Raw genomic sequence first — 144,179 nt, forward strand, 5'->3', positions numbered from 1 at the left:
ATCAGGTATTTGAGTCTTATCATCGTCTTCCTCATTGTCTCCACCAACAGGAGTTACAGTTTGGGAATGAGGGTTTACATTATGGTCAGAACCTTCTGCGTCTGGTCCTGGATCCGACTCATAAAGATTCTGGGCATCAGTGCAGATCATTTCCTCGTCTGGATTCACAGAAGCGCTGGAGTCGACCTCTGATTCCCAGGCTATAGTATGAGTAAACAGCTCTGCAGACTCAACCATCTGTTCTACCTCATACTCAGACGGGCAGCTGGAGATTTGGGAGCTGTGAGGAAGCAAGTGCGATTTGGGTGACACCTTTGAGGACAGGAGTATTTGTGATGTTGAAGTTGATGTGGAGGAGAGCCCACTTAAAGGAGCACTTGATATCCGTTGAAGCACCTGCTGTTTTTGTGCCTCATCTGGAATTTGTAGCGATTGGCGTGGCCGTAAGAAAGGGATCTTATCACATTGTCCGCTAAAAGAAGTAGACATTTTAGTTTGGCTGGAAGATGGTCTTTCTTCTGCAGATGTTACTGTTGCTTTAACACCTACCCCACGGACACAACCTTTTTTCCCCTTCCCAACACGCCTATTCCCCTTTCCACCAGCAGCAGGCCTTTTTCCACTCATTTTGGTGGTTAACTAATTCACAACTCTGGAGTTGTTTGCACAAAAAAACAATGGATGGTAACCGAGCAGAGCTGAGTGGCCAAACTGTGGTATTAGGCCAAAACTATTGGCTGGGTTAGATGCAGAAAAAAATTATTTTGAATTTGCAACCTGATGGAGGTCAGTATAGATGGACTAATAGAGAAAGTCCGACACACTACTAGAAGGCCAAATATTTTTTCAGAGGTAGATGCAGAAAAAAATATATTCAGTTTGCAACCTGATGGAGGTCAGTATAGATGGATTAATAGAACAAGACCCACACACAGCTAGAAGCCCAATATTTTTTCAGAGGTAGATGCAGAAAAAACTATATTCAGTTTGCAACCTGATGGAGGTCAGTATAGATGGACTAATAGAACAAGTCCCACACACTGCTAGAAGCCCAAATATTTTTTCAGAGGTACTGTAGATGCAGATAAAAATTAGTTTTAATTTGCAACCTGATGGAGGTCAGTATAGATGGACTAATAGAGAAAGTCCGACACACTACTAGAAGGCCAAATATTTTTTCAGAGGTAGATGCAGAAAGAAATATATTCAGTTTGCAACCTGATGGAGGTCAGTATAGATGGATTAATAGAACAAGACCCACACACAGCTAGAAGCCCAATATTTTTTCAGAGGTAGATGCAGAAAAAAATATATTCAGTTTGCAACCTGATGGAGGTCAGTATAGATGGACTAATAGAACAAGTCACACACACTGCTAGAAGCCCAAATATTTTTTCAGAGGTACTGTAGATGCAGATAAAAATTAGTTTTAATTTTCAACCTGATGGAGGTCAGTATAGATGGACTAATAGAGAAAGTCCGACACACTACTAGAAGGCCAAATATTTTTTCAAAGGTAGATGCAGAAAAAAATATATTCAGTTTGCAACCTGATGGAGGTCAGTATAGATGGACTAATACAACAAGTCCCGCACACAGCTAGAAGCCCAAATATTTTTTCAGAGGTACTGTAGATGCAGATAAAAATTATTTTAAATTTGCAACCTGATGGAGGTCAGTATAGATGGACTAATAGAGAAAGTCCGACACACTACTAGAAGGCCAAATAATTTTTCAGAGGTAGATGCAGAAAAAAATATATTCAGTTTGCAACCTGATGGAGGTCAGTATAGATGGACTAATACAACAAGTCCCACACACAGCTAGAAGCCCAAATATTTTTTCAGAGGTACTGTAGATGCAGATAAAAATTAGTTTTAATTTGCAACCTGATGGAGGTCAGTATAGATGGACTAATAGAGAAAGTCCGACACACTACTAGAAGGCCAAATATTTTTTCAGAGCTAGATGCAGAAAAAAATTATATTCAGTTTGCAACCTGATGGAGGTCAGTATAGATGGATTAATAGAACAAGACCCACACACAGCTAGAAGCCCAATATTTTTTCAGAGGTAGATGCAGAAAAAAATATATTCAGTTTGCAACCTGATGGAGGTCAGTATAGATGGACTAATAGAACAAGTCCCACACACTGCTAGAAGCCCAAATATTTTTTCAGAGGTACTGTAGATGCTGATAAAAATTAGTTTTAATTTGCAACCTGATGGAGGTCAGTATAGATGGACTAATAGAGAATGTCCGACACACTACTAGAAGGCCAAATATTTTTTCAGAGCTAGATGCAGAAAAAAATTATATTCAGTTTGCAACCTGATGGAGGTCAGTATAGATGGACTAATAGAGAAAGTCCGACACACTACTAGAAGGCCAAATATTTTTTCAGAGGTAGATGCAGAAAAAAATATATTCAGTTTGCAACCTGATGGAGGTCAGTATAGATGGATTAATAGAACAAGACCCACACACAGCTAGAAGCCCAATATTTTTTCAGAGGTAGATGCAGAAAAAACTATATTCAGTTTGCAACCTGATGGAGGTCAGTATAGATGGACTAATAGAACAAGTCCCACACACTGCTAGAAGCCCAAATATTTTTTCAGAGGTACTGTAGATGCAGATAAAAATTAGTTTTAATTTGCAACCTGATGGAGGACAGTATAGATGGACTAATAGAGAAAGTCCGACACACTACTAGAAGGCCAAATATTTTTTCAGAGGTAGATGCAGAAAAAAATATATTCAGTTTGCAACCTGATGGAGGTCAGTATAGATGGATTAATAGAACAAGACCCACACACAGCTAGAAGCCCAATATTTTTTCAGAGGTAGATGCAGAAAAAAATATATTCAGTTTGCAACCTGATGGAGGTCAGTATAGATGGACTAATAGAACAAGTCCCACACACTGCTAGAAGCCCAAATATTTTTTCAGAGGAACTGTAGATGCAGATAAATGTTAGTTTTAATTTGCAACCTGATGGAGGTCAGTATAGATGGACTAATAGAGAAAGTCCGACACACTACTAGAAGGCCAAATATTTTTTCAGAGGTAGATGCAGAAAAAAATATATTCAGTTTGCAACCTGATGGAGGTCAGTATAGATGGATTAATAGAACAAGACCCACGCACAGCTAGAAGCCCAATATTTTTTCAGAGGTAGATGCAGAAAAAAATATATTCAGTTTGCAACCTGATGGAGGTCAGTATAGATGGACTAATAGAACAAGTCCCACACACTGCTAGAAGCCCAAATATTTTTTCAGAGGTACTGTAGATGCAGATAAAAATTAGTTTTAATTTGCAACCTGATGGAGGTCAGTATAGATGGACTAATAGAATGATGCTATGCCCAAAAGATTTTACTTCACTAGGTGCAGTAAAAAAAATTGGTATTCTATACACAGGTGGTATATCTTGCAACACAGATAGGCTACTCCACTGACTAACACACTCTGCAATAGGCCAAAAAGGATTAGCTTTGCTAGATTCAGCCAAATGCTGTGAAAAAAACTTGCACAGCACTGGCACAGACCTGCCTGGCAAAAACTGATAGGAACTCATGTAACCTAGTCCTGAAAAGGACTGCAATTACAATTAGTCTTTACTCCCACAACCGATCTATTTAAGAGCACAGACCTCCCTGATAAAAGTCGTAGGAAATGCTGTAACCTAGTCCTTAAAAGGACTGCAATCACAACTATTCCCTACTCCCAAGCTATCTGTATATTTGTGCGAAAATTGGCTTGAAATTAACAAGGTATAGCGCACACAGCAACAGCGGTGCCGTCTAACACGCAGCTGCAGCAGTGAGAAAATGGTGGCGACGGGGAAAATGGCTTGGTCTTATAGGGCAAGGACATGTGACATACACTGCCAATGACACATGCCCTTGCTTGTGTGAAAAAAAGCACTTCGCTCCGTGTGTGCGCTGCTGATAGGCTGACAGATTGCACCTCCCCACTGTAAATGCGGGAAAGAGAAAAAAAAATGGAGATCTTCATTGTTCCTGCAGAGATCCATCCCCTGCCCCTCCCCCCACCCCGCTGTACACTCAAACTGTGTATTAACATTAATTTTCATCATTACTGAGAAAAAATCCAGTTATGATTTTGGTGCATGAACAGTTATCGAACATAACCTCGAACAGCCGAATTTTTCTCAAATTGTTCGTGTTCGCCGAACGGCTCGAACACCGCCCAAAACAGCTCGAATTTGAGATTGGCGAACAGTTCGAGTAGAACAACGCTCATCTCTAGTGAACACTCCTGGTTAGGTCTCCATCTCCTGGGTTGGCTGTAGTGGAAGAGGTTTTGGTCTCCATCCATTAGTATAGTTATACTGTAGTGAAATGAATTATTTGGTGCAGATATTGTTTTCCACAAAGGGGTACACAAACATGATAAACTGAAAATTGGTTTTCAATAAACAACCATCAGCCGTTCTATCAAACGCATCTGCTGCTTCTTCCTCCTCCTCTGTTACCGCGCCAAGTATTGGCACGCAGTTCTCCGACCGCAGAACCTATGGATGTATACTCACGCCAGTCAAGCTGAGTTAGAGCCCGTCAGCTGTAACAGAAGTGGACATGCCTGCTGTGTATGTTTCACTGACCACCCCACATGTTCTCAATCCACCATAATATCTCCACCTGCACCTCACTCATGGTCTAGAAGTTTGTCCTTTTCACCGTACTTCACCCTCTCTCAGCATTGCAGCCAGCCCTCGGTCCCGCAGTTGTGGTCACGTTAAAGATTGTTTACTCCTACACATGACAAAGCTAAGAGGTTGAACTCCACCATCTCCATTCTGTAGGCCACAGAAATGGTGGTTGGGTTGGCTGCTGCAGGTTTTAGGCCCTAATTTTTTGGAATGTGGAGAATACAGATTTGGTCTCTCAATCCATTGGGTTGGCTGTAGTGGAAGAGGCATCATTCCTAATTCTACAATTTCTACTGAACTCAAATTGATGACACTTTACTGGTGTTAGGCCCTAATTTAGGAAACCATGAACACTTCAGGCTAGGTCTTTATCTCCTGGGTTGGCTGTAGTGGAAGAGGTGTCATTCCTAATTTTACAATTTCTACTGTACTGAAATTGATGCCACTTTGCTCGTGTCTGCCACTAATTTTTAGAAATGTGGGATATCCTGATTGGTTCTCCATCTATTGGGTTGGCTGTAGTGGAAGAGGTGTTGGTCCCCATTATACTACTTATACTCTAGTGAAATTGATGCCACTTTGGTGGTTTTAGGCCCAAATGTTTTTAAATGAGAACACTCCTGATTGGGTCTCCATCTACTGGGTTGGATGTAGGGGAAGAGGTGTCGTTCCTAATTGTACAATTTCTACTTTGTGGGGAATCCTCATTAGGTCTCCATCTACTGGATTCGCTGTTTAGGGAAGAAGTGTCGGTCCTAATTATACTATTTCTACTATAGTGAAATTGATGCCACTTCAGTGGTGTTAGGCCCTAATTTAGGGAAATGTGAACATTCCTGATTGGGTCTCTATCTACTGGGTTTGCTGTAGGGGAAGAGGTGTCGTTCCTAATTCTACAATTTCTACTGTACTGAAATTGATGCCACTTTGCTGGTGTCTGCTACTAGTTTCTGGAAATGTGGGGAATCCTGATTGGGTCTCCATCTACTGGATTGACTGTTGGGGAAGAAGTGTCGGTCCTAATTATACTATTTCTACTGCAGTGAAATTGATTCCACTTCGGTGGTGTTAGGCCATAATTTAGTGAAATGTGAACATTCCTGATTGGGTCTCCATGTGCTGGGTTGGCTGTAGTGGAAGAGGTTTTGGTCTCCTTTACAATAGTTATACTCTAGTGTAACTAATTTTTTGGTGCAGATACTGTTCTCCACACAGGGGTACACAAACCTGATATACTCAAAATTGGTATATAAAGTAGGCTACATCTTAGCTTAAAATTGTTTGGGGAAAATATTCTTCTCCACACATCGGTACACAGACCTGATAAACTCAAAATTGGTGTATAAAGCAGGCTACATCTCCGCTTAAAATTGTTTGGGGAAGATATTCTTCTCCACACAGGGGTACACAGACCTGATAGACTCAAAATTGGTATGTAAAGCAGACTACATTTAAACTTAAAATTGTTTGGGTCAGATATTCTTCTTCACACAGGGGTACACAGACCTGATAAACTCAAAATTGATATATAAACGAGGCGACATCTCCGCTTAATATTGTTTGGGGCAGATATTGTTCTCCACACAGGGGTGCACAGAACTGATAAACTCTAATATTGGTATATAAAGCAGACTACATCTCAGCTTAAAATTGTTTGGGGCAGATAATGTTCTCCATACAAGGGGAAAAAAAAACTTGTGTACGAGCAGCTTCCTGACCCTCGACTGTACTGTGCTGTCAGGGCAAGAAGAGGAGGAGGGTGTCTCTGAGGGTGAGGAATGGGATAACACATTGGATGATGATGAGGTTGAACATCCAAGTTGGTGTGAACCCAGAGGCACGCAGCTGAGTATCTCATCTGAGGAGGAGGAAGATGTGGAGGTTACGTTGAGTCCTATGGCGCAGACACGGAGTGATGCAAGCACGAGGAGCACTGCATCCTTAGCAACAACCGTGGCAGTGACCAGTAGCGGTCGTGGGTCTGCAGCTCGCAGGGGCGGTAAGGGTTGCCCAGCCTGGGCCTTTTTTGAGACCGCAAAGGATGAGCCAGCTCACATTATTTGCAAACTTTGCAATAAAAAATTCAGTAGATGGAAAAAGGGCAATAATTTGACTACTACATGCATGAACCTTCACATACGCAATCAACATGCGTTACTCTGGCAATCTCAGTGCGATAAGATGTGGACCTCAACAACCATCAGCCGCCCCACCAACTGTATCCACTGCTTCTTTCTCCTCCTCTGTTACTGTGCCAAGTATTGTCACGCAGGTCTCCCACCGCAGAACTTCTGGTTCTCTACCCGCTCCAGTCAGGCTGAGTGAGAGCCTGCCAGCTGTAACGGAAGCGGACATGCCTGCTGTGTTTGTTTCACCAAGCACACTACATGTTTCTCAATCCACCGTAACATCTGCGCCTGCAGCTCAGCAGTTTGTCCGTTTCACAATACTCCGCCCTCTCTCAGCACTGCAGCCAGCTCTCGGTCCCGCAGTTGTGGTTACATAAAAGATTGTTTCCTCCTACACATGACAAAGCTAAGAGGTTGAACTTCACCATCTCCAATCTGTTGGCCACAGAAATGGTGGTGTCAGGCCCTAATTTTTTGAACTGTGAACACTCCTGTATGCCTGCTTTTTTACTGAGGAAGTAACTGGAGAACCTGGGGGAAACGCCTGCAAACACAGGGAGAACATACAAACTACTTGCAGATGTTGTCCTCTATCATCATAAAGGAGTTAGCTCGTTGTCTAGGAGACTGACCACCGTTGCTGTCTACCTTGTGAACATTGTGTTGAAGCTTGCAAGGTGTCACGGGTTTGCCATGACAGAGAAGTGCCAGAAGACCGCAGCATCTGATTCTTCCCACTCCTGCACGGTTTAAAAGCCTTTCGCCTTCATATTAACACTAGGACTACTGGACTCGTGACCCCGCCTAGAACTACTGAAAGGGGTCATTTTGACTCCTTGCTTGTTTTCGTTTATTTTTAGAGTTTCATTTGTGGTTATTTATTAATAATTATATTTTTTGTAATGTATTATTATTGTGAGATCCAACAGTAATGCTTTTGATTGTTTTTTTTCTGCTTTTCTTATTTTTCTACAGAAAATAACAATAATTATAATAGACGTTTTTCAAACATTTTTTTTTATTCAAGTGCACACATATAAACAACAACTGAAGAACAAAAAGCAGAGAAAATGTAGGTGGAGGAGCATAAAAATGAAAATATGGCGCAGAATTCACCTTCTAAACATTTGGTGTTTCGCATTTTAGGCATTGCCTTTGATTTATGGCAGTACATTGCCCACACAAAGACTTACCACAAGTCTTACAATTTCCGACAGATCTATTTTTCTTGCACTTTTCTTTGATCTGGCAAAATTTTGTTTGAACCATCACTTCTGAGCATGTAGAAACTTGGGACGTGGAACCCTTTTCCCTATCTGTGACATAAGGACCACTCAACTCTCTCACAAGCGTTTGCAAAAATGCCTTGCGTGACATTTTTTGGTGGGTAATCTCCTTGAATATTATCCATGCATTTATACCCGCAAAGTCTAAGGCATTTTCAAATGCATGAACAGGCCATCTCCTTGTGCATGTTCGTGTGGTATATTTTCGTGCCATCTGATCCACTACATCTACTCCATATTTTGTTTCATTGTAAAACTTTACCGTTTCTGGAGTTTTTTTAGCGGAATCAGACGCAACAACAACATCTGGATGGACCGAACTCAAAATGACAACATTTTTGTTGGGCTTTCGTTGATATACTGTAAGTGTAAAATTGTCTTCATTTCTAAACACTTTAGTGTTGTACAATTCCTCTTTCATGGATTTTATTTCTTTAGGCACTTCTCGCCTTATCTTGTTCAGTGTTCCCACGATGGTTGTTCCTTTGCTTTTTAGCTGTTTAGCTAATTTTACTGAAGTAAAATAATTATCGGTTGTAACATTGCGACCTTTTTTCAAAAACGGGTCCAATAACTTCATTACCACATGGTCAGCTAAACGGTCCTCAGCACGGCGTGTGTCATCTTTGCCTAGATAAGGGAAGCCATTTGCCAGATATTTGCTCCTCTTATCAACAGCTAGCCAATATTTGTGGCCATATTTATCTGGTTTGGAAGGCATGTACTGCGTGAATGGACACCTAGTTTTGCTTGGGAAAAGTTGCTCATCCACCGTTATGTATGGGCCAGGTTTGTAACACGCAATACAATTTTCAATAAACCTGTCCCACACAGTAGAAAATATAGCAAACTTGTCCGTTTGCAGTCTCTCCGATCGAGTAGATTTCTCATCAAATCTGAGAAACCTCATAATTTCAACAAAGCGGTCCCTAGACATTGTCGCTTTGCAAAACGGTATTCCCCAGTCATTACACCAAATACTGCTAATCGAGTGACGGTTCGTGCCAGATATTCCACGAGCATAGAATATCGCAATGAATGCATCTAGCTCCTCATCAGATAGAGTAAACTGTAAATTATTGTTCCTGCATGCTTCTGCAAGCGTACAGTTCTTTATATGTGTCAATATATATGAATCAAAAAATAAACGCCATGCGCTCAAAGGACTATCGATAATGATATTTCCTCTGGCGTATCCTGTAGGGCCAGGTGCTTCTCGAAGAATATTTTGGCTGTCACGCCTACCAGGCAAGTGTTCTCCAATTTCAACAGGTTTCCATTGAATACCATCCGCTGAAACTAGTATTCCTTCAGATTCGCCTTCTCTGGTGTTTGTTGTTGCATTACCTTCGCCGCCATCGTTATCTGTTGTTCTTTCATTTCTGGGACGTTTTGCTGATTTTTTCTGTCCACGACCAGGAGGATGGTCACGAGGCAACATAACTGCATGAGCCCGATCCCCAGTTGATGTGCTTGGAATATCTGTAAAAAAGTTGATGAATATTTAGAATTTTTGTTTTGTAAGGGTCCGTGCACACTGGCTGGATTAGCGGCGGAATATCCGACCGGATATTCTCACCACAATCCGGCCCGTACCTGCCCGCTCAGGTACAGAGCGGAGTTTCATACCTGAAGCTCCGCTCCTAACCCCGGGCTGGAGCCGCTGTCTGGGACGGAGCCGTGCTCGCGCGTAAGCAAGCGCTGCTCTGTCCCTGACAGCGGCTCCAGCCCGGGGTTCGGAGCGGAGCTTCAGGCATGAGCGGGCAGGTACGGCCTGTATTGCGGCAAGAATATCCAGATGGCTATTCAGCCAGAATTCTGCTAGTGTGCACAGGCCCTAACTCAGTGTGTGGAAGAACAAACAAATACACATAACTACTTACCTTCTGGATTTGTTCCTTCTGAGTCTTCAGATTCACTTGATATGTTCTGAGGAATGAAATCTTCATCACTGTCAGAATCAAATACATGTTCCTGCAATTCGGATTCCGATTCATCCTCCGGTATGGATTGCAAAGTAGCCAGAATATCCTGAGGCTTTATCAAACGTCTTCTCTCCATATTCCTCACAAATTCCATAATTCTATATAGTTCCCTGCTGAAAAATAGAAATGAAATGAAAACTAAAATAAATAATAACTGTTCTGCCACCTTCAAAAGTAGGTGGGCTGAATCAGTTGACAGACAGCTAAACTATTTCATAACAATTCATACCTGTATGAGTCTTCAGAGCTCGTATGTCTGCGTCTGTTCTCTTTGTCTCTTCAGCTGAACTGAAAGTAAAGTTACTATCCAGAATACTGTCTCCTGCTAGGACCTTAGAAAAACACCACTCTTCATTAGCATAAGATAAGAGCCTAGAGTAAACAAGCTATTTTGTTCAGCATTACACAGTAATACAAGCAGGTAAAACACAAGGAAAATGTGAGAAGTTGACATGTAAATTGAACTACATCTATATGAACATCAGGGTAAATAAGACAGAGTGAAAAAATTATGCACAAAACTTTAGAGCAACATTTAGTGACAAAAGGACCTCAAAATATAGTAGGGAGTCAAAATGACTCCCTTCAGTAGTTCTTGGTAAATTTTGAAAAAAACGCACAAATTTTTCACCAAAATTATTTATTCTCACAAAATCTTTTTTCACATCATATTTGAGGAAAAGTCACCGAGTTTCAAGCCGGAATTCTGAAAAATGTAGTCACAGAAGAGAAATAAAAAACGAAAGGAGTCAAAATGACTCCATCAGTAGTTCTAGTGTTAATCGGTGCAGGGGTTAACATGCTCAGTTGTGAGCTCCTGGAAGCTTACCGTGATTTAGGCTCTCGGCAGATTTGTCCTTTGCATCTTTCATGCTGTGATAGCGCTGTACCCCAACACATCAGACTGTCACCTACCATGGAAACCTTGAAAAGGAAGCTGAAGATCAACTTCTTATGACAACCGTACAATCTGCGGTAAGCCTCGCCCCAGCATACTGCTGCACGACTAAATGTACCCTAAGCTACTGTAACCTCACCCATCCCTTGTTTATTGCTTGTGTGCCCTCGTAGGCAGGGTCCTCTCTCCTCTTGTACCAGTCGGTGACCCCTTTTCACATGTAACGTGCCACGGAATAAATGTCGTTGTAATAGTAATAATAATTATAGTAGAATCATAGAATCATAGAATGGTAGAGTTGGAAGGGACCTCCTGGGTCATCTGGTCCAACCCCCTGCTCAAAGCAGGATTCACTAGATCATCTCAGACAGATGTCTGTCCAGCCTCTGTTTGAAGACGTCCATTGAAGGGGAACTCACCACCTCTCGTGGCAGCCTGTTCCACTCATTAATCACCCTAACTGTCAAAAAGTTTTTTCTAATATCTAATCTGTGTCTCCTCCCATTTAGTTTCATCCCATTGCTTCTAGTCTTTCCTTGTGCAAATGAGAATAAAGATGATCCTTTTACAATGTGACAGCACTTGACATATTTGTAGACAGCTATTAAGTCTCCTCTCAGTCTTCTTTTTTGCAAGCTAAACATTCCCAAATCCTGCAACCGTTCCTCATAGGACATGGTTTGCAGACCAGTCACCATTCTGGTCGCTCTTCTCTGAACTTGCTCCAGTTTGTCTATGTCTTTTTTAAAATGTGGTGCCCAAAACTGTACACAGTATTCCAGATGAGGTCTGACCAAACTAGTACTTGTAATCTGGGTCAATTGATGGCACTTTCCTAGTGTCTACTCCTAATATGATGTGTTCTGGCAGCTTTTGGGCCCGTTTGAAGGTGTTGTATATGCTTTTTTTGTCCCCCCATTGAATCCTATGGCGTTCGGAAATGTTCGTTGAATGTTCGACCAATAAATTCGGCGAATGTCTAAATATTCAGCGAACATTTCCGGACCGAACATTGAAATGTTCGCTCATATCTAATTACTAAATGATGATTCCCCTCTTGTTTGCTTGTGTCACTTTAATTTGTTGTGTAGATGCCTGAATATCTATCTGCTACATGTTGTACTAGAGACATTACAGCAAATAGAAAAGTTCAATTATTAAATAGGAAAAGGCTACTACTGATCACCATGCAGTTATCTTGAGCGCTTTTCCTTCTTGACATTTGAAAAGGTCTCATTGTACTTCAAACATTCTCATTTCATGCCTGCATTTCAGCTATGAGCTGCTGCTCCATAGATGCATGATTATACATTGAAATATAGAATTTTTTTTTCAAGTCCTTTAAAATATGTTGCTCAGAATATCTATAATAGTGTGATAATCAGTATTACCTCATTGAATTCTCTTAGCTGTAGGAGGCTAAAAAATTCTTCAGTTTCCTATTAGAGTTAATTAGCTCCAGGTCACAACTGCCAATTAAGCTGTCACTTTAATATAGAACCAAAAAGGATTTGAACAAAATACCATCAACCTTCATTAAATTAAGTCTGTCCAAGCACCAATTTTATTAAATGTTATGTCACAGACCATGGCCAACATTAACTTTATCACCCACAGGTTGATTATTAAATAAAACTAAAATGTATTTGGAATTCACAATTCAACTGTTAGATTCAAACAAAAAGTTTTAGAATTTTTATGCTTACAGGTTTTTTGTGTGTGCCATGTAACAACACCCACCTCGATGTGCCAGGCAAAGGGCTCGAGCACAAGACCGTAAAAAGTGGACGACTGCTATATGATGGATAGCACTCATCACCATGTTATTCTATGGAGCTGTGTATATGTCGAATTTTTTCCTCGCATCGCGGCATTGTATCCGGTTATTTATGTCTATGGGTCTGTGGAAAACATCTAACTCCACTTGGATGCCACGGACAGACTGAATGGAAAAGAAGATTGAGAATTTTTTTTTTTATTCTCATCTGAGAAATTCGGATTACACACTGATCAAACCCTGATTAAACTCTGATCAGAGTGTGATTAGCATAATTGGAACGATTTTCTCGGATGTGGAGAAAACGGTTGTCTGCATCTGCCCAAATAGATGTACCTTTATATTTTCAGTGTGCCCAAAGACTTGTTCACACTGAGGGTAAATCCCCATGAAACATATTTACTGCAGTTGTAATCCTAGAGTGATATCTTCAGGTGTATTTACCGCTGGTAATGTTGTGAAGATGATATGAAGGAGCTGCACATTTCACCCTTTACAATGCACTGACATCTTCAACATGTATTGACATGCTGCAAATCTCAAACCCGCAGCTCTTTTCAATTTATGCTAAAGATATTTTTTTGTAGGGAAGGGAGCAATGTAATTTTAGCCTATAACGACTTGTGCACATGACCGTATTTCTGGTCCGAGTGCGATCCAACATCGGATCGCACTCGGACCAATGTTATTCTATGGGGCCGTGCACATGTCCAATTTTTTTCTGGGGCAGTGTCTGTCCAAGAAAAATATCGCTGCATGCTCTTGTTTGATCTGATACTCAGATTGCACTCGGCCATGCAAATCAATGAGTCCATGGGAACCACTGGAATGCACTCGGATGACAGTCTGATTTTCATGGACTGACAGAATGGAGAAGACGGAGGCATTTTTTTTCCATCTGAGAAAATCGGATCACATTATGATCACACTCTGATCAGAGTCTGATTTGCATAATTGGACTCGGATGAGTGAAAATATGCTGGTGTGATCCTGGCCTAAGTCCATTCATATGGTGAATTTTTTACAAAGGACCTTAACAGCATAGAACTTTTTTGGCTAGCACAGTGGCTCAGTGGTTAGCACTATAGCCTTGCAAAGCTGGGGTCCTGGGTTCAAATCCATGCAAGGTGTTTGTGGGGGTTTCCTCCAACACTGAAAGACATACTAATTTGGAATTTAGACTGTGAGTCCCAATGGGGACAGTGATGATGAAGATGTCTGTAAAGTGCAGTGGAATTAATGGCTCCATATAAGCGAGTAAAATAAATAAATAAATAAATAAATAAATAAATTGCAGGCTGTGTCATGAGGTTACCAGGAGTCAATGCTAAGGAGAGGGTATCTCTTGGAGTAGAGCGAGTGTCATTCTTCACACCTAAGCCTGATTGATACAGCTTCAAAAGATGGCAAGATGGACTGATGTTATCTAAACAGGACATTTTCTATCCCCTATAGTAGAGGGGAATGCAAGAAAATTAACTAGTTAATATTCTTTGTTATTGCCCCTTATTATCTCCCTGCCCAGATATAGACCTGAAATTTCTCTAACAAACTTACTGGGGGTCCTGGAAATGTGAACTCAGGATTTAAAGGGAACCGGTCAGGTCCTCCATGTCTTCCAATCCAGAAGCATTCATCTATGTATGAGTAAATTCCCTGCCTAACCAGCCCTGTATAACATTATTCAGTTAAATGAATGCTTTAAAAAAGCATTTATAATGTCTCCGTTTATTATGCTAATGAGGGCTTTGACTAGTCGATAGGGCGTTAGTTGCCCCAGACTAGTCAGCGCTCTTTCCATGTTATCACACCCCTGTGGGGGCATAATAACATAATTCGCATGAGCCGGCCTCATCGTCAGCTCATGCAAATCTAGCACATGCACGCTGCTCATTTTGGTAGCGTCAATGAGTCTCTGATGTCAGGTGTACGCTTCCCGGCTTCAAAGGCTTACTGCGTATGACCGGAAGCCATCTTCTGAACTTCCGGTCATGCGCTGTCTGGGGAAACTAATGCACCATCGACTAGTCAAAGACCTCATTAACATAGGAAATGGGGACATTATATAATTTAACTAATTTCCGTTATACAGGGCTGGTTAGGCAGGGAATTTACTCATACATAGGTGAATGCTGCTGGGTTGGAGGGCATGGGGGACCTGACAGGTTCCCTTTAAAGTATAAAATTGAATTGTATTTAAAAGGTAATCACATGGTGGGGTCGGCCAAGTCTGAGTGTGCCTTTAGGTATTTTCTGTTATTTCTCCATTTTGATAACTGTTTCGCCTAGTTTCATATCGCCTCATTTTGGCTCTTTTTGTTAACACATTTTTCTTGTAAATCCTGTATTTTTTATATAAAGGTCTAAAACTTTTGGACCTTATTTTCTCTCAAGAATCCATAACCTTTCTGAGAGTGTGTAGTCTTTTGAGTGTCGGACGGCCAAAACATTGTGGGGGCTCCTCACCTTTTTTGTTTGGGGAGTGGTGGCAGCGTGTTGTGTATCTGGGGTGTGTGGACTGTATTGAGATGTGATTTATACTTAATTTGCAGCCTAAGGAAAGTTGAGTGCAAGAATGTGTGAGTGGAGAGAAGATTGATCCCTTCAAGTCACACTCCTGCTTTGTAGACCTTACATGGTTGACCAACATATTAAGCGACTATGGTGAAGCAGTCAGAGTTTGATTTTATAACGATGACTCAGTTAAATAGAAATTTACTTGTTTTCAACCCACATCCAGTTAAAATTAATGTATCATCTTAAAATGCTCTTTTATTTTAAACAGGTTTTTGTGTTAAATGTATTTGTTATTTATTTAATTTTTTTAATTACCAATATTTTTTTACATATAACATTCTGTGCTAGAAAATAAAAATCTTGCAATTTTCAAACTTCCCTCTTGAGCTAGTTACTTCCATTCCTTTCTCAAAATTTTCAGCAGGCTTTTTATCATCAGAGGCAAGATTACAACTACAGGTAACACCTATATATTACTCGGATAACACAGGATCCATCAATCGCAATAGGCAATGTCACAACAGACCCTGCTACCCCCTTCACAATGACTTTTGCACATGCACGTTCGATGGTTTTAATATAAAAGATGGGTCAGAGTCAGTCTATTGCTGCTAATGTACATGCTGATTTCCTAAAAGAACAGGAAGTAGGGGTCTGGAATAGCCCTAGTGGCCCGTGTGAAAATTGCAACATTTGTAATATGTATTTTAATACATATTGAGAAAGATATGTACAAAAAGAAAAACATTACCACCATTTAAAAAAAAATACATTTAAAACAAAGACCTTATTTAACCCCTTCAGGCCATGGCCATTTTCCGTTTTTTAGTTTTTTCCTCCCCTTCTTCCAACAGCAATATCAGTATGATCGCATGGGGCTTGTTTTTTGTGGGATGAATTGTACTTTTGAATGGCACCATTGATTTTACCATATAGTGTGCTGGAAAATGGGAAAAAAATTGTGGTGAAATTGCAAAAAGAGTGTAATTCCACAATTGTTTTTTGGGTTCTGTATTAACCATGTTCACTATATGGTAAAACTGACCTGGTGGCAATATGATTCTCCAAGTCAGTATGAGTATGCAGATACCAAACATGTATAGTTTATTTTTTATTTATATGGTGAAATTTTTTTTTCTTTAAATTTGTATGAAAAAACGTTTTTGCGTTTGCCGCCATTTTCCAGGACCCGTAGCGACTCAATTTTTCAGGATCTGGGGCTCGGTGATGGCTTATTTTTTGTGCCCTGATCTGAAGTTTTTACTGATACCATTTTGGTGTGGATATGATGTTTGATTGCATGTTATTTCATTTTATTGCAATGTTACGGCAACCAAAAAAACGTAAGTCTAGTGTTTCTATTTTTTTCTCGTTACGCCGTTTATCGATCTGATTAATTTAGTTTATATTTTGATAGATTGGACATTTCTGAATGCAAGTGATACCAAATATTTGTTTTTGTGGGGGGGGGTTAATTGTTTTATTTTCAATGGGGCAAAAGGGGGGTGATTTGAACTTGTGTAATTTTTTCATTTTTAATATTTTGAAAAACTTTTTTCTTCACTTTTTACATTATTTAATAGTTCCCTTAGGGGACTTGAATCTATGATCGTCAGATTGCCAATGCTTAAGCACTGCTATGTATAGCAGAAATGATAATCTCCTAAGAATATCGGCCATGAGCCAGCATTCACAGGAGTAACACAATGACAGGCGCGTGTGTCTTCTGCAGACCTCAAGCTATAAAGACAACCCATCGGTGACAGGAGCGCAAATGGACAGTATTTTTGACGCACTTCTGGCTTGTGTGTGTTAAATCCCAATGTCCAAGATTGAAAGCGGGATTTAACTGGTTAACAGACATGGGTGGAGCTCTGATCCACCTATGGCTGTTAAAGGCACATGAAAGCTGATTAAATCAGCTTTCGTGTGTGGGGAAAGGTGCGGGCTCAGCAATGGATCCCCCATCAAAGTCAGGGACACGACATATGGCGTAAGCATATGTCATATACCGTGAAGGGGTTGAACGTTGGGTCATTTTCTGATGACACTTTAATTTTAAGGATATTTAAACAAAATCCAATGTTACTTAAATTATCTTATATCTTACAAGTGTAAGGTAATGAAGACAGAAATTTATTTTACAACTTTGTGACCTGCCCAAGTTGAAATCCTTGTAAATGTTTTACATGTAATATTTTCTAAATGAGACAGAAAATGCCTCTATAACAAATCCACTCTATTAACTCTTCACAATGAAACAACAATATTCATTTCCATTAGCGCCCAATGGATTCAATTCTCACAGTTTGCAATTTTTTTTGCCATTGAGCCAGTGATCCAGCCATTTCCCATCATTTAGGTCATAGTAAAATCAACTAACCTTTTACTTTCTTAGTTTAGTTCATTAAGACTTTGGTCTCTGTTTGCTGAAGTAGATAATAATGATCACATTAAAAGTGTTTTAAACTGTTCTTTCCTGGACTTTTCTATATACCTGCCAAAAATATGCTCCATCCAATTAAGGCTAAATTCAGCCAAAATTCTTAAGGACTCAAAAGTTCAAAAGAAAAAAAAATAAGGCAACATTAATACCACTAACATCAAAGATTCAGGCCAGTGCCTATGCCATTTTATTCAGATGCCTCGGTTATCTGGACAAATGCCACATTGAACTGTAATATTAAAATGATGCCAATACAGTTGGATCTCAAAGTAGAGCTAAGGCTCCCCGCCTCAACACTATCCATTCTGTAGGTTATAGACTGCTGTAAGTTTACAGCTTACAATACGTCGGCATCCTGGCATTGACAGCATAATGATGTCACTGCAGTACATCTCTTGTGCCAGCCCACTTTGGGTGCAGGAAACGTGGTTCCTTGGATTAGGTGAATACAAACTTTATTCATTGTGGGAATGGTAGAAAAGTGAAGTTATTACTTTTGAAGAGGGAACTCTGGGGGTATTATTTTTTTAAGGTGACATCAAAATGGCATTCTAAAAGAGGCAATTAGGGGCCATTATTTCTATTAAAGCGATACTTGGGGTATTATTTCTGGGTTAGTGAGCGAAGTACTTGCCTTACGCTAAATACTGACAACCCACTTCCTTGCCATTGCTCATACTGTGTTTTTGTGTTTGAAAATGGCTCAAGGGTCACTTTAGAGAAACGGTTGTACCAGTAGTTCCATGGCCAAATCAATGCAACACTGAGCTGTTAGTGTACCTGGAATAAAGACTAGAGTCCGGCTATCATATATTATGCCACTCCACACCATAATCCCAGGAGTATGACCAGTGTAACATTCCCATATCAAGGCCTCTTCATGGCTTTGCCACCTCTCTCAATAGCTATCATGCAGAAGAGAAAGATGGTAATCAAGGCTGGAATTGATGTCTATCCCCTTCAGTGATGAGTCCTGCGTTTGTCTTGGATTAAATGATACCTGAAGATTGATCTGGAGATTTTGTGGGCAACGCCATGAAGAGGTCTTCAAAAGGGAATGCAGAAGTGTCCCTGGAGCAATTTTTCAACACTTCAGGCCGCAAGTTGCTCATGCTACTATGAGCAGTTTGTGTGACCTAAACATGCTACTATGGCCTGTGGTGTCTCCCATAAAAGGCACATCTGGGACACACTGATCGTCAATTGCACAGGGACCGTCCAGCCACAGATCTTGATGATTTGCCCAAGTGCATTCAGTGTGACAAGACATTCCTGAACTATAAATAACCTTATTGATAGCAGCCAAGATGTGTAAGTGCATGTATTTTTATTCATGACACTCATACTCAATACTTAATACTTAATAAATCGAGATCCATCATTGTGAAGAATGACGGCAGCAGAGAGATCCCGCAGAATCCCACCGCTACAACCACTTGTGATGAATGGCAGCAGAGAGATCCCGCAGAATCCCACCGCTGCCACCACTTGTGATGGATGATCCACACCTCGCCACCCGCCTGACGTCACAATTATGTCAGACGGATCACGTGATACAGATCAGCCCTTTGCACCAATGTGACATTCCACATCCCCTCGGGGATGCATAAGGTCAGATTGGTACAGTTCTACACAGACACCCCCTGTCCACATGGGTACAGGAAGGCACCGGGAGTGAGAAGAGGTGGCCCACTCAGTCACTGACGTGGCACCACACTTTCTCACACCCCTGACTGGCTGAGAGGCCCCTTCACTAGCCCCAGTGAAGCAGAACCTTGTTGGCCTGGTAGAGTTGCCAACAGTTTCTATTAGATATAATTCCCGCTAGGTCTGGGGGATTATATTGGGAAAGCAACCAGCCCCGTAACGTGTTTGTTGGACCGAAAAACGGACGTAAGAGTTTGTGGATCGAGATAATAGAGTAGCCCAAGGTTAAATTACATATTTAATCGCCTTAAGGGCACACTAGACAATATACTATATACATAAGGGTTATACATACATAATAGTGATGAGCGAGCATGCTCGCTACTGCTCGGTGCTCGCCCGAGCATCTCACTGCTCGAGATTCTCGGCGCTCGCTGAGTATTTCCGGGGTTGCTCGGCGGTAGCTCGGGTCTCCTCACTGCATGTTTGGCGCTCTTTACAGAGCCAATGAACATGCAGGGATTGCCTGCCACTCACTGTAATGCCATAGCCATGTTGGTTGCGGCATTACAGTGATTGGCTGGCCGCACAGCATCATCAGGTCTATTTCAGACCTGGCATCGCCATTCTCGTCACAGTCACTCCGGAATCAGACAGTGTAGGGAGAGCTGATCCTGAACTAGGGAGAGATTTGCTTGTTTCTAGTTAGTGTCGGTGTACCAAACTATATTAGAGACACATATCCATCACAACAAACAGTCCTTCTAAGAACTAATCCATCTGCAGAGATATCAGGCAGGCAGTGTATAAAGGCAGCCAGGGTATATAGCAGACTGCAGTGCACATAGCACAAGAGGCTCCATTCCAGTTTTTTCTAGAAATAGGCCCAGGTCTCCGGGGCTAAGAATCATTTTTTTTTGGATCTTAATCCTCATTATTTGCTTAAAATGCAATCCAGAGTACACCGTTGTTCTGCGCCATTTGCTTGTTGGCACTGCAGAATACAGCCAGGTCCTTTCCATATTACAGAGCTAAAAATCCAGCTATTTAAAACTTGGTTTGTCCGTCACACGGATCACATATAATTGTGCTGAAAATCCTGCCATTTCTGGTATCCATTAAAAATTTGTTTCAGTGTGACAGTGAAGCAATTGACACCAGTTTGCTGTTAAAAATAGTTACCTACAGGCCAGCTATTTAAAACTGTGGTTTGTCCATCACACGGATCACATATAAGTTTTCAGAAAATACTGTAATTTCTGGTCTCCATTAAAAATTTGTTTCAGTGTGTCAGCGAAGCAATTGACAGGAGTTTGCTGTTCAAAATAGTTACCTACAGGACAGCTATTTAAAACTATGTTTTCTCTGTCACATGGACCACATATAAGTTTTCAGAAAATACTGCCATTTCTGGCTTCCATTAAAAAAAATTTCAGTGTGTCAGTGAAGCAATTGACACCAGTTTGCTGTTCAAAATAGTTACCTACAGGCCAGGTATTTAAAACTGTGGTTTCTCCCTCAAATGGATTACATATAACTTCGCTCCAAATTCATCCATTTGTAATGAGCGTGGAAGATATTGTCCTCGATTTAAAATGGGCAAGGCGCGTGGCAAGGGACGGGGAACTGGACGTGATGGTAATGGTGCATGCAGAGGCCGAGGCTGTGGGCAAGCTGAAATTGTGCCACAACAAACACCCACATATTTTCGCCCGACCTTCCTGTTCCAATTCCTAGGGGACCGCAGCACACTACTATTGAACCCAGAGCAGTGTCAAAAGGTTGTTGGTTGGATAGCGGATAATGCTTCCAGTCACTTTGCCACCACCACCACCACCCTGTCTTCCACACAGTCAAGTCTCAGTAGCTGTGAGTCTGGACTGCATATTCCTCACCCTGATCCTCCTTCCTCCCACCATGCCGAGTGCCCGGAAACAACTGATCCCACACTTGGACACAGCGAAAAGCTGTTCACTTTTCCATTTATAGATTCGGGCCTCTCGCCTGGTCCACGTGAAGCGGGGCAAGAGGAGATTACATGTAGCGATGCCCAAATATTTGAGCAGCCACGGTCGCACGAAGGCGACGGTGGGAAAGCATCACAAGAGGTGGACGATGATGAGACACAATTGCCAGAAAGTCAGGAGGAGGACCAGGGTGCAGAAGTGGAAGACGAGGTGGTGGATGATATAGTAACTGACCCAACCTGGCAGGAGGACATGCAGAGCAAGGACACAAGCACACAAGTGGAGGGAGGCAGAGCACCCCAACAGGCAGGAAGAAGCAGTGTGGTGGCTGCAGACAGAAGGCAGGCAACCGTTCCCCGTAACACAAACATGAAGGAAGTTGGGTGGCAAAACTAGCAGCCTGACCACCACCAGCATGATCAGACACAAGGCAGCAAAGCACCTGACTTTGTGGGCCGAACCCCAGGATGCAGGAACAGTGTCTGTGGGTGGCGCCACTGCTTCTTCTGCTGTTGTACATGCAAGCCAATCCCCTGTCCATGTTGCATGCGAAGATGCCTCCTGCCCTGTACCTGTTATTACACACTCTCAAGTAGCAGCATCAAGAAGCACGTCCACGTCCTTGTCCCAGTGCAGCGTTCAGTTTTCCATACCCCAGTCCTTGGAACGCAAGCGCAAATACGCAGCCAATGCCCCGCAGGCCACACTACTAAATTCCCACATTTCACAACTGCTTGCTCTCAAAATGTTGCCTTTTAGGTTCGTGGACACAGAAGCATTCCGCAACCTGAAGGCGGCAGCCGTCCCTCGGTACTCGATCCCCAGCCACCACTATTTCTCCCGGTGTGCCGTCCCCGCTTTACATAAGCACGTGTCCCAAAACATTAGACATGCCATCAACAATGCACGTTACCGGGAAAGTCCACCTAACCACGGACAGGTGGACAAGTGCTTGTGGGCAGGGACGGTACATCTCGCTGACGGCACACTGGGTAAACATAGTGGAAGCCGGGACCCAGTTGGATCTTGGGACGGAACACATCCTCCCGACACCAAGGATTGCAGGCCCTAGGTCAATCAGGGTTGCCCCCACAGTCTACAGCTCCCGCACCTCATCCTCCTCAGTCTCCTCCTCCTCTTCAGCCTCTATTTCCAAAATGACCACATCAGTCACAAGCTGGAAGCACTGCAGCACTGCCATGGCCAAGCGGCAACAGGCTGTGCTTAAGCTAATATGCTTAGGTGACAAACCGCACAATGCTGAAAAGTTGTGGACAGCTTTGAAAGAGCAGGAAGATCTGTGGCTCACACCGCTGAACCTACAGCCAGGCATGGTCATGTGTGACAATGGCCGGAACCAGGTGGCAGCTCTGAGGCGAGGCGAGGTCACACACGTACCATGCCTGGCCCATGTGCTTAACCTCGTTATTCAGCCGCTTCTCAAATCATACCCAGAGCTGCCAGATCTGCTTGTTAAAGTACGCCGCCTGTGTGCCCATTTTAGAAAGTCAGCCACAGCTTCTGACGCCCTTGCCGTGTTTCAGCAGCATTTGCAGCTTCCGGATCACAGACTGGTGTGTGATGTCCCCATGCGTTGGAACTCTACAGTGCAGATGTTGGCAAGGATTTGTGAGCAGAAGAGGGCAGTTGTTGAGTACCAGCATCAACAAGGCCGTCAGTATTCAGTTCAGACTCCACACATAAGACCTCAGGCGCGGACATGGATGTCAGACATATGTACCGTCCTCCAAAACTTTGAGGACTCCACCAAGATGGTGAGCGGCAATGACGCCATAATTAGCATCACCATCCCGCTTCTCTGTCTTCTTAAATGCTCTCTGCTCACAATCAAAGAGGATGCATTGCAGGCGGAGCACGATGAGATGGAGCAAGGAACCATACAGGGTGATTACACACAGCCAAGCCTCATCTCATCCCAACGTGGATTGGGTGACAATGAGGAAGAGGAGGAGGAATAGGAAGAAGAGGAGGTAGTTTCATGCGCTATAGACGGTACTACCTGCACAACTGTCATACTGTCTGTTCAGCGTGGATGGCCAGAGGGCAGAGAGGAGGAGGAGGAGAGCATGGTCAGTCATCCTCTTGGTGAGGACACAGAAGTCTTGCCTATTAGCAGTCTGGCACGCATGGCTGAGTTTATGTTACGCTGCCTTTCCCATGACCCTCGCGTTCTCAAAATTTTGGGTGACAGTCATTACTGGTTGGTGACACTTCTAGACCCACGCAACAAGGAGAACTTTATATCTCTTATTCCTGAGGCAGACAGGTCTACAAAAATGGGGCAGTACCAGAAGGCCCCTGTTGCAGAACTATTAAAAAAATTCCCATCAGAAAACGCTGGCGGCAGAGTTCACAGTTCGTTGGACAACCAAGTAGTACAGGCGAGAGGGACACAACTTCAATCCAGCAGAGGCAGGGGAACACTGTCAAAGTTCTGGGAGAATTTTCTCAGCCCCTCCCATCGCACAGGCTCTGAGGCGTGGGGTACTATCACAAGGAGTGCAATGTTTGGGAAGATGCTGAGGGAGTACTTTCCCAACTGTACCAACATCCTCCGTGATTCCTCTGTGCCTTATAATTATTGGGTATCCAAGCTGGATACATGAAATGAACTGGCTCTCTACGCCTCGGAGGTACTGGCCTGCCCTGCCACCAGTGTTTTATCAGAGCGGGTTTTTAGTGTCGCTGGTGGAATTATAACTGATAAGCGTATCTGCCTGTCAACTGAAAATGCTGACAGGCTGACTCTTATAAAAATGAACAAGGGCTGAATTGGGCCAGACTTCTCAACAGCACCGAATTATCGCAGCGTAACATAAACTCATATCCAGTGTCTTTTTTTGGGAGGTGTATTCCCATGCACCTATTCACACCCACACATCGGCATATGCTTCCTGATTTTGGCTATTTGCTCCTGTCCTCCTCCTTCTCCTCATCCTCATCCTCCACCACCATATCACCAGGGTGACCATGATCCGTGATGCAACACCCACATAATTTTTTTAAAGGGTGTTTATGATGCCCGTAAAAAAAAAAAATTATACAGTATGTTCATGTGACTCGCCCCCTGGGCCACGGGGCACTCGGTACCGGGCTTCAGGGCAATGCTGGGAGTAGTAGTGGCGACCCGGTCACGTGGCTCCTGGTGGTCAGACCAGTGGCAGTCTTTTATATGTTTTTAGGTAATGTCCGACTACGCCACCCGTGGATTGCGGCTATCATGAACCGCCGCTGCAAGACAGTCCCCTGAGGCTGATGGTGTGTGCAGCTGAGTTAGTATAACTCCCCACGGGGAGAGTGTAGCCTCAGGGCAATGTAGTATATGGAGGGGGTGATGGTGCAGGGAGTCCCAGTACCGTTAGTGCTGGCGAAGTAAGTAGCACAAAGACAACGTGTAGTCCAGGGTCTTTTACTCACAGTTCGTATACTCCAAGCCACTTCTGTACAGGTAGTGACTGCCCAAGCCGTGCTGCGTCCACCAGGTGAGGGGCTCGGTCAACCCCCAGGCAATTCCGGAGTATGGCACAGGACTCCCTTCTATCCTTCCTCTGGCTCGTGCCCCACCAGTGACCAAGCTTTTGTCCAGCTGCCGCGGATCTATGCGGGTAAACGTGGGCCCCGTTTCCCGCTATCCTATATGGTGCCTTCCTAGCAAGGTTTAGCAGGGGGCCGCACCAAGTGATGATCACGACCTCCGGTTCTTGGCTGAGGGATAATTTACCTCCACCAATTTGGGATCCGGTACCCTTTTCTTGCCTGACCCGTCACCCGTAATTTCCTGGGTCCTTAGGGTCCCTTCTGCCTTCTTGTTTCTGAGCCCTTCTGTTTCTCTGTCACTCCTCCTCCTTTCCTGTTCCTTCTTCTCCTCCTTCCCTCGGCCTCTTCTCCAGGCCTACTTCTCCTTCTCCTCCCAGGCTCCGGCCTTCACCCTAGGCCCGCCTTTGAGTGGAGCTCCTACAGAGCCTCCGCTCCCTGTCTGACCTGACTCCACTCGACTCCTGTCCTAAGATGGTGCCCACCTTTAATACCTCCCCTCTGAGTGTGAGCTCAGGTGACCAGCACCCAATGAGCTCCTACCTATGCTCAGAAACCGTCCCCTTCTGCTCCTACATCACTGGGTTTTCCTCACCCCTCCCCACTCCAGCCAGGGACATGGTCTGTCGTGCCTGCATTAGTGTATAAATGGGAGCACCGTTGAGCTGTCCCCCGGAAATGGGGTGTGTGTGATGCATGCAGCTAACTTAGCCCTGGTCCATACTCCATCCTTACCTGGGAGTGGAATATCACACCTCTGGCAGAGGTGCAATACCCCTGTAGTGGCCGAACCCTCGGGGCGCTACACATGTATACCCCCTAGGGCTAAATGTTTGTCGGCCCATTCACTTAGTACATGGGCATTACAAGTATAGGAGACCCGCTCCTTTCTAATGGGAACATTTTTTATGAGGCCCTCCTCCATGTCTCTTCCAAGGGGCATTGAAGTGTCTCCCAATTTTTGGCAACCCTTGCATTCACTGCTTAGGCAAACATAATGGGAGACCCACTTCCTAATAATGGGAACATTGTTTTCCGGAGGCCCTCTGACCTCCACGTCTCTTCCAAGGGGCATTGGAGTGTCTCCAAATTTTTGGCAACCCTTGCATTCACTGCATAGGCAAACATAAAGGGAGACATACTCCCTAATAATGGGAAATTGTTTTCAGGAGGCCCTCCTCTAAGTCTCTTCAAAGGGATTTTGGGGTGCGTCCAAATTTTCAAAGTTGTATTGGGGTGCATCCAAATTTTGGGCAGCCCTGCCACTCATTGCATACACAATAACAGTATAGGAGACCCACTCTTTAGTAATAGGAACAATAAAACATAGCCGGCTGATGGCTCTCTAACAATAGTGAGGGCCGACTGCTGGCCCATTAAGAATAGTAAAGGCTGCCTGATGGTCCTATAAAAATAGGCTTTGTGACTTTCAGAGTCCTTCCTTCATAAATGAAATATGTGAGTCTGATGATATCTCACACACCACATGGCCCGATAAGGTTGTAAAATGTTAAAATGACATTTCCTGGTGAATGCATTTGTCATGGTTTAAAGCGATGCAAAAGTGAAAAAACGCATGAAAAACATAGCTTGAACATAGCCCAAGGTGTGGAGGAGTATTTTTGTTTTTGGTTATTTATTTTGCTTTATATACAAGTCATTACCCTGTAAAGGATGTTCCTTAACATATTTCCCAGGAAAATCCAGTTTGATTTTGTTTTTGTATGTTTTATTGTGAGTCTGTAAAAGTGGCGTAATACCTCTGACAAAGTTGTTGACAGAAGTGGGAGTCAGAAATGCTTCCAGGGGTCTTCCCCATGCTGTTCCCATGTTATTTGAGCACTGTTCCCATCAATTTGGCCAATTTTTAGGCCCTCTGCAGACCGCCAGGGGGAGCCGGCTGAAAAATGCTCGTGTTTCCCATAGACTTACATTGGGCTCGTTGCTCGGGTCGAGCACCCGAGTATTCCAATGTGCTCGACCCGAGTATCGAGCACCCGAGCATTTTAGTGCTCGCCCATCACTAATACATAATGGTCAGAGATGCAAACACAATAGTAGCGGTACAAAAGATATAAGCAGTTATTGAGAGTCAGTTACCAGTCAGATGGAAGGCATGGCTTGCGCAGGCGGGGCTGCCACATGGGAGGCTTGTGGTCCCCTTTGTTGCCGGACTTCTCCTACAAGATGAGTTGTCTTGACCTCCCAGGAAAAAGACACTGAGCTAGGGCTGCTGGAGCTCTTAAGCCCTCTGGGTCACTCCCCCTTCCTGACCCCTTGCTGGACCTAAATCTCCACCCGTGGTCTCTGTCAGCTAAAGACTCCAAAAACTAAAATGGGCTATACTTCCTTAATGGACGGTCCTAGGGAGCCTGTTCAGGTGTCATCAGATCCAGCCGGACCCCTGCTACGCGGGTCGACCAAACACAGTGGCCCTAGGGGTTTCCGAAAGGCTGTGCCGTGTATCTCTCCATCCCAACATGCTAGACTTTGCTGGAAGCTAGGGTGACATTCCTCCTGTTCGTGTGATTCCAAAAATCTATTTGGTGTATCACTGGGATGTATCATATTCCCATAACTCTGTATTGAATTATACTTTTCTAACACAAAGGACAGGCTGCTTGGCTAAGGTCCACAGGGGGTCTTCCTGTGGCAGCTCCACAGCAGAAGGTGTGGATTTTGTCACTCGCTGTCCCTCAGCCCCCTCCCTTCTTGTTTAGCTACAAAAGTGTCCAATTACAGCGGTACATTGTAGACCTCTATAATCCCCTGCCAAACAGGGCACAATGATTGACATGGGATTATATCTTGAATATTCTTCACAATCATGGAATATTGAGACCTGTAAAATCCAAGTATAATAAAGTAAACAGATTATGTGAAGTTGCTTTGCTGTATTTTATTTTTATACAAGTCTTGATTGGTGGGCAGCTGCCCTTTTCCTGTATACAACCTAAATATTGAGTGCATGTTTCTTTCATGATCATGCGATACCATCAGAGAGGTATCTGAATAACTCCAAATTTATTCTGAAGCAGCACAATAACCCCAAATATACATACAATATCATTAAGGACAATTTTCAAAGTAAAGAACAACAAAGAGTCCTCAATGTGATGATATGGCCACATAGCCCAGATCTTTACATCATTGAGCTTGTCTGGTATTACTTTGCACAAATCTACATCCACGGAAGATCTGCGGTTAGTTCTCCAAGATGTTTGAAACAACCTCCCTGCCAAGTTCCTTCAAAAACTTTGTGGAAGTGTACCTAGAAAAACTGATGCTATTTTGAAGGCAAATATCATATGAAGGCAAATATTGATGTGATTTAGATTTCTCTTTTGCTCATTCACTTTGCAGTTTAACTGATAAAAATAAACTATTGGAACTTGTTTATTTATTTATTTACTTTCACATTCTTACTTTGCAGCATTTTTCCACAGCTGCCTAAAACTTTTACTCAGTATTATATATAGATATACACATATTATAATACAGTATATACTTATGTTTTTTAGAAATTATATATGACAGATTTTTATTTTATAAAAAGAACAAATAGAAAGGATGATTAATCTGCCCCTTGCTCCCATTTATACTACGAGTCCATGTTCTCCCATAAACTGTAAGCTCTATAGACCGTACCCATAACAGGCCCCAGTATGCAATGATGTATCTAATGTTGTTATTTTTTTCTCTTTTACACATTGATGGCTAGAGAAAGTGGATAATCCAAAACAGTAAATTATTTTGAATGTCCAAAGTTTTACTGTTAATAACAAAAAAGAAGTGTCCAGGTCAGGGTTCGAATAGCCTAAAAAAATATCATATGATTCTTGGGTGGAACAAGGTTAGGATACAATAATAGGATCCAATGATTCAGCAAAAGACAATCCTATTTGCAACTGATTTGCAGATAATTACTTATGACAAAGTTAAAAGTAGACTATATGCTGGAGCAATCAGACAAAATATTACCTCAAAAAGGGCTAAAAACAAAAATGCCTGTTTGGGGATTTTACTGAGATTTGTTTGAATGTCCCAAATATGGTGTTTTAAATGTTCATAGACATATACATTTTTTAATAAATTGATAGTGGGCTGATGCTAAGATATAAAACCAAGTATAGATTAGATATTTATACAGACGTATAGATTTCATGTGGAGAAAGTATTCTACATTAGTGAAATATGTCTAAAAATCAGCAATTTCCACAGAATATCATGGATTCCAGAATCACCTATAAAAAGTACAGTAAGTAAATGTTTCACTTTTTTTAGATGATTTTTCAGCCAATTTAATTGCAAAAGATTGCTGAGAAGTCATCTTCTCAGCTACAGGTGCAATAGGAAGCCTATGACTTTCTATTGCATCCATATTCGGCCGTGTGTGCTTTTGAGCAATCTCTGGGATCTCAGGGCTTGGATCACCACTGATCTACTGTACATGCAAATAAAGTGACTGAAAAATATAAAAAAAAAATATGTTCATAATTTACATCATCTTTAAATACTTTTCAAATTGGAATTTATTACTGATTTTAGAGTGTCTGTGCAAATACAGTGTAATATTATTCATGTGGGTGAATGATCCATTATCTACAATTTAGGCTTACGACCATGAAATAGCATCAACATATCATATTCTTGTTTGCAAGTAAAAAGCCTGCATAATAGCACAGGCAAAATAAATAGTTCACGCTCTGGCCTGCTAAGCTGATAAAATTCCTCCACTTACACTATGTGAATTTGTGACCTAATATAATGTGATTCTTGACCTGACTTGCAGTGATGAGAATTAAAACTGCTCGCTCTTCAAAGGAATAGGTTTAGTAGAACAGATCTCAGGCATAAAACACAGTAATAGCAAAATAGATATCGCTTCAACTGAATGAAAGGGTTTCTACATATTTTCTAAAAATATTAGAATTTTGCTTAAAACAAATACATCATAAAGTTGAAATTGAAAAAAATTTCCATATGAGTTGAATTTAAGATTCTTGAAGAAAAGACTAAGTGAAGCAACTCGACTATTATCCTTTCTTCATGTCTAAGTATTTAAATGAACTGTCATCATCTGGTTTGGGTATAGATGTCCAAAAATAACATTTACAAAAAGATAAACGTGGTCTTCAAAAATGGAGTAAAATGACCCCCGTCAAGTAATTCAAATGGCAGCCCACCCTAGTCATATACCAGGATGGGCTGCAGTTTGAAGAAGCACAGCTCCCCAGACGTGTGTCTCAACTGACAGAGGAGCTGTATCATAAGCACACACATGCCAGTGAGCTGCCGGAGAAGGGCTGTGACAGGAGAAGAAATTAATTTTCTCCTTGGCTAACTGAACATAGAGAATTGAGGCTGGAGAAAACATCCTTTGTGCTCAGTCAGCTAGGGAGAAGATTTATTTCTTCTCCTTTCACACATTTCTCCGGGAGCTCATCGGTATGTGTGCTTACGAACATCACCTGCATGTCCTGACATGTGATTAGGATGGGCTGCCATGTGATTAAAGTGATGGAGTCAATTTTTTTACATTCTTGGGGAACCCCTTTAAGGATGTTTTCCCTGTGACATGGAAACATTTAAGGATCCATGTTTTTTATTTGTAAAAACCTCCTTCATTGAAATTTAACTCTAGTCACATGTTCAAATTCAATAACTAAAGTCTCTAAAAAAATATATATTGATTTATCCCATTCCCTTCTCATTCTCTAACCCTATGGCCTTGCATCAACCATCTACTTGAAATATCTAGATGCCATTCAGTCAAATAGTCACGGCCCTCTGAGCTATGTTCCACATCTCGTATAATATATCTTGTACCCCAAAATGCATATTTGGTGGGCATCAGGTAGAGGATATAGAAAAATAACTGGGGCCTAGTAAATGTATGGATTAATGCCTAAATTAATGCAGCAAATTAACAGAAGTATGATAGAATGAACATCGGGCAGGTAACCTTTTGAGGTACATGGTAACCGACAGGAGAACCCTTTTTTTGGAAGGATTATACTACTATCTTGCCCTAATATAATGGCCCTACATAACTCCATTCCTGTTCCCTAAGCCAAACCATTACATCTAACTAACCATTCCATGCCATTTTAATCTTCTCCTTTTAATCTCAAAATACTTTCCTTAAAGATACTGAATCACTGGAAAATAACATTGTTTAAATCAAGTTCTTTATGTTAAACATACTTTTAAGAAATTTTGGTGAGATTTAAATTTTCCATATCACTATAAAAAAAACTGAAATCCGGCTCTTTCCACTTTTAACACTAAGCATATAATAATCTGACACTTCCTGTTCTTTAGAAATCAATTTTAGCTGTTATCTCATTATCATCACAGACAGGGCTGATTTTAGACAAAGTGGGGCCCTGGATAAAAATTAAAAGTTGGACCCCAAATGCTAACATATTTGTACCATCACACAGAAAAATTTAGGCTGCGAGCTGATTTCAGACAATTAAACAAGCGCCATTTGCTTTTATTCAAGTAGATTGACACTTGTTCACCAGCCTTTTTACACAAGCTGACAAAGAATGATGGGGATAGGACAATCACTAATAAATCAATCTGTCCCGATAAATATTATGTTATTGGCAGCACATCTGCTTACAGAGGGCGATGAGCTCCCGAGAATAATGATTTTTGTTAAACAATATACAAAAAACAATACTGATATTGCCGGCATACGGTGACCTTGTAGTGGTAGATACCATTTTTAAAGATCATGTAAGGAGATTACAGTGCACATATAGAGAATTGCAGGTGACGTTCTTACTAATGGAGTTGTTCACTTTTCCCCTCTTTTCCATCTGGCTCAAATTTATATGACTAGTGATGAGCGAGTGATCGAGCACTAGGGTGCTTGGGCACGCTCGTTACTCAGCCGAGTATCGGGGATGATCGAGCGCAATGCTTGAGTCCCTGTCCTGCATGTTTCGTGGCTGTTAGGTGGCCAATCAACATGCGGGGATTGCCTGCCCTACACAGTACTGGCATTAATGTGATTGGCCGGCCGCATCTTGCCATCGGGTCTGTGTAAGACCCAGGGACCCAATTCTTGGCCCACTGACCTCTGAAATCAAAGGATAAAATGAATATTCACTCCTTCCCTCACCCAAGTGTCAGCAATGAAAGATGGGCGGGGGAAGCAGTGAACATTCATTAAGCATTTACATCTGCTTAACTGGCAGATGAGTTATTTAAAAACAAAAAACACACATAAAAAAAACACTCCCAAACAATTCCTCTAATTTATTAGAAAAGAAATGTCCCGCGCATGTCTGACGTAGTCCACTGCACCAAGATCACCGCTCCGACGTCCACAGCATATGAAGCCTCCTTCACAGAACAAAGCTTGATGTGCTGTAGCAGCTGCTATCGGTTCTCGCGCTGAGTGTAGCACGAGAGCCAGCCACTGTGATGAGCAGTGACATCAGGAAGGTTACCGCCGGTCATAGATGCTGTGTGACAGCAGCGAAAACAGTGTCTGTGACCGGCGGTAACCTTATTGACATCACCGCTGGTCACAGACACCACCGGCTATCACGGAGCCCTGCGAGATCTGGCAGTGTGTGCTGGTGTGACAGCCTATGGAATGCCGCTCTCTGAAAGGGGCTCCATATGCTGGAGTTTTGGACGGGGCTCAACATGGTACATCGATGGGGATTATGGCAGATCCATTGGACTACAACCGACCGGCGTGGGATTTTTTGGGGGAAATAAGTTGATGAAAATTGTTTGTTTTTTTTGTTAAAATAAAGGACTTCTCGTGTGTGTATTTATTGATTTTTACTTGCAGGTTTAGTAATAGGGGTGTCTGATTGACACCTCTCCATTACTAACCGAAGGGCTTGGTGTCAGCACCAGCTGCTGACATCAACCCCTAATCCTCTTTGCCACCATAGCAGGTCAATCGGGAAGACCTGAGACAGAGGGCCAGAATTGCTGCATCTAATGTGATGTGCCAGTTATGGAGAGGCTGAGGGCTGGTATTTCTAGGCTGGGAAGGGGTCAATAACCATGACCCTTCCCAGCCTGATAATATCAGCCCGCAGCTGTCTGCTTTGCCTTAGCTGGTTATTAAAAATAAAGGAAACCCCACGCCATTTATTTATTTATCTATTCCTAGAAAACTGATGGATATCTGCTGGATATTTTGCTAACTATCTGTATCTATCTATCTCTATCTGTCTATCTATCCCTCAATCTATCTCTTTAACTATGCCTTTTTCCCTTTTTTTTCAACTAGTTTTAGACAACATTCATTGCTGTACAAAATTGGAGGTAAAAATCACAATACAAAACACAGTAAAATCGCTACGTGTACACACAGCTGGGAGACTTTAAGGTCACTGGAGTTCAAGCTGATGTGACACCTGAAGGCTGTGAACTAAGATTACCAGAGTTCACAACCTCCAGATTTTCCAGCAGCTGGGAACTTTAGTAACCTTAAAGTCTCCCTTAAAGTCTCCCTTAAGGTTACCGGGCATCAAATTTGCTTGGTCACGTAGATCACAGTCCTGCAGTCCACGTGACCTGGCAGAATCGCTATGGTACGTAGGACTGCTGGACTGCATTCTGCATGACATAGGCATGGTGCTCTATGAGACCCAATCGGTTGTGAACTGATGTAACTTCACTGATGTCACTTAGGTTATATCAGTTCATAGCTGCTCCGTTTTTCTTACCTAAATAAAACTGACGTCTGATGAAGCCTTAGGTGTACATTTCCTTTACAGTAAACTTACCCTTTGCAACAACTCAAAACACAATATTAGGAACCTCAGTTTTCAATAATGTCCCAAAATAGTAAGATCTCATTGAGAAGTCTGTTTTTCACATACTGTATGTGTTCTATCTGTGTTATTCAAGGATGGAACACATATTCATTAAAGTTGAAGGTATGGTGCTATTCACATGTCTGTGTTTTTTGAGGCCTGAAGAAAAATCATAGAAACATTTGTTTTTTTTATCGGAGTCACAGATCAAAATTACCCATAGAAATCTATGGGTCTGTGAAAATCACAGACAGCACATGGATGGGGGTATAATCTGTGTGCTGGATGTAGTGGATAGAGAAGCTTTCTAATTTATTTATGTATTTTCCAATACGTGAAAATCACTGATGAAACTCTGATAGTAAAACTGATGCACGGACGAAACACTGATGAAAAACACTGATGACACTTGGACTGTTTTTTTGCGGACATGAAAAATCACTGACGTCTAAATGAGGCCCAATAGACATTATATATCTATTATCAGAAATGTTGCCTACCCAAACCATAATAATAATGATAGATAGAGTGCGTATATTGTGACATCAAAAGATATACAGGTCAACATATAGCAACTTTGTTCTTTTCAGTTTCCCCACAGTGCTCCCACCAATAAAGGGATTGATTTTGCTTAGGACAAGTGCAGATGATCGTATGTTCTAAATCCGAGAAATTCAGTCTGATTATGCTAATCGCACTCTGATCAGACTCTGATCAGAGTTTGATCAAAGTTTGATCAGAGTGTGATCCAATTTTCTTGTAGGTGGAGAGAGGAAAAAAAAGTTTCTACATCTTCTCCATTCAGTCTCTCTGTGAAAATTGGACCACACTCGGATGTTATCCGAGTGCAGTCCGATGTTTTCCATTGACCCAAAGACATGAATGGGTAAGTGCCATCCAATATCAGAGGCAAATTGTGAATATTGCAATGTTTTTCCTTGGACCGTCTCATTGAATAACATTGGTCCGAGTGGGATCCGATATTGTGACGATTCGCACTCTGGCTGAAACTACAGTCGTCTGCATGAGTCCTCCTCATAGATATAAGTCAGGAAATCATTGGTCACTTCATTCACTAACTTAATAAATATGTAACTGAAAAGTAGTGTTTTTCTATAAATAATCAGAAATTACTAATGATTTGTCTTCAAACCATTGGCGGAGTGTTGCCAATCATTTATTTTCTCTTATAAATGTGAAACAAAGTCAAAAGTGATGAGGATAGGCAAAAAAAAAAGCAAAAAGAAAAATCAGAGAGTGTCATAGATGTAATGGTAAAATCTATAAAGCAATCTCTTAAGAAGGGACGTGTCACTTTCATATTGAGGGTTGAAGTGTGGCGCCCCTGCGGGTTCAGTCGCCACAGGGGTACTGCATCCGTGGTGCCTCACTCTCTGGTAAGGAAAGGAGTGCAGCCCGGGACCCCAATACCTGCATCCAACACTACACTGCTCCAGGCCGGCTGGAAGGGCGAGATGCAATGTGTACTGCTGAGCCCTGTCCCTGGCTGGAGTGGGGGGAACCAGAGTGAGGGGGAACCAAGTAGTGGGTGTGGGTGGAGGAAGCAGTTTAGGGGAGCATGTTTGTTAGGAGTATAAATAGGGGATCCATCTTCGTTAGGAGAGGAGAAGTAGGAAGTTGGAGAGAGTGAGTGGTGAGGAGAGGAGCAGGTGCTCTGCAGGAGCTCTGCTCCAGAGAGGGCCTAGTGAATGAGGCCCAGCAGAGGAGAGAAAGAGGACGGGAGCAGAGGAGGAAGGCTCCAGTAACTGAAGGGGTCCCAGGGGTACGGAAGGAGCAGGAAGTACGCCCTAATCTGTCAGATGTCAGAGGGACCAGGCCACAAGAAGGGAAGCGGACCCTGGGCTAGTCGTGTCGCTTCAAGCCTCGGCTAGGAAACCGGAGGCTTCTGACTTTAATGGGGCAGTTGCCATACTCGCATTCTAGCAGCCAAGAAAGGTAGCCGAGTCGGACCAGGGAACTCCAGGTGTCCCTGAAGGATCCAATGACGCCATCTTGGAGCTCAGTTTGTGAGGCGCAGGGCAGGAGCGAGAGACCCACCGTGGAAAGTCGGCAGAAGAAAGGAACACATAGAACGGGGGTACCGATAAGTACTCTCGAATTGCCGGAGGGACTTCTGAACCCCTGCTTGGTGAACGCAGCGCAGCGCCGGAAGCGGTAACCTGAGGAACTTGTCAACAGTGAGTAAAAATCAGAGGACTGCACTTGACTGTCTCTGTTGGTTATTGCCGTTGCACCATCATCCCTCCTACACCACAACGCCCTGCATCCCATCCATCAACACTGCCCCGGGGGCCCGCTCCGCCTGTGGGGAGCAGAATCATCCCAGCTGCCATCCCATCACCCCCGGAGGTCTGCAGCAGCACTGGTAACTATTACCAGACACCACAAGTGGCGTCACGAAACAAACCAAAAACATTAAAACTCCTTTTAAAGAGTGACCCCAGAGGACGGGCCCGGGAGCCGACCACCGTGATATCCCACAGAACGTCAAGGCCCGGGTACCGAGTATCCCCCATATATCCCCCTCCCTGGGCTAGTCAGAAGCATTGCTTAATTTTAACTTGGGAAATAAACAAGAGCTAGCACTTCATCTGACCATGGTTGCTTTATGACCTCATGCTGTGAACAGGTAATTGAAGTAGCTTGTCTTCTGGAGAACAGACAGAAGGTGTATACAAATGGCTGGGAGGTGTGACTTTTCTCGCCTGTGGAAACAAGTTTCTTCTCCTCAAAGACACATTTGGCCAAAAATATCAGACATTAGGGCACTGAAATACAGTTATGAATATTGTTTTTTTTGTGACAGGAGTAGGTCCTACAGTTATGGGAGACATATTTTCTGTGTCGTGATGAAGTGGCGACTGTAAAGTATTTACTTGCATCACTGGGCGGCCTGCACATCAGTCCCAAATTAATATTGGCCAGATGAATAATGATATATATGCCATATTTCCTATCTATGGAAAGCTAAAATCATAATAGGAATTATGTCATTAATATCTCCCGCCTGAGACCTCCAGGTGGGTAGATATCCCGAAAATTGGGGATCTCATAATTTTTGGGGATCTAGCCACATACCATTGACCAGCCCCAATGTGAGGCCAGGGGAGGTATGTGGGTGTGACTTTTATCTGATAAATACAGATCTTGAATTATAATCATAGTTAGTCCTGAAAGATACAGTTCTCCGTGATGCTGTACCATTTTCCTAAAAGGAGCGCTCGCCTACATAAAGATCAGAGCCATTCCTGCGACCACAGGTTTAGTACTTTTCTTTCGTTATCCCTTTTTATTTTATGTAATTGTATATACTGTATTGTTTTGTCCTCCTTTGTCACATTTTTTGTTTATTTTTATAAACATTGCCTACTTTTCAGATTAAATATATAAAATGTAATAACTATGTTCCTCTTGCTCTATAAACACACCCCTGAAGCCATAGGTGTCAAGTCGGCCTGTATAAACAATTGATGGTGGCAGCTAGTCTTCTCGAGTTATTGCGGAGCTTGGCAGTGACCATACCAGAGTGTATATATATATACGTATATATGTATATATACTGTATATTCCATGTGTTGGGATTGGACTTGTATATATCATACGCTCACTGTGAGTTTCCCAATATCCGGCCTAGTAGTGAAAGCAGTCGTGGCCTCGTCCATCAATCGCCAGTCAATTGCGTAATTGTCCTGACGATTGGAGGCAACACCGTGCTGGTTCATGACAACTTGGTAACAGCGGTGGTTGATCCCCTGGCTGTTTTCCTGACAAACAGTATACCAGAAGTAAAAATCCTATTATCTCAATTTCAATATATGTTTTATGTTATATATTACTTTATTTTATATTGTATTATTTATTTTTATTTTATACTAATGATTAGTTTACAGTAAATGAGGTCAACAAAAAAAAAAAAAAAACTCAACAAAAATATCATTGCAGTAGATAGGACGCGTGTACAATATTTGGATGTACTGGAAAGATGAGACGTACAGTGTGTGCAAATACAAAGCCAGGATTTAGTATATTACACAAGTGAACACTGTTACCGCGCTCAGGCTGAAAAATCCTGTTCAAATCCAATAAGTGGTTTAAGATGTACAAATAAAGGTTTCTGCAGGGAGTCGGGCATTAGAAACCACCTGGAGCATGTGCTAGATATCGTATCCATCAATACAGCAGCTGGGCTAAAATTATAAACACTACTGCTTTTCATCACGCCTGTTTTAATGCATACATTTGTGCTGTCACTGGCACCCCAGGAAACATGCTAACTACAAAAACTAATGGTACCCATTACCTGATATTCATACATGGAGCCACGGTGAAAAGAACCATAACACAACAGTAAGCACAAACTGATATCCAAATTATTGGTGAGCGCTTGCAATAGAAAATCCTAATAACCAATTGGTAATATTTAATGGTAACACAGTGTTTCAGAAAAGGGGAAACGAGGCAATTTGGCATAAAGTCACAGTCATCCATCTGATTTAAGTAGGAAAAAAAAAAAAAAAAAAGACCAGACAGAATGTTTGCAGAGAGAACACATGAAAATTAGCTGCTAATTTTAGCTTCGTCTGTTTCTCAGGGCCAAATATTATGCTCTGAACCAAGACGTTTCATTTGAAACAGATCAATTGTCGTCTACAGTATCCTAATTGGCTTGAAATATTAAGCGGCTTGCATTGGCGAGCAGGGCAAAATATTATTAGCTGAAAGATTGGATGAGAATTGTTTATGGCGCATGGAATGACATGGAGAAATGGACTAAATGTGTTACAATGTGATATATTGAAGAGTCTGTGCGGGCATATTTACTATACAATAGAATATAAAACAGCATCGTTTATCAAAACCTACACAATTAAGGGAGTTTGTCAGCAGACAATGACTGTTCAAACCAAGCACAGGAGCTCGGTGCACCCTTGGTACCCTCTTGGCCCGATCATACAATTCAGTGCACCTTCTCACCTAATTCTTTTCCATCTATCTCTGCTTTGACAGCTCTGGCTTTATATAAGTCAGTGAACAGCAGAAATAGATAGAAAACAAATAGAAGGTACGCTGAACTGCTCTGCCGTGCCAGCTGGGTGCCTGTGCTTGGTTTGAACTGTCATTTTGTGCTGACAGAGTCCCTTTAAGTCTCCGTCCAAAGGGCTCTACATACTAATGTATTGTAATACATCTGATGCTATTTAAAGCCTTAGTTTATAGGGTAATCCATTGAGGTTTAGGATCATTCATTAAGGATAGGGCTACGTGTTCAAGTTTTAAATGTCACCTAAGTACCCTATATTTTTCCATGTATTACTACTATTTACTTACTGTAAGGTTTCTATTCATTGTTTTTATTCTAGGTTATATCTGTTTGTTAATGGCCACGGTGTGAATGTGCACCTGCATATTACACTCATACTAACAGGTGTGCCGTCCCGGTTTTGCTTTAGTTGTCCCTATCCCCATTACAAAGCAGGGCTCAGGCACTTCTCAGTCCATGTCTATTTTCAGGCCTGTTGGCACATAGTGAGGTGATTTATTAGAATTAGGGACCACCCTGACTGGGTACACCTTGTCGTGGTTAATGCTTTTTTGATTAAAACAAAATGTCACCTAAGTACCCTATGTCTTCTGCATGTATTACTACTAATTACTTACTGCTCTAGCTTTAATTACTTTACTTTACTATTAATTACTTACTGATCTATTCATTGTTTTTATTCTAAGTTCTATATGTTCAGGTTGAAAATAAAATTATTGTCAACCATTGTCACAAACTTGTAAATCTTCTTGGGATCTCACACAGTACCCTAACCTAATATGCACTAACCATGAGGGTAGATCAACATAATTAGTAACTTAACACCCCTAACAAATCCCCCAGAAATATCTTACAGGCAGATTTAGATTTTCCCTAGAATTTACTGAGGTTTTTCCGCTAAAATTTCACAATACAATCTTTATGTAAGACATTTTTACTTTGCGGCAGATTCGTCAGGGGATATAAAATGATCTTCTCTTACAGGTTCAATGACGGAATAAGATAACACAAGTCTCACTACAGATTACCACAACAGTCAGCAGCCATTGATGCAGGTCACCACCGTAGAGATAGGATTCCTGTATTTTGGGGCAGCACCTATTTGTAGTGTTCTTTGGGCACAGGTTTGATCTGTGACATTTTCTTAAGCTATATACACATGTCCTAGTTCTATATTAGTGTTCTGTTTTTTTTATTGCAGACAGAACACAAACCCATTATAGTCTATCACTGATTTTACATGCTGGATGAAAATCAGATCCGGTACACTGATGAAAATCAATGGGTGTGTAAGAAAAAAACCTGAGGTGGAATGTGGGGATTGGCATAGTGCTGTAATCATGTGTTAGGATGGCCATGAACATTAGAAAAAAGTCATGGATGAACAATCATTGAATGAATGAATGAATGAATGCCGGGTGAACGACTATTCTGCCAACACAGCCATACATATTTTTAGTCCATATTGCCCTTTACAGTCATTAAATATACTGTATGACCAGTGTCACTGGGTGATAAGTGAATGATCTAAGTGGGAATAATCTTTAAACAGCTAGAACGCAAAGTAACCAAACACGGGCACCTTCATTTTATACAATGACAGTCTGATGGGTTGGCTAAAATAATCGTAATTTGCTAAATTTCACCGACGAATGTTCTCTTAAGTTGAAATTGTTCATTTTCATCAACTTTTGGCCACGTTCACACATTCAGTATTTGGTCAGCATTTTACCTCAGTATTTGGAAGCCAAAACCAGGAGTGGAACAATCAGAGGAAAAGTATAATAGAAACACGTCACAACTTCTGTATTTATCAATCACTCCTGGTTTTAGCTTACAAATACTGATTGTGTGAACGTGGCCTTGGGGCACCTGCCATTGAGCATATGAAAAATCATCTGGGTTTTTTCCAGATAACTTGGATGATTTTTTTCCTCATTTTCATCAGATTTTCATCCATGTGCCATCCGTGTGTTGTTTTTTTTATGTTCGTGTGACATATGTGCGTTATCCGTGTTTGATCCATTTTCATACAGCTACATTAAAACATGTACAGTACAGACCAAAAGTTTGGACACACCTTCTAATTTAAAGATTTTTCTGTATTTTCATGACTATGAAAATTGTACATTCACACTGAAGGCATCAAAACTATGAATTAACACATGTGGAATTATATACTTAACAAAAAAGTGTGAAACAACTGAAAATATGTCTTATATTCTAGGTTCTTCAAAGTAGCCACCTTTTGCTTTGATGACTGCTTAGCACACTCTTGGCATTCTCTTGATGAGCTTCAAGAGGTAGTCACCGGAAATGGTTTTCACTTCACAGGTGTGCCCTGTCAGGTTTAATAAGTGGGATTTCTTGCCTTATAAATGGGGTTGGGACCATCAGTTGTGTTGTGCAGAAGTCTGGTGGATACACAGCTGATAGTCCTACTGAATAGACTGTTAGAATTTGTATTATGGCAAGAAAAAAGCAGCTAAGTAAAGAAAAACGAGTGGCCATTATTACCTTAAGAAATGAAGGTCAGTCAGTGCGAAAAATTGGGAAAACTTTGAAAGTGTCCCCAAGTGCAGTTGCAAAAACCATCAAGCGCTACAAAGAAACTGGCTCACATGAGGACCGCCCCAGGAAAGGAAGACCAAGAGTCACCTCTGCTTCTGAGGATAAGTTTATCCGAGTCACCAGCCTCAGATATCACATGTTAACAGCAGCTCAGGTTAGCGACCAGGTCAATGCCACACAGAGTTCTAGCAGCAGACACATCTCTTCAACAACTGTTAAGAGGAGCCTTTGTGCAGCAGGCCTTCATGGTAAAATAGCTGCTAGGAAACCACTGCTAAGGACAGGCAACAAGCAGAAGAGACAAGTTTGGGCTAAAGAACACAAGGAATGGACATTAGACCAGTGGAAATCTGTGCTTTGGTCTGATGAGTCCAAATTTGAGATGCAAAATGTGAAATACGGCACTGCACCTACCATACGTCATTTATAATACTGGTCAAGCAATCCTGGTAATAGAGGGGGCTTTGATCCAAGAAAAGCACCAGTGCCTAGGTGTGAATGCTACTTCTGCACCCTCTATTGCTACTGTACACCCATTCTTACATTTCCATGTAACGGCTCACACAAGATGACCAGGACCAATATCCTTTGTAACACATTAATGATCACTATCTAAAGAGTTTCTCTGGTTTGGGCACTAAAGGTGAATTGTTTACCTTATCACTCAGACCTGCATCAGAGGTGAGTGATGTTGATAACGTTACAACCCCACAAACCTTTTGGGGTGCATGCTCATAGGCACGTATTGTGCACATGTCCTGTATAATGAACAGGTACAATACCTATAGAACCAAAAGAATCACTCCCTGAGGAAGCTCGTGTGAAATGCGCGTTGGAGTGAGGGTCAACGCAGACACATCTCCAACATGAATTTGGGTTAGTAATCTTTTCCTATTTTTCTAGTAATCTTTTCTTGCCTGTCTTTAGTTACTTAGTCACATACTTTGATATATCTTTTTCTTTTCTTGCATTAGTCTCTTTTTGTGCACTTGCACTTTATTCACACATATTCTTTCTGACCCATCACTTTGCATTCATCATTCCATGCTGCTGATGTTTCCTCGCCTCTCCTTTTTATTATTCATGTCATTTTAGTTTTGTCTTGCATGTTTTTTATCCTTTCTGTCATGTGGTGTCTTTTATAATAACATAATAGGTTAAATCCATATTATTTTATATTCACTTTATTATCCCAAGTAGTCTCTTCTTCTATGTTGAAGAACCTCTGGCACGAATAAACAAGAAAATTACTTTATATGATGCAAAAATTCAAATTTTATTCCAAGTAAGTGACCATGTGAAAATAACTGACAAAAAGTTTTGCTTCGGCTTATCGCCTTTGTCAAGGTTATCTGTTTAAAAAAAAATATATATAAACACTATATTCAATAGAGGTCACACAAATGAAACAATAAGCCCATATGTAATATAATATTGACATACTTTTTAACACATATTTAACTCATACGTAACGTGGTAAAAATTGGAAAGGCGCTTTTTCAGACAATGGTGGTCATATTCAAGCATCAAATTATGCCTGCAGTATAAGAATATCCAATCAGTATCAGTGTAATCACTATAATGAAAACTAGCAGTCTTAGGACCCAAAGGTACAAGTCTCATATAGAAAAAAGATACAGAAGAAAATATATATACAGTGGGGAAAAAAAGTATTTATTTGAAAAAAAAATTCTTTCCAAATCAGACAGACAATGTGATTTTCAGGATTTGTTTTCTCATTTTGTCTCTCATAGTTGAGGTCTACCTATGATGTCAATTACAGGCCTCTCTCATCTTTTTAAGTGGGAGAACTTGCACAATTGGTGGCTGACTAAATACTTTTTTTCCCCACTGTAACTCTCTGAAGGTGAGAAGACCAAAAGCAGAAGGATTACAAAGATCCAAAGGAAATTGGAAAGTGGTGGAAGCTAATTAATGATACATATAAAGGTACTCACTTAATTGCATCCAGGGATCCCCCAAAGTGCATCCATGGAGTGTGAGCAAGTGTGCTTGTGTGTTCATTTGAGGGACGCTAGTCTCATTTTATATGCGTCATGAGGGGGGAACACAATTGTCACAGGTGGAGGTGATGTACATATGTAATCACAATATCCAAGCATCATCACGGCTGGGGATCGAGGCTTGGACTGCGTTCCACCGCGGACCGGAAATGACATCACCACCGGAAGTGACGTTAGTGCCCGATCAAAGAGAGTGAGTTGCGTTCCAGCATGCATATGCGCACTAGGAGTTGGAATGTGCAGCAGGCTGAAAGATCGCCTAAAGAGGACAGTGCAGGGGGCTGGAAATAGGGGAAACAAACACTAATAATAAGAGTATATGAAATATGGGAAAGAAATGGCTAAAAAGGAAAAGGGGGGGATCATATAGTAGAAACATCAAAAAATATGGGAAAAGAAAGATAAACGCAAAAAATAAGGGAAACATAGGAATGGAGGAAGGAAAAAAGAATAAAGAGAAGTAAAAAAGGGGAAGACAGGAAAACAGGGGCAAATACCTTTGAAGGATCTAAGAAGCCTTTGAACATAAGAACATAAGAAGTCTCTTCTTTTAGTTCTATAGTTATGTGTCTATTTGGGTTGCGCTGAATTGCATCTATTGTATACCTTACTTTGGGATATATACCTTCTATTATAAGTTGAACAGGTACATAACTGTCTATCATTCATGCGTCTAGGCAGGTGTGTGGTGTCGCAACCTCATTGACACCGCTACCTCTGATACCTGTGATGTGGAAGTGAGCGGAGTCGGACAACCCCTTTAATACTTATTCTATTCTACAATCCAATGCCATTTCCACTAGGTAACAGTATGAGATCTCAGTGACCATTGCTGAATGGGTAGAACATATTTTCCCTTCTCTAATGGGCATTGTACACAGCTCATATGTCGCTCATCCATCAAATGAGCCAAGTAATGAGACATTGAGGTATGTAGCTTTTCCACAGTGTAAGCTGTATTTATCAATAATTACTATGGAAAAATAACAAAAAAAAAATTCTTGAATTCTTGACACTCGAAAAGAATGATTGGAATGACTGGCAATGATTACCTGTCTTCATAGTCCAGCAATTAAAAGCGTAAAAGTGCACAAATACCATGCAAATCAATGTTTTCTAATAGTGCTCATGATTTGCAGGCTTCTTGCACAGTAACGAAATGTCCAAAGAGGCTTGTGATTATAATTATGCGCCTTCCAATACATATGTATATGGCAGGTGGAGGAAAGGCTAGCATTCCGGCAATATGTTATTATGACTATAGTATTCATTTTTATTCATTACAGGCACTTATTCTGAAATCATAGTCACTGCTCCTTGTAGCATTTATTCCAGCTACTTAGGGGAAAAAAAAGATCACTTTAAAGTTCCTAATATGACAATCACATTGTAGACAACCTGAGAGCTGAATAACCTGCGTGAATTTTCCAGTGTCACATAGTAATTTATATATCACTGCTTCATCAGCATTCACCATACATGATAGCGCCTGCTGTTTACCGCTTCCTAGGGCTAGTAACAATGCATAAGGCTAGTACTTCATATCTCATGACTTGTAGAGATACTCGTCAGGTGAGCAAAACAAAATCTACAGTATTCACATGGTATTTGTTATTGACTAATGGCTTGAAATGGTCACAACAACAGCTTATGTCTCCCGACAACAATGGCCAAGATTGTCAGTGTGCGGGAAAATGGAATATCTAATGAGGAAATACAAAACATGGCTTTGTGATGTATTATTTGTGCGGAAAATCTGCAGATTAAGGTCACGACAGGGCTACACTGTGTAGAAGAACATTGCCCACCTTAAAAAGAAAAGAAAAAAAATACAGCAATTACTAATCATGCTAGTCAGGGGGTCTCATCATTATTTTATTTCTATGACTCCTTTTTATTCTTACGCACTTGTTCTGAATCCATGCCTTGCGTCTCTCACCCCATTCTGCTAAACTCTGTTGTGCTCCACATCGGGCTTTGCAGTTGTTCCGGAGTGATCTAATGTGATCATTCGCCCGGGCATGTATAAGGCTCACCAAGACACACACCCATGCTTTGGTACTAAGACTTTAAAAGTGTTCCTGAGTTCTGTCTGCCTGCAGCCTTCAGTATCTCTGCAACCTGTCTATGGTCTCCAGAACGTCTCCTGGCTGCCTGTGGCATCCAGTCCCTCAGTCTCCTGTCCTCCTGCATTCTCTAGTACTTCTGTTATCTGTCTCTTGCATGCCACACCTGCCCGCTGCACCGATGCCCATGGTCCGTGTGCCCACCCAGATCTTGAGCTTGGAGGATCTACTTCATCAGGTGAGCCTAACATCTATGTTACACTTCAATTAGAAAGTCAGATGTTTCTGGCTTCTAGAAATGGGTATTCGTAAAAGGGAACCCATCAACACGTTTTAACATACAGAAATAGTGGTATTATTGAATAGGCATGTGTCTCTCAATAAAAATCTTATCTTTATTGTAAAGATCTGATGTTCCAATTATGAGGAATGTAGCTAAGAAGCCATATTCAAATCAGCTGGAAGTGCACGTGTCAGTTCACTTAGTCTGCTTCTTCCTAGTGTAGTAAGTAATGTGAGTATGCCAGTGATCTTAAGCGCTAGGGTGATGGATGGGGATAAAAAAACGCTGAATAAGACAGGGGTAAATGGTCAATTGAGACCTTTTATTAAAAAACCTTGTATAATCCACAACGCTTTTCGACAGCACGCAGGCCGTCTTCATCAGGTGATACAAGGGGGTAGGCTTGGAAAGTTTAAAAAGGGTCCAAGAGATTCTGATTGGACCATCAATTGATAACATAACAACAGGACAATTAACCCCTTATATTAAGATTAGAAACAAATAAAAACTTCAACATTTAAACAACATAATCAAATAACCCTAAAACATAACCACAAATTTATAACCACAAATTTATAATTAAACAAACAATAAACCCCAAAGAATATATATAAAAAATACTAAATACTAATAAATTATAAAATTATTATCATAACTGGGGATTCCCAGCCAGTCGTAGCCCAGCCACAAGCTATATAGCGGCTGCAATCTGACGAGGGCAGGCACATTCAGCTTAGAATGGCCGTTGACAATACCCTAAAAACTATAACATTATAAAATTTATAACATTTATCAAAATTTATTTTGCCACATTCTCAATAATGAGATTGTGGCCTTCGGGTGCAAATGTCCCCAATTTGAAAATCCAAAAACTTTCTTTTTTGATAAGATTCGATAAGCAATGTGATTCCTTTTTGTCTATTTGGTCAATAATTTTAAGGGTCATCTTATTGGGATCTCTATGATGTACAGCATTAAAATGTTTAGAAAGACTATCCATTAGATACCCGTTCTGAATATTTTGCCTGTGCTTATTCAAACGGGCATGCATAGTTTGCACAGTGCGGCCCACATACTGTAGGCCACATGTGCATTCTAAAAGATATACCACATAAGTGGATTGACATGTTAATCTATGTTTGATCAAAAAACTTTCCCCAGTCGTACTAGATGTAAAATTTAGTGCTCCATCAACGATAGTGTGACAACACAGACATCTGGGGCTGCGACATTGGTAACAGCCCATATTACCAATATTAGATTCGTGTGCCGCAGCTGTTTTAATAGTCGTGTTACTAGGTGCCACAAGATTTTGTAGACTCCTATTCTTCCTATAAATGACCATTGGCTTCTCAGGGAGAATGTTGGATAGTATTGGATCAGCTCTTAAAATATACCAATATTTCTGTAATAGTTTATATACAGTATTGCGGGGTTGGCAAAAAGTTGTTACCAAACTCCACCGCAAAATATCATTAGATGTACCTACAGATGATCTACAATTCAGCACCTTATCAACAAACAATTCTTGCGTGAGGCTTTTTGTTTTATTAAATGCATCTTGTAGAAGCCGCTTAGGGTAACCTTTTTCCAGAAAACGTTTTTTTAAAATGTGAGATTCATTAAAAAAAATCAGAATCTCGCGTGCAATTTTTGCGTATTCTCCAATATTGGCCATATGGCACGTTTCGATTCCAACCGGGGAGGTGTCCACTGTCAAACCTCAAATAGCTGTTCACATCAACAGACTTAAAAAAGGTTGACGTGAACAGTCCCCCCGTGTCATCGAACCGTACCAACAGGTCCAAAAATTGGATAGCTGAAAAAGACAGGGTGGCCGTGAACGATAAACCCCAAAGATTCTTATTGAGCTCTTCCACAAAGAGGGGTGCTTCATCCTCAGTGCCATCCCATAAAAAGATTAAGTCGTCTATGTAACGCCTATATAAAATAATGCGGGATCCACCCAAGAGGGACTGCGCAATGAAGACAGATTCAAATGCACCCATAAAGAGATTAGCATAACTGGGTGCAAATCTCGTCTCCATTGCGCAGCCCCTCAATTGGCGGTAAAAGGATCCCTCAAAAGTAAAAACATTATTCTCTAAAATGAAAACTATAGCAGCCAATAAAAAATTCTTCTGTTGTAGGGGCAAGGTGTCATCAGATGATAAAACTGACTCTACTGCTCTCAGGCCCAAATCATGAGGAATAGTACTATATAAGGCTGACACGTCAAGTGTTAGAAGAAGTCTACCTGGCTTGGGGGGTATAGTTTTAAATTCATTAATAAGTTGGGTTGAATCCCTAAAATACGACGGTAATGATTTGGGCCTGAGAGCAGTAGAGTCAGTTTTATCATCTGATGACACCTTGCCCCTACAAGAGAAGAATTTTTTATTGGCTGCTATAGTTTTCATTTTAGAGAATAATGTTTTTACTTTTGAGGGAACCTTTTACCGCCAATTGAGGGGCTGCGCAATGGGGATGAGATTTGCACCCAGTTATGCTAATCTCTTTATGGGTGCATTTGAATCTGTCTTCATTGCGCAGTCCCACTTGGGTGGATCCCGCATTATTTTATATAGGCGTTACATAGACGACTTAATCTTTTTATGGGATGGCACTGAGGATGAAGCACTCCTCTTTGTGGAAGAGCTCAATAAGAATCCTTGGGGTTTATCGTTCACGGCCACCCTGTCTTTTTCAGCTATCCAATTTTTGGACCTGTTGGTGTGGTTCGATGACACGGGGGGACTGTTCACGTCAACCTTTTTTAAGTCTGTTGATGTGAACAGCTATTTGAGGTTTGACAGTGGACACCTCCCTGGTTGGATTCGAAACGTGCCATATGGCCAATATTGGAGGATACGCAAAAATTGCACGCGAGATTCTGATTTTTTTTAATGAATCTCACATTTTAAAAAAATGTTTTCTGGAAAAAGGTTACCCTAAGCGGCTTCTACAAGATGCATTTAATAAAACAAAAAGCCTCACACAAGAATTGTGTGTTGATAAGGTGCTGAATTCTAGATCATCTGTAGGTGCATCTAATGATATTTTGCGGTGGAGTTTGGTAACAACTTTTTGCCAACCCCGCAATACTGTATATAAACTATTACAGAAATATTGGTATATTTTAAGAGCTGATCCAATACTATCCAACACTCTCCCTGAGAAGCCAATGGTCATTTATAGGAAGTATAGGAGTCTACAAAATCTTGTGGCACCTAGTAACACGACTATTAAAACAGCTGCGGCACACGAATCTAATATTGGTAATATGGACTGTTACCAATGTCGCAGCCCCAGATGTCTGTGTTGTCACACTATCGTTGATGGAGCACTAAATTTTACATCTAGTACGACTGGGGAAAGTTTTTTGATCAAACATAGATTAACATGTCAATCCACTTATGTGGTATATCTTTTAGAATGCACATGTGGCCTACAGTATGTGGGCCGCACTGTGCAAACTATGCATGCCCGTTTGAATAAGCACAGGCAAAATATTCAGAACGGGTATCTAATGCATAGTCTTTCTAAACATTTTAATGCTGTACATCATAGAGATCCCAATAAGATGACCCTTAAAATTATTGACCAAATAGACAAAAAGGAATCACATTGCTTATCGAATCTTATCAAAAAAGAAAGCTTTTGGATTTTCAAATTGGGGACATTAGCACCCGAAGGCCACAATCTCACTATTGAGAATGTGGCAAAATAAATTTTGATAAATTTTATAATGTTATAGTTTTTTAGGGCATTTATTGTCAATGGCCATTCTAAGCTGAATATGCCTGCCCTTGTCAGATTGCAGCCGCTATACAGCTTGTGGCTGGGCTAGTACTGGCATGGGAGACTGGCTGGGAATCCCCAGTTATGATAATAATTTTAGTATTTAGTATTTTTTTATATATATTCTTTGGGGTTTATTGTTTGTTTAATTATAAATTTGTGGTTATAAATTTGTGGTTATGTTTTAGGGTTATTTGATTATGTTGTTTAAATGTTGAAGTTTTTATCTGTTTCTAATCTTAATATAAGGGTTTAATTGTCCTGTTGTTATGTCATCAATTGATGGTCCAATCAGCATCTCTTGGACCCTTTTTAAACTTTCCAAGCCTACCCCCTTGTATCACCTGATGAAGACGGCCTGCGTGCTGTCGAAAAGCGTTGTGGATTATACAAGGTTTTTTAATAAAAGGTCTCAATTGACCATTTACCCCTGTCTTATTCAGCGTTTTTTTATCCCCATCCATCACCCTAGCGCTTAAGATCACTGGCATACTCACATTACTTACTACTGTTTGTCCCTTTGGGACCGCTAGTGGAGCCGCTTTGGGTTTTATTTAATATCACTTGCTATTTTGGAGGAGCTAAGTGACATTTCCATTCACCACTGTTGCAAAGACCTGCCTGCACATCGTCCAGGACCTGCATCACATGACAACTCACGTGACAAACCAGGAAGTGTTTGGGAAGCGGCACAACAATCGGTTGGGCTCCTTTGCATCTCCAGCCAGACAACACGGCATTCAGGCTTTTACCGCAGTTGTGCAAGGGTGCGCAACCTTCGGGGTGAGTGGTCTTTTGGCCCCCAATTACTTTTCATTTAATCTCAGGTGTCCTCACATTGCGCTCCTGTCTCTTTTTGTCTTTCTTCCTAGTGTAGTGACACATATGGCGTCTACGCTATTTTACATGACTGTCACGTCGCATCTTTGCAAAAAAATGTATCATTTTCATTGGGAGACAATCACCTATATAGCCGTACCCCTACTTCTGTATGTAAAACTATTACAAAACTGGTGTAGCACTGCTGGAATCTAGTGGTTGGAGGAGCACAAGCTGTAATAGAAGTAATTTCAGATAGCAAAGGAGTTGTAGAAAACAATCCAGAGATAAATGAGAACAGTCTGGATAAGAAAGTTCAGGAGCTGGAAACTGGAACTAGGCTAAGAGCTTGACACAATACTCAAGTAATGTGTGAAGGATCCATGTGGCTTTAAGTAGGCCCAAACAGGAAACAAGATGGATGCCACAGGTTCAGAATCTGAAGGGCAATTGCAGAACATAACAGAAGCTTCCAGTGGTAAGGAGTGTAATTGCAGCACATTTATCAAGGTGAATAATAGCAGCCACTAGTGGTCAAACTGTAGAAAGACAACAGAAATCCTGGAAAAAAAACATGCTGAAAGATTGTTTTTAAAGGGAATCTGTCAGCAAGTTTTTACGATGTAATCTAAGGACAGCAGGATGTAGTGGCTGAGACACAGATTTCAGTTATGTGTCACTTATTAGGCAGTGTGCTGTTGTTTCCATACAATTAATGTTTTATCGTGAAATCAGTGACAAATCTGTTTTACAGCTCACAGAAAAAGACAAAAATTCAAAAATCATTAATATATTGGTCGATATTTTGACCAAAATACGCAATCTCGCAACCCATGTCAAGGGTGCTCATACTTGCGAGTCCTAACACTAAAACTAAAAACAGCTCACAGAAAAGGACAAAAATTCAAAAAACATCACAGAAAAGAAATCGGCTTTACCAACACCAGGTGAGATTACCAATGCACTAGCAGGATGCTGCAGACCCCCACAAATCTGTTTTACAATGAAATGTAGAACTATATCCGCATGATTTAGGGCTCATGCAGATGTCTGTGCGAATTGGCTCCCTCTCGGACCACAATGCGCACACTTGCTGCGAGTCTCCTGACTGACTTGAAAAAAAACAGTCTTCAACAAAACCCACAGGAAAATCAGCATTTAATACGCTGATTCAGCTGAAGAAAAGCTACAGATATGCTGTGGAAAAATCTGCACCATATACCCAACGTTGGAACTCAGCCTAATGCAACATTCACACATCCACTGGACATGTCCTACTGCTGTCCATTTTTTTTCTCGGACAGCACACAGACCCATAGAGTTTAATTAATCCATGCATACAATAATTTTAAAAATGGATCAGTATGTCTGATACGTGAGACTCTAAGCATGTCCTATTTCCATCCGTTTTGCTGATCAGACCTGAATATTAAAGTCTATAGGGATCTGTTAAACACAGATGAAAAATGGAAGACATACTGCATGGAAGACATAGTTCAGAGATCCATCCAGGTTTCATCCAGTTTTCACTGACTCATTGTTAAGAGTCAGTGAATAAATAAAAGTTCAGACAATCTACCTGCTTTAGTTTGTAAAAAAAAAGCATGCCAAAATGACAAATGAGAAAAGAAACACACACAAGCAGCACTCAAACCAATGTCATTCAGTGGGGCAGTGCAGATGAGCAATTTTTTTCATGAACCATAGCCCTAAATTTCAGCATTTCTTGTATGTGTTGGATGAAACTCGCCCATTCAAGTCTATGGGTGTGCAAAAAAAAACAGATTCCATGCAGAGCCACAATATAGCATCCAATTATTACAGATACATTATGCAAATTGTCTCTTCAGAGTGGAAGAGGACTAGAACTCTAGTGCCACCTATAGGAAGTAGCAATTCTAAAAGTCAATATAGTCTCTCTAACGAGCCTTGTCACATGACTTAGGATTAAAGCCAAAACTAAAATCGCAATTTGCAGACACTGTGTTTCGGGGTACTGCCCCCCATCAGTGCAAAGTGTTAGATCTGGTTTGGCTGGGTTAGAGGTGTCTGACAGGGAGCCAAGGGGTAATGTTTCTCCTTGCTGAGAGTGACATGTCATTGCAACTTAAAAGTCTCCTCACCTCGGCATGTCAGGCTTGACATGTCACTCTACAGATACAGTCATGGCCAAAAGTTTTGAGAATGACACCAAAATTATATTTTCACATGATCTGCTGGCCTCTGGTTTTTATTAGTGTTTGTCTGATGTTTATATCACATACAGAAATATAAATGAGACAAGACTGGTGGTAGCGCTCACCTCTTCTTCTCCGAATAAGCTGTTTTCCAGATGTCCCAAACAATCGAAAAGGGGATTCATCAGAGAAAATGACTTTGCCCCAGTCCTCAGCAGTCCACTCCCTGTACCTTTTGCAGAATATCAGTCGGTCCCTGATGTTTTTTCTGGAGAGAAGAGGCTTCTTTGCTGCCCTCCTTGAAACCAGCCCTTGCTCAAAGAGTCTCCGCCTCACAGTTCGTGCAGAAGCACTCACACCAGCCTGCTGCCATTCCTGAGCAAGCTTGGCACTGCTGGTAGTCTGATCCCGCAGCTGAAACAGTTTTAAGATACGGTTCTGGCGCTTGCTGGTCTTTCTTGGGCGCCCTGGAGCCTTCTTGACAACAATGGAAGCTCTCTCCTTGAAGTTCTTGATGATGCGATAGATTGTTGACTGAGGTGCAATCTTTGTAGCTGCGATACTCTTCCCTGTTAGGCCATTTTTGTGCAGTGCAATGATGGCTGCACGTGTTTCTTTAGAGATAACCATGGTTAACTGAAGAGAAACAATGATACCAAGAACCAGCCTCCTTTTAAAGTGTCCAGTGATGTCATTCTTACTTAATCATGACTGATTGATCGCCAGCCCTGTCCTCATCAACACCCACACCTGTGTTAATGGATCAATCACTAAAACGATGTTAGCTGCTCCTTTTAAGGCAGGACTGCAATGATGTTGAAATGTGTTTTGGGGGTTAAAGTTAATTTTCTGGGCAAATATTGACTTTGCAAGTACAGTAATTGCTGTTAAGCTGATCACTCTTTGACATTCAGGAGTATATGCAAATTGCCATTACAAAAAATGAAGCAGTAAACTTTGGAAAAATTACTATTTGTCTCATTCTCAATACTTTTGGCCATGACTGTACATTACAATTCTCTAAAGAAAATCCATTTTTAACTTTTTTTTGCAGAAATCAATAATACACATGAAAATAAGAACCTTTGCAATATATCTTATCAGAGAAATCTGCTTCTTTCTCCTACTTGTTCCAATAGTTTTCATTAATTTTAACAATTTAAAGTTCAAACAAAATACACACTATAATGACAAAGGGAGGAAAGTAGGGGGAAGGAAATTGGAAGGAGGGAGGAAGAAAAGTAAACAAATTTTTAATGGTGGGGGGAGGGGAAAAGTGGGTGGAGGAGGGGAAAAGCAATCCTTATAAAAAAAAGGGAAGCGGAGAGATAAGTACAGAAATAATGTCTTAATTCTTATACAAATCATATAGTTGAGTTATTGTTAAATACAGTATTATATACAGTACTATAAAGGAAGAAATTCTTAGTAAGACAAGACAAAAAAGGTACAATAAAAAGTAGCTTATTTCAGGGTCGAGATGTACCTGGCCTACCCTGAGGTCTGGGGGAGGGGGAATTCGGATTAAATCTGGACTGCTGCTATGATTAAAGTTCCTCCTTCAGTTCAAGCAAAGACTTAAACCGAACTTCCTTCTCCTCCTGGACTGATCATTCGTTTTCAAAATTCTCAATTGAAATCTGTTTTCAGTAAAGACACATTTTCACAGTTATTGAGATAGGAGATGGCAGTTGGTGCTGATAAGACTCTCTGTGGTGTTGAGGGGAGAGGAGGGAGGAGCTAGAGACAGAGCTCCTCCCCCTCCCATCTATATAGAATCTTATCAACACCAACTGTCATCTCCTATCTCAGTAATGGGAAAATCTGTCTTCACTGATGACAGATTTTATCTGTGAATGGAGAATTTTAAGAATGACTGATCTGTCCAGGAGGAGAAAGAAGCAGATTTCTCTGATAAGATATATTACAAAGTTACTTATTTTCATGTTTACTATTGATTTATGACATAAAAAAAAATATTGTTACTCTTTAACATAGGAAACTGTATTTAATCTTGTATATTTTTAATAACTGCTGCTGTCTAGAAACACATAGTAGACCGATGACAAATGATGACATGAAAAATACAAAATAAATACCAAAAGTACTGATGTGTTTAACATAAAGAGTTTAATTAAATAATTATAGGTCATTTTCTGACATTACATCCCAATTAATGGACCCCTTGGATGCAGTAAGACATGTACCACGAGTATTATTATAGGGTTTAAATATATATAAATAAATACATCTTTATGACAAATGCTAAAAATGTCGTTCACAGAATGAATAGCGTGCTAGTATCAATAATTAGCAATAATGGACAGATTTCGACTTCGCCTACTGTACTTTTTTCCTTTGAACTTAGGCTTGATTTCATTGCACAGTATCTTAATTGATCTGTGAATATCAGCTCGGAGAACAGATGCTCCACCACATGGCACATCAAGATGCTTCTAGCTAGATTGTTCCCCATTAGTGACAAATGTTGTGCTGTGATATGCTAAAGCAATCCCTATATTACATATCACATCTTGGTGCTTTACAATCAGGAGTGGCCACCAAATTCCATGTGAAAAACAATCCCCTATTAAAGGTCACATTATCTTGAACCTTTACATTTAATTTGCTATTAAGTCTTTGTAAGGACGACTTTGACATTCTCCATCAAGAAATTTCTCGTAGATCTCCTATGCTTTCCCGAAGCTAAGGAAGTGCCGGATGACTCATTCTTACCTGTTTTCTGGAGTTCCTTATACTTTTATGAATTGGTGACTTCCTCAGTTCATGCACAACTCAAGCCTAATAAATTCTTCATGGGCTGTGTAGATCGTCAATGAGCTAAAGCTAATCAATTCCATATGCAGCTGAACGAGTGGTCTTAGTCATAGAGTTACAAAGTCTCAGACCCTAAAGATTTGATGTGTGTTGACCTCATTAATTAAATGTTCCATAGATCATTGCTAGAACTATTTTATATAATTGATGATGAACTTTTTAGGATTGATGCATAATATGTTTGGGGACTAGAGTAACTTAAGGCATGCCACAGATATATTCTGCTTTATGTGCCTATGGCAGCCACTGTTTAATTTGGTGTGATGGAGGCAGTTTTGTTTCAAAGTTTAGTAAAATGCATTGTCACATAGCCAGCTTATTGTATGTCATGTATCCACATAGATTATAAATATAAGATTATTGGGGGTCCAACAGCTAGGACATCCATGATCGTGAGAACAAAAGTCCAAATGAAAGAAGGAATTAATGAACCATGTGCTACGAAGGAAAAGGAAATTTGCCAAAATTCAGCAGATTCGCTCTATTTTGGCCAAGAAATTCAATTTGCATCGAATTTATTCACTGCAATTTGAACGTGAACTATGTTCTAAGGTCTTTCCAGACCCCAGAGTATAATAAGATAGGTAACAATCTGTGAATTTTTATAGTTTGAGGTAGTATGTTCATAGAATTACATTTTCACATAGATTTTAGCAAGTTTTCAGTGTTGAAACCATGTAATGGGGTTTCTGCAAGTGGCATGCTACTGCTACTTATTTCTGTGCGTTCTTCATGGAAAAGTCTGATGTTGACTAGCCCACTCATACGGATCCACAATGGTGCAAACTGCAAATCAGCAGAAAAAAGGCTTTTTATTTCATAGAAAGTGCTCATCGGATTTTTATCCATCATGTGAAGACAGCCGGTTTGGCCATCTTTTGGTTCGGGATGTAAGAATGCTGCTGGAATGTTCACGTATTAACCTTTTTACCAAGAAATTTTACTTAGGGTGCATTCACACTGCGTTCAGGCACTCGTTCAGTGGCTCAGTCGGGGCTTAAGTCCGAAACCCTAGCAAAAAGTGATTTGGGCAAACGTGCGCTCTGTCATGCATAATTTTCTGCAGTGCATGCCTACTACAGACAGACACCCAGATGCAATCTACGGCTTCTGAGTGTCCACCTCCAGTGGGATGATGCACATTCTCTCTGTCAGCACTATTATAGTTTATGGCCCCCTCGGCGCATACGTCCGAATCCACTGAACTGGTGCCTGATGGCAGTGTGAAAGCACCCTTATAGTCTGGGGGCAGAAGAGTTGTGTCTGTGTGCCTGTTCATAGTAGAACAAGGCAAAGCTCATGTTCTTTCACTTGGAAACATTATTTCACCTGTGATAACAAACACTTGGTTATTAATGCTTATAGAATGACTGAAAGAACATGACTAATTATCAAAAATGACTGTAAAAAATCCTCAATTGGGTTGTTTGTTTTTTAACATCCTGATTTTTAACTCAACTGATCACAATGTGTAATCTGCAGAGGAACACAGAAGCAAGTGTTCAATTACCTGCAGCATCCCCAGTGGTGAAATTAAGTATTATATTCAAAGATGACTTGTCACCAGGTCAAAAGTGACCAGCATTCGCTCTTATTTTATTCCCGCTGCTCCCCTGAGTATTAGTTTTTTTTCTTTTTTAACCCCTCTATACAGTCCCACAGATCTGAGATATTTATTTAACAATATTTTATATAGTCTTTACCAAGGGAACGTGCCTCACTGGATAATAATATAGAGCAGCCTAAAGACAAAAGAGAATTCTGTGAGCTCTGCCCTCCTTGGTAACGTTCATAGAAATTAGCAATAAATAAAAAGGCTCACATCTCTGGAATGGTATACTGGATTTAAAAATCAAAACATTGAAAAAAAAGCAACAGAATACTCAGGGGAATAGCGAGAATAAAATAAGAGCAAAACATGGTCACTTTTGACCTGGTGACAGGTTCTTTTTAATCCAGTGACAAGAAATAGCAATCCTAACAATGCACAGATGTGCAAGGTCCTCCGGAGGTACATTCACTCTCTGTAGCTGCTCTTTACCCTCTTTAATTGATGAAGATCCCAAAAGTAGACCTTTTTTTCTTCCTCTATTAACTCATAATGGTCAACTGCACCTTGGATAAGTACTTTTAATTTTTCAAAACTGCTGTATTGTTTCCAGTACTGAACCAGTTAATCAGTTTTTTGGCTTCCTAGACAATACAGACCTTTAGAGAATATTGTAATAATATTGAAATTGTTCCAGAAAATGAAGTATTTCTTCCAGAAAATTATTGCATTACACATGTTTTGTTATACACTTGTTTATTTCCTATGTGTGTATTGGAACAACACAAAAAAAAAACAGAGAAAAAAAGGCAAATTGGACAAATTTTCACACAAAACCCCTAAAATTGTCCAGACAAAATTGTTGGCACTTTTCCAAAATTGTAGGAAAACTTTGCAAGCATGTGATGCTCATTCAAACTCACCTGTGGCAAGAAACAGGTGTGAGCAATATGAAAATCACACCTGAAACCAGATAAAAAGGGGAGAAGTTGACTTAATCTTTGCATTGTGTGTCTTTCTGTTATACTCTAAGCATGGAGAACAGAAAGAGGAGATGACAACTGTCTGAGGACTTGAGAACCAAAATTGTTGAACAATATCAACAATGTCAAGGTTACAAGTCTATCTCCAGAAATCGTGATGTTCCTTTGTCCATGGTGCGCAACATAATCAAGAAGTTTACAACCCATGGCACTGTACCTAGTCTCCCTGGACGTGGATGGCAGAGAAGAATTGATGAAAGGTTGCAACGCAGGATAGTCATGATGGTGGATAAGCAGCCCCAATCAAGTTCCAAAGAAATTCAAGCTGTCCTGCGGACTCATGGTGCATCAATGTCAGCGCGAATTATTCATCAGCATTTTAATTAAATGTTAACGCTGTGGCAAGAGACCCAGGAGGACCCAACTGCTGACACAGAGACATAAAAAAGCTACACAGCAGTTTGCCAAAAGGTACATGAGTAAGCCAAAATCATTCTGGGAAGGATCTTGTGGACAGATGAGACAATAAAGAGCTGTTTGGTAAAGCACATTATGTGAAGAAATCAACTGTGGGAGCAATAATTAGAAAATGGAAGACATACAAGACCACTGATAATCTCCCTTGATCTCGGGCTCCACACAAGATATAACCCCGTGGGGTCAAAATGATCTAAAAAATGGTGAGCAAAAATCCCAGAACCACACGGGGGGACCTAGTGAATGACCTGCAGAGAGCTGGGACCAACGTTACACAGGCTGCCATCAGTAACACACTACGCCGCCAGGGACTTAGATCCTGCAGTGCCAGACGTGTCCCCCTGCTTAAGCCATTACATGTCCGGGCCCGTCTGAAGTTTGCTAGAGAGCATTTGGATGATCCAGAAGAGTATTGGGAAAATGTCATATGGTCAGATGAAACCAAAGTAGAACTGTTTGGTAGAAACACAACTCGTGTTTGGAGGAGAAAGAATGCTGAGTTGCATCCAAAGAACACCATACCTTTTGTGAAGCATGGGGATGACAACATCATGCTTTGGGGCTGTTTCTCTGCCAAGAGATCAGAACGACTGATCCGTGTACATGAAAGAATGATTGGGGCCATGTATCGTGAGATTTTGTGTGCAAACATCCTTCCATCAGCAAGGTCATTGAAGATGAAATGTGGCTGGGTATTTCAGCATGACAATGATCCCAAGCACACCACCAGGGCAATGAAGGCGTGGCTTCGTAAGAAGCATTTCAAGGTCCTGGAGTGGCCTAACTCTCCAGATCCAAACCCTATAGAAAACCTTTGGAGGGAGTTGAAAGTCCGTGTTGCCCAGCGACAGCCCCAAAACATCACTGCTCTAGAGGAGATCTGCATGGAGGAATGGGCCAACATACCAGCAACAGTGTGTGCCAACCTTGTGAAGACTTACAGAAAACGTTTGACATTTGTCATTGCCAACAAAGGATATATAACAAAGTATTGAGATGAACTTTTGTAATAGACCAAATACTTATTTTCCACCAAAATTTGAAAAAAATTTCTTTCCAAATCAGACAATGTGATTTTCAGGATTTGTTTTCTCATTTTGTCTCTCATAGTTGAGGTCTACCTATGATGTCAATTACAGGCCTCTCTCATCTTTTTAAGTGGGAGAACTTGCACAATTGGTGTTAGAACCCTCCTGTTAGTTTTTTCTATCTTGTGTTTTGCGGTCACGTGACCATCTGCCTATATATTCCAGCTCCGCCCTTCTGGTCTTGCTGGACTTCAGTGTTGTTTGACTGTCTCTCTAGCCAGGTGCTTCTGTGCCTATCTTTGTCTAGTTCGCTTGGTCCTCTGGGACCTCTAGTACTTTTTGTCAGTTTGTCTTTTGTGTTCTGCAGCAACTTTTGTTAGGAGGTGTCCCATTTTTGTCCCAGTCCTTAGTACTTTTAGGGACCCCTCCCTTATTTCTATAGGTCTTCGTTCAGACTAGCCGAGGACAAAGGCTGGTCTGTTCACAAGGAACAGGCAGCCCGCTACATCGTAGGGATTCAGCTTAGTCTTACTGTAGGGACAGCTTTCCCCTATATTTCCTTAGTTTATGTTGCAGATCATAACAGTAAGTCCAGAAGGGCGGAGCTGGAATATATAGGCAGATGGTCACATGACCGCAAAACACTAGATAGTTTTTTCTAACAGGAGGGTTCTAACAGTAAGATTTCCTATTCAGGTTTTCACAGATCATAAGAAATTGATCTATCTGGATGCTGCCAAGCGCTTGAATGCCCGTCAAGCTAGGTGGGCACTTTTTTTTTCTCGGTTTCATTTTTCTGTTACCTATATCCCTGGTACTAAGAATGTTAAAGCCGATGCTTTATCTCGCAGCTTCTCTCCTACGGTCGGTGCCAAGGAGGAGGAGAGCATTTTACAGAAAGGAGTTGTGGTGGCGGCTTTGGACTCCGTTGTGAAGAATGGGATTCTGAAAGCTCAAGATGATGCTCCATCTAACACTCCCCATGGGAGGTTGTTCGTGCCTAGAGCCTTTAGGAGAGATTTGTTTGTGGAGTGTCATGAGTCTCTGTTGGCATGTCATCCAGGAATTTCGGAGACTAAGAGACTGATCAGTCGCAGTTTTTGGTGGCCTGGATGGCAGAAGGAAGTCATCAAGTGGGTGCGTCAGTGTACTGTGTGTGCCAGGTCAAAGGCTTCACATACTCCTGCTGCGGGGATGCTTTGCCTTCTGGAGGTTGGTAGTGCGCCTTGGACGCATCTCACTATGAATTTTATTACTGATCTTCCTGTGTCCGAGGGTTTTACTGTCATCTGGGTGGTCGTGGACCTTTTTAGTAAGATGTGTCATTTGGTTCCATTCATTAAGTTGCCATGCGCCAAGACACTTGCTAAGGCGTTTGTTAATGAGATTGTCAAGCTCCATGGCGTTCCCACTGATATTGTTTCTGATAGAGGACCTCAGTTTGTGGCTCGCTTTTGGCGTGCTTTTTGTGACAGGTTGGGAGTCCATTTGTCATTTTCGTCTGGTTATCATCCTGAGTCTAATGGACAGACTGAAAGAAAGAACCAGGATGTTGAACAGTTTTTGCGTTGTTTTGTGGCGGACAATCAAGAGGTGTGGTCGGAGTTTCTGCCTCTCGCAGAATTTGCTCTTAACAATCATACATCCTCCTCTGCTGGGTGTTCTCCTTTTTTTTTGTTGTAGTGGGAGACATCCGTCTTTTGGTTCGTTTTCCAAATTGGGGTTGGCGGTGCCGGAGGAGGAGAATTTTTCCGGTGATTTGGAGAGAGTTTAGACTAATGTACGTTGTAACCTTAAAGAGGCTAACAAAAAGTCCAAGAAGTATTTTGACAGGAAACGTAAAGAGGTTTTGTTTACTGTGGGTGACATGGTTTGGTTGTCCTCGAAAGAACCTGCAGTTGAGGATTCCCTCTAAAAAACTGGATCAGTTTGTGGGTCCATTTAAAGTGCTTCAGGTTGTTAACCCGTCTGCTGTTAGGTTGGATGTCCCTACTTCCTGAAAGATTAATCCTGTGTTTCATGTTTCCTTGTTGAAAAAGGCTGATGTATCTGATAGGGATTCCACTGTCACAGTTCCTCCTGTGGTGGAAGACGGCGAATATGAAATTTCTCGTATCTTGAATTCTAGATGGCATAGAGGGAGATTACAGTATCTTGTCTCCTGGAAGGGTTTCGGTCCCGAAGACAACTCCTGGGTAAGGACGGATGATGTCTCTGCTCCTAGGCTTGTTAAAGCTTTCCACAGGAGGTTTCCGGATAGGCCTGGTCCTGGAGGATCCGGAGGATCCTCATAAAAGAGGGGGTACTGTTAGAACCCTCCTGTTAGTTATTTCTATCTTGTGTTTTGCGGTCACGTGACCATCTGCCTATATATTCCAGCTCCGCCCTTCTGGCCTTGCTGGACTTCAGTGTTGTTTGACTGTCTCTCTAGCCAGGTGCTTCGGTGCCTATCTCTCTCTAGTTCGCTTGGTCCTCTGGGACCTCTAGTACTTTTTGTCAGTTTGTCTTTTGTGTTCTGCAGCAACTTCTGTTAGGAGGTGTCCCATTTTTGTCCCAGTCCTTAGTACTTTTAGGGACCCCCTCCCTTATTTCTATAGGTCTTCATTCAGACTAGCCGAGGACAAAGGCGGGTCTGTTCACAAGGAACAGGCAGCCCACTACATCATAGGGATTCAGCTTAGTCTTACTGTAGGGACAGCTTTCCCCTATCTTTCCTTAGTTTATGTTGCAGATCATAACAATTGGTGGCTGACTAAATACTTTTTTTCCCCACTGTATATCTATCTATCTATGTAGATAGATAGATAGACAGACACAACAGGTTGGTGAAATAAGTATTGAACACGTAACCAATTTTCTAAGTAAATATAATTCTAAAGGTGCTATAGACATGTAATTCTCACCAAATGTTAATAACACCCCATCCCATCCACACAGGCAAAGAAATCAAACCATAGATGTCCATAAATTAAGGTATGTGTAATATTGAGAAATGACACAAGGAAAAAGTATTGAACACATGCAAAAAGCCATGGAAAGTCATGACACCAGCTGAGATCTATCAGTAATTAGAAAGCAATCCTGCCTCTTAGTGAAAAATAACATATGCTGGTTCAACTGATGGCCTATAAAAAGGTGTTTCATTACCAAGGTGCCACACAAGAAACATCTCATGATGTGTAAAACCAGTGAGCTGCCTCAAGACCTTTGCAACCTTATTGTTGAAAAACATACTAATGGCAATCGGTTACAGAAGAATTTCTAAACTACTAAAGGTTTCAGTGAGCATTATTGGGGTCATAATCCAGAATTGAAATGAAAATCATTTCACCATAAACCAGCCATGACCAAGTGCTCTCTGCAAAATTTCAGACAGAAAAGTGAAAATAATTATCAGAAGAGTTGTGAAAGAGTCAAGGACCACCTGTGGAGAGCTACAGAAAGACCTGGAATCAGCAGGTACCATTGTTTAAAAGAAAACTATAAGTAATGCATTCAACCTCCATGGGCTGTATGCATGCTCACTACACAAGACTCCATTGCTGAACAGAAAGCATGTTCAAGTGTGTTTAAAGAAAACCTGTCACCAGAAAAAATGCTATTACCCTGCAGATATGGGGTTAATCTGAAGGTTAATAGAGTTATTAACCTGCCCAGCACCTGCAATTACCAGAATGCTGTGAGGAGAAAATTTAACTTTATTCTCCGTGGCAGAGTTCTGGTTTCAGTCATGGGGGCGGCACTGGCGCTGGTTCAGTCAATGCGGCAGCTGTAACCGCACTCCTGGTCCTGACTGACAGACAGCCCTAATGCAGAGCAAGTGTCAGTCAGGGCTGGGGGCGCGGTTATAGTCGATGCTCTGTATACTCAGCGTAACGACTGAATTGGCATCTCCCCTGTGACAGAACCTGGAATGCTGCTGCGGGGATTTAAGATGCTTTTCACCCCGCAGCATTCAGGTGAGTTCTGGTGCCGGACAGGTTAGTAACGCTATTAACCTGCAGATTAACCCCATATCGCAGGAGACTTTCCATGTTGAAGAAAAACACCTTCACAACATCTATCCAAGTGAAGAACACTCTCCAGGAAGTAGTTGTTTAAGTATGTAAGTGTACCATAAAGAGAAGACTTCATGAGAGCAAATACAGTGGATTCATCACAAGGTGCAAACTATTAATCAGCCTTAAAAATAGAAAGGCCAGATTAGACTTTGCAAAAAAAAAACATATATAGAAGCCACCCAGTTCTGGAAAATAATTCTTTGGACAAATGAAACTAAGATTAACTTGTACCAAAATGATGGGAAGAAGAAAGTATTGAGAAGAGTTGGGATGGCTCATGATTCAAAGCTCACCACACCCTCTGTAAAACATGGTGGAGGCAGTGTGATGGCATGGACATGCATGGTTTCCAATGGCGCTGGGTCACTAATGTTTATTGATCACATGACTGATGATAGAAGCAGTCAGATGAATTCTGGAGTGTACAGAGAGATAGTTTCTGCTCAGATTCAACCAAATTCAGCAAGTTTGATTGGACGGTGCTTCACAGTACAAATTAACAATGACCCAAACATATTGTGAAAGCAACCCAGGGGGTTGTTAAGGCAAAGAAGTGGCATATTCTGCAATAGCTGAGTCAATCACCAGATCTCAACCCCATCGAGCAGCATTTCACATGCTTAAGACAAAACTTAAGGAAGAAAGACCCACAAACAAGCAGCAACTGAAGTCAGATGCAGTAAAGACCTGGCAAAGCATTAAAAAGAAAGAAACCCAGCGTTTGGTGACGTCCATGGCTTCCAGACTTCAGGCTGTCATTGCCTGCAAAGGATTCTCTACAAAGTATTAAAAATGAGCATTTTATTTATGGTAAAATTAATTTGTCCAATTACTTTTGAGCCCTGAAATGAGGAGGCTTTGTAGAAAAATTATTGCAATTTCTAAACATTTCACAGGATATTTTTGTTTAATTAAACCTGAAAGTCTCCACTTCATTTGCATCTAAGTTGTTTCATTTAAATTAAAGTGGCATGCAGAGCTGAAAGATTTGGTCACAGTCCCAATGTTTCTGGACCTAAATAGATATAGATATAGATATACTTTATATAGATATACTAGATAGACAAATACAAACATCCTGACATATATAATTTACAGAATCTCACAATTGTCTCTCCAAGTCCAGGGGCCATATAAATAAATGTAGGCAATGGCAGATGGAAATCTAAAATGTAATATTAACAACTCCAGATTTTGTTTGGGTTTTTTTTTTGCATGAAACTTGCCATGGATTTATTTACCACATAAGAGAAAATCCATGTAGTAATGTAATTGATCTTATTCTGATTCCTACCTGAAAACACATAAACTGGAAGGTTTCCGGTCCACCCTTGTCGTTTCTGCCATTCGCCCTTGTTTACATCAGGTCATGGTTCATTATTCATTCAATGTGTTTATGGAGTCTGGTTCATATTATTTTTTATTATCATGCTGAGTAATCTATGGGACCTACAATTCTGTTTCCTTCTAAACACATTGTGAGTCAAGTTTCCTGGACTTCATGTAATCACATACAATAATAATATTCTAATTCTTCCTTTTAGTCTTGGTGATGGGGTGGTATGTCCATGTATTCCATAATGCTTTTTGGTTAATGGCATTCTGTCAGAACTGCATTGTACTATTTTTTAGGTTTGTATTTTTAAGTGACTATAGGGCAGCATTATTTGGACATTGTATGTTCCAACAATCCAATCCTCATGCAATAGTGATACCGAATATACAAGTGCTTCTCACTAAATTAGAATATCATCAAACAGTTAATTTATTTCAGTTCTTCAATACAAAAAGTGAAACTCATATTATATAGAGTCATTACAAACAGAGTGATCTATTTCAAGTGTTTATTTCTGTTAATGTTGATGATTATGGCTCAAAGCCAATGAAAATGTGGCACCCCAGGGGTCCGGTTGCCACAGTGGCATTGCCTCCCTCACAAGGGGTGATGCCATTTTTTTACTAAGAGAAAAACAGAGTCATCATGGTTTTTTAGAAAGAGACACATATTTTATTAACACAGTTAAGACAAATCTTATAATCAGAAAAACAAAAGAAAATTGATGAAGAACAAGTGAAAAAGCAAGGTGGACAATGAATTATCCACATAAGCCCAGATTTTGTAAATTATTTGTAATATGAATTGTTAATGTTGTTGATTGTTCAATTCTAAAGGTGTCCTCAGTCCGGGAGTACTGAATTTAACTAGGCGGGAATGTGGCACCCCAGGGGTCCGGTTGCCACAGTGGCATTGCCTCCCTCACAAGGGGTGATGCCATGCCTGGAAGCAAGGAGAGGTCCCCTAATCAGGTATACCAGCATCCAACACTTTCCTGGCTCCAGACCAGAAAGGGGAGCTTCTACGCTTTAAACTGGAATCTGGAGGCGGGGTTAGTAAGAGTGAGTTGAGAGGAGTTGGAGACAGAAGAACTATGAGGAAGGAACGGGGGAAGGGAGCTGTGCACAAGCTCACCCCAGAGGAGAGAAGCGCAAAGGAACCAGACACCGAAGTCCGTGGTTGTGGGGCACTGAAGGCCCAGCAGCAGAATCCGGAGGGCAGGAGACTGCAGGTCTCCTGGCCCCACCAGACGCCCGGCGGCACAGCAGCACCATATGGCCCAGCACCGCCACGTGGGAGCGACACTTAAGGAAGGCCCGAGCTGCCTGCCATATGGGTGAGGAAAAAGACATTTTACTCAGGGACGAGGGCCGCAGCATAGCTTCAAGCAGCAGGGCCAAAGAGATTAGCATAGAGGGAAGGCCTACAACTTCACCTGGCGAGGTGGATCCTCAACTTGCTCCCAGGCCACCCGGACCTCTACTACCAGTTAGTACCCGTGCCCCGGTCTGCTTAACAACCGCAAGTAAAGATAAGAGGAAACCGCCATTAAGCTGTGGACTGGTCATTATCTGCGCCATCACCTGCACTACACCTCACCAACAACATCTTTCTCATAGCATCACTACCTGTGGAGAGCTAAACCCACTCTGCTGCGTCACCATCAGCTCCAGAGGATCTTCACCGCAGCAGCGGCTTCATATAGCCGCATACCACAGGTGGCGTCACGAGCATTATCTCTAAAAACTTTATTCCCCTTTTACTTTCCCTTTAATTGACCGCCCTGGGTCACAGACTGGGTCACTGCCACAGTGACATCCCCCAGCATTGACCGGCCCGGCTACCGAGTACCCCACGGCCCAGGGGGCGCATCAACTTGGCGTCACGAACAGGATTTGAAGCCCGGTATAACCGGGTACTGTGTGGCATAGACTTTACTGAACTGTGTCATCACGTCATTTGTCGTCAGCCGAGGAGAAGCAGGAGGCCCCGATCTGGAACCGTCGGGTAAGCGATCCCTCTCGCCGGCAGAGCAGCATACTGGTACGTCACCAGAAACCCAGGACCTGGCTGAGGTTCACTAGGGGGGAGGAAGATGCCCAACCTGAGTGAGGATTCAGCCATGAGCGCGGCCGCCGCCACTGTAATGCCATTGTCCATGCCATATATACCAGGGGCGGTGTGGTTGCCCCAGTACTCAGGGGAGTCGCACAACCTAAGCGAATTTGAGGAGAGACTGCGCAGTTTATTCCAAGTGTACCCCCTATCTCAGGAGCAAAAAGTCAGCATCCTTATAGGCCAGCTAATCGGTGCAGCCCAGAGGGAGGTGAAGTCTTGGCCAAGCAGGGACAAAAGCACTGTTAAGGAAATATTGGCCCAATTAAAGGATACCTTTGACACCCGCACAGCAGCAGAGATTAAAATGAAGTTCTACGGGTGCAAACCAAGGGTGCAGGACAGTCTACGGGACTATGCTCTAAACCTGCAGGAGGCGCTGCGAGCCATTAAACAGGTAGACCCCAACAGTGTGCGAGACGAGGACAGATTGCTAACTGAGCAGTTTGTCGAGGGGCTCCAGTATAATGCTCACCGGACACAGCTGCGCATAGTGGCTCTGCAAAACCCTGATCTGGACTTTGCGCAATTTAAAGACCGAGCCATCCGGGTCTTGCGAGAATCAACCCCAAGTGGCACTGCACCCCTCCGGCGCCCAGATATCACATACCACCAGGAGGTGGCGTCCTTTTCACTGGCACCTGTGGAGGCTGATGTGCACACCCTGCAACATACCTGGCGGCATCCTTGCATAGTGGTCCATCTCCCACTGTGCAAGAGCGCGCACTTGATTTCCAGTCCAGACTGCCACTTTGGCTTCTTTCCATACTGTCTGCTTTGCTCTGCTCTGGCTGCTTAGGGCGACTCCCGCTGAACTTCCTGTTTCTTGTAGCTGCTGCAGACACACCCCTAATGTGTCCTCAGCCTATTGCTGTCTGTCACCTGGTATTTAAACCAGCTCCTCCTTGGAATCCATGCCTGAGCATCTTGTTCTGTCAGTTGGCTTCTTGTCACTGATGTGCCAGGTCCTGTCTGTTTTCTGCCTTGCGGTATCAGTTCCCGTGTCTGAACTGTGTCTTGTCTGTGTACTCTAGCCAGCTGTCTGTCTGCCTTCCTGGAGGCCGTATTTCCAGGCCTGTCTGAACACGCTCCTAGCCTGTTCGTCTCGCCCTCTGGGGGCCGTATACCCAGACTCGCTCCTGTATTTGTTGCAGTACAGTTCCTGTCTGAACTATCTCCTAGCTTCCTACCTGTTTTGTCTTTATGTCCGTTTGTTCCCTTTTTCTGCAGTGTCTGAACCAGCACTTGGCTTTTCCTAGGCTCGTTCCTGCATTTTGTTGCAGTTACTGTTCTTGTCTGAACTGTCTCCTAGCTTCTTACCTGTTTTGTCTTTATGTCCGTTTGCTCACTTTTTCTGTAGAGTCTGAACCTGCACCTAACTTCTACTCATTGTCATTGTACTTCCGTTTGTGAGTTGGAGTCCTTTTGCTACTTCTTTGCAAGTACCTTGTGTGTTTCTGGTTCTGCCTTTCTTTTCCAGTCTGTTCCGTGTGAACAGAGCCCTGTCCCCTTTGCTTTATCTTTGTTTACCGCTTCGGCGATTTATCTCTGTCCTGTCTTACTTACCGCTTCGGCGGTTCCTGTCCGCTCAGTCTTGTCCACCGCACTTGCGGTTTCGCTCTGCTCAGCCTTGTCTACCGCATCTGCGGTTTCGCTCTGCTCAGCCTTGTCTACCGCGTCTGCGGTTTCGCTCTTCTCAGCCTTGTCTACCGCGTCTGCGGTTTCGCTCTGCTCAGCCTTGTCTACCGCGTCTGCGGTTTCGCTCTGCTCGGCCTTGTCTACCGCGTCTGCGGTTTCGCTCTGCTCGGCCTTGTCTACCGCGTCTGCGGTTTCGCTCTGCTCGGCCTTGTCAACCGCGTCTGCGGTATCGCTCTGCTCGCCCTTGTCAACCGCGTCTGCGGTTTTGCTCTGCTCAGCCTTGTCCACCGCGTCTGCGGTTTTGCTCTGCTCGGCCTTGTCCACCGCGTCTGCGGTTTTGCTCTGCTCGACCTTGTCTACCGCACCTGCTGTTTCGCTTTGCCCTGCTTGATTACCGCATCTGCGGCTCTGAGCCCGTCTCCCAGTCTGTACTGGACCCTACCCAGCCTGCACTCTAGCCTGCCTGTTCCTGTATTCCCCGGTGTGGGTCAACAGCCGTGTCCGGGGTCTGGCCTGGAGTGGCACCTGGTCCCTCTGCTCAGTTCCTCCTTGGTGCACTGGCGTCATATGCCGTCGTGCGACCTTGGTCGGATCGGGCAGATACTTAGTTACGCCCCTCCAGGCACTCTCCTGTTCATGGCACAGTGGAGTCACTAATCATGCACATGCCAGTCAGTCCTGGCGTGTGCATTACAACCCTAGATAATAACCCCTCTTAAGACCTACGCCTTCAGGTCCAGTAGCTGACCAAAAGTGTGGCCACACTAACCGTACAGGCCATGCAAGCATCTCCAGAGGAAAGAATCCAGCTGGCTTCCAGTCCAGATGATGTCCCGTGGCAACGACAGAGAAGAATTCCACCGACCAGAGGGAGAAACAGCGATCGCTACAACCAGGACGGACAACCCATCTGCCGCAGCTGTCAAAAGGTGGGGCACCTTGCAAGATTCTGCGATTTAAACGAGCAACCCCTGGGGCAGAGGGCCAACCCCCAGGATTAAGATGACCAGGCCCACAAAGCTGGCAAGACATGTACGTGGGAGGACGACCGGTCCTACCTGTCGTGCTTGATGGCATCCCGATGAACGCATTGCTGGACTCTGGTTCCCAGGTGACAACGATGCCATATATCCTTTATAAACAATACTGGACTGATTCAGACATTACCCGCAGTCCAGATAAACATATTAACATCTTTGCCAGCAATCGTCAGCCCTTGCCTGAGGTGGGATATAAAAAGGTGACCATAAAGGTTGGCCGAGTAGAATTGCTATCACAAGGGATGATGATTATTGTTGATATTGATCGCCAAGAAAGCCATCCTATGATAACTATAGGCACCAATGTGATAGAAAATTGTCTTGGGGAAATTATTGTTTTGCTGCAACAGGTCACAGAAACTGCCAGTTCCGGTCAGCAGCGAGTTCTGCAGAAGGAGATCAAAGCCCTGATGCAGAGACAATAGGTAGAGCTGTCAGGTGGAGAGGTCGGCAGTGTCAGAAGGAGTGATCCATTCCCCATTGCAATGCCCCCTAGGAGTGAAATGTTAATATGGTGTCGGGCAGCAATAGGTCTCAGGGGTCAAGCTTATCAGGCCCTGGTAGAACCAGTGTACTCTGATAGTAGGCCCACCATCTTGACTTCCAGGGGGGTGGTCGATGTCCGCAAGGGGAGAGTACCGATAGGCATCCTGAATTGTGGGGAGAAAGAGGTCCATTTACCCAGGTATGCCACCCTTGCTAAGCTGTTCACTGTCAGTAACAATGCAATAAAGGCAGTGGAACCCTTGCCTCTGTCCAAACAGGCGGAGGATAATGGCTCCAAGGGGCAGGTGGAGGATTGGTGTCAGAAACTACAAGTATGCACCGACTCCACCCCTTTGCACCAAAAGCATGGGGTGTACCGGGTGGTCCAAGAATATGAGCAAGTCTTTAGCAAACACCCACTAGACTTTGGGCAGGTAAAAGGGGTCCAACATCATATCCCCACAGGAGATCATCCGCCCATTAAAGAGAGCTACCGGCCTGTACCCCCAGCTCACTATCAATGTGCCAAAGGAATGTTATGGGAGATGAAGGAGGCTGGGGTGATCAGAGATAGTTGTAGCCCCTGGGCAGCTCCATTAGTCCTCGTTAGAAAGAAAGATGGTACAATAATAATTTTTATAATAATAATGATAATTTTTATTTATATAGCGCCAACATATTCCGCAGCACTTTACAATTAAGCGGGGACATGTACAAACAATAAATTCAATACAAGGTGAGACAGTTTAACAGTTACATCAGGAGTGAGGTCCCTGCTCACAAGCTTACATTCTACAAGGAAATGGGGGGACACAATATGTGGAAAGTGCTTGCTATTTCAGGTCAGGCAATTATAATAAGTCGGGATTATCATATAAAGCTGTATGATCCGGTCATCAGCCTGTATGTTCATCAGCCTGTATGTTCAAGTGCAATACTCAATTACCGAGTGCAGTTATCGTGTGCATGGAGGGTGTAGAGACAGATGAACAGTGGGGGGCAGATTCTGAATAGTATTTAGGAGGGAACAGGGGAAAGTTAGTTTACTGGGTATTTGAGGTGGTAGGCTTGTTTAAAGAGATGGGTTTTTAAAGTGCGCTTGAAGACATCGGGGCTAGGCATCAGTCGGATCGTCTGGGGTAGAGCATTCCAGAGAACTGGCGCAGCACGAGAGAAGTCTTGGAGACGGAGGTGCAAGGTTCGGATTATGGGGGATGTTAGTCTTAGGTCATTTGTGGAACGGAGGGCATGTGTAGGATGATAGACTGAGATGAGAGAGGAGATATAAGGTGGTGCAGAACTGTGGAGAGCTTTGTGGATGAGAGCAATGAGTTTATATTGGACCCTGTAGTGAATGGGTAACCAGTGTAATGACTGGCACAAGGTGGAGGCATCGGTGAAGCGGCTGGACAGAAATACGACCCTGGCTGCCGCATTCAGGACAGATTGGAAAGGGGAAATTTTGGTAAGAGGGAGACTGATCAGAAGAGAGTTGCAGTAGTCCAGATGAGAGTGAATAAGAGCGACAGTAAGAGTTTTAGCAGTTTCAAAAGTGAGAAAAGATTGGATTCTGGAGATGTTTTTAAGATGCAGGTGACAAGAGCGAGTGAGTGATCGGATATAGGGAGTAAAGGAAAGGTTAGTGTCGAATATGACCCCAAGGCAGCGGGCGTGCTGCTTGGGAGTTATAGTTGAACCCTCCAAGGTAATTTCGATGTTAGGTAGAGTTAGGTTAGTAGAGGGGGGAAACACAAGAAGTTCAGTTTTGGAGAGATTCAGTTTAAGATAGAGGGAGGACATGATGCTAGACACAGCAGACAAACAATCCTTGGTATTTTGTATTAGGGTAGGGGTGATGTCAGGGGAAGAAGTGTATAATTGGGTGTCGTCAGCATAGAGATGATACTGGAACCCAAATCTGCTGATTGTTTGTCCAATAGGGGCAGTGTATAGAGAGAAGAGCAGGGGGCCTAGGACTGAGCCCTGCGGAACCCCGATAGTAAGGGGATGAGGAGTGGAAGAGGAGGCGGCAAAAGATACAGTGAAGGAGCGGTCAGAGAGGTAGGAGGAGAACCAGGAGAGAACAGTGTCCTTGAGGCCTATAGAGCGGAGCATAGTGAGGAGGAGCTGGTGATCCACAGTGTCAAATGCTGCAGAGAGATCCAGGAGAATCAGCAGGGAGCAGTGACATTTGGATTTGGCTGTTAGTAGATCATTAGAGACTTTAGTAAGGGCAGTTTCAGTGGAGTGTAAGGAGCGGAAACCAGATTCTAGAGGGTCGAGGAGAGAGTTATCTGAGAGATAGCGGATTAGACGGGAGTGGACCAAGCGTTCCAGGAGTTTAGAGATGAAAGGAAGATTAGAGACAGGTCTGTAGTTAGCAGCGCAGTTCTGGTCCAGGAATGGCTTTTTAATTAAAGGGGTTATAATGGCATGTTTAAATGAGGAGGGAAAGATACCTGAAGAATGAGAGAGGTTAAATATTTTAGTCAGGTGAGTGGTGACCACCGGTGAGAGGAGATGTGAAGGAATGGGGTCACTGTTGCAGGTTGTAGGCCAAGAAGAAGCGAGGAGCTGGGTAACTTCTTCTTCAGTAACAGGCTCAAAGATGGCAAGTGAGCTTGAAGTGCGGCAGGGAAGGGGATCCAGGCACTGAGGAGATTGGGCTTAGATGTCCTGATGGATGTGGTTGATTTTTTTTTAAAGAAATAAGTGCCCAGATCCTCCCCGCTGAGGTTGGTGGTGGGGGCCTGTGCTTTAGGTTTCAGGAGGGAGTTTAAGGTTTCGAAAAGTCGTTTTGGATTGTTGGACATTGAAGTGATGAGGGTGGTGAAGTAGGATTGTTTGGCCAGATGAAGGGCAGAGTTATAGGTTTTGAGCATGAATTTATAGTGGATGAAGTCCTCTGCTAAAAGAGATTTTCTCCACTGACACTCAGCACACCTTGAGCAACGTTGAAGAAAGCGTGTTTGCATCGTGTGCCAGGGCTGCCGTTGTCTTTGTCGGATCTTTCAGCGAGTAGAAGGAGCTGCTTCATCTAGGGCACTCTTCAGTGTATTATTGTAGTGTAACAATGCTAAGTCTGGACAGGAGAAGGAGGAGATGGGGGCTGAAGATGTGTGGAGATTGTCCATAAGCTGCTGGGCATTAATGGTACGTGTATTTCTATAAGTGTGGTAAGTGGGGGTGTCCCGGGTGAGGAGACAATTCTTAACAGAGAAGGAAAGAAGGTTGTGGTCCGAGAGCGGGAGAGGGGAGTTGGTAAAGTCATCCAGCAATGAGGATGTGTGTTGATTATAGGCAGATTAACCCCATTACACATAAGAACGCCTACCCATTACCCAGAATTGAGGAATCATTAGCTGCACTGAGATCCGCTATTTCTCCACTTTGGATCTCACCAGTGGGTATTGGCAGGTTCCCGTGGCAGAGGCGGACAGAGAGAAGACCGCGTTTACAACACCAATGGGCCTCTGCGAGTTGAACTGCATGCCATTCGGGCTCTGCAACGCCTCGGGAACTTTCCAGCGGTTAATGGAGTGCTGCCTAACACACAAAAACTTCGAAACCGTTCTGCTGTACCTAGACGACGTAATCGTCTACTCCAAGACATACGAAGACCACCTGGAGCACCTGGCCGAGGTGTTCGAAGCCCTATCTGGTTATGGCCTGAAAGTAAAGCCGTCCAAGTGCCACCTGTTGAAGCCCAAGGTGCAGTACCTAGGTCATGTGGTATGCTCCAAAGGAGTAGCACCAGACCCTGAAAAAGTCACCGTGATCAAGGACTGGCCAAGACCCTCCACTATCAAAGTAGTGCGGCATTTCCTCGGGCTGGTAGGCTATTACAGGAGATTCATCAAGGGTTTCACCAAGATAGCGGCACCCATACAGGACCTCTTAGTGGGCCAGTCCAAGAAGACCAAGAACCCGAATCCTCCATTCAAGTGGAGTAAAACAGAAGACGAATCCTTCACTCGACTGAAAGGGGCTCTTACGGGAGACGAAGTCCTGGCCTATCCCGACTATGGCCAACCCTTTGTACTCTATACGGTTGCCAGCAATGTGGGATTGGGAGCGGTGCTGTCCCAGATACAGCAGGGCCAAGAGAGAGTGATTGCCTATGCCAGCAGGAAGCTCCATCCCATGGAAAGCAACCCCGACAACTATAGTTCCTTTAAGTTGGTGTTTTTAGCCATAGTCTGGGCTGTAACAGAGCGCTTCAAACACTACCTGGCTTCAGGGAAGTTTACAATCTTCACAGACAATAATCCGCTGACCCACCTTGAAACGGCGAAGCTAGGGGTGCTGGATCAGCGATGGATGGCCCGGCTGTCCAACTACGAGTTTACCATCAAGTATAGGGCAGGGCATAAAAATGCTAATGCTGATGCGCTGTCCAGGATGCCCAATTTGCCAGATGGGGGAGAAGACCCGAAAGAGCTGGAGTAGGTAGAGCTACCCGCTTTCCTTCTTCACTGGGTGACCCAGTGCTCCCACTGTGTGAGGAACAAGCGCTCCACCAACAGAGAGGCCACGTTTAACCCATTGCACCACCATGGATGGGCAGAAACGCAGAATAGCGACCACCTAGTAAAGAAGTTGCTGACACAAGCTGACTCACACCCTGGTCCAGATGCTCCACAGGAGACCCAACAGTTGTGGAAAGAGAAGGGCAAGCTGTTCATCTACGAGGGAAATCTGTGTCGGAGAAGAATCAACTCCCGGACACATGAACTGGTCTGGCAGATGGTAGTCCTGAGGCGGGATGCGCCAATGGTCTTAGAGGTGTACCACGATGGAGCAGGACACTTCGGGTGGAAGAAGTCGGAAGTCCTGCTACGTGAGTGATTCTATTGGGTTGGCATGAGGAAAGCAATCGAGAGATGGTGTCGGGAATGTGGTCCATGCAACCTGAGACGGAAAGACAATGAAAGCCAGAGGGCTCCCTCAGCCCATAATCACCAAACAACCACTTGAACTGGTAGCCTTAGACCACATTAAGCTAGCCCCAAGCTGGTCAGGCTATGTCTACGCTCTCACCATAGTAGACCACTACTCCCGATTCCTGGTAGTAGTGCCAGTAAAGGATCAGACGGCTAAGACGGCAGCCAAAGCGTTTTAACAACACTTTTGTTGCCCACACGGTTACCCTGAATGAGTGCTTACCGACCAAGGCCCAGCCTTTGAAGCAGAAGTGTTTCAAGAATTCTGTAACTTGTACGGCTGCAAGAAAATAAGGACGATGCCACATCATCCCCAGACCAACGGGTTGTGCGAGAAAATGAACCAGGTGGTAATAGACCTGTTGAAGACGTTGCCCCTTGAAGAACGTAGCCTGTGGCCAGAGATGTTACCAGATTTGGTGAACCTACTGTATATAACTACATTCCGGTGTACTCCACCAACTGTACACCCGCCTACCTGATGAGAGCAAGACTTGGCAAGTTACCCATTGACTTAGACATGGGAGTTTTAACACCAGACGCAGACTGGGATATGGAGCGGCAGCAAAAATACCGCAAGGTGCAAGAATGTGTGGAGAGAAGTTTGTCCCAGGCGAGACAGAGGCAGGAAAGAACTTATAATCAGCATGCACCTGCAGTTCCCTTGTCACCTGGAGAACAGGTACTCAAAAGGAAAAGACGAGTTCACAAGTTAGATGATCAGTGGGAGGTTGAGCCACACACCATCTTGCCTTCAAATTTCGACAACACCAAGGTATGTCTCATCAGTAAAGATGGAGGAGAGACTTCAGCGGCAGTCTTAAGAGACCACCTGAAGATATGCCCTGATCAATTGAGACACAAAGAGGAAGACCAAAACAGCCCTTAGCACACAGAAAAGGTGGAAGAAACGGTTCAAACCATCCTTGGAGAATTTCCCCGGTCTTGGACGCAGGTGAACCAAGAAATCATGGTACCTGTGCTGACCTTTCCCCAAGTAGCCTCACCGGAAGCCGCAGAGACTCTAGAACAGCAGGGAGACCAATCGGCCCCAGAAACAGATGCTTCGTCAGCAATGGATCAGGAAAATCTACCCTCTGCTAGCGGTGAATCTGTCATACCCATGGTGAGTCAAAGAAGTCGTAGAAGACTACCAAGTCTACCGGTGTTACCTCAGACTAACCGTAGTGTAGTCCACACTGAGCCCACCACACCAGCGGTAGACACTAGAGACCCTGGTAGGTCATTGGCAACAACTGTACTGCATTGATCAACCCTTAGTACCATAGGTCAGCTCCCTGCCCGTTATAGGGATTAAGAAGCAGGAAAATAATAGTATATGTTATATAGTTGCAACCATTAAGTAATCCTGAGTATATATAGTTATTAAATTTATGGACAAATGGACCACAGGACTAGGTGTGGTCAGGACAATGTTGAATAAAGTTAATTGTTGGCCTTGAAAATAAACCGCAGGCGTGGCCGAAAACCAGGCCCACCAACAGAGTGCCCAGAAGCCACGCCAAGGAATGATACACAAAGTAGGTTGAGACGGTTCCCACCAACCAACCTTCAGGAGCCCAGAAAAAGACAATTCCTGGGTAGTGGTTAAAGACTAAGCGCAATGACTGTTCCCAAGTTTAGTTTGGTTTTTGTTATTCTGCAATTTTTGCCTTTTTGAGACTTTGTAAATAATTTGTAATATGAATTGTTAATGTTGTTGATTGTTCAATTCTAAAGGTGTCCTCAGTCCGGGAGTACTGAATTTAACTAGGCGGGAATGTGGCACCCCAGGGGTCCGGTTGCCACAGTGGCATTGCCTCCCTCACAAGGGGTGATGCCATGCCTGGAAGCAAGGAGGGATCCCCTAATCAGGTATACCAGCATCCAACACTTTCCTGGCTCTAAACCAGAAAGGGGAACTCATTGCCCATCAAACTGGAATCGGGAGGGGGGGTAAGTAAGAGTGAGTTGGAGACAGGAGAACGACGAGGAATTACCTGGGGAAGGGAGCTGTGTACAAGCTCGCCCCAGAGGAGAGAAGCGCAAAGGAACCGGACACCGGAGTCCGTGGTTGTGGGGCACTGAAGGCCTAACAGCAGAATCCGGAGGGCAGGAGACTGCAGGTCTCCTGGCCCCACCAGACGCCCGGCGGCAGAGCAGCACCATAGGGCCCAGCACCGCCACGTGAGAGCGACACATAAGGAAGGCCCGAGCTGCCTGCCATACGGGTGAGGAAAGACGTTTTACTCAGGGACGAGGGCCGCAGCATAGCTTCAAGCAGCCGGGCCAAAGAGATTAGCGTAGAGGGAAGGCCTACAACTTCCCCTGGCGAAGTGGATCCCCAACTTTCTCCCAGGCCGTCCGAACTAGAGATGAGCGTTGTTCGACTCGAACTGTTAGCCAATCTCAAATTCGAGCTGTTTTGGGCGGTGTTCGAGCCGTTCGGCGCACACGAACGATTTGAGAAAAATTCGGCTGTTCGAGGTTATGTTCGATAACTGTTCGTGCACCAAAATCATAACTGGATTTTTTCTCAGTAATGATGAAAATTAATGTTAATACGCAGTTTGAGTGTACAGCGGGGTGGGGGGAGGGGCAGGGGATGGATCTCTGCAGGAATAATGAAGATCTCCATTTTTTTTTCTCTTTCCCGCATTTACAGTGGGGAGGTGCAATCTGTCAGCCTATCAGCAGCGCACACACGGAGCGAAGTGCTTTTTTTCACACAAGCAAGGGCATGTGTCATTGGCAGTGTATGTCACATATCCTTGCCCTATAAGACCAAGCCATTTTCCCCGTCGCCACCATTTTCTTATTGCTGCAGCTGCGTGTTAGACGGCACCGCTGTTGCTGTGTGCGCTATACCTTGTTAATTTCAAGCCAATTTTCGCACAAATCTACAGATAGCTTGGGAGTAGGGAATAGTTGTGATTGCAGTCCTTTTAAGGACTAGGTTACAGCATTTCCTACGACTTTTATCAGGCAGGTCTGTGCTCTTAAATAGATAGATTGTGGGAGTAAAGACTAATTGTAATTGCAGTCCTTTTCAGGACTAGGTTACATCAGTTCCTATCAGTTTTTGCCAGGCAGGTCTGTGCCAGTGCTGTGCAAGTTTTTTTCACAGCATTTGGCTGAATCTAGCAAAGCTAATCCTTTTTGGCCTATTGCAGAGTGTGTTAGTCAGTGGAGTAGCCTATCTGTGTTGCAAGATATACCACCTGTGTATAGAATACCAATTTTTTTACTGCACCTAGTGAAGTAAAATCTTTTGGGCATAACATCATTCTATTAGTCCATCTATACTGACCTCCATCAGGTTGCAAATTGAATATAATTTTTTTCTGCATCTAGCTCTGAAAAAATATTTGGGCTTCTAGCAGTGTGTGGGACTTGTTCTATTAGTCGATCTATACTGACCTCCATCAGGTTGCAAACTGAATATAATTTTTTTCTGCATCTAGCTCTGAAAAAATATTTGGCCTTCTAGCAGTGTGTGGGACTTGTTCTATCAGTCCATCTATACTGACCTCCATCAGGTTGCAAATTAAAAATAATTTTTATCTGCATCTAGCTCTGAAAAAATATTTGGCCTTCTAGCAGTGTGTGGGACTTTCTCTATTAGTCCATCTATACTGACCTCCATCAGGTTGCAAATTAAAAATAATTTTTATCTGCATCTAGCTCTGAAAAAATATTTGGCCTTCTAGCAGTGTGTGGGACTTTCTCTATTAGTCCATCTATACTGACCTCCATCAGGTTGCAAATTAAAAATAATTTTTTTCTGCATCTAGCTCTGAAAAAATATTTGGCCTTCTAGCAGTGTGTGGGACTTTCTCTATTAGTCCATCTATACTGACCTCCATCAGGTTGCAAATTCAAAATAATTTTTTGTCTGCATCTAGCTCTGAAAAAATATTTGGCCTTCTAGCAGTGTGTGGGACTTTCTCTATTAGTCCATCTATACTGACCTCCATCAGGCTGCAAATTAAAAATAATTTTTATCTGCATCTACCTCTGAAAAAATATTTGGCCTTCTAGCTGTGTGTGGGACTTGTTCTATTAGTCCATCTATAATGACCTCCATCAGGTTGCAAACTGAATATAATTTTTTTCTTCATCTAGCTCTGAAAAAATATTTGGCCTTCTAGCAGTGTGTGGGACTTTCTCTATTAGTCCATCTATACTGACCTCCATCAGGTTGCAAATTAAAAATAATTTATATCTGCATCTAGCTCTGAAAAAATATTTGGCCTTCTAGCAGTGTGTGGGACTTTCTCTATTAGTCCATCTATACTGACCTCCATCAGGTTGCAAATTAAAAATAATTTTTTGTCTGCATCTAGCTCTGAAAAAATATTTGGCCTTCTAGCAGTGTGTGGGACTTTCTCTATTAGTCCATCTATACTGACCTCCATCAGGTTGCAAATTAAAAATAATTTTTTGTCTGCATCTAGCTCTGAAAAAATATTTGGCCTTCTAGCAGTGTGTGGGACTTGCTCTATTAGTCCATCTATACTGACCTCCATCAGGCTGCAAATTAAAAATAATTTTTATCTGCATCTGCCTCTGAAAAAATATTTGGCCTTCTAGCTGTGTGTGGGACTTTCTCTATTAGTCCATCTATACTGACCTCCATCAGGTTGCAAACTGAATATAATTTTTTTCTGCATCTAGCTCTGAAAAAATATTTGGCCTTCTAGCAGTGTATGGGACTTTCTCTATTAGTCCATCTATACTGACCTCCATCAGGTTGCAAATTAAAAATAATTTATATCTGCATCTAGCTCTGAAAAAATATTTGGCCTTCTAGCAGTGTGTGGGACTTTCTCTATTAGTCCATCTATACTGACCTCCATCAGGTTGCAAATTCAAAATATTTTTTTGTCTGCATCTAGCTCTGAAAAAATATTTGGCCTTCTAGCAGTGTGTGGGACTTTCTCTATTAGTCCATCTAAACTGACCTCCATCAGGTTGCAAACTGAATACAATTTTTTTCTGCATCTACCTCTGAAAAAATATTTGGGCTTATAGCTGTGTGTGGGACTTGTTCTATTAGTCCATCTATACTGACCTCCATCAGGTTGCAAATTGAATATAATTTTTTCTGCATCTAACCCAGCCAATAGTTTTGGCCTAATACCACAGTTTGGCCGCTCAGCTCTGCTCGGTTCCCATCCACTGTTTTTTAGTGCAAACAACTCCAGAGTTGTGAATTAGTTAACCACCAAAATGAGTGGAAAAAGGCCTGCTGCTGGTGGAAAGGGGAATAGGCGTGTTGGGAAGGGGAAAAAAGGTTGTGTCCATGGGGTAGGTGTTAAAGCAACAGTAACATCTGCAGAAGAAAGACCATCTTCCAGCCAAACTAAAATGTCTACTTCTTTTAGCGGACAATGTGATAAGATCCCTTTCTTACGGCCACGCCAATCGCTACAAATTCCAGATGAGGCACAAAAACAGCAGGTGCTTCAACGGATATCAAGTGCTCCTTTAAGTGGGCTCTCCTCCACATCAACTTCAACATCACAAATACTCCAGTCCTCAAAGGTGTCACCCCAATCTCACTTGCTTCCTCACAGCTCCCAAATCTCCAGCTGCCCGTCTGAGTATGAGGTAGAACAGATGGTTGAGTCTGCAGAGCTGTTTACTCATACTATAGCCTGGGAATCAGAGGTCGACTCCAGCGCTTCTGTGAATCCAGACGAGGAAATGATCTGCACTGATGCCCAGAATCTTTGAGTCGGATCCAGGACCAGACGCAGAAGGTTCTGACCATAATGTAGACCCTCATTCCCAAACTGTAACTCCTGTTGGTGGAGACAATGAGGAAGACGATAATGAGACTCAAATACCTGATTGAAGCGACAACTTTAGTTTTTTGTCAGGGCAGGAACAGGTTGGCTCTGAGGACGACGGGTGTGATAACGCACAGGGTGATGATGATGAGGTTGGAGATCCCACTTACTGTCAACCCACAGTCAGCCAAGAGATGAGGTCAGCAGAGGAGGTGGAGGAAGATGCTAGTGACGACGAGGTCAGGTTGCGCCTTCCTGGACAGAGACGTAGTACTGGAAGCACGTCAACAACTGCATCCTCAAACACAACTCTGCCTCTCACCACAAGTCGTGGTGGCTCTTCAGGTCGCATGGGTGCTAAGCCTTGCATAGCCTGGGCATTTTTTCAGATCGATAAAGATGACCCAACTCGTGTTATCTGTAACATTTGTCAGCAAAAGCTAAGTAGAGGCCAAAAAATACATAGTTTGAGTACTTCATGCATGAACCGGCACATGGACATGAAGCATAAGTTGCAGTGGGAAGCTCAGTGTGCTACAATGCGGCCTAGCCGGCCGGGCCAACCACCGTCTGCCATATCTTGTGCATCCGCGGCCTCTTCATCCTCTGAGACTGGGGGGACAGCAGTCACACCTGTTTTGGGGCGCAAACCTGCCACCTCTTTACCCGCAACAGCCAGTGTGATTGGCAGGTCATCATTTTCTTTGGAGGTGGTAACACCAGCTGGTGTTGAGCGCTGTCCGACATCGATAGCACCACCTTTGGATCAAGGCAACCTAACATGTCTGCCTGCATCTTCCTCACAGACCGGCAGTTTGCCGGGGACACCCTTATCAACCCCATCTAAGCACAATAGCCAGCCCTCGGTCCCTCAGATGTGGACAAGTAAAAGACCATTTCCTCCTAGCCATGAGAAAGCTAAGAGGTTGAATTTAACCATCTGCAAGCTCTTGGCTACAGAAATGCCGCCTTTCCGCCTGGTGGACACAAAGGATTTTCGAGACCTTATGTCCGTCGCAGTGCCCCAGTACCAGATGCCCAGTCGGCACTACTTCTCAAAGAAAGGTGTGCCTGCGCTCCACCAGCATGTCGCACACAACATCACCGCTTCTTTGAGAAACTGTGTGTGACAGGGTGCATTTCACCACAGACACTTGGATGAGTAGGCATGGACAGGGGTGTTACATGTCGCTGACTGGGCACTGGGTAACTATGGTGACAGCAGGACAAGGGGCTGCTGTCCAAGTCTTGCCGTCCCCACGAGTTGTGCGTCAATCCTCTTTATGTCAAAGTTCCTCCACTGCTTCTGCCTCCTCAACCTCCTCTCGGTCTTCCACCTGCACCCAAAGCCTGTCTGGTCATGCCACAAGCTTTCTAACTGTGCAGAAGGGATCCTGCACACCTCCTTACTATGCTGGCAGTAGGGCTCAACGTCATCAGGCGTTTTTTACTTTGAAATGTCTGGGAAATGTGAGTCACACAGCTGAGGAGTTGTGGTCAGCTCTGGAGAACCAATTTCATGAATGGTTGTCTCCACTGGACCTGAAACCAGGGAAGGCCGTGTGCGACAATGCTGCAAACCTGGGTGCGGCCCTTCGCCGGGGCAATGTCACACACGTGCCTTGTAGAGATGAGCGTTGTTCTACTCGAACTGTTCGCCAATCTCAAATTCGAGCTGTTTTGGGCGGTGTTCGAGCCGGTCGGCGAACACGAACAATTTGAGAAAAATTCGGCTGTTCGAGGTTATGTTCGATAACTGTTCGTGCACCAAAATCATAACTGGATTTTTTCTCAGTAATGATGAAAATTAATGTTAATACGCAGTTTGAGTGTACAGCGGGGCGGGGGGAGGGGCAGGGGATGGATCTCTGCAGGAACAATGAAGATCTCCATTTTTTTTTCTCTTTCCCGCATTTGCAGTGGGGAGGTGCAATCTGTCAGCATATCAGCAGCGCACACACGGAGCGAAGTGCTTTTTTTCCCACAAGCAAGGGCATGTGTGATTGGCAGTGTATGTCACATGTCCTTGCCCTATAAGACCAAGCCATTTTCCCCGTCGCCACCATTTTCTCACTGCTGCAGCTGCGTGTTAGACGGCACCGCTGTTGCTGTGTGCGCTATACCTTGTTAATTTCAAGCCAATTTTCGCACAAATATACAGATAGCTTGGGAGTAGGGAATAGTTGTGATTGCAGTCCTTTTAAGGACTAGGTTACAGCATTTCCTACGACTTTTATCAGGCAGGTCTGTGCTCTTAAATAGATAGATTGTGGGAGTAAAGACTAATTGTAATTGGAGTCCTTTTCAGGACTAGGTTACATCAGTTCCTATCAGTTTTTGCCAGGCAGGTCTGTGCCAGTGCTGTGCAAGTTTTTTTCACAGCATTTGGCTGAATCTAGCAAAGCTAATCCTTTTCGGCCTATTGCAGAGTGTGTTAGTCAGTGGAGTAGCCTATCTGTGTTGCAAGATATACCACCTGTGTATAGAATACCAATTTTTTTACTGCACCTAGTGAAGAAAAATCTTTTGGGCATAGCATCATTCTATTAGTCCATCTATACTGACCTCCATCAGGTTGCAAATTAAAAATAATTTTTTTCTGCATCTAGCTCTGAAAAAATATTTGGGCTTCTAGCAGTGTGTGGGACTTGGTCTATTAGTCCATCTATACTGACCTCCATCAGGTTGCAAATTAAAAATAATTTTTTTCTGCATCTAGCTCTGAAAAAATATTTGGGCTTCTAGCAGTGTGTGGGACTTGGTCTATTAGTCCATCTATACTGACCTCCATCAGGTTGCAAATTAAAAATAATTTTTTTCTGCATCTAGCTCTGAAAAAATATTTGGGCTTCTAGCAGTGTGTGGGACTTGGTCTATTAGTCCATCTATACTGACCTCCATCAGGTTGCAAATTAAAAATAATTTTTTTCTGCATCTAGCTCTGAAAAAATATTTGGGCTTCTAGCAGTGTGTGGGACTTGGTCTATTAGTCCATCTATACTGACCTCCATCAGGTTGCAAATTAAAAATAATTTTTTTCTGCATCTAGCTCTGAAAAAATATTTGGGCTTCTAGCAGTGTGTGGGACTTGGTCTATTAGTCCATCTATACTGACCTCCATCAGGTTGCAAATTAAAAATAATTTTTTTCTGCATCTAGCTCTGAAAAAATATTTGGGCTTCTAGCAGTGTGTGGGACTTGGTCTATTAGTCCATCTATACTGACCTCCATCAGGTTGCAAATTAAAAATAATTTTTTTCTTCATTTATCTCTGAAAAAATATTTGGGCTTCTAGCAGCATGTGGGACTTGTTCTATTAGTCCATCTATACTGACCTCCATCAGGTTGCAAATTAAAAATAATTTTTTTCTGCATCTAGCTCTGAAAAAATATTTGGGCTTCTAGCAGTGTGTGGGACTTGGTCTATTAGTCCATCTATACTGACCTCCATCAGGTTGCAAATTAAAAATAATTTTTTTCTGCATCTAGCTCTGAAAAAATATTTGGGCTTCTAGCAGTGTGTGGGACTTGGTCTATTAGTCCATCTATACTGACCTCCATCAGGTTGCAAATTAAAAATAATTTTTTTCTTCATTTATCTCTGAAAAAATATTTGGGCTTCTAGCAGCGTGTGGGACTTGTTCTATTAGTCCATCTATACTGACCTCCATCAGGTTGCAAATTAAAAATAATTTTTTTCTGCATCTAGCTCTGAAAAAATATTTGGGCTTCTAGCAGTGTGTGGGACTTGGTCTATTAGTCCATCTATACTGACCTCCATCAGGTTGCAAATTAAAAATAATTTTTTTCTTCATTTATCTCTGAAAAAATATTTGGGCTTCTAGCAGCGTGTGGGACTTGTTCTATTAGTCCATCTATACTGACCTCCATCAGGTTGCAAATTAAAAATAATTTTTTTCTTCATTTATCTCTGAAAAAATATTTGGGCTTCTAGCAGCGTGTGGGACTTGTTCTATTAGTCCATCTATACTGACCTCCATCAGGTTGCAAATTAAAAATAATTTTTTGCTGCATCTAGCTCTGAAAAAATATTTGGGCTTCTAGCAGTGTGTGGGACTTGGTCTATTAGTCCATCTATACTGACCTCCATCAGGTTGCAAATTAAAAATAATTTTTTTCTGCATCTAGCTCTGAAAAAATATTTGGGCTTCTAGCAGTGTGTGGGACTTGGTCTATTAGTCCATCTATACTGACCTCCATCAGGTTGCAAATTAAAAATAATTTTTTTCTGCATCTAGCCCAGCCAATAGTTTTGGCCTAATACCACAGTTTGGCCACTCAGCTCTGCTCGGTTACCATCCATTGTTTTTTTGTGCAAACAACTCCAGAGTTGTGAATTAGTTAACCACCAAAATGAGTGGAAAAAGGCCTGCTGCTGGTGGAAAGGGGAATAGGCGTGTTGGGAAGGGGAAAAAAGGTTGTGTCCGTGGGGTAGGTGCAGAAGAAAGACCATCTTCCAGCCAAACTAAAATGTCTACTTCTTTTAGCGGACAATGTGATAAGATCCCTTTCTTACGGCCACGCCAATCGCTACAAATTCCAGATGAGGCACAAAAACAGCAGGTGCTTCAACGGATATCAAGTGCTCCTTTAAGTGGGCTCTCCTCCACATCAACTTCAACATCACAAATACTCCAGTCCTCAAAGGTGTCACCCAAATCGCACTTGCTTCCTCACAGCTCCCAAATCTCCAGCTGCCCGTCTGAGTATGAGGTAGAACAGATGGTTGAGTCTGCAGAGCTGTTTACTCATACTATAGCCTGGGAATCAGAGGTCGACTCCAGCGCTTCTGTGAATCCAGACGAGGAAATGATCTGCACTGATGCCCAGAATCTTTATGAGTCGGATCCAGGACCAGACGCAGAAGGTTCTGACCATAATGTAGACCCTCATTCCCAAACTGTAACTCCTGTTGGTGGAGACAATGAGGAAGACGATGATAAGACTCAAATACCTGATTGGAGCGACAACTTTAGTTTTTTGTCAGGGCAGGAACAGGTTGGCTCTGAGGACGACGGGTGTGATAACGCACAGGGTGATGATGATGAGGTCGGAGATCCCACTTACTGTCAACCCACAGTCAGCCAAGAGATGAGGTCAGCAGAGGAGGTGGAGGAAGATGCTAGTGACGACGAGGTCAGGTTGCGCCTTCCTGGACAGAGACGTAGTACTGGAAGCACGTCAACAACTGCATCCTCAAACACAACTCTGCCTCTCACCACAAGTCGTGGTGGCTCTTCAGGTCGCATGGGTGCTAAGCCTTGCATAGCCTGGGCATTTTTTCAGATCGATAAAGATGACCCAACTCGTGTTATCTGTAACATTTGTCAGCAAAAGCTAAGTAGAGGCCAAAAAATACATAGTTTGAGTACTTCATGCATGAACCGGCACATGGACATGAAGCATAAGTTGCAGTGGGAAGCTCAGTGTGCTACAATGCGGCCTAGCCGGCCGGGCCAATCACCGTCTGCCATATCTTGTGCATCCGCGGCCTCTTCATCCTCTGTGACTGGGGTGACAGCAGTCACACCTGTTTTGGGGCGCAGACCTGCCACCTCTTTACCCGCAACAGCCAGCGTGATTGGCAGGTCATCATTTTCTTTGGAGGTGGTAACACCAGCTGGTGTTGAGCGCTGTCCGACATCGATAGCACCACCTTTGGATCAAGGCAACCTAACATGTCCGCCTGCATCTTCCTCACAGACCGGCAGTTTGCCGGGGACACCCTTATCAACCCCGTCTAAGCACAATAGCCAGCCCTCGGTCCCTCAGATGTGGACAAGTAAAAGACCATTTCCTCCTAGCCATGAGAAAGCTAAGAGGTTGAATTTCACCATCTGCAAGCTCTTGGCTACAGAAATGCTGCCTTTCCGCCTGGTGGACACAGAGGATTTTCGAGACCTTATGTCCGTCGCAGTGCCCCAGTACCAGATGCCCAGTCGGCACTACTTCTCAAAGAAAGGTGTGCCTGCGCTCCACCAGCATGTCGCACACAACACCACCGCTTCTTTGAGAAACTCTGTGTGTGACAGGGTGCATTTCACCACAGACACTTGGACGAGTAGGCATGGACAGGGGCGTTACATGTCGCTGACTGGGCACTGGGTAACTATGGTGACAGCAGGACAAGGGGCTGCTGTCCAAGTCTTGCCGTCCCCACGAGTTGTGCGTCAATCCTCTTTATGTCAAAGTTCCTCCACTGCTTCTGCCTCCTCAACCTCCTCTCGGTCTTCCACCTGCACCCAAAGCCTGTCTGGTCATGCCACAAGCTTTCTAACTGCGCAGAAGGGATCCTGCACACCTCCTTACTATGCTGGCAGTAGGGCTCAACGTCATCAGGCGGTTTTTACATTGAAATGTCTGGGAAATGTGAGTCACACAGCTGAGGAGTTGTGGTCAGCTCTGGAGAACCAATTTCATGAATGGTTGTCTCCACTGGACCTGAAACCAGGGAAGGCCGTGTGCGACAATGCTGCAAACCTGGGTGCGGCCCTTCGCCGGGGCAATGTCACACACGTGCCTTGTATGGCTCACGTGTTGAACCTGGTTGTCCAGCAATTTTTAGCCCACTATCCCAGACTAGATGGCCTTCTGCAGAGGGCACGGTCGCTGTGTGCTCACTTCCGCCGTTCGCATCCCGCAGCTCAGCGACTTACATCTCTACAGAAGTCGTTGGGCCTGCCACTTCACCGGCTAAAATGCGATGTGCCTACCCGGTGGAATTCAACTCTGCACATGTTGCAGCGACTGTGGCAGCACCGACAAGCCCTGGTGCAATACGTTCTGACGTATAGCCTGGGCCAACGAGATTCAGAGGTGGGGCAAATCACGCTGGAGGAGTGGTCTCAGATCAGGAACCTATGCACCCTTCTGCACAGTTTTGAAATGGCGACGAAGATGTTTAGTGCTGACGATGCCATTATCAGCATGACTATTCCGGTGATTTACATGCTGGAGCACATGTTAAACAGAATTCGGAGTCAGGTGGTGGCACAAGAGGAGGTGGAGGAAGTAGAGGAGGAGGAGTTGTATGCGGAAGGGCTAACATCTGCAAGGTCCAGACGGTCGGCAGCACCAAGGCGGCAGGCATGTGAGGGTGGGGGAGATGGTTTTACCAGGGCGCATGGTAGCAGCCAAACTAGTGAGGAAGGTGCAGGAGCCCAGGAAGAAGTGGAGGACGAACTGATGGAAGACTCATCAGATGAGGGAGACCTTGATCACATTTCTGTTGTGCGAGGTTGGGGGGAGAGGACAGAGGAAGGAAGCATGATTGTTACCTCGCCACCAACACAACAGGGACTTGGTGCTCCTGGATGCGCAACACACATGAGTGCCTTCTTGCTGCACTACCTGCAACATGACCCTCGAATTGTGAGAATTAGAAATAATCCTGACTACTGGGTTGCCACACTGTTAGATCCCCGGTACAAAAGTAAATTTGCAGAAATTATTCCTGCCATAGAAAGGGATGCACGCATGCAGGAGTATCAGCAGAGACTGTTGCAGAATCTTACATGTGCTTTTCCACAAAATACCAGTGGTGCACGTAGTGAATCTCACAGTTCCAACTTGCCAACCGTGGGACCGTCAAGTGTTCAGCACTCAAACCGTAACAGAACCACAGTATCTGCTGGTAACATCAATTTTGCGGAATCATTTCACCACTTTTTTAGCCCATCCTTTGCAAGGCCACAGGAGACAAGAAGTCTGACACATAGTCAACGCCTAGAGACGATGGTACAGGAGTATCTCCAAGAAACATTGAAGCCACGACTGTGTCACTGGACCCTTGCTCTTTTTGGGCTTCCAATCTGGATAAATGGCCGGAGCTAGCCACTTACGCCTTGGAGATCTTGTCATGCCCCGCAGCCAGCGTTCTGTCTGAACGTGTGTTCAGCGCTGCTGGTGGTGTGCTGACAGATAAGCGCACGCGGCTCTCCACTGATAATGTAGACAGACTCACGTTCATAAAGATGAACAAATCATGGATCCGAAACGACTTTTCTACCCCTGTGTCATCCTGGGGAGAGTAAAAGCTTGATGATTGGTTAAAATCACCCTACCAACCGTTTTAAGCTTTCAAATTACTAATCATGTTTATCTGTATCTTGACTGGAAAATAATTTGGGCTTTGTAGCAGTGTGCAGCACTGATCCTATTAGGCCATCTATAATAAGCTTCACCAGATTTAAAATTAAAAATAATTTTTAGCTGCATCTAGCCCGGAAAATAATTTTGGGGCTCCGAGATGCGCAAGACACATAAGTGCCTTCTTGCTGCACTACCTGCAGCATGACCCTCATATTGTCAGAATTCGAAGTAATCATGACTACTGGGTTGCCACACTCTTAGATCCCCCAAACTTTTCGATCAACCTTTTCATTTTAATAAAGACCAAAAAAATGGTCATTTTTGAAATTATAAGCATTAGCAGGTTGTTAGAAACTGAAATCAAACAGTTTTCAACTCAAAACTTTATTCTAGGTGATGTTACATTTTCACATAGGACCCCTTGTTCGAAAGGAGCTTCTGAACTCTCTCGTCCATTGAATTTGTCAGGTTTTGGATGGTTTCTGCTTCAATTGTTTTGCATGAGGACAGAATACCCTCCCAGAGCTGTTGCTTAGATGTGAACTGCCTCCCGCCATCATAGACACTCCTTTTAATGATGCTCCAAAGGTTCTGAATGGGGTAGAGGTCAGGGGAGCATGGGGGTCACACCATAAGTTTGTCCCCTTTTATGCCCATATCAGCCAGAGATGCAGATGTTTTATGTGCAGCATGAGATGGTGCATTATCATGCAGAAAAATGATCTTGCTGTGAAATACACGGTTCTTCTTCTTGAACCATGGCAGGAAGTGCTGTTTGAGAAAATCCACATACATTATGGAGTTCATCTTTAGCGCCTTCAGGGATCCTAAAGGGGCCGACAATCTCTCTCCCCATGATTCCAGCCCAAAACATTACTCCACCTCCTCCTTGTTGGCGCTGTAGCCGTGTTTGCGTGGGGTGTCCATCAACCAGCCATCCTCCACTCCATTCATCTGGACCATCGAGCGCTGCACGGCACTCATCCGTGAACAAAACAGTTTTGAAATCAGTCTTCATGTAATGTTTGGCCCACTGGAGCCGTTTCTGCTTGTGTGAAGTGGATAGAGGAGGTCGACAGGATGGCATATGCACAGCTGCAAACCTCTGAAGGACCCTGCATCTTGTTGTTCGGGGGACGTTGGAGGCACAAGCAGCTTCAAAAACTTGTCTGCTGCTATGACAAGGCTTTTTTGCCGCTGCTGTTTCAACCTGACGTAATTGCCTGTAGGAAAGAGTCCTCAATTTGCCCTTATCAGCACGCACACGTGTGTACTGTGAATCAGCTACATACTTCTTGATTGCCAAGACACTTCATCCTGATCATCGCACAATGTTGATTGTAGTCATGCCTTGACCTAAACACTCCACAATTTGTTGCTTCTCAGCAGCCGACACATCCTTTTTCTTTCCCATTTTGGCAGAAAATGTAGGCTGCTTAATAATGTTAGAGAGCCTTCTTAAGTAGTCTTGCCTTTCATTGGACACACCTGCCAAACTAATTAGCACAGGTGTCTGCAATTGCTTACAGTGATATAAAGAGCCCTGACACACATCACCATCAATGAGTTTAACTGACAAACAAACAAATTCTTCCCTTATCACTCCTAAACACTTTTTGCATAATAATTTGGAACGCGGTGTACATGTGCTTTTCCACAAAACACCAGTGGTTCACGTAGTGAATCTTACAGTTCTAACTTGCCAACCGTGGTCTGTATGGAATTGTTCAATAAAGGGCCCAAAATTAAGATAACATAGATGGGAGAGGTCTCTATGAATAGGAATTCCTAAGTATTTGATACCCTGTGAGGGCCAGGCAAAGGGAAAGTTGAACTGGATGGAATCCTATATGGATTTAGGGAGGGAGACATCGAGGGCCTCAGACTTCGCTGCATTGATTTTAAAATTTTACCATGTAACAAAGTGATCTATTTCAGCCATAACAGCAGGGATGGATATATGTGATTGAGTGATATATACTAGGACATCATCAGCAAATAGAGAGCACTTGTACTCGGTGCCTCCCACCTCAATCCACCTAATATTGGGGTTATGGCGAATTGATGAGAGCAGGTGCTCCATCACTAGGATGTATAAGAGAGGGGACAGAGGACATCCCTGCCTTGTCCCATTGGTGATTGTGAAAGGTGATGAAAATGTTCTGACGCACCCCCTGGGCCTTGGGACACCCGGAGCCGGACACTTTTTGGTGGATGCTGGTGGTTGTAGTCTTCGTGGCGGCGATCCGGTTCCGTGGCTCAGGGCGGTCAAACCAGTGGCGGAACTATTTATGTGGTTTTGATGTTTAAATGTCCGACTACGCCACCCGTGGATTGCGGTCAGAGTGAACCGCCGCTACAGGGCAGACCGCTAAGGCTGGTGTTGTGGGTGCAGCAGAGCGTAGCATAACTCCCCACGGGAGGAGTATAGCCTCAGGGCAGTGTATGCGGAGGATGGGGGTGATGGTGCAGGGCAGCAGCAGTAACGACACGGAGTCAGTGATGCAGTTCAGGGCCTTTACTCACAGTTCTTATTATCCAGACCACGTCTGCAGGTAACGGCTGCCCACGTCGTACTGTGCTCACCAGGTGAGGGGCTCAGACAACTCCCAGATAACTTTGGAGCGCTTCACAGGACCCCCTTTGTGTGTCCTTTGTCTGGCCTTTCTTACCAACACTTCTGTCCGGCTGCCTCGGGCCTCCTCTTGGTAAACTTGGCGCCAGTTTCCCTGACCCTATGTGGTGCCTTCCTAGCGGGTGGAGCAAGGGGCTGCGCCACATAAAATGTCAGAGCCTCCGGTTTCTAGCTGAGGGTCGTTTCCTGCCTCCACTAGTTCGGGGACCGGTCTCCCCCTTTGGCCTGACCCCTCCACGCAGGTGGATTCGGGCGTGCGGTGGCGACTCGCCCGTCCGCACCCCTGGGATCCCTTCATTCCTCGTTCCTGGAGCCTTCTCCGCTCCTCTTCCTTCCTTCTCCCTCTTCCAGGCCTGGGCCTCTGTTACTAGGCCCGCCTCCGGAGCAGAGCTCATGCAGAGCCCCTGCTCCCTGCCACTTCTGCTCAGACTTCTCTGCACTGAACTAAGATGGTGCCCACCTTTTATACTCCCTTCTCAATGCACCCAGGAACTGCTTCCTCCCTGCTCCTGCACTGCAGGGTTCCCCTTCCTCAGTGTTCCCTCCCCCCACTCCAGCCAGGGACAGGGACTGTCGTGCCCATCTCAGGGGCATATTGGTCGCCCTGCCCCACGGCAATGTGGTGTAATGCATGCAGGTGTCGGGTCCTGATCCACACTCCATCCTTATCTGAGAGTGAGATATCACACCTCTGGGTGAGGTGCAATACGTCTGTAGCAACCGAGCCCTCGGTGCTACAGTTCCATTTATCTTCAGCCTAGGTGACGTATTGTGATACAGGGCCGTGAATTTGGCTATAAAAGGGTCCCCTAGACCCCTACCCCAAGCTTTTTAAGAGAATCATATATGGCGTGCCAGGAGACTCTATGGAATGCTTTCTCAGCATCCAACGAGAGTATCTGCTTACAAATTTTTAACTGCATCTAGCCCAGGAAATACTTTGTGCCTAGTAGCAGTGTCTGCTAGTCAGCGGATTATCCCGGCTGTTAAGCAAGCTACACCACCTGTAGTTTGGACACTTAATTTTTTCAAAGGAAATGCTTCGGGACCACGGGATACTTAGTGAAGAGCATCAGGAGGCACCCCAAGGCATAGGGGCTGGGACTGGCACTAGGATGCCTTGCGGTGGACAGCCGAGCTCGATCCTTATAAAAGCTTTTTAACTGCAGCAGCTTTAGTGGACGCTACTGGAGCTGGAATTACGCGGCTGCTGGCATGAGACTTGCCCTCCAATAGATCCTTGTAAATGGATTTAAAGTGTATTCATTCAAATTAGAGGGACAATTTAAATTAAAAAGCTTAGAGCTGCCTCCACCACAGGGGGGCTCTCTCGACCCACCAGCGGACAGGCACCAGTATTGGGAGAGGGGGGCTGGCCGTCAGGGTTCACCGCGGCTCTGGCACAAACCCGGCGACACGGAGGTGGCACGGGCAGGAGCGGACTGGCCGTCTCGGCTTCTCACTTTTTGGATTTTAGAAGGGCATGACATGCCTATATCTGTGTCTCCCCCTCCTTTTACTCCTCCACCTCTTTTCTTTTCGCATGACTATATGTACTTGTCACTTTTCCATGTGTTAGTTGTGTCTTCTGAGCAGTTTGTCAGCTTTTGGACACCTTTGAAGGTGTTTTCTATGTGTTTCTATGTGTTTTTGTTTGCCTGCCATTGGTTTTAACGGTGTTCGAAGGTGTTCGACGAACAGTTCGACGAACAGTTCGGCGAACACACGGGTGTTCGACGAACCAAACCGAACTCTAACACTACGGGGGTGGCTCAACACTAGTGCCTTGTATGGCTCACGTGTTGAACCTGTTTGTCCAGCAATTTTTAGCCCACTATCCCAGACTAGATGGCCTTCTGCAAAGGGCACGGTCGCTGTGTGCTCACTTCCGCCATTCGCATCCCGCAGCTCAGCGACTTACATCTCTACAGAAGTCGTTGAGCCTGCCACTTCACCGGCTAAAATGCGATGTGCCTACCCGGTGGAATTCAACTCTGCACATGTTGCAGCGACTGTGGCAGCACCGACAAGCCCTGGTGCAATACGTTCTGACGTATAGCCTGGGCCAACGAGATCCAGAGGTGGGGCAAATCACGCTGGAGGAGTGGTCTCAGATCAGGGACCTATGCACCCTTCTGCACAGTTTTGAAATGGCGACGAAGATGTTTAGTGCTGACGATGCCATTATCAGCATGACTATTCCGGTGATTTACATGCTGGAGCACATGTTAAACAGAATTCGGAGTCAGGTGGTGGCACAAGAGGAGGTGAAGGAAGTAGAGGAGGAGGAGTTGTATGCAGAAGGGCTAACATCTGCAAGGTCCAGACGGTCGGCAGCACCAAGGCGGCAGGCATGTGAGGGTGGGGGAGATGGTTTTACCAGGGCACATGGTAGCAGCCAAACTAGTGAGGAAGGTGCAGGAGCCCAGGAAGAAGTGGAGGACGAACTGATGGAAGACTCATCAGATGAGCGAGACCTTGATCACATTTCTGTTGTGTGAGGTTGGGGGGAGAGGACAGAGGAAGGAAGCATGATTGTTACCTCGCCACCAACACAACAGGGACTTGGTGCTCCTGGATGCGCAACACACATGAGTGCCTTCTTGCTGCACTACCTGCAACATGACCCTCGAATTGTGAGAATTAGAAATAATCCTGACTACTGGGTTGCCACACTGTTAGATCCCTGGTACAAAAGTAAATTTGCAGAAATTATTTCTGCCATAGAAAGGGATGCACGCATGCAGGAGTATCAGCAGAGACTGTTGCAGAATCTTACATGTGCTTTTCCACAAAACACCAGTGGTGCACGTAGTGAATCTCACAGTTCCAACTTGCCAACCGTGGGACCGTCAAGTGTTCAGCACTCAAACCGTAACAGAACCACAGTATCTGCTGGTAACATCAATTTTGCGGAATCATTTCACCACTTTTTTAGCCCATCCTTTGCAAGGCCACAGGAGACAAGAAGTCTGACACATAGTCAACGCCTAGAGACGATGGTACAGAAGTATCTCCAAGTAAACATTGAAGCCATGACTGTGTCACTGGACCCTTGCTCTTTTTGGGCTTCCAATCTGGATAAATGGCCGGAGCTAGCCACTTACGCCTTGGAGATCTTGTCATGCCCCGCAGCCAGCGTTCTGTCTGAACGTGTGTTCAGCGCTGCTGGTGGTGTGCTGACAGATAAGCGCACGCGGCTCTCCACTGATAATGTAGACAGACTCACGTTCATAAAGATGAACAAATCATGGATCCGAAACGACTTTTCTACCCCTGTGTCATCCTGCGGAGAGTAAAAGCTTGATGATTGGTTAAAATCACCCTACCAACCGTATTAAGCTTTCAAATTACTAATCATGTTTATCTGTATCTTGGCTGGAAAATAATTTGGGCTTTGTAGCAGTGTGCAGCACTGATTCTATTAGGCCATCTATAATAAGCTCCACCAGATTTAAAATTACTAGTCATGTTTATCTGTATCTTGACTGGAAAATAATTTGGTCTTTGTAGCAGTGTGCAGCACTGATCCTATTAGGCCATCTATACTAAGCTCCACCAGATTTAAAATTAATAATAATTTTTAGCTGCATCTAGCCCGGAAAATAATTTTGGGGCTCCGAGATGCGCAAGACACATAAGTGCCTTCTTGCTGCACTACCTGCAACATGACCCTCATATTGTCAGAATTAGAAGTAATCATGACTACTGGGTTGCCACACTCTTAGATCCCCTAAACTTTTCGATCAACCTTTTCATTTTAATAAAGACCAAAAAAATGGTCATTTTTGAAATTATAAGCATTAGCAGGTTATTAGAAACTGAAATCAAACAGTTTTCAACTCAAAACTTTATTCTAGGTGATGTTACATTTTCACATAGGACCCCTTGTTCGAAAGGAGCTTCTGAACTCTCTCGTCCATTGAATTTGTCAGGTTTTGGATGGTTTCTGCTTCAATTGTTTTGCATGAGGACAGAATACCCTCCCAGAGCTGTTGCTTAGATGTGAACTGCCTCCCGCCATCATAGACACTCCTTTTGATGATGCTCCAGAGGTTCTGAATGGGGTAGAGGTCAGGGGAGCATGGGGGTCACACCATAAGTTTGTCCCCTTTTATGCCCATATCAGCCAGAGATGCAGATGTTTTATGTGCAGCATGAGATGGTGCATTATCATGCAAAAAAAATGATCTTGCTGTGAAATACACGGTTCTTCTTCTTGAACCATGGCAGGAAGTGCTGTTTGAGAAAATCCACATACATTATGGAGTTCATCTTTAGCGCCTTCAGGGATCCTAAAGGGGCCGACAATCTCTCTCCCCATGATTCCAGCCGAAAACATTACTCCACCTCCTCCTTGTTGGCGCTGTAGCCGTGTTTGCGTGGGGTGTCCATCAACCAGCCATCCTCCACTCCATCCATCTGGACCATCGAGCGCTGCACGGCACTCATCCGTGAACAAAACAGTTTTGAAATCAGTCTTCATGTAATGTTTGGCCCACTGGAGCCGTTTCTGCTTGTGTGAAGTGGATTGAGGAGGTCGACAGGATGGCGTATGCACAGCTGCAAACCTCTGAAGGACCCTGCATCTTGTTGTTCGGGGGACGTTGGAGGCACCAGCAGCTTCAAAAACTTGTCTGCTGCTATGACAAGGCTTTTTTGCCGCTGCTCTTTTAACCTGATGTAATTGCCTGTAGGAAAGAGTCCTCAATTTGCCCTTATCAGCACGCACACATGTGTACTGTGAATCAGCTACATACTTCTTGATTGCCAAGACACTTCATCCTGATCATCGCACAATGTTGATTGTAGTCATGCTTTGACCTAAACACTCCACAATTTGTTGCTTCTCAGCAGCCGACACATCCTTTTTCTTTCCCATTTTGGCAGAAAATGTAGGCTGCTTAATAATGTGAGACAGCCTTCTTAAGTAGTCTTGTCTTTCATTGGACACACCTGCCAAACTAATTAGCACAGGTGTCTGCAATTGCTTACAGTGATATAAAGAGCCCTGACACACATCACCATCAATGAGTTTAACTGACAAACAAACAAATTCTTCCCTTATCACTCCTAAACACTTTTTGCATAATAATTTGGAACACAGTGTACATGTGCTTTTCCACAAAACACCAGTGGTTCACGTAGTGAATCTTACAGTTCTAACTTGCCAACCGTGGTCTGTATGGAGTTGTTCAATAAAGGGCCCAAAATTAAGATAACATAGATGGGAGAGGTCTCTATGAATAGGAATTCCTAAGTATTTGATACCCTGTGAGGGCCAGGCAAAGGGAAAGTTGGACTGGATGGAATCCTGTATGGATTTGGGGAGGGAGACATCGAGGGCCTCAGACTTCGCTGCATTGATTTTAAAATTTGACCATGTAACAAAGTGATCTATTTCAGCCATAACAGCATGGATGGATATATGTGATTGAGTGATATATACTAGGACATCATCAGCAAATAGAGAGCACTTGTACTCGGTGCCTCCCACCTCAATCCACCTAATATTGGAGTTATGGCGAATTGATGAGAGCAGGTGCTCCGTCACTAGGATGTATTAGAGAGGGGACAGAGGACATCCCTGCCTTGTCCCATTGGTGATTGTGAAAGGTGATGAAAATGTTCTGATGCACCCCCTGGGCCTTGGGACACCCGGAGCCGGACCCTTTTTGGTGGATGCTGGTGGTTGTAGTCTTCGTGGCGGCGACCCGGTTCCGTGGCTCAGGGTGGTCAAACCAGTGGCGGAACTATTTATGTGGTTTTGATGTTTAAATGTCCGACTACGCCACCTGTGGATTGCGGTCAGAGTGAACCACCGCTGCAGGGCAGACCGCTGAGGCTGGTGTTGTGGGTGCAGCAGAGCGTAGCATAACTCCCCACGGGAGGAGTATAGCCTCAGGGCAGTGTATGCGGAGGATGGGGGTGATGGTGCAGGGCAGCAGCAGTAACGACACGGAGTCAGTGATGCAGTCCAGGGCCTTTACTCACAGTTCTTATTATCCAGACCACGTCTGCAGGTAACGGCTGCCCACGTCGTACTGTGCTCACCAGGTGAGGGGCTCAGACAACTCCCAGATAACTTTGGAGCGCTTCACAGGACCCCCTTTGTGTGTCCTTTGTCTGGCCTTTCTTACCAACCCTTCTGTCCGGCTGCCTCGGGCCTCCTCTTGGTAAACTTGGCGCCAGTTTCCCTGACCCTATGTGGTGCCTTCCTAGCGGGTGTAGCGAGGGGCTGCGCCACATAAAATGTCACAGCCTCCGGTTTCCAGCTGAGGGTCGTTTCCTGCCTCCACTAGTTTCGGGGACCGGTCTCCCCCTTTGGCCTGACCCCTCCACGCAGGTGGATTCGGGCGTGTGGTGGCGACTCGCCCGTCCGCACCCCTGGGATCCATTCATTCCTCGTTCCTGGAGCCTTCTCCGCTCCTCTTCCTCCCTTCTCCCTCTTCCAGGCCTGGGCCTCTGTTACTAGGCCCGCCTCCGGAGCAGAGCTCATGCAGAGCCCCTGCTCCCTGCCACTTCTGCTCAAACTTCTCTGCACTGAACTAAGATGGTGCCCACCTTTTATACTCCCTTCTCAATGCACCCAGGAACTGCTTCCTCCCTGCTCCTGCACTACAGGGTTCCCCTTCCTCAGTGTTCCCTCCCCCCACTCCAGCCAGGGACAGGGACTGTCGTGCCCATCTCAGAGGCATATTGGTCGCCCTGCCCCACGGCAATGTGGTGTAATGCATGCAGGTGTCGGGTCCTGATCCACACTCCATCCTTACCTGAGAGTGAGATATCACACCTCTGGGTGAGGTGCAATACGTCTGTAGCAACCGAGCCCTCAGGGTGCTACAGTTCCATTTATCTTCAGCCTAGGTGACGTATTGTGATACAGGGCCGTGATTTTGGCTATAAAAGGGTCCCCTAGACCCCTACCCCAAGCTTTTTAAGAGAATCATATATGGCGTGCCAGGAGACTCTATGGAATGCTTTCTCAGCATCCAACTAGAGTATCTAGGAAAATACTTTGTGCCTAGTAGCAGTGTCTGCTAGTCAGCGGATTATCCCGGCTGTTAAGCAAGCTACACCACCTGTAGTTTGGACACTTAATTTTTTCAAAGGAAATGCTTCGGGACCACGGGATACTCAGTGAAGAGCATCAGGAGGCACCCCAAGGCATAGGGGCTGGGACTGGCAGTAGGATGCCTTGCGGTGGACAGCCGAGCTCGATCCTTATAAAAGCTTTTTAACTGCAGCAGCTTTAGTGGACGCTACTGGAGCTGGAATTACGTGGCTGCTGGCATGAGACTTGCCCTCCAATAGATCCTTGTAAATGGATTTAAAGTGTATTCATTCAAATTAGAGAGACAATTTAAATTAAAAAGCTTAGAGCTGCCTCCACCACAGGGGGGCTCGCTCGACCCACCAGCGGACAGGCACCAGTATTGGGAGAGGGGGGCTGGCCGTCAGTGTTCACCGCGGCTCTGGCACAAACCCGGCGACACGGAGGTGGCACGGGCAGGAGCGGACTGAACGTGTCGGCTTCTCACTTTTTGGATTTTAGAAGGGCATGACATGCCTATATCTGTGTCTCCCCCTCCTTTAACTCCTCCACCTCTTTTCTTTTCGCATGACTATATGTACTTGTCACTTTTCCATGTGTTAGTTGTGTCTTCTGAGCAGTTTGTCAGCTTTTGGGCACATTTGAAGGTGTTTTCTATGTGTTTCTATGTGTTTTTGTTTGCCTGCCATTGGTTTTAACGGTGTTCGAAGGTGTTCGACGAACAGTTCGGCGAACACACGGGTGTTCGACGAACCGAACCGAACTCGAACACTACGGGGGTGGCTCAACACTAGTCCGAACCTCTACTACCAGCTAGTACCCGTGCCCCGGTCTGCTTAATAACCGCAAGTAAAGATGAGAGGAAACCGCCATTAAGCTGTGGACTGATCATTATCTGCGCCATCACCAGCACTACACTGCACCAACAACATCTTTCTCATAGCATCACTATATCCTGCCCTGGAGCTTAGCTCTTCCTGTGGAGAGCTGAAACAACTCTGCTGTGTCACCATCAGCTCCAGAGGATCTGTACCGCAGCGACGGCCTCATATAGCTGCATACCACAGGTGGCGTCACGAACATTATCTCTAAAAACTTTATTCCCCTTTTACTTTCCCTTTAATTGACCGCCCAGGGTCATGGTGACATCCCCCAGCATTGACCGGCCTGGCTACCGAGTACCCCATGGCCCAGGGGGTTGCGTCAAAAACACAAAAGTCATTATCTCAGTAAATTAGAATAATTAACAAAAAACATCTGCAAAGGCTTCCTAAGCGTTTAAAAAGGTCCCTTAGTCTGTTTTAGTAGGCTCCACAATCATGGGGAAGACTACTGACTTGACAGATGTCCAGAAGGCAGTCATTGACACACTCCACTAGGAGGGTAAGCCACAAAAGGTGATTGCTAAAGAAGCTGGCTCTTCACATAGTGCTGTATCCAAGCATATTAATGGAAAGTTGAGTGGAAGGAAAAAGTGTGGTAGAAAAAGGAGCACAAGCAACTGGGATAACTGCAGCCTTGAAAGGATTATTAAGAAAAGGCCATTCAAAAATTTTGGGGAGATTCACAACGAGTGGACTGCTGCTTGAGTCATTGCTTCAAGAGCCACCACACACAGACGTATCTAGGACATGGGCTACAAGTGTCGCATTCCTTGTGTCAAGCCACTCATGACCTATAGGCAACGCCAGAAGCGTCTTACCTGGGCCAAGTAGAAAAAGACCTGGACTGTTGCTCAGTGGTCCAAGGTGTTGTTTTCAGATGAAAGTAAATTTTGCATTTCATTTGGAAATCAAGGTCCCAAAGACTGGAGGAAGAGTGGAGACTAGTGTTGAGCGAGCATGCTCGACACTGCTCCATACTCGCCCGAGCATCTCACTACTCGGGATGTTCAGCGAGCACCGAGCATTTTCGGGTTACTCGGGCGGGAGCTCGGGTCTCCGCCCTGCATGTTTGGTGCTCTTTACAGAGCCAATGAACATGCAGGGATTGCCAGCCAGTCACTGTAATGCCGCAGTCATGTTGGTTGTGGCCATTACAGTGGCTGCACAGTGTCACCTCGAGCATTTAAAACTGGGAGCCGCCATCTTGGACATAGTCGCTCCGGATCAGACAGTGTAGGCAGAGTGCTGCTGAGCTAGGGAGAGATTTATACTGCGAAATAGGCAGTGTAGGGTCTCTAAAGCCTGCAAAATCAAACAAACAGTCCTTCTGAGGACTAATATCCATCCCAGATATCAGGCAGGCAGGCTGTATAGGAGACGCAGTGGTTATACCAACAAACACTGCATTACAGTCCTGTGTGCTGCTGCTGCTCAAGTTGCTAGACTTAGCCCCAGGTTTCATCTAAATCCTTTTTTTTTTTTTCCTCAGTCAGACTGTACAAATACCTGTTTTATTAACCTTTTGGCATTCCCCCCCCCAAAAAAAAAAATTTGAGTGTGTCTGTGAGTGTTCAGACACAAATATATCTGTTTAAAAGAGTCTGGTTTCGGCCAGATAACTAGAACTGTGGTTTTGCAGTTCCACGTTTCAAATCTCTGTATTATCCACCTTTTTGCCTTTTTCCATTAAGAAAAACTGTTTGAGTGTCTCGCTGACTGTTCAGACACAAATATATCTGTTTAAAAGATTGTGGTGTAGGCCAGATAAATAGAACTGTGGTTTTCCTCTTCCACGGTTCAAATCACCTTATTATTACCCTTTTGCCATTGATAGTGCAAGTGTAAGCTATTTTACTTCATTTACAATGGGCAAAGCGCATGGAAAGGGACATGGAACTGGACGTTCTGGTGATGGTGCGTGCAGAGGACGGGCCCGTGGCCAAGATGAAAATGTGCCACAACCAACAGCCACATCTTCTCGCTCCCAGTTCTTGACCGAATTACTATGGAAGCACACAAAACCACTATTGCGAACTGATCAGTGTGAGCAGGTTATTAATTGGATCGCAGATAATACTTCCAGTCACCTGGGCACCACCACCTCCGGACTGTCTTCCACACGGTCAAGTGTTAGTAGCCATGAGTCTCGACCGCATACTCCTCCTCACCCTGATGCTCCTTCCTCCCACCATGCCGAGTGTTGTCAGACATCAACTGAACCCACAGTTGGACACTCTGAAAAGCTGTTCACTGGTCCATTTCTATATTTGGGGCCCCTCGCCTGCTCCGCTTGAAGTGGTGGAAGAGGAGATCCCATTTAGCGATGGCCAAATATTTGAACAGCCACGGCCACAGGAAGGCGACGCTGGCAATTTGTCACAAGAGGTGGACGATGACGAGACACAATTGCCACGAAGTGAGGAGGTGGTGGATGATCTAGTAACTGACTCAACGTGGCAGTAGGAAACACAGAGCGAGACCAGCAGCACACAGCTGGAGGGATGCAGAGTACCCCAACAGGCAGGAGGAAGCAGTGTGGTGACCGCAGACAGAAGGCGGGCAACCGTTCCCCGTAACACCAACACGAGGGATGTTGCCAGTACAAGCGGTAGGTCTTCCAGAGTCTGGAATTGTTTTAAAGACTCTGCTGATAACCCCAAAAAGGCCATTTGTACCACCTGCCAGGCCAGCATCAGCAGGGGTGACAAAACTACCAGCCTGACCACCACCAGCATGATCAGGCACATGTCAGCAAAGCACCCAACTTTGTGGGGTCCACGACCAGTGTCAGCGGGTGTCACCACTGCTTCTTCCTCTGTTGTGCGTGTAAGAGAACCCCCTGTTGTGCCTGCAAGGAAATCCCTTGTCCATACTGCATGCAAAGATGCCCCCTCCTCTCAGTCTTCACTTGTTATGGCAGTTTCTCAAGAAACAGCATCAACGTCCACGTCCACGTCCCACCGCAGCGCTCAATTGTCCATATCCCAGACCTTTGAACGAAATTGCAAATTCGCAGCCAACGCCCCACAGGCCACAGTGCTAAATTCGCACATTTCATGACTGCCTGCGTTGGAAATGCTGCCTTTTAGGCTGGTGGAGACGGAATCCTTCCGCAACCTTATGGCGGTGGCCATCTCTCGGTACTCAGTCCCCAGCCGACACTATTTTGCCTGGTGTGCCATCCACGCACTACATAAGCACGTGTCCCAAAACATCTGCCGTGCCCTCAACAACGCAGTTACTGGGAGAGTCCACCTGACAACGGACACGTGGACAAGTGCTTGTGGCCAGGGACAGTACATCTCCCTGATGGCACACTGAGTAAACATAGTGGAAGCCGGGACCCAGTCGGACCTTGGGATGGAACACATCCTCCCCACACCGAGGATTGCGGGCCCTATGTCAGTCAGAGTTGCCCCCACAGTGTACAGCTCCTGCGCATCATCCTCCTCCTCCTCCTCCTCCTCCTCATGTTCAGCCTCCATCTCAGATATCACCACATCAGTTACAAGCTGGAAGCACTGCAGTACTGCCTCAGCCAAGCGGCAACAGGCTGTGCTGAAACTCATAAGCTTAGGTGATAAACCTCACACTGCTTGTGAGTTGTGGACAGCTGTGAAAGAGCAGGCAGATCTGTGGCTGAGACTGCTGAACCTACATCCAGTCATGGTCGTGTGTGACAATGGCCGTAACCTGGAGGTGGCTCTGAGGCGAGGCGAGATCACACACGTACCATGCCTGGCTCATGAGCTTAACCTCATGGTTCAGCGGTTTCTTAAATCGTACCCTGAGTTGCCAGATCTGCTCGTGAAAGTACGCCGCCTGTTAGCTCATTTTCGGAAGTCGGCTACAGCTTCCACCGTCCTTGCTGTGTTGCTGCAGCGTTTGCAGCTTCCGGCACACCGACTGGTGTGTGATGTCCCCACATGCTGGAACTCTACCCTCCACATGTTGCAAAGGATTTGTGAGCAGAACAGAGCAGTTGTGGAGTACCAGCTGCAACAAGGCCGTCGATATTCAAGTCAGACTCCACACATAAGACCTCAGGAGTGGACCTGGTTGTCTGATATATGTACCATCCTGACAAACTTTGAGGAGTCCACCAAGATGGTGAGTGGCGCCATCATTAGCGTCAGCATCCCACTTGTCTGTCTTTTGCAACGCTCTCTGCAGAGAATTAAAGAGGAGGCATTGCAGCCAGAGTATGATGAGATGGATCAAGAAGCCGTAATGGGCGATTACACACAGCCCAGCCTCATCTCATCCCAACCTGCATTGGGGGACAATGAGGGAGAGGAGGAGGAAGAACAGGAGCTGGTATCATGTGCTGTAAACGGTAGTACCTGTACAACTGTCAAACCGTCGGTTCAGCATGGGTGCCCTGAGGACAGGGGGAAGGAGGAGGAGGATTAGGAGAGCATGGTCAGTCGTCATCTTGGTAAGGACACGGAAGTCTTGCCCGTTACCAGTCTGGCACGCATTGCTGACTTTATGTTACACTGCCTTAACCGTGACCCTCGCGTTGTCAAAATGTTGGGTGACAGTCATTACTGGTTGGTGACACATGTAGACCCCTGCTACAAGGAGAACTTTCACGCTTTTATTCCTGAGGTGGAGAGGTCTGCAAAAATGGGGCAGTACCAGAAGGCCCTTGCTGCGGAACTGTTAAAAAAATTCCCATCTGAACATGCTGGCAGCAGAGGTCACAGTTCGTTGCCCAACCAAGGCGTACAGGCGAGAGAGACGCAACTCCAATCCAGCAGAGGCAGGGGATCACTGTCAACATTCTGGGACAGTTTTCTGAGACCCGCCCAGCTTACAGGCCCTGAGGCGCGGGGTACTCTCACAAGAAGTGGAAAGTTTCAAAAGACTGTGAGGGAGTACCTTGCCAACCGTACCAGCGTCCTCCGTGATTCTTTTAACCATTGGGTATCCAAGCTGGACACTTGGAATGTACTCGCTCTGTATGCCTCGGAGGTCTTGGCCTGCCCTGCCGCTAGCGTGATATCGGAGCGTGTTTTTAGTGCCGCTGGGGGAATTATAACTGATAAGCGCACTCGCCTGTCAACTGACAATGCTGACAAGCTGACCCTTATCAAAATGAACAAGGGCTGGATTGGGCCAGATTTCTCATTACCACCAAATGACTGCAGAGTAACATAAAGTCAAATCCACTGTGTTATTTCGGGAGGTGTATTCCCATGCACCGCTTCACACCCACACATGGGTATACGCTTCCTCATTTTGGCTGTTTTTTGCTCTTCTCCTTATCCTCAGCCTCCACCATCACTATACCACCAGGGTGACCGTGGTCCGTGTTGCCAGCATTGCAAGTTCCTCCGTCCGAATTTTTGGCAGCTTTTGCTTGGAAGGTAAAGGCAAAGACTATGGGAGACCCACTCCTAAATAACGGGAATAATGTTTTTAATATGCTGTACTGCATGGCTCTTGTAAGGGGCATTGCAAGTTCCTCCATCCTAATTTTTGGCAGCTTTTGCTTGGAAGGCATAGGCAAAGACTCTGGGAGACCCACTCCCCAATAATGGGAATAATGTTTTTAATATGCTGTACTGCATTGCTCTTGTAAGGGGCATTGCAAGTTCTTCCATCCTAAATTTTGGCAGCTTTTGCTTGGAAGGCATAGGCAAAGACTATGGGAGACCCACTCCCAAATAATGGGAATAATGTTTTTAATATGCTGTACTGCATGGCTCTTGTAAGGGGCATTAAAATCATCTTGTTAAGCTACTGTGACCTCCACGTCTCTTCCAAGGGTCATTGATATTGTCTTTTTATTCCACTGTAACCTCCACCACTCTTCCAAGGGGCATTGATATTGTCTTTTTATTCCACTGCGACCTCCACCACTCTTCGAAGGGGCATTAAAACCGTCTTGTTAAGCTACTGTGACCTCCACGTCTCTTCCAAGTGGCATTAAAACCATCTTGTTAAACCACTCTGAACTCCACAGCTCTTCAAGGGGCATTGAAATGTTGTTTTTAATTACCTCTAACCTCCACGACTCTTCCAACGGGCAATGCACTAATTTTAGTCAGCTTTTGCTTTTCAATGCATAGGCGAACACTAAGGGAGACCCACTCCCCAATAATGGGTAGAAGGTTTTTAGTCCGCTGTAATCCACGTCTGTTTCAAGGGGCATTGCAGCTCCTCATAATTTTTGGAAAGCCTTCCATTCACTGCTTAGGCCAACAGTATACAGGAGACCCAGTTGCTATAAATTCAAAAAAACGGTTTAGTTAAGGCCCTCTGACCTCCATGTCACTTCCAAGGGACATTGGAGTGCCTCGAAATTTTTGGTAGGCATTGCACTCACTGTATGCCCTATAACTGTGTAGCCAAACCGCTCCTTTTGGTACAGAAACATATCCTACAAGACATGTGTGGTTGACTGGCCTGATATTGATGTGAATAGTCCCTGTTCCTCCTGCTCTTTCTCCTTTGCCACCAACTCATCCATCATTCATCACCTGAAGCTTTGTTTTAACGGGAGTCATAGAACTGGGATAGTAGCAGGAAAACATCCAGCAATCCTCGGAGGAGGTAGGATATGCGCCAAAACGCTGACCACCTCAGGCCTAGCCGCTACTAGATACATGCGCTTGCATTCCAAGGAACAGAAAGCTAAGGAGATGGATAGCCTCATCATGAATAATTTACTCATTGTGTAGGAGGCCGACCACTGCTGCTGTCTACCTTCTGAACTTTGTGTTGAAGCCTGATTGACCCAGGACCCGCAATCCTCTATGTCTGGAGGACGTTTTGCATCCCAGTGTCCAACTGTGTCCCGGCTTCCACAATATTAACCCAGTGTGAAGGCGTCAGTGAGATGGACCATCCCTAGCCACATTCACTTGTCCACGTGTTTGTGGTTAGGCTGTCCTTCCCACTAAATGCATTGGGGAGGGCACAGGTAATGTTTTGGTATGCGCGCTTGTGTATAAGGTGCACCGGGACAAATATGGGCAGCTCGGGTCCGTTTATGGACACCCGGCTGCCCCCAGGCGGCTGGGGACCGTGTGTGGGAACCCGGCCGCGGGGCGGCTGGGGACCGAGTATGGACACCCGGCCGCCCCCTGGCGGCTGGGGACCGAGCGTGGACACCCGTCCGCTGGGCAGCTGGGGACTGAGTATGGATACCTTGCTGCCGAAGCAGCCATGACGTGGTGGCCAGATTCCACCTCCACATGCCTAAAAGGCCCAATTTCAAGTGCAAGCAAGCAAGCAGTATGGTATTGCAGGCTGGGGGTGGGTGGGTGTCAGGCTGCATACTTGCGCTTGCATTGCAAGGAATGGGGGAGGTACAATTGAACACTGCCCTGGGACAAGGACTTGAACGGGGATAGTTGCAAGTCTGCAATGACAGGTGCAGGGCGGGAGGCATCTTTGCATGTGCCATGAAAAGGGGGTTGGCGTGCACAAACTACAGAGGAATAGGCTGTCCTTCCCACTAAATGCACTGAGGAGGGCACAGGTAATGTTTAGGTATGTGTGCTTGTGTATACGGCGCACTGGGACAAATAGGGGCGGCTGGGGACCGAGTGAGGACACCCGGCCACCGGGCGGCTGGGGACTGAGTATGGATACCAGGCCGCCGACGCAGCCATGACATGGTGGCCGGCGTCTGCCTCCACAAGCCTAAAAGGCCTCATTTCAAGTGCAAGCAAGCTAGCAGTATGGTATTGCAGCCTGGGGATGGGTGGATGGCAGGCTGCACACTTACGCTTGCATTCCAAGAAAACAAAGCAGATGCTAAGTTCTATCATCATCATCATGCTCCTCACCTTGGCACTCTCAACTCCCCTGATGGAGAAGTCAGGGCCCACCGGAGGAGTCTGGTGGTCTCGTCCAATGCTGCCCTAAAGCAGGCCAGGCTAAGAAAAGTGTGGGGAAGGTTCCCGGGACAAATAGTGGTGGCTGGGGACTGAGTATGGAGACCTCGCTGCCGAAGCAGCCATGAGGTAGTGGCCAGCTTCGGCCTCCTCCAAACTAAAAGGCCCCATTTCAAGGGCAAGCTAGCAGTATAGTATTGCAGCCTGCCGATGGGTGGGTGGTTGGCTGCATATTTGCGCTTGCATTGCAAGGAATGGGGGAGGTACAATTGAACACTGCCCTGGGACAAGGACTTGCATGGGGATAGTTGCAAGTCTGTATCTTCTGATGCGGCAAGGATCACTTCTGAAGGGCACACTTTTAGGCAGTGACCTGGGTGCAAGAGATGCTTCCAGGGGTCTTCCCCATGCTGTTCCCATGTCTTTTCAGCACTGTATGCATGTGTCACACAGCACATGCCCAGATAAGGTTGTAAAATGTTAAAATGACATTTCCCGGTGAATGCATTTGTCACGGTTGAAAGCAATACAAAAGTGCAAAAACGCATAAAAAATGCTACTTGTGAACATAGCCCAAGGTGTGGAGGAGTATTTTTGTTTTTGGTTATTTATTTTACCTTATACACAAGTCTTTACCCTGGAAAGGATGTTCCTTAACATATTTCATAGGAAAACAGTTTCAGTTTCGTTTTTGAACGTTTTATTGTGAGCCCGTAAAAGTGGCTTAATACTTCTGACCACGTTGTTGACAGCAGTGACCTGGGGGTCAGAAATGCTTCCTGGGGTGATCCCCATGCTGTCCCCATGTCATTTGAGCACTGTCACTATCGTTTTGGGCACTTTTTAGGCTTTCTACAGACTGCCTGGGGTGCCGCCGAAAAAATGCTCGCGTCTCCCATAGACTAACATTGGGCTCGTTGCTCAGGTCGAGCAGCCGAGTATCACGGTGAGCTTGGCCTGAGCTTCGAGCACCCGAGCATTTTAGTGCTCGCTCAACACTAGTGGAGAGGCACGCAATCCAAGCTGCTTGAGGTCTAGTGTGAAGTTTCCACAATCAGTGATGGTTTGGGGAGCCAAGTCAGCTGCTGGTGTAGGTCCACTGTGTTTTATCAAGACCAAAGTCAGCACAGCCGTCTACCAGGAAATTTTAGAGCACTTCATGCTTCCCTCTGCCGACAAGCTTTTTGGAGATGGAAATTTCATTCTCCAGCAGACTTGGCACCTGTCCACACTGCTGAAGGACCAATACCTGGTTTAAAAACAACAGTATTACTGTGCTTGATTGGCCAGCAAACTCGCCTGACCTTAACCCCATAGAGAATCTATGGCGTATTGTCAAGAGGAAGATGAGAGACACCAGACCCAACAATGCAGACAAGCTGAAGGCTGCTATCAAAGCAACCTGGGCTTCCATAACACCTCAGCAGTGCCACAGGCTGATTGCCTCCATGCCACGCCGCATTGATGCAGTAATTGATGCAAAAGGAGCTCCGACCAAGTATTGAGGGCATTTACTGAACATACATTTTAGTACGCCAACATTTCGAATTTTAAAAACATTTTTCAAGCTGTTGTTATAAAGTATCATAATCATCAACATTAACAGAAATAAACACTTGAAATAGATCACTTTGTTTGTAATGACTATATAATATATGAGTTTCACTTTTTGTATTGAAAAACTGAAATAAATTAACTTTTTGAAGATATTCTAATTTAGTGAGATGCACCTGTATGTGTGTGTATATACAGTATATATATATATATATATATATATATATATATATATATATATATATATATATATATATATAGGTTATAATATATGGCAATGCTGCTGCATTGCTATACCTTAAACTGCGATCTGACTGCAGAAAGTGAAAGTCCCATAATGAGACAAAGTAAAAAAAAGTGAAAACAAGTTGTAAAAATATTTTTGAAAAAATCACAAAATAATAAAAAAATAAAAAATATATTGTACCCATAAATAAATATTATGAAAAAAAACAAACAATAAAAGTAATCATATTTGGTATCGCCACTTCTGGAATGACCAGAGCTATAAAATTGTGGCACTAGTTAAACCCTTTAGTGAACACCGTAAAAAAAAAAAAAAAAAAAGGCAAAAAACGATGCTTTATCATACTGCTGAAAAAAAAGTGGAATAAAACACAATCAAAAATACTAATGTAAATAAAAAATGGTATTCCTGAAAACTGAATCTTGTCCCACAAAAAAAGCCGCCATACAGCTCCATCAGCCGATAAATAAAAAAGTTATAGCTCTCAGAATAAAGCGATGCAAAAATATTTATTTTTTCTACAAAACAGTTTTTATTGTGCAAATGCGCCAAAACATAAAAAAAATATATAAATGTAGTATCACTGTAACCGTACTGACCCGAAGAATAAAGCTGCCTTATCAATTTTACCATACGTGCAACGGCATAAAAAAAACTCCAAAAAACAATTCCTGAATTGTTGTTTTTTGTTTATTCAGCCTCCCAAAAATCAGAATAGAAAGCGATCAAAAAATGTGCATGAAAATGGTACCAATAAAAACCGTCAACTTGTCCCGCAAAAAACAAGACCTTACATGACTCTGTTGGCTGAAATATGGAAAAATGATAGCTATCAAAATATGGCAATGCAAAAAACAGTTTTTGCAACAAACAAAAAAAGCGTCTTTTAGTGTGTGACAGCTGCCAAACATAAAAACCCAATATAAATCTGGTATCGCTGTAATCACACAGACCCGAAGAATAAAGTCGTATAATCACTTATACCGCACGAGGAAAGGCGTAAAAAATACAGTGGGGAAAAAAAGTATTTAGTCAGCCACGAATTGTGCAAGTTCTCCCACTTAAAAAGACAAGAGAGGCCTGTAATTGATATTATAGGTAGACCTCAACTATGAGAGACAATATGAGAAAATAAATCCTGAAAATCACATTGCCTGATTTGGAAACAATTTTTTTAAAATTTTGGTGGAAAATAAGTATTTGGTCACCTACAAAAGTTCATCTCAATACTTTGTTATATATCCTTTGTTGGCAATGACAGAGGTCAAACGTTTTCTGTAAGTCTTCACAAGGTTGGCACACACTGTTGCTGGTATGTTGGCCCATTCCTCCATGCAGATCTCCTCTAGAGCAGTGATGTTTTGGGGCTGTCGCTGGGCATCACAGACTTTCAACTCCCTCCAAACGTTTTCTATAGGGTTTAGATCTGGAGACCGGCTAGGCCACTCCAGGACCTTGAAATGCTTGGCATTTCAGTAGCGATGAGTCCTGCCTAATTTATGGGTGCATGTCTCCAGAAGCATGAGCTGGTCATAATGTACTTGTCACTACAACGTATTGGTCACTACAATGTACTGGTCACTACAATGGCAGTTTGCCATTTTTACCCATTTCCCAGTCTGAAAATGTAAAATCTGGGGCTAAAACAAAATTTTGGTCGTAAAAATGTAATTATTCTTTCTTCACCGCCCAATGGTGTAAAATTCTGTGAGGCACATGTGCTATCAACATGCTCACTGCTCCCCTAGATGAATTCATTGAGAGGTGTAGTTTGTAAAATGGGGTCTCTTATGGGGGATTCTGCTGTTCTGGGACCATTGAGGCTCTGCATATGCGATATGGCTCTGTCAAACCAGTCCAGCAAAATATGAACTCCAATATGGCGCTCCTTCCCTTCTGAACTTTCCCATGTGCCTCAAAAGTAGTTTTTGACCACATATTGGCGTACTCAGGAGAAATAGCACAACAAATTTTAGGGTCCATTTTCTCTTGCTACCCTTATGAAAATGAAAAAATTGGGGGCAATAACATTTTAGTGGTAAAAATATATTTTTTTTTCACTTTCACAGATCATCGTTGTAAAATTCTGTGAAGCACCCATGGGTTCAAGGTGCCCACAACATATTTAGATAAATTCCTTAAGGGGTCTAATTTCCAAAATGGAGTCACTTGTGGGGGTTTTCCACTGTTTAGGCACATCAGGAGCTCTCTCAACGTGACATGACACCAGCAGACCATTCCATCAAAGTCTGCATTCCAAACCGCCACTCCTTCTTTTCTGAGTTCTGCTGCGCACCCAAACAGTAGTTTACATCCACATATAGGGTATCTGCATACTCAGGAGAAATTGCGCAACAAAGTTAGGATTCCATTTTTCTCCTGTTACTCTTGTGAAAATAAAAAAATTGGTGGTAAAAGAACATTTTGGGGCAAAAAATATGAAATTTTTATTTTCACGGCTTCTTGTTATAAACTTCTGTGAAGCCCCTGGGGGTTCAAGGTGCTCACCGCACATCTAGATAAGTTCCCTGATGGGTCTAGTTTCCAAAATGGTGTTACTTGTGGGGGGTTTCCACTGTTTAGGCATATCAGGGGCTTTTAAAACGCAACATGTCATCCGCTAATTATTCCCACAAATTTTGCATTCATAAAGTCAAATGGCGCTCCTTCCGTTCCGAGCCCAGTTGTGCGCCCAAACAGTAGTTTTCCTCCACATATTGGGAATGGGTGTACTCAGGAAAAATTGCACAACAAATTTTGTGGTCCATTTTTTCTTGTTACCCTTGCAAAAAAAAAAAATTAGGTTTAAAGTTAAATTTTTGTGAAAAAAAGTTAAATGTTCATTTTTTTCTTCCAAATTCCAAAAATTCCTGTGAAGCACCTGAAGGGTTAATAAACTTCTTGAATGTGTTTTTGAGCACCTTGAGGAGTGCAGTTTTTACAATGATGTCACTTTTGGGTATTTTCTGTCATATAGACCCCTCAAAGTAGTTTCAAATGTGATGTGGCCCCTAAAAAAATGGTTTTGTAATTTTTGTTGTAAAAATGAGAAATCGCTGGTCAACTTTTAATCCTTCGAACTTCTTAACAAAAAAAAAAAATGTTTTTAAAAATTGTGCTGATGTAAAGTAGACATGTAGGAAATTGAATTTATTATCTATTTTGTGTGACATATCTCTCTGATTTCAGGGCATAAGAATTCAAAGTTTGAAAATTGCTAAATTTTCTAAATTTTAGCCAAATTTCCATTTTTTTCATAAATAAACGCAAGTCATATCAAATAAACTTTACCACTATCATGAAGTACAATATGTCACAGAAAAACAGTCTCAGAATTAGTGGGATTCATTGAAGCGTTCCAGAGTTATTACCTCATAAAGTGACACTGGTCGGAATTGTAAAAATTAGCCTGGTGATTAAGGTGCAAACAGCCTTGGGGGGTAAGGGGGTTAAACTACTACAATGCCCTACACATGGGGTAAGAGACACAGAGAATCAGAAGAACTATACTACATTTCTAATTGAAGGTATTTGCTAATATTATTATTATTACACCTGCTACATATTGGGATAGGATTTTGGAGATGGGAATACCCCTTTAAGTGTCTCTGATTAGTGTTACCATAAAAGGAATGAATCTGTCAATCAAAGCCACCCTCCAGTGGATGAGTGCACTGGCACAGTTGCTGTGCCCATGAGCTGTGTTCACACATAGCATAATTGTTGCAAAAATTTGCGTGACTGTATTGAATCATTTCATCAGAATGTGCATAGATTTAGATGAATAGAACAGTTACAGGATTTTCTACGATATCGTTAGAATGCCTGTTTTCTAGCTGGAGAACAAAAAAAACTGGCACAAAGCAATATCTACTCTTACTTTAGATCTGAGCTCACATGTAAAGAATAAGAACAATTTCTGATTATATGAACACACAAAAAGGATATAAATTTAAAAATAAAATACAAAAATTATAATAATCCAATAACCAGTTCACAGCAAACTTCTGCCTATCACTTGACATTCATCCCTTTGCTTTATGAGCTTCATTAGATAAAATTAAGATAATTACCAGTTTATAGATTTTCTCGTAAGCTATTTTCCCTCATTGTAATCCTATTTATTAGTATCATGCCAATGAAATGACTGTTTTGCTTGCTGAACGTAAATGATTCAAGGAAAAAAAAAAAAAAAGAGGAGAAGAAGAAGAAAATGGGCAGATGTCACAAGGCCAGTAAGCAGGTGGGCTGAAACTTCTGTACCAATTCAAACTGGCACTGCATCAAACCTGGTGGGTATAACCTTTAATTCACTGCTCCTCTGGCACCAGATCTAGTACCATCTGCTCCTCTTTGCTAAGCTGTGCTTGTTTCTGTTCGGGGAGAATGCCAACAATACAGACTGTCTCCTACATGTGCAGAGAATCATCAGTGTATCTAGATTTCCGAGACCCATATGGTGGCATCTGCAAATCCACACTGTCAGCAACACAACCACAACCCTGCGCGGTTTAAGAATGGAGAGACAACTGTGAGGTTTTAATTTAGACTGCGAGGCTTGAAAAATATTTTCTCATCCTTAAAGGTTTAAATGTGACAAATATGCTATTTCCAGTATACGACTTGTTATGCCGAAGGAACCGTACTGAGAAAAATAAAAAACGTACGAGTCCAAATAAAAATGTTAATGCGCCCCTGTGTATTTTATAGTTCTGCGCTTGTTTATATATATTTTTTTTCTTTACAGCAACAATTACTTTTTTTTATCTATGGACTGAATAGATTGCAAAGATGCACGGCTGACGCATAAATGTATTTATATTCTCAGGGCTGCTGTTTCCTGCAGTTAAATTATTGAGTGCAATGTGGCTCTATGCATTAGAATAAGATGGAGGAGAGAAGGGAGCAGCTGACGAAAAATATTTACATATGTTTTATCTATTCTGCAATACATTAACTTTTTTTTATATGAGTGCTAGTTAAATGCTAAAGAGATGTAGAACCAAATAAAAGAAGTACTGGAAAGACACAAAGCGCAAAAATAGGGTCTTAGCTGGGTAATAGCATAATAGTGCTCACCTGGTCGGGTTCTGTGCACACAACCACTGATAACGCTTAGGCTGCCGCAGACCGACAAGGGAATGAAAGTGCAGGTAATGGAGAAGCAAATGGGTTAATTCTACGCTGCCGTGTAGGAAGGATGAGGGATGCCAATCCGAGTATAAGTGGTTTATAAGTCAACACACTCCGAAGCATATAAACTTCTTCTCCAGGACAACCACGATCGTTTCGAAGTATACATACAAACTTCTTAAGGACAACCACGATCGTTTCAAAGTATACATACAAACTTCTTCAGGACAACCATGATCCTTTCGAAGTATACAAACTTCTTCTTCAGGACAACCACAATCGCAATGTAATTCTGATGTTATGTAAACCGGAAATTAACTTTAAGGTTACGTTCCCACCATGATGAGCTTTTGGTGATTTTTAGTTGTTGCAGATTTTCTACAGCATTTCTGCACCTTTTAAGTAAATTAGGTTATTTGCGGTTTTTGAGAACTTTCTTTTACATGCGTTTTTATCAGGTTTTTGTCGCTGCATTTTTTTTGTCTCTTGTTATGTCATGTTTTAAAACAAGCTGCTTTGATTTTGATACTTCCAGGTCTTTGGCTTTGACAAAACGTTATTGATAAAGTCATTTGCGTATTACATGTGTTTTTGATGCTTTTCCGCCACGGAAACGCACTAAAAATGCATGTGTGTTTTTTTAATCTGCGAATTTTCTGCATGTAATGCAAGTCTATGAGAAAAATCTGCACAGAAAACTCAGTGCACCAGCAAGAGAAATTAACATGTTGCAGATTTGAAACACGCAGTGCAGGTCAGCTTATGCTGAGTTTAAAAAAAAAAGCACAGTGGGCAGGAGATTCGATAAATCTCCTCCACTTTTCTGGAACTATAAGACGCTGCATTTCTGACTCAGCGAAAATATGCAGTGTAAAAAACTCACTAAGGCCACATGCACACATTGAGTATTTGGTGAGTTTTATACCTCATTATTTGTAAACTAAAACCAGGAGTGGGTAAAAAATGCAGAAGTGGCGACGTGTTTCTATTATACTTTTCCTCTGATTGTTCCATTCCTGGTTTTAGCTACAAATACTGATGTAAAATACTGATCAAATATGAAACATGTGCACATGGCCTAAGGCTACATTCCCACTGTGAGTTTTTGATGTTGAAGATTTTCTGCACCTAGTAAGTAAATTTGTTTTTTTTTGTCTCTTCTTTGTATGTCATGTTTTAAATAAAGCTGCTTTGTTTTTGTTTTTTTTGCTGTTATTTGGCTTTGACAAAGATTTAATGATAGTCATGTGCTGATCAGATGACATGCGGTTTTAATGCGTTTCCACCACGGAAAAGCACTGGAAACACATGTACGTTTTTTACCTGTGGATTTCCCGCATCTAAGGTCACATTCACATGTGACTGCTCGATCGCAGTATTCAAGGGGTTAACAGCCAGGTGCGGCTGACATCGCTCCTGGCTGTTTAGTGCCGGAGCTCAGCCACTGGCAGCGCTGAGCTCCGGCACTTATAGAGCAGCAGACGCTGACATTTCAGCGTCTCCTGCTCCATCATGCTGTGATCGGTCAGTCAGATTGACTGACCGATCGCAGCGATCTGGGTGCAGGGACTGACGGCTTGGGTCCCTGCACCCCTTCTCGTGCCGTTCAGCTGTCACAGACAGCTGTCGGCACTGAACTGGCACAGCGTGTTTACACGCTGTGCCGGTTCACAGCTATGACGGACATTGCACAGCAATGAGCATTAACTTACACCCGCTCATGCCATGCAGTGTCCGTCATTGAGCGTTATGGGGTTAAAGAAGCACTCCTGCTCCTCCCATCAAAGTTTTTATCCTCTTACTATATTGCAGTTTTCATATTATATAGCACTATGTACTTACAATAGCTTATTTTGCCTTTCTACCCAGATAATTCTTGTCTTTTCCATTAGGTCTATGATATCACGTGATTAAAAACTGACTAGCTGAATCCTTCTAAGCTTTATGTAGAAACAGGAGGTCAATTTTCATTGTGTGAGTCATAAGTCACTGCAAAAGTCCCTGACAGTGGGGAGGAGGGAGAAGCTGGGTCAGAAGTTGAAGAGGGGAATGATTTAAGCAGGGGAAGAGACTTCCTGTTTCTACATAGAGCAGAAAAAAGAAAGAATTAGCTGGGTAGAAAGGCAAAATGAGCAATTGTAAGTACATAGTGCTATATAATATCATGACTACATTATATTATGAGGATAAAAACATAGATGGGAGTACTTCTTTAACAGAAAGTCTATTGCCCTGAATCATTATTTATGATTTATTGAAGTCAATTTCCTTTTTTTTGCCTTGCCATATTCATTGAGATTTTTTGCGATGAATTCCTCAAAATTGCAATCGCGGTTCATGAATTTGTTGCAAAATAAAAAATACTATGTATTCTTAACTTTGACTAGTTTTCGAGACATTTTAGCGACATTAGTCGCAAATCCTTTATAGCGTAGCAAAAAAGGCGCCAAATTGAAAACTCTCTCAGAAATCTTATTCCAGGAAAAAACTGGAGATAGAAGCACTAAAAAAATGCGACATTTGTTAAAAGTCACATTTCATGAATCTGTCCAAAACATCTGGATAAGCAAAGTTGTCAAGGAGAAACCAAAAAAGACTTAAAAAAGAAAGACAATTTAAAAAGTGGAGCCAAACATCTAGAGAATAAGTCACAAAAGCTAAACACACTAAAAAGGAGCATAATTACTCCAGAGAACTGGAAAAACATGAATCATAAATTGTGGCCCGCCATGGTAACCCAACAGCACCTTCCAATAGCATTGTGGGAGACCAATAAGGGTACACCGGCAACGGCTTCACTTAAATGCTGCAGTTAGAAATTGAGAGCGGCATCTAAATGGTTAACAGCAGCTTTGCTGCTGCTGTTAGAGGCGGATACCAATTGTGTAACATAATAGTAACACAACTCAGTGGTCAAGTAATAATAACCACTGAGGATCCTCTTGCAGTAACAATTCCCCCATGTGACCCCTTAGAAAGAAATAATGCTCAGAGTGTCCCCTAAAAAAGTAATAATACCCTGAGTCCCCTTTAAAAATAAGGTCCCTTAAGTGTCCATTTCAGAACTAATAATGCGCTGTTTTCAAAGATAATATGTAAAAAGACAATAAAGTTTATACTCACTTAATCCTGATTCCCCGTCCACCACAGCGCCTGTGTCCTCTTCTGACTTGTATAAACAGCAGGAATGACTTCACTGCATTGTGCTGGGAAGCTGACATCTTGTAAGCTGTAAGCTTGAAGCAGCCTATAGCCTACAAGACGAAGAGTAATAGGGCAAGGAGCTTGTGATTGCGTGATCCACCATGAGACTGAACTGTGCTGATACAGTTCAAAATGGTGCTCACCGAAGATCATAGGCATCGGGCAAGAAGTTTGGGGTCTGAATTCCAAATCTTTGATGCTTATGACGTCACTTCTGTAAGCCCTATTTTCTTCACACAAGTCCCTTTGTAATGAAAAATAAGCAATATTTTTTACACCTAGGCATCTAGACAATACAAGGTAGTTATCCAGCACATCTGAAAAAAGAAAATTTTACCATAACCATTGATTTATTTATTATGCTTACTCATATAGCGGCATCATATTCTTAGTTGTATAACGCCATCATATTCCACAGTATGTCTTTGGATTGTGGAGGGAACCCTGAGTATCACCACGCAAACAAGGGGAGAGCATGCAAATTCCTTGAAGGTGTTGTCCTTGGTGGGATTTGAACCCAGGACCCCAGTGCTGCAAAGCAACCGTTGACCCCTGAACCATCGTGCTGTCCATTGATGTGGATTCTTCACTGTAAGAGCAGTGAGATTTTGGAGCAGGAAGTGATGATGGCGTAATAATTTGTGTGATCCCATAAATATGTAGGATGGGAATGTTCCTTTGAGTTAACCAGCCCAATAAATGATCTCATCCCAACTGATGCAGCCGAAAGAAGTGATGATGTACATGGAGCTTATTTCTGCATTTTCTTGAGCAACTCCCCTTACTTTTTCTCTTATGCTTGGGCATATCGGCATCGTTCTGCACCTGTATATTCAAGCAAAAGTTTTTTCATTTTGATTGCATGCCACATTGAAATTGATTTCTTAATTGTTTGACTTCTTTTTTCACTACGGTTATGTGTAGTATATACATAAACTAAGGGTTATGTGATGGCTATAGATGAAGATTGTGTGCTTGATGGATGCCCTGTTATGATATTTTGGGAGGTAGAAAAAAGAATTGCGAATGAGAGCATGTGCGCCTATTATAGTTTAGGTTCGCTATCTTTTATGATGAGCAGGCATATTTTAATCCTGCTTCATATAAAGGGTAAGCTGAGATATCTAAACATGGTTTAATAAATTAGGATATCTTTAAATGAAACTATATAGCTGCTGTGACAGAGTCACTGGTATGATTTATGAGGGGAGGTATGTGTCGCACAGGTTGCTAACCTGTGTGAACTGAAACCAATGGACTTTCTGCCAACATGTTATATGCTGGTGGGTTAACTCACTTAAAGGGCGTGGTTTTAGGGGAATGACATAGTGATGGGAGGGACGTCATTCCCCATACCTCCACCTCCGGGTGTGGCTGAGCAACCTTTAAATGTTCTGTCCTGTTTTTTTTCTCTGTGTTGTGTTTGGAGAGGCAAGGTCTCCAGACTGGACAGCCATAGCTCAGGAGGGAGCTGAAGGCTGGACATAACTTGTGTAAGCGACCCGCACACACATATATGGACTGTGCTACAGTTTATCTTTTTGTTTTGTTGTTTTGCCAAGTAAGGCTGTGTTTATTTTGCTGGAGTGCAGAGCTTTATTCCATTAATAAAGCCTGCAAAGAAAACCCGGGTTCCTGAGTCTACTTCCGGAAGTGGCCGAGCGAGTCGTCCTACCACACTGCCGACAATCGTCATTTATAGTACAATCAAAGTACAAAATGGATTTTAATATTATTTGAATATTATTTTAAAAATCATAGAAACGGTTAATGTCTAATATTGCCAAATTCAAAAGTATTAGAATGTAAGATTTTTGCTATATGTAAAATCATGCAGATCATATATTCATCCGATACATAAACATATACATAAATTAATAATAAACCAAACAAATATAAAGAAAAATACAAAATATAATTCAGCTATATTCTAATATAGCTCTCTTAGAAGCAATGTAACTAGTGATGCGCAAACGTGCTCAGATAAGGTGTTATTTGAGCACGCTCAGGTGCTAACCGAGTATCTTCGGCGTGCTCGAAAAATATGTTTGTGTATCCGCGGCTGCATGTCTCGCAGTTGTTAGACAGTTGCAACACATGCAGGGATTGTCTGTTCGTTAGGCAATCCCTGCATGTGTTTCGGCTGTCTATAAGCCGCAAGACATGCAGCCCCGGAGACACAAACATACTTTTCGAGCACGCCGAAGATACTCGGTTAGCACCCGAGCGTGCTCAAATAACACCTTATCCGAGTACATTCGCGCATCACTAAATGTAACATTTAGGGCTCACTCACACGGTGGAAGATTCTCTCATGCCACAGAATTGGGCCAATTATGCTAATGACACCCGGCTCAAACTCTGTCATGGTGTACACTAGTCTAAGCATACCCTTACGTTTTATCGGATAGCCCAATGTTGTACTATGGGGCAGTGCTGAACTGCGATATTTTTTTCTCATGCCGATTCAGCATGAGAAAACAATCGCATCATGCTGCGAGTGCATCTGATGATTGAATCACGTGCACCCATACATGTCTATGTGTGCGTGTAAAACATCAGACTGCATTCGGATACCTTCGGCTTCTACTCCCTTCCCCCCCCTGGATGCTGAAAGAGAGGAGATCTGTACACTGCTTACATAGATATCTTCCCAAAGCAATGCACACGTTGAACCACACTTTCTCATTATATTTCTTGCAAATCGGGTAATTATCCCCATTCCCATTACAATCTTTTATGAAATTATTAAAAGTTAAAAAAAGTAAAAAAAAAATCTTGAATTTTTAATGATCTTCCTTATAATGAAAATGTTATTAGACTATTATTCTTTGTATGGAAAATTAATAAATGTTTGGAACCCCGCTGATTTTACATTTCCAACCCATTCAAAGAATAAGTGAATAAGTGAGAAACGGAAATGGTTGGCGTACACATTTCCCTTTAATATATACTTATGCACTTGAGCAAAAAGTCTCACAGGATCCGGGTCCAGTGGTCACGTCAGTCTGGTAGGCCTACTAATCAAGAGATGGCGGAAAGTCCAAAGATGGTAGGAGAGTCACAGTGCTTTGGTCCTACAGCCATGGACTACCAACATGGCCACTGGTCCAGGGACCTGAGTATCTTTTTGCTTACCTTTATATACTTACCAGTTACAAATCAAAATACAGGGCATTTGTGCCATGCCCTCAATAACACCCATAAACAACCCTTAAGCCGCCCACTTTTGGATGTGGCACAATCAAGCTCAGCCTTCTTGTTGGCAAACCTGGAATTGTAAAGTATAATAATGAGCCAAGGGAAAAGGTAGTAATACATTCCGACAAATGACTTGCTATAAAACACATGGATGCACGGGCTCACCAGAATGGTAGCCACTGGTGCTTAATAGCTCTTAACTCTGGTTCATAGAAGTGTCGTCTGGCCTAAGGCTACAGGTCTGCAGTCACTCTATGTGACTGCAGACTTGTGAATCCTATGAGGATTTTTCAGTGCCAGTGCTAGGAGTATACAATTTTCATACATGTGGTCACATGCCAACTAGAGTATTGAGCAAAGCTGGACACGTCTAGTTGGAATGTGGCCAGAAGACTGTCCCTGCAGTCTCACCATAGAGGATAATAAGCATTACATTGCATCCATTCAAAATAATGGGTTGCCATTGTAATGCAGGACAGGACAAGTCCACCAGCGAATTTTACACTTTTTGTAATGACTCGCCACTCTGCCAAAAAGTTCATGGTCCTGAAAATGGCACGAACCTACATTAACTCAGAATATCCTCATGAGGTATATGAAATAGGTCTTCCAAACTAGACTACACATTTAATAAAAAATAGCAATAAATAAAAAAAGAAAGAACTGATTGATATTTATAAGGACTTAGTGATCTACTGGTTCAGACATTCTGTTGTGTAAGAACAAGAAGCTAAATTGTTACAGTAAGAAATTCTCAATGTTCATTTCAAGTTGTATTATAAATCTTTCCATTCCAATAACATTTCTCTTCCCTTGCCTTGTTATGCAATACCTCTACAGATGGCTTCCTACAGACTACAAATTATTCTAATACCAGCTGTTGCTTTATGCAGAAAAACAGGACTACGTGATTACAAGCATTCAGGATAAAATACTACAACGTACAATCAATACTAATAGTATAGTATGTGAGGTTTTAAGAGATTGTCAAATCACTTTAATATTACTGTTTTTTCTTGTTAACATTTACAGAAAAATAGACCAAAATTTAGGCAGAAATCACTGTACAGTGGATCACTATGGGATATATTGATCAATGACCTGTTCCCCTGATTGCTGCATAGACTGTATTTTTACTTTCTTCATGTTCTATGATGGTAGACTATTAAAATTACATCTTTACTGGCACTAACTTGAAGTGATGTTCTTTTGTACAATTTTGTAACAGGTCAGTGACCTCTAGACACTTAAGGATGACCATTATAAAATTTACAGGCATGAAATACTGCACACCTAGGTCACTTGGGCATGGCAGCTTGCCAAATGACTTGCTAATTAGATAAATGCATGCCCAGTATGATATCAGTATCCCAGGGCCACACAAAAAAAATGTTGGCTATGGTTATTATGGCAATCTAGATTGTTGGATCTAAAATTAATGTTGATGGAATGTTCCAGGAAATCTGTATAAAAAAAATAGAGTACTCCAATGTAACTATTTGGGATGTCCTTACGCTATTCATCTATGAGAGTGCAAATTCCTTCCCTCAAATATTACTACATTGAATCTAATTTTTCTTGTGAAGATCTATGTTGACTGATCACCCACCACTCACCATCAGACTTGACTACACTGGTTTTGTTTAATGTTCATGAGGAAACCAATGTTGACTGCTGACCAGCTCATCCACCTGCCATCAGACATAACTACACTGATTCTGAATGCTCTTATGAAGATTACTATGGACTTATATGACACTACCACCCCCTCCCACTATCATACATGACTATATTGGTTCCGAATAATGCTCTTAAGAAAATCAATGTCAACTACTGACCTGCCACCAGCATCAGATATGGCTACCTTGATAATCAATGCTTTTGTCAAGACAAACATGAACAGTTAAAATGCCTTAACAACTTTCATCCTTAATTAGGCATGACTACACTGTTTTTTTATGCTCTAGAGAAGATCAATGTGAAATGCTAACATGTTTTAAGCACTTCCATCCGCCATCAGACATGTTCTTGTGGACTGATAAAATGCCATCAGAACTTCCACCATTTATCAAAGAAGACAACACTCATTCTTAAAAAGAGCAATGTGGACTGCAAACATGTCATCAGCTCCACCATGTAACGTCAGACTTAGCTACACTTGTCTCCATGTTTTAAAGTAAATCAATATGAACTTCTAAATTGGCACCAAAACTTCCACCACCATCAAATGTGGCTACACTTGTCTCCATGTTCTTGAGAAGACCAATGTGGACCTCTAACATGGCATCAGCCCCTACAATATATCCAGCATCAGAGATTGGCTACACTTGTCTCCATGTTCTTGAGAATATCAATGTGGACTGGTAACGTGCCATCAGCACCACCATCAGATGTGGTTACACTTGATTCCATGTTCTTGAAAAGATCAATATGGACAGCTAACATGCTTTCAACACATATTCACCATTAGACGTGGCTACACTTGTCTGCATGTTCTTGAGAAGATTAATGTGGACCTTTAACATCGCATCACCACCTACAGTATATTCACCAGCAGATTTGGCTATACTTGTCTCCATGTTCTTGAGAAGATTAAAGTGGACTGATAAAATGCCACTATAATTTCTACCCTCCATTAGACATGACAAAACACAGATATCACAGCAGAATATTATCAATTTGTGAAGATCACAACAGGCGAAAATGTATATTCATTCTGTGCAACTTTCTGTCAAGAAAAGGTTAATACATTTCCCAAAAAATATTGTTTAAATCAAGACTCTGCCTGTGTGAACTGAGCTTGGCATTCCATCAAAGTGAATTGATAACTTAGAACCCTCTGGAATGTTCCCACGTGTATTTCAATTCTGTATAGAAGTGTTGCTTGAAAGTGTCTTTGACGAGATCTGGCACAGAATGCAAAAGTTAGATAAAATAAAAAATAAGAAAACCAATCATGTTATTATAGATGGATTAAACTTGAAGGATAAGCAAGCTTGTAAACTTTACAAATATAAGACTGTTAATTAGGGTCAGGCCACTTAAAGGGGTTGACCAGGGATTAGTAAATAAACAGCAGCACTCTTGTCAATAGAAAATGAGTTGCATTATCAGACTCTGCCTATAGACTAGAATGGCGCTGTTAAAAAAAAGTTATGCTTTTTTTTTTTTTAATCAATTCAAACTATTTATGCTTGTAAATATAACCACAGACAGCGCATATTAATATTCTTCAGGAATTAAAATAAAATGTACATGCTTCAGAGATCTGAGATAGTCAGAGGTCTTTAATGTACCGCTATCAAGCGGCATAAATAATACTGTACATGACTTATCTCTGCTAATCTCTGATAAGGCTGTTACGCTAGGTGATCAATCTTATTCCATTTAAAAGACTAAGGAGATTCCTGTAGGGGATGAATCGTTACAAGAATAATTTGCACACGTGATTAATGGAAAGAAATATTATTTTTAGCCAATTTGTATGTTACGCTCACGCCCGGACTGACTGGCGTGAGCGTGGTTAGTGGTCCCACTAGGCCTCGAACCGAGGAGTCCCTGGAGGGGTGTGACTAAGGGCCTCGCCAGATCCGACCACGAACGTACGGCGGCTTAATCGACTCCGTGGTCCGAGGAGGGACATGGGAGGTGGCCCAGGTGCTACTCCAGGTCAGATTCTGGTCACAGCTGTTGACCCACACCGGGGAATGCAGGAACGGGCAGGTTTGGCTGGTATACAGACAGGCGGGTACTGGCAGGTAGGAAAACAGGCTGGATAGGGACCGTACAGACTGGGATATAGGAACAGAACCGCAGGCACGGAGGACAAGCAGAGCAGAGCAGAGCAGAACTGCAGGCGCGGAGGACAAGCGGAGCAGAGTAGAACCGCAGGCGCGGAGGACAAGCGGAGCAGAGCAAAGCAGAACCGTAGGCGCGGAGGACAAGCGGAGCAGAGCAGAACCGCAGGCGCGGAGGACAAGCAGAGCAGAGCAAAGCAGAACCGCAGGCGCGGAGGACAAGCGGAGCAGAGCAGAGCAGAACCGCAGGCGCGGAGGACAAGTGGAGCAGAGTAGAACCGCAGGCGTGGAGGACAAGCGGAGCAGAGCAGAGTAGAACCGCAGGCGCGGAGGACAAGCGGAGCAGAGCAGAACCGCAGGCGCGGAGGACAAGCAGAGCAGAGCAAAGCAGAACCGCAGGCGCGGAGGACAAGCGGAGCAGAGCAGAGCAGAACCGCAGGCGCGGAGGACAAGTGGAGCAGAGTAGAACCGCAGGCGTGGAGGACAAGCGGAGCAGAGCAGAGCAGAACCGCAGGCGCGGAGGACAAGCGGAGCAGAGCAAAGCAGAACTGCAGGCGCGGAGGACAAGCGGAGCAGAGCAGAGCAGAACCGCAGGCGCGGAGGACAAGGGGAGCAGAGAAGAATCGCAGGCGCTGAGGACAAGCCGAGCAGAGCAGGACCGCAGGCGCAGAGGACAAGCCGAGCAGAGCAGAGCGGAACCACAGGCACGGAGGACAAGTGGAGCAGAGCGGAACCGCAGGCACGGAAGACAAGCGGAGCAGAGTAGAGCGGGACCGCAGGCGCCGATGACAAGCGGAGCAGAGTGGAAAAGCAGGCGCGGAGGACAAGCAGAGCACAGCAGTGCGGAACCACAGGCGCAGAGGACAAGCGGAGCAGAGCAGAGTGGAACCGCAGGCGCAGAGGACAAGCAGAGCAGAGCGGAACAGCAGGCGCGGAGGACAAGCGGCACGGTGCAGAGAGGAACTGCAGGCGCGGAGGACAAGCGGAGCAGAGCAGAGTGGAACAGCAGGCGTGGAGAACAAGCAGAGAAGAGCAGAACTGCCGCCGCGGAGCAGAGCAGAGGGAACCGCAGGCGCGGAGGACAAGCGGAGCAGAGCAGAGCGGAACCGCAGGCGCGGAGGACAAGCGGAGCAGAGCACAGCGGAACCGCAGGCGCGGAGGACGAGCGGAGCAGAGCGGAACCGCAGGCGCGGAGGACAAGTGGAGCAGAGCAGAGCGGAACCGCAGGCACGTAGGACAAGCGGAGCAGAGCAGAGCGGAACAGCAGGTGAAGAGGGCGAGCGGAGTAGAGCTGCAGGCAGACAGGACAGGGCTCTGTTCACATGGAACAGACTGGGAAACACAGGGGGATGGCTGGAACACAGGAGGTAGATATGGAGGCAGGGAAACAGGACAAGCAGAACCAGATACATACAAGGTACTTGAAATTAAGTAGCAAGTGGACACAAAACTCAAACAGAGGTACAGAGACAACGAGTTGGAGTTAGGTACTGGTTCAGACACAGGAGGAAAAGGGAAGGATCGGACATAGAGACAAACAGGTAACGGACTAGGACACAGTTCAGACAGGAACTGACACAGGAACGAGCCTGGGTACTCAGCCCCCAGGGCGGCAGGAATAGACTAGAAGTCACAGATACAGGTAACTGGCCTGGGTACTCAGCCCCCAGGGTGGCGGAAACAGACAAGATAGAGAACAGGACCTGGCAACTCAGTTGCAAGGAGCACACTGAAAGAAAGTGGTGCTCAGGCACCTCCTAGTGGGTGGAGGGGGTTTAAGTATCCAGTGACTCACAGCAATAGGCTGGAGATGCATTAGGACTGCACACACTGTAACTATAAGAATCAGGAAGTAACAGCGCCGCCGCCCTAAGCAATCAGACAAAAGACATGCACACAGCAAGTGATGGAGCAAAGTGTGCAGCCAGGACTGATAGGTAAGTTGGCAGTCTTGCATGGTGGGAGATGGTAAGCCATGCCAGCACGCCGCCAGGGATGTTACATTGTATAATTTGTTCATAGACTGTTTGTATTATAGTGTATTATCATTTTACCACTCTTGTATGAAGTCATGCCTGTAGCCTTCGGTAGCCCCATAACAATCCATCAGCACTGCAATCCCGATTATAGGCAGGTGTCAGCTATATAATACATCTTCCACCCGCTGTGCATGAGCTAATCTCATATGCCAGCTAAATACAGCTCCAGAGTTCATGTGTTGGATCAGTATATGACAAATAATGCAACTTTGCATGCAACTTCTATATGTAAATTACAAAACAGCCTTTAACCCCTTTCCGTATAACGACATACATGTACTTTCTGATGGGGTGTAAGCCACAGGAATTGTGTCCATGCCATAATATACTGCTGAGTTCCCAGGACCAGAGATAGCTGCGATCAAAGCAACTCAACCCCTCAGATGCCGCAGTCCATAATTACCTCAACATCTAAGGAGTTTGACAGAGGCAGAGCACTTTCTCTTTACAGCCCATTACCCTTCCCCAACTATGGATCTTGGGGTGATGTCTACAATGTACAAAAGGCCATTAAATCCTGCCAGAAACAGGGTTTAATAGGCTACCTATCAGTATATGGCTAAGGTCACATGACCGTGTATTCTCTCATCTGAGAGAATCTGGTCAATTATGCAAATCATACTCTGGTCAAACTGATCGGTGTGTGATCAGAGGAGTGTGATCAGTGTGTGATCAGAGAAGTGTGATCAGAAGAGTGTGATCAGTGGAGTGTGACCAGAAGAGTGTGACCAGAGGAGTGTGATCAGTGTGTGATCAGAGGAGTGTGATCAGAGGAGTGTGTGATCAGTGTGATCCGATTCTATTGGTTGAGGAGAAGATGGAAAAAAAATTGTATCCATCTTCTAGATTCTGTAAGTCTGTGAAAATCGGACTGCACTCATGTGTCATCCGATGGTTTCCACTGACTCATTGACTTGAATGTCTGAGTGCGATAGCAATATCTGATGAAACTCAGGCATGTAGATATGTCCAAAGAAAAAATCGGACATGTGTACGGCCCCATAGAATAACATTGGTCCAAGTGCGATCTGATGTTTTGTAGCATCTCATTTGGACTGAAAATATGGCCCTGGGCATGAGCCCTTAAAATTAACAAGCTGGAGTAATACACTGCACTACCTAAGTAGTGCAGTGAATAATCTTGCATGATCCAGTCTCATTGTCAGATTAATAAATCTTGTAAAAAGTTTTCTAAATAAATGTTTTTAAACATAAAAAATAAATGAAAAAAGTAAACAAATTTCATTACTCATATTTTATTAGTGAATCCTTCAGAAAAATATTTTAAAAAATGCCACAATTGCTGATTTTGTTCTTAAAGGGATTGTGTGGTCAAAAGTGATAAGTCTGCAGTCACTCTGTGTAACTGCAAACTTATGAATCCCTGCAGAGCACGCACTGTGCGCTGTGGGGATTTGCCGGTTTCAGACCCATGACTGGAGGGTATGTATGAGTTATACATTCCCCCAGAAGTGGGAGCGGCCTCACTCTCCATACACTTGTAATGAGCGAGTCAGACACTTCTAGTCAGACATGCCCACTGGCCGTTCACATCACATGATAGGGTGTGGCCTAGCTCCATACTAGTGTATGGAGCGAGGTGGTGCCAACTGGCCGGGGTATGTATAACTGATACATACCCTCCCGTCTCGGGTCTGAAACCGGTGAATCCACGCAGCGCACAGTGCGTGCGCTGGGGGGATTCATAAGTCTGCAGTCACACAGAGTGACTGTAAACTTATCACTTTTGACCGGAAAACCCCTTTAACCCCTAAAAAAAGTGAAAAAAATAGAATTTATTAAAAGTTGCATATACGCAAATTAGTACCACTAAAGACTAAAGCTTCACAACATGAAATAACTCCTCTAAGAATGTAAAAATAAAGTACAGACTACCAAAATATATATATATTTTTTTAAAGGTTTTTTTTGTGCAAAATTAACAAAACAATATATATTTTATATCTTTGTAAATAAACTTAAAATGGTGAATGCCATGACATTTTAAAATATTTCTAGATTTATTGCTTTTTTATTTTTCGCTTTTTAAAACAATAAACAGTAAATTAAAAAATTCGATGGATTCCAAAATCATACCACTGAAAACTACAGCTTTTGCACAGAAAATAAGTTTTCATACAGGTCAGTTGACGGATGGTAATAGAATATCACAGATTACAATCTCCCTCCTCCATTGACCAGAGAGTTACAAGGAAATGCATACAGAGCCTAATCTGTATATACCATTTTTTTTAATTCAGCCTTATTTAAACTTCCAACAGTGTAATGCATATAATTAAACCACATGATAATAATAAAATTAAAAAATTATTAAATGGAAATGAGATGACTCTTGGGACTCTGCCGAAGTCTATACAGCAAATTTGAATATTGAGCAGCAAAAGACAGAAAATTTCAGTGTAAAGTGTGTTCTCTTATTACTAGAGATGAGCATTGTTCTACTCGAACTGTTCGCCAACCTCAAATTCGAGCTGTTTTGGGCGGTGTTCGAGCCGTTCGGCGAACACGAACAATTTGAGAAAAATTCGGCTGTTCGAGGTTATGTTCGATAACTGTTCGTGCACCAAAATCATAACTGGATTTTTTCTCAGTAATGATGAAAATTAATGTTAATACGCAGTTTGAGTGTACAGCGGGGTGGGGGGAGGGGCAGGGGATGGATCTCTGCAGGAACAATGAAGATCTCCATTTTTTTTATCTCTTTCCCGCATTTACAGTGGGGAGGTGCAATCTGTCAGCCTATCAGCAGCGCACACACGGAGCGAAGTGCTTTTTTTCACACAAGCAAGGGCATGTGTCATTGGCAGTGTATGTCACATGTCCTTGCCCTATAAGACCAAGCCATTTTCCCCGTCGCCACCATTTTCTCACTGCTGCAGCTGCGTGTTAGACGGCACCGCTGTTGCTGTGTGCGCTATACCTTGTTAATTTCAAGCCAATTTTCGCACAAATCTACAGATAGCTTGGGAGTAGGGAATAGTTGTGATTGCAGTCCTTTTAAGGACTAGGTTACAGCATTTCCTACGACTTTTATCAGGCAGGTCTGTGCTCTTAAATAGATAGATTGTGGGAGTAAAGACTAATTGTAATTGGAGTCCTTTTCAGGACTAGGTTACATCAGTTCCTATCAGTTTTTGCCAGGCAGGTCTGTGCCAGTGCTGTGCAAGTTTTTTCAAAGCATTTGGCTGAATCTAGCAAAGCTAATCCTTTTTGGCCTATTGCAGAGTGTGTTAGTCAGTGGAGTAGCCTATCTGTGTTGCAAGATATACCACCTGTGTATAGAATACCAATTTTTTTACTGCACCTAGTGAAGTAAAATCTTTTGGGCATAGCATCATTCTATTAGTCCATCTATACTGACCCCATCAGGTTGCAAATTGAATATATTTTTTTCTGCATCTAGCTCTGAAAAAATATTGGGCTTCTAGCTGTGTGTGGGACTTGTTGTATTAGTCCATCTATACTGACCTCCATCAGGTTGCAAACTGAATATATTTTTTTCTGCATCTACCTCTGAAAAAATATTGGGCTTCTAGCTGTGTGTGGGACTTGTTCTATTAATCCATCTATACAGACCTCCATCAGGTTGCAAACTGAATATATTTTTTTCTGCATCTACCTCTGAAAAAATATTGGGCTTCTAGCTGTGTGTGGGACTTGTTGTATTAGTCCATCTATACTGACCTCCATCAGGTTGCAAACTGAATATAATTTTTTCTGCATCTACCTCTGAAAAAATATTGGGCTTCTAGCTGTGTGTGGGACTTGTTCTATTAATCCATCTATACAGACCTCCATCAGGTTGCAAACTGAATATATTTTTTTCTGCATCTACCTCTGAAAAAATATTGGGCTTCTAGCTGTGTGTGGGACTTGTTGTATTAGTCCATCTATACTGACCTCCATCAGGTTGCAAACTGAATATATTTTTTTCTGCATCTACCTCTGAAAAAATATTGGGCTTCTAGCTGTGTGTGGGACTTGTTCTATTAATCCATCTATACAGACCTCCATCAGGTTGCAAACTGAATATATTTTTTTCTGCATCTACCTCTGAAAAAATATTGGGCTTCTAGCTGTGTGTGGGACTTGTTGTATTAGTCCATCTATACTGACCTCCATCAGGTTGCAAACTGAATATATTTTTTTCTGCATCTACCTCTGAAAAAATATTGGGCTTCTAGCTGTGTGTGGGACTTGTTCTATTAATCCATCTATACAGACCTCCATCAGGTTGCAAACTGAATATATTTTTTTCTGCATCTATCTCTGAAAAAATATTGGGCTTCTAGCTGTGTGTGGGACTTGTTGTATTAGTGCATCTATACTGACCTCCATCAGGTTGCAAACTGAATATATTTTTTTCTGCGTCTACCTCTGAAAAAATATTGTGCTTCTAGCTGTGTGTGGGACTTGTTCTATTAATCCATCTATACAGACCTCCATCAGGTTGCAAACTGAATATATTTTTTTCTGCATCTACCTCTGAAAAAATATTGGGCTTCTAGCTGTGTGTGGGACTTTCTCTATTAGTCCATCTATACTGACCTCCATCAGGTTGCAAATTAAAAATAATTTTTATCTGCATCTACAGTACCTCTGAAAAAATATTTGGGCTTCTAGCTGTGTGTGGGACTTGTTCTATTAGTCCATCTATACTGACCTCCATCAGGTTGCAAATTGAATATAATTTTTATCTGCATCTAGCTCTGAAAAAATATTTGGCTTCTAGCAGTGTGTGGGACTTTCTCTATTAGTCCATCTATACTGACCTCCATCAGGTTGCAAATTAAAAATAATTTTTATCTGCATCTACAGTACCTCTGAAAAAATATTTGGGCTTCTAGCTGTGTGGGACTTGTTGTATTAGTCCATTTATACTGACCTCCATTAGGTTGCAAATTAAAAATAATTTTTATCTGCATCTACAGTACCTCTGAAAAAATATGTGGCCTTCTAGCAGTGTGTGGGACTTTCTCTATTAGTCCATCTATACTGACCTCCATCAGGTTGCAAACTGAATATAATTTTTTTCTGCATCTAGCTCTGAAAAAATATTTGGCCTTCTAGCAGTGTGTGGGACGTTCTCTATTAGTCCATCTATACTGACCTCCATCAGGTTGCAAATTAAAAATAATTTTTATCTGCATCTACAGTACCTCTGAAAAAATATTTGGGCTTCTAGCTGTGTGTGGGACTTGTTCTATTAGTCCATCTATACTGACCTCCATCAGGTTGCAAATTGAATATAATTTTTATCTGCATCTAGCTCTGAAAAAATATTTGGCCTTCTAGCAGTGTGTGGGACTTCCTCTATTAGTCCATCTATACTGACCTCCATCAGGTTGCAAATTAAAAATAATTTTTATCTGCATCTACAGTACCTCTGAAAAAATATTTGGGCTTCTAGCTGTGTGTGGGACTTGTTGTATTAGTCCATCTATACTGACCTCCATCAGGTTGCAAATTAAAAATAATTTTTATCTGCATCTACAGTACCTCTGAAAAAATATTTGGGCTTCTAGCTGTGTGTGGGACTTGTTCTATTAGTCCATCTATACTGACCTCCATCAGGTTGCAAATTGAATATAATTTTTATCTGCATCTAGCTCTGAAAAAATATTTGGCCTTCTAGCAGTGTGTGGGACTTTCTCTATTAGTCCATCTATACTGACCTTCATCAGGTTGCAAATTAAAAATAATTTTTATCTGCATCTACCTCTGAAAAAATATTTGGGCTTCTAGCTGTGTGTGGGACTTGTTCTATTAGTCCATCTATACTGACCTCCATCAGGTTGCAAATTGAATATAATTTTTTTCTGCATCTATCCCAGCCAATAGTTTTGGCCTAATACCACAGTTTGGCCACTCAGCTCTGCTCGGTTCCCATCCATTGTTTTTTTGTGCAAACAACTCCAGAGTTGTGAATTAGTTAACCACCAAAATGAGTGGAAAAAGGCCTGCTGCTGGTGGAAAGGGGAATAGGCGTGTTGGGAAGGGGAAAAAAGGTTGTGTCCGTGGGGTAGGTGTTAAAGCAACAGTAACATCTGCAGAAGAAAGACCATCTTCCAGCCAAACTAAAATGTCTACTTCTTTTAGCGGACAATGTGATAAGATCCCTTTCTTACGGCCACGCCAATCGCTACAAATTCCAGATGAGGCACAAAAACAGCAGGTGCTGCAACGGATAACAAGTGCTCCTTTAAGTGGGCTCTCCTCCACATCAACTTCAACATCACAAATACTCCAGTCCTCAAAGGTGTCACCCCAATCGCACTTGCTTCCTCACAGCTCCCAAATCTCCAGCTGCCCGTCTGAGTATGAGGTAGAACAGATGGTTGAGTCTGCAGAGCTGTTTACTCATACTATAGCCTGGGAATCAGAGGTCTACTCCAGCGCTTCTGTGAATCCAGACGAGGAAATGATCTGCACTGATGCCCAGAATCTTTATGAGTCGGATCCAGGACCAGACGCAGAAGGTTCTGACCATAATGTAGACCCTCATTCCCAAACTGTAACTCCTGTTGATGGAGACAATGAGGAAGACGATGATAAGACTCAAATACCTGATTGGAGCGACAACTTTAGTTTTTTGTCAGGGCAGGAACAGGTTGGCTCTGAGGACGACGGGTGTGATAACGCACAGGGTGATGATGATGAGGTTGGAGATCCCACTTACTGTCAACCCACAGTCAGCTAAGAGATGAGGTCAGCAGAGGAGGTGGAGGAAGATGCTAGTGACGACGAGGTCAGGTTGCGCCTTCCTGGACAGAGACGTAGTACTGGAAGCACGTCAACAACTGCATCCTCAAACACAACTCTGCCTCTCACCACAAGTCGAGGTGGCTCTTCAGGTCGCATGGGTGCTAAGCCTTGCATAGCCTGGGCATTTTTTCAGATCGATAAAGATGACCCAACTCGTGTTATCTGTAACATTTGTCAGCAAAAGCTAAGTAGAGGCCAAAAAATACATAGTTTGAGTACTTCATGCATGAACCAGCACATGGACATGAAGCATAAGTTGCAGTGGGAAGCTCAGTGTGCTACAATGCGGCCTAGCCGGCCGGGCCAACCACCGTCTGCCATATCTTGTGCATCCGCGGCCTCTTCATCCTCTGTGACTGGGGGGACAGCAGTCACACCTGTTTTGGGGCGCAGACCTGCCACCTCTTTACCCGCAACAGCCAGCGTGATTGGCAGGTCATCATTTTCTTTGGAGGTGGTAACACCAGCTGGTGTTGAGCGCTGTCCGACATCGATAGCACCACCTTTGGATCAAGGCAACCTAACATGTCCGCCTGCATCTTCCTCACAGACCGGCAGTTTGCCGGGGACACCCTTATCAACCCCGTCTAAGCACAATAGCCAGCCCTCGGTCCCTCAGATGTGGACAAGTAAAAGACCATTTCCTCCTAGCCATGAGAAAGCTAAGAGGTTGAATTTCACCATCTGCAAGCTCTTGGCTACAGAAATGCTGCCTTTCCGCCTGGTGGACACAGAGGATTTTCGAGACCTTATGTCCGTCGCAGTGCCCCAGTACCAGATGCCCAGTCGGCACTACTTCTCAAAGAAAGGTGTGCCTGCGCTCCACCAGCATGTCGCACACAACATCACCGCTTCTTTGAGCAACTCTGTGTGTGACAGGGTGCATTTCACCACAGACACTTGGACGAGTAGGCATGGACAGGGGCGTTACATGGCGCTGACTGGGCACTGGGTAACTATGGTGACAGCAGGACAAGGGGCTGCTGTCCAAGTCTTGCCATCCCCACGAGTTGTGCGTCAATCCTCTTTATGTCAAAGTTCCTCCACTGCTTCTGCCTCCTCAACCTCCTCTCGGTCTTCCACCTGCACCCAAAGCCTGTTTGGTCATGCCACAAGCTTTCTAACTGCGCAGAAGGGATCCTGCACACCTCCTTACTATGCTGGCAGTAGGGCTCAACGTCATCAGGCGGTTTTTATATTGAAATGTCTGGGAAATGTGAGTCACACAACTGAGGAGTTGTGGTCAGCTCTGGAGAACCAATTTCATGAATGGTTGTCTCCACTGGACCTGAAACCAGGGAAGGCCGTGTGCGACAATGCTGCAAACCTGGGTGCGGCCCTTCGCCGGGGCAATGTCATACACGTGCCTTGTATGGCTCACGTGTTGAACCTGGTTGTCCAGCAATTTTTAGCCCACTATCCCAGACTAGATGGCCTTCTGCAGAGGGCACGGTCGCTGTGTGCTCACTTCCGCCGTTCGCATCCCGCAGCTCAGCGACTTACATCTCTACAGAAGTCGTTGGGCCTGCCACTTCACCGGCTAAAATGCGATGTGCCTACCCGGTGGAATTCAACTCTGCACATGTTGCAGCGACTGTGGCAGCACCGACAAGCCCTGGTGCAATACGTTCTGACGTATAGCCTGGGCCAACGAGATCCAGAGGTGGGGCAAATCACGCTGGAGGAGTGGTCTCAGATCAGGGACCTTTGCACCCTTCTGCACAGTTTTGAAATGGCGACAAAGATGTTTAGTGCTGACGATGCCATTATCAGCATGACTATTCCGGTGATTTACATGCTGGAGCACATGTTAAACAGAATTCGGAGTCAGGTGGTGGCACAAGAGGAGGTGGAGGAAGTAGAGGAGGAGCAGTTGTATGCGGAAGGGCTAACATCTGCAAGGTCCAGACGGTCGGCAGCACCAAGGCGGCAGGCATGTGAGGGTGGGGGAGATGGTTTTACCAGGGTGCATGGTAGCAGCCAAACTAGTGAGGAAGGTGCAGGAGCCCAGGAAGAAGTGGAGGACGAACTGATGGAAGACTCATCAGATGAGGGAGACCTTGATCACATTTCTGTTGTGCGAGGTTGGGGGGAGAGGACAGAGGAAGGAAGCATGATTGTTACCTCGCCACCAACACAACAGGGACTTGGTGCTCCTGGATGCGCAACACACATGAGTGCCTTCTTGCTGCACTACCTGCAACATGACCCTCGAATAGTGAGAATTAGAAATAATCCTGACTACTGGGTTGCCACACTGTTAGATCCCCGGTACAAAAGTAAATTTGCAGAAATTATTCCTGCCATAGAAAGGGATGCACGCATGCAGGAGTATCAGCAGAGACTGTTGCAGAATCTTACATGTGCTTTTCCACAAAATACCAGTGGTGCACGTAGTGAATCTCACAGTTCCAACTTGCCAACTGTGGGACCGTCAAGTGTTCAGCACTCAAACCGTAACAGAACCACAGTATCTGCTGGTAACATCAATTTTGCGGAATCATTTCACCACTTTTTTAGCCCATCCTTTGCAAGGCCACAGGAGACAAGAAGTCTGACACATAGTCAACGCCTAGAGACGATGGTACAGGAGTATCTCCAAGTAAACATTAAAGCCATGACTGTGTCAGTGGACCCTTGCTCTTTTTGGGCTTCCAATCTGGATAAATGGCCGGAGCTAGCCACTTACGCCTTGGAGATCTTGTCATGCCCCGCAGCCAGCGTTCTGTCTGAACGTGTGTTCAGCGCTGCTGGTGGTGTGCTGACAGATAAGCGCACGCGGCTCTCCACTGATAATGTAGACAGACTCACGTTCATAAAGATGAACAAATCTTGGATCCGAAACGACTTTTCTACCCCTGTGTCATCCTGGGGAGAGTAAAAGCTTGATGATTGGTTAAAATCACCCTACCAACCGTTTTAAGCTTTCAAATTGCTAATCATGTTTATCTGTATCTTGGCTGGAAAATAATTTGGGCTTTGTAGCAGTGTGCAGCACTGATTCTATTAGGCCATCTATAATAAGCTCCACCAGATTTAAAATTACTAATCATGTTTATCTGTATCTTGACTGGAAAATAATTTGGGCTTTGTAGCAGTGTGCAGCACTGATCCTATTAGGCCATCTATACTAAAGCTTCACCAGATTTAAAATTAATAATAATTTTTAGCTGCATCTAGCCCGGAAAATAATTTTGGGGCTCCGAGATGCGTAAGACACATAAGTGCCTTCTTGCTGCACTACCTGCAGCATGACCCTCATATTGTCAGAATTCGAAGTAATCATGACTACTGGGTTGCCACACTCTTAGATCCCCCAAACTTTTCGATCAACCTTTTCATTTTAATAAAGACCAAAAAAATGGTCATTTTTGAAATTATAAGCATTAGCAGGTTATTAGAATCTGAAATCAAACAGTTTTCAACTCAAAACTTTATTCTAGGTGATGTTACATTTTCACATAGGACCCCTTGTTCGAAAGGAGCTTCTGAACTCTCTCGTCCATTGAATTTGTCAGGTTTTGGATGGTTTCTGCTTCAATTGTTTTGCATGAGGACAGAATACCCTCCCAGAGGTGTTGCTTAGATGTGAACTGCCTCCCGCCATCACAGACACTCCTTTTGATGATGCTCCAGAGGTTCTGAATGGGGTAGAGGTCAGGGGAGCATGGGGGTCACACCATAAGTTTGTCCCCTTTTATGCCCATATCAGCCAGAGATGCAGATGTTTTATGTGCAGCATGAGATGGTGCATTATCATGCAAAAAAATGATCTTGCTGTGAAATACACGGTTCTTCTTCTTGAACCATGGCAGGAAGTGCTGTTTGAGAAAATCCACATACATTATGGAGTTCATCTTTAGCGCCTTCAGGGATCCTAAAGGGGCCGACAATCTCTCTCCCCATGATTCCAGCCCAAAACATTACTCCACCTCCTCCTTGTTGGCGCTGTAGCCGTGTTTGCGTGGGGTGTCCATCAACCAGCCATCCTCCACTCCATCCATCTGGACCATCGAGCGCTGCACGCCACTCATCCGTGAACAAAACAGTTTTGAAATCAGTCTTCATGTAATGTTTGGCCCACTGGAGCCGTTTCTGCTTGTGTGAAGTGGATAGAGGAGGTCGACAGGATGGCGTATGCACAGCTGCAAACCTCTGAAGGACCCTGCATCTTGTTGTTCGGGGGACGTTGGAGGCACCAGCAGCTTCAAAAACTTGTCTGCTGCTATGACAAGGCTTTTTTGCCGCTGCTCTTTCAACCTGACGTAATTGCCAGTAGGAAAGAGTCCTCAATTTGCCCTTATCAGCACGCACACGTGTGTACTGTGAATCAGCTACATACTTCTTGATTGCCAAGACACTTCATCCTGATCATCGCACAATGTTGATTGTAGTCATGCCTTGACCTAAACACTCCACAATTTGTTGCTTCTCAGCAGCCGACACATCCTTTTTCTTTCCCATTTTGGCAGAAAATGTAGGCTGCTTAATAATGTGAGACAGCCTTCTTAAGTAGTCTTGCCTTTCATTGGACACCCCTGCCAAACTAATTAGCACAGGTGTCTGCAATTGCTTACAGTGATATAAAGAGCCCTGACACACATCACCATCAATGAGTTTAACTGACAAACAAACAAATTCTTCCCTTATCACTCCTAAACACTTTTTGCATAATAATTTGGAACACAGTGTACATGTGCTTTTCCACAAAACACCAGTGGTTCACGTAGTGAATCTTACAGTTCTAACTTGCCAACCGTGGTCTGTATGGAGTTGTTCAATAAAGGGCCCAAAATTAAGATAACATAGATGGGAGAGGTCTCTATGAATAGGAATTCCTAAGTATTTGATACCCTGTGAGGGCCAGGCAAAGGGAAAGTTGGACTGGATGGAATCCTATATGGATTTGGGGAGGGAGACATCGAGGGCCTCAGACTTCGCTGCATTGATTTTAAAATTTGACCATGTAATAAAGTGATCTATTTCAGCCATAACAGCATGGATGGATATATGTGATTGAGTGATATATACTAGGACATTATCAGCAAATAGAGAGAACTTGTACTCGGTGCCTGCCACCTCAATCCACCTAATATTGGGGTTATGGCGAATTGATGAGAGCAGGTGCTCCGTCACTAGGATGCGTAAGAGAGGGGACAGAGAACATCCCTGCCTTGTCCCATTGGTGATTGTGAAAGGTGATGAAAATGTTCTGACGCGCCCCCTGGGCCTTGGGACACCCGGAGCCGGACCCTTTTTGGTGGATGCTGGTGGTTGTAGTCTCCGTGGCGGCGACCCGGTTCCGTGGCTCAGGGCGGTCAAACCAGTGGCGGAACTATTTATGTGGTTTTGATGTTTAAATGTCCGACTACGCCACCCGTGGATTGCGGTTAGAGTGAACCGCCGCTCCAGGGCAGACCGCTGAGGCTGGTGTTGTGGGTGCAGCAGAGGGTAGCATAACTCCCCACGGGAGGAGTATAGCCTCAGGGCAGTGTATGCGGAGGATGGCGGTGATGGTGCAGGGCAGCAGCAGTAACGACATGGAGTCAGTGATGCAGTCCAGGGCCTTTACTCACAGTTCTTATTATCCAGACCACGTCTGCAGGTAACGGCTGCCCACGTCGTACTGTGCTCACCAGGTGAGGGCCTCAGACAACTCCCAGATAACTTTGGAGCGTCCTGTTTCTAGCTGAGGGTCGTTTCCTGCCTCCACTAGTTTCGGGGATCGGTCTCCCCCTTTGCCCTGACCCCTCCACGCAGGTGGATTCGGGCGTGCGGTGGCGACTCGCCCGTCCGCACCCCTGGGATCCCTTCGTTCCTCGTTCCTGGAGCCTTCTCCGCTCCTCTTCCTTCCTTCTCCCTCTTCCAGGCCTGGGCCTCTGTTACTAGGCCCGCCTCCGGAGCAGAGCTCATGCAGAGCCCCTGCTCCCTGCCACTTCTGCTCAGACTTCTCTGCACTGAACTAAGATGGTGCCCACCTTTTATACTCCCTTCTCAATGCACCCAGGAACTGCTTCCTCCCTGCTCCTGCACTACAGGGTTCCCCTTCCTCAGTGTTCCCTCCCCCCACTCCAGCCAGGGACAGGGACTGTCGTGCCCATCTCAGGGGCATATTGGTCGCCCTGCCCCACGGCAATGTGGTGTAATGCATGCAGGTGTCGGGTCCTGATCCACACTACATCCTTAACTGAGAGTGAGATATCACACCTCTGGGTGAGGTGCAATACCTCTGTAGCAACCGAGCCCTCAGGGTGCTACAGTTCCATTTATCTTCAGCCTAGGTGACGTATTGCGATACAGGGCCGTGATTTTGGCTATAAAAGGGTCCCCTAGACCCCTACCCCAAGCTTTTTAAGAGAATCATATATGGCGTGCCAGGAGACTCTATGGAATGCTTTCTCAGCATCCAACGAGAGTATCTAATTACAAATTTTTAACTGCATCTAGCCCAGGAAATACTTTGTGCCTAGTAGCAGTGTCTGCTAGTCAGCGGATTATCCCGGCTGTTAAGCAAGCTACACCACCTGTAGTTTGGACACTTAATTTTTTCAAAGGAAATGCTTCGGGACCACGGGATACTCAGTGAAGAGCATCAGGAGGCACCCCAAGGCATAGGGGCTGGGACTGGCAGTAGGATGCCTTGCGGTGGACAGCCGAGCTCGATCCTTATAAAAGCTTTTTAACTGCAGCAGCTTTAGTGGACGCTACTGGAGCTGGAATTACGCGGCTGCTGGCATGAGACTTGCCCTCCAATAGATCCTTGTAAATGGATTTAAAGTGTATTCATTCAAATTAGAGAGACAATTTAAATTAAAAAGCTTAGAGCTGCCTCCACCACAGGGGGGCTCGCTCGACCCACCAGCTGACAGGCACCAGTATTGGGAGAGGGGGGCTGGCCGTCAGGGTTCACCGCGGCTCTGGCACAAACCCGGCGACGCGGAGGTGGCACGGGCAGGAGCGGACTGAACGTGTCGGCTTCTCACTTTTTGGATTTTAGAAGGGCATGACATGCCTATATCTGTGTCTCCCCCTCCTTTTACTCCTCCACCTCTTTTCTTTTCGCATGACTATATGTACTTGTCACTTTTCCATGTGTTAGTTGTGTCTTCTGAGCAGTTTGTCAGCTTTTGGACACCTTTGAAGGTGTTTTCTATGTGTTTCTATGTGTTTTTGTTTGCCTGCCATTGGTTTTAACGGTGTTCGAAGGTGTTCGACGAACAGTTCGACGAACACACGGGTGTTCGACGAACCGAACCGAACTCGAACACTACGGGGGTGGCTCAATACTACTTATTACCTGTGTGGAGACTGCAATAGTTTGATATTTTTTTATAAAAATAGAGACTAAAATCACCACATTTTTAATCTAAATATTTTTTATTGACAAATAAACTTGATTTAAATTTTTTTTCTATTTTTGACAACTCTTCATTGTCATTGTTATTGTCCACACAATATTATACTACTACAGAACTTAAATATACGCAGGATTATCAATGTGAAAACACACAAACACAGCCATCCCGACATAACCCCAATATTGCCATTGGCACATATTGACCCTACAAGGAAAAGCATCTCTAAACTAACAAACACATGGTTTCCTATTCGAATGCCTGGGGAACACTCAGAAAATGCTCATGTGAAGGCAACTGTCAATCAAAACAATTGATCTTGCCCCATGGCCATCTACCAGTTTTCCAGATGCTTATAATCAGGAGTTTTATGGCACGAAAGACAAATTTTCATCCAGCAAAATGTGAAACAGATTCCTAAAAAAAAAAGCCCAATATGCGAGGTTGAGAATAAGTATGAAGAATGTTATCGGCAACACAGATAAAGATTCTAATGTTAGCAATTATTTTGTAATGTGAGCACAATCGTAGACGGTTCTATCTTTCTTTTTTTTACAGGGATGTTAATTTTTGCTGACAAAAATATTTTACCAACAAGTACATAATAAATTGTGAGAAACATAAGTTACTGATGGCAAAGTAATCCAATGTCCAAATATCTGTAACCCCTTCCCGCAGTGGCTAGTTTTGGGTTTTGCACTTTTGCTTTTTTCTCTAACTCTTCCAACAGCCATAGCGTTTTTTTCCATTGACACAGCCATATGAGTGGTTATTTTTTGAGGGATGAATTGTGGTTTTTAATGACATTATTCCTTTTTCCATATCATTATCATGTACTGGTAAAATAAAGAAAAAATCCAAGTGCAGTAAAAAGATGAAGGGAAAAAACACAGAATTCCTCCTTTTGCATTGGGATTTTTGTTTGTGTTCACTGTGGAGTAAAAATTAGTTTCCAGGTTTTAAATTTATATTTTGATAGATGGGGCTATCATAGATGTGGCAGTACAAAATATGCTTATTTTTCAATTTTTTATTATTTATTATTAATATAACAATATTATATATATATTTGTAAAAACATTTTTTTTAGTCTTCTTCAGGGACTTGAGCCTGCAATAATTTAATTGCTTGGTCTATATACTGTAGTATTATAGGAAAATGTTGTTCTTCTATAAAACCTAGTGACAGTACCAAGATGGCAATAATGGAGGTCTTCAGCAGGCCTCCTGAGAGCCATGGAAACACATTGGCATTTGGGGGGATTTAGCAAGTGCACAATCGATTTACAGGATTTAAAGGGATAAACAGCAGTAACTAGAGCTTGCTGTAGTCGCTTCTGTACAGGCAGATATCAGCTGTATGTCACAGCCAGAAACTGCCAGGTATTTTGCGTGCTCAACTCCTGAATCCGTTCATAACTTATCAGATAATCAAAGGAAAAGTGATAGATGTTTGATCATGGGGATTATTAAGTGTCTATGGGATGGAGATTGCAGGGTAGAGTGAATGAAGCCATGGTCATGCAGGGTACTTTTTGTGCTACCAACACAACACTGGTGTGGAAATGAAAAAGTCAAGTGCTATTTGGTACCAAGATATTAGCATGAGATCTTTTATAGAAAATGAACACCTTCCGGGACATTTATTTTTTACTTAAATACATGTCAATTGGGCTAAAAACAAATTAATTTAACTAAGAATCCATCAGTGAACTGTTTACGATGGGAAGTTGATAACACTTTTATCTTTTTCTTCTGAGCTATGACCGCAGACCACATCAAAGGAAAGTATAACTTTCATGTGATCATAAATAGTAATGAGCGAGCACTAAAATGCTTGAGTATCCGTTGGGCAGCGGAAGGTGTAGCTGACTTTCTAAAATGGGCACACAGGTGGCATACTTTGACAAGCAGATCCAACGGATCCGGGTAGGTTTTGAGAAACCGCTGAACCACGAGGTTAAGCCCATGGGCCAGGCATGATATGTGTGTGAGCTTGCCTCGCCTCAGAGCCGCCACCAGGTTCCAGCCATTGTCGCACACGACCATGCCTGGCTGTAGGTTCAGCTGTGTCAACCACAGATCTGCCTGCTCTTTCAGAGCTGTCCACAACTCTTCAGCGTTATGCAATTTGTCACCTAAGCATATTAGCTTCAGCACAGCCTGCTGCCGCTTGGCCAAGGCAGTGCTGCAGTGCTTCCAGCTTGCGACTGATGTGGTTATTTCAGAGCTGGAGGCTGAAGAGGAGGAGGTGCAGGAGCTGTAGAATGGGGGGCAACCCTGATTGACCCAGGGCCCGCAATCCTCGGCGTCAGGAGGATGTGTTCCGTCCCAAGGTCCGACTGGGTCCCGGCTTCCACTATATTAATCCAGTGTGCTGTCAGCGAGATGTACCGTCCTTGCCCACAAGCACTTGATCATGTGTCCGTGGTTAGGTGGATTTTCTCAGGAACTGCGTTGTTGAGGGCACGTCTAATGTTGTGGGACACATGTTACTGTAATGCGGGGATGGCACACCAGGAGAAATAGTGGTGGCCGGGGACCGAGTACCGAGGGACGGCCGCTGCCGTCAGGTTGCGGAAAGCTTCCGTCTCCACCAGCTTAAAAGACAACATTTTGAGCACAAGCATTCGTGAAATGTGCGAATTTATTAGTGTGGCCTGTGGGGACTGGGGTAGGGACAACTGAACGCTGAGATGGGACAAGGACGTGGACGTGCTTGCTGATGGTGCTAGTTGAGAGTGTGCAACGACAGGTGCAAGGCGGAAGGCATCTTGGCATGCGCCATGGACAGGTGATTTGCATGCACGCACAACAGCGGAATAAGCAGTGGTGTCACCCGCAGACACTGTTGCTGGACACTGGGGTTTGGCCCACTTAGTCGGGTGCTTTGCTGCCATGTGCCTGATCATGCTGGAGGTGGTCAGGCTGCTAGTTTTGCTACCCCTGCTGATGCTGGCCTGCAGAGTCTTTAAAAAGTAACCAGACTTGGGAAGACCTAACAGTTGTACTGGCAACTTCTGTCGTGTTGGCGTTACGAGGAACGCTTTCCCGCCTTGTGTCTGCGGCCACCACGCTGCTTCTTTCTGCCTGTTGTGGTGCTACACCTCCCTCCCCCTGTGTGCTGCTGTCCTCGCTCTGTATGTCCCCCTGCCAGGTTGGGTCAGTTACTATATCATCCACCACCTCGTCTTCCACTTCTGCACCCTGGTCCTCCTCCTGACTTTCTGGCAATTGTGTCTCATCATCATCCACCTCTTGCGACAGTAATTGCATTTTCCCACCATCTCCTTCGTGTGACCGTGGCTGTGCTAATATATCTAATATTTGGGCATCGCTACACGCGTTCTCCTCTCGACTCGCTTGAAGCTGGCTGGGCGAGAGGCCCGAATCTACAAATGGAAAAGTGAACTTCTCTTCAGAGTGTCCAAGTGTGGAATCAGTTGTCTCCGGGCACTTGGCTTGGTGGAAGGAAGGAGGATCAGGGTGAGGAATATGCGGTCCAGACTCACGTCTACTGAGACTTTACCGTGTGGAAGACAGGGTGGTG

The sequence above is a fragment of the Phyllobates terribilis genome, unplaced genomic scaffold (assembly GCF_046119375.1).
Source record: "Phyllobates terribilis strain yellow unplaced genomic scaffold, ASM4611937v1 Scaffold_4__5_contigs__length_816908805, whole genome shotgun sequence".
NCBI classification, from domain to species: Eukaryota; Metazoa; Chordata; class Amphibia; order Anura; family Dendrobatidae; genus Phyllobates; species Phyllobates terribilis.